This window comes from Ochotona princeps, chromosome 12, assembly GCF_030435755.1.
Source record: "Ochotona princeps isolate mOchPri1 chromosome 12, mOchPri1.hap1, whole genome shotgun sequence".
Classification (NCBI taxonomy): Eukaryota; Metazoa; Chordata; class Mammalia; order Lagomorpha; family Ochotonidae; genus Ochotona; species Ochotona princeps.
In genome coordinates, this window is record NC_080843.1 from 58345951 (window position 1) to 58490129 (window position 144179).

General features: G+C 41.5%; 3 protein-coding genes across 11 annotated transcripts in view; 2 read left to right on the forward strand and 1 right to left on the reverse strand.

Annotated features, from left to right (window-relative positions):
• The first annotated feature begins 362 nt into the window (after positions 1-362).
• N4BP2L2 (NEDD4 binding protein 2 like 2) lies at positions 363-71135 on the forward strand. 8 transcript variants are annotated; one of them, XR_009246423.1, is made up of 11 exons: positions 364-644; positions 4083-5320; positions 19085-19209; positions 23564-23652; positions 24007-24083; positions 27994-28143; positions 60415-62165; positions 65573-65658; positions 66963-67008; positions 68918-69099; positions 70830-71135. XR_009246423.1 is itself a non-coding variant. In XM_058670882.1 (10 exons), the coding sequence occupies exons 2-10, from the start codon at positions 4083-4085 to the stop codon at positions 69037-69039; spliced, it is 3684 nt and encodes a 1227-aa protein (XP_058526865.1). In that variant the 5' UTR covers positions 365-644; the 3' UTR covers positions 69040-69116. The 8 variants fall into 8 exon arrangements, 6 of the variants coding, with proteins under 6 accessions (XP_058526866.1, XP_058526865.1, XP_058526870.1 ...); XM_058670882.1 differs by lacking the exon at positions 70830-71135 and having other exon boundaries at positions 365-644; positions 68918-69116; XM_058670883.1 differs by lacking the exons at positions 19085-19209; positions 23564-23652; positions 24007-24083; positions 70830-71135 and having other exon boundaries at positions 363-644; positions 68918-69116.
• A 4418-nt stretch (positions 71136-75553) lies between these two features.
• N4BP2L1 (NEDD4 binding protein 2 like 1) lies at positions 75554-97162 on the forward strand. Of its 2 annotated transcripts, XM_004577549.3 has the most exons (5): positions 75554-75956; positions 93758-93885; positions 94201-94289; positions 95609-95685; positions 96797-97162. In XM_004577549.3, the coding sequence occupies exons 1-5, from the start codon at positions 75781-75783 to the stop codon at positions 97047-97049; spliced, it is 723 nt and encodes a 240-aa protein (XP_004577606.1). In that variant the 5' UTR covers positions 75554-75780; the 3' UTR covers positions 97050-97162. The 2 variants fall into 2 exon arrangements, with proteins under 2 accessions (XP_004577606.1, XP_036349319.1); XM_036493426.2 differs by lacking the exons at positions 95609-95685; positions 96797-97162 and adding an exon at positions 95735-95802.
• A 4048-nt stretch (positions 97163-101210) lies between these two features.
• The window catches only part of BRCA2 (BRCA2 DNA repair associated), a 60019-nt gene continuing 17050 nt past the window's right edge, over positions 101211-144179 (reverse strand). Inside the window, exons 10-27 of the mRNA XM_058670547.1 lie at positions 143605-144179; positions 137573-142462; positions 134693-134788; positions 129848-129917; positions 126907-127340; positions 126221-126402; positions 125193-125380; positions 123666-123836; positions 122808-123162; positions 116802-116957; positions 116557-116701; positions 113508-113629; positions 109428-109626; positions 108879-109042; positions 108647-108785; positions 105274-105518; positions 103674-103808; positions 101211-101894 (exon numbers count right to left, since the gene is read on the reverse strand). The exon at positions 143605-144179 is cut by the window's right edge and continues 523 nt beyond it. Of these exons, the coding sequence (XP_058526530.1) occupies positions 101211-101894; positions 103674-103808; positions 105274-105518; positions 108647-108785; positions 108879-109042; positions 109428-109626; positions 113508-113629; positions 116557-116701; positions 116802-116957; positions 122808-123162; positions 123666-123836; positions 125193-125380; positions 126221-126402; positions 126907-127340; positions 129848-129917; positions 134693-134788; positions 137573-142462; positions 143605-144179 (8950 nt within the window). The remainder of the gene's footprint in view (positions 101895-103673; positions 103809-105273; positions 105519-108646; positions 108786-108878; positions 109043-109427; positions 109627-113507; positions 113630-116556; positions 116702-116801; positions 116958-122807; positions 123163-123665; positions 123837-125192; positions 125381-126220; positions 126403-126906; positions 127341-129847; positions 129918-134692; positions 134789-137572; positions 142463-143604) is intronic.

Here is a 144179-nt window from a genome sequence, read left to right on the forward strand (position 1 = left end):
CCTGACACTGAGTGGTTTTTCTCAGCATTTTGTGTTATCGGGATCTCTTTAACAAGGAGCCTCTTTTTCCGTCTGCTCGTCTTCCATTCAACGCCCGCAACAACGGATGTTAACCCACCTTTGAAAAGTCGGCTGATTCTTTGTTTTCCTAGAAAGCCCAAAAAAGCATGCACTGCGAGGTTGGGGTGCCAAACATTTCTGCTCTTTCTTTCAATATTGAACGTCAAAGAGGTCGCGCCGTTTTTGTTTTTTCCCAGCCAAAGTTGGTGTTTTTATAAGCTTCTTCGGCTCCAGATACAGGTGCTAGCTCCGGTTAACTTTTTTTTTTTTCCTGCCGCATGAGGGCGCGCGGCTCGCGATGGACTGCGACGGACTTTCTCCCGCGGCTGTGAGGAACGCGCCCCCGACAGGAAGGCCGACCGCACTTCCCACAATGCCCGGCGCGAGCCCAGAGTTCCGGCCCGGGTAACCGTGAGGCGGCCGCCATCTTGTGTACGGAGGTGCGGCTCGCCGTCCCCGTCCTCACGGGTGGGGTTTCCGTCCCTCTGCATTTGTGTTTTGGTGCGGTCGCTAGACGCGCTTCTTTCACCTTCCCAGGGGTTCGCGTCTTCCCCAAGACGGCCTATGCAGAGCTGTGGAGGAAGGTGAGTGGGCTGCCATGTTAGGGGCGGCTGGCGGTGCGGTGGCGTTTTTCGGTTGCTTCCTCCTTTGGGGTTCTTTCCGGCTTGGCCGGAGGGCTGAGAGGACCGGAGTGGTGAGAGCCAGGGCAGGACAGGAGCGTGTGTCCTCGGGGCACGTTCTGGGGACGGCGCTGCGGTCCGAGCCGAGGTTGTGGAGGGCCGCCTCGCGAGCTCCTCCTCGGAGCCTGTCGGTGACATTTGGAACGGGGAGGTGACGGGGAGTGGGCGAGGAGTGGCCGCCGGTGCCGCCGGTGCCGCCGCGCCCCGGTCCAGCCCGCCTCCGCCCTTCCCCGGTCTGTCCGTCCTTCCTGTTTTCGCTCGCGTTAGGCAGGAAGGCCAGAGAGGGAGCCGACCGAACGAAACTTGCATTGTGACTTGTGTTCCTGACTCTCTCTCCAAGACAGTTCCGGAGAAACAAAGTTGTATTTTCTACCAAGGACCAAACATTTGGAAAAGACAGAAATTTTGATTTGAAGACTGGCTAGGGTTCTTTTCTTTAAAAAAAAAAAAAAATTAAGCGTGATAGGTTAGTGTCTTCCTCATGCAACTCAGCTCATTTTTTTCCTTTTAAATGTTTGCTCTACATTGATTTGGTAATCACCTTACACTAAACTCAGGGCAGAAGGGTCCACGAAGAGTGACATTCCAGTCCCTGTAATACTTAAATGACTGAAGACATATACCCCTAACAGTTTGGAACATAAAGACCTTTATGATGCAGTGTTTACATATAAATGTCAGTCTGGGGAAAGCTTCTTTTCTGAATACAAAATTGTGTATCTTTGCGAAAGAGTGCGTTACTGTTTCAACTCTGCAAATTTACCTAAATACCGAAATTTAGAGATGGGTTGTTTAGACTGAAGATGATAAATATATATATATATATATATTTAAGAATTATTTATTTTTATTTCTGCGGAAACATTTACTTTTATTGGAAAAGCAGACTTACAGAGAGGAGATAGAGAAAGATTTTCCGTCCTCTAGTTAACTCCCCCAGTCGTTGTGACTGGGGCTGAGCTGATCCAAAGCCAGGATCCCGGAGCTTCTTCCTGGTCTCCCATGCTGGTGCAAGGTTGCAAGACTTTGGGCCGTTCTTTGCTGCTCTCCCAGGCTGTAAACATCGAGCTGGTAGGAAGTGGAGTATCTGACACACAAAACAGCACCCATATGGGATCCTGGTAGTCGCAAGGCAAGGATTTAGCCACTGAGCCGTCATGCATGGCCCTTGCTTTATTTTATTTGTTGAAAGATTTATTTATTTTCATTGCAAAGTCAGATATAGAGAGAGGGAGAGAGGAGGAGAGACAGAGAGAGGAAGATCTTCTGTCCTATGTGAGCGCACTGGCCAGTGCTGCACCATTCCAAAGCCAGGAGCCAGGAACTTCTCCCAGGTCTCCCACGCAGGTGCAGGATCCCAAGGCTTTGGGCCGTCCTTGACTGCTTTCCCCAGCCCTAAACAGAGAGCTGGAGGGAAGTGGAGCTGCCGGGAATAGAACTGGCACCCAAATGGGATCCTGGCGTGTTCAAGGCGAGGACTTTAGCAGCTAGGACACCGTTTCGGGCCCAATATTTATTTATTTTTATTGCCAATTCAGATATACAGAGAGAAGAGGAGGAGAGGAAGATCTTCCATCTGATGATTTGCTCCCCAAGCGGCCACAGCAACCAGAGCTGAGCCCATCTGAAGCTGGAGCCTCCTCTGGGTCTCCCACGCGGGTGCATGGTCCCAAGGCTTTGGGCCATCCTTAACTGCTTTCCCAGGCCACAAGCAGGGAGCTGGATGGGAAACGGGGCTGCTGGATTAGAACCAGCGTCCATATGGGATCCTGGCACATTCAATGCAAGGATTTTAGCAGCTAGGCTACCACTCTGGGCCCAGCTTTTTTTGACAGGTAGATTTTGAGGAGAGACAGAGAAGTGACATCTGCTGGTTCACTCCCCAATAACCGCAGTGGCTGGAACCTCTTTTGTGCTTGTCACTTGGGTCCTGGGGCCAAGGACTTGGGCTATCTTCTGTGGGGAGCGGGGTGCTGAAGCCGCCCCCCAGAATAGGAAAGCTGGAATAGGAGGGGCATCGCAAGATGGTGGCTGGCCCAGGGCCAGGAGGCGGAGTTGGTCTCACCAGCGGGTTAACAGGAAGTCACAGGGATAGGCTAATGCTCTCGCTGTGATTTTTGGCCTATCACGTAGCGCCAAGTGGACCCACGGGGAGAAGTGATTGGTGGAGAAAGATATAAAAATAGCCGGTAAAAGCTAGGCGGGACAGACTGGGACGAAGACGACAGACAGAGGCACAGCAGACAGAAATGCGGGACGAGGGAGAACAACGGGTGGGAGGAAGTGTGCTGGAGAGAAGCAGCGGGGAGGAAAGCTTAGACCAATGGAGACAGGAGCAGCGGAGAGAAGGTTTTAAACACAGCCACTTTTGGCAGTGAAGGGTCTGGTTCCAGTTTCGGCTTTTCCTGGAACCTCAAGAGTATGCCTCGTTGTTTTAGTGTTGCGCTGCTGGGCGGCGGCGGCAACAATCTTCCATTGCTTTCTCGGTTCATAAGCAGGGAGCTGGATTGGAATTGGAGTATCTGGGACACCAGCCTATGCGTATGTATATGGGATGCCTATGCCATTGGTGGAGGATTAATATGCGATGCCACTGTGCTGGCTCTAAAAGATGATATTTTTTTAAAGGGATATTAATTTAACTTTAGTGAGAACATTCCTATAAATTATGCTTTGAAAATACTTAAATAATAAGTTGTAACAAAATTAAAATTTGACTATAGTTTGTTGTGAAGATGTGACCATAAGTGCTTGTATCACAAACTTAAGTGTCTGTTTATGAAGAAGCTTATTTAACTTTTTGTTTTAAAGGCTTATTTATTTGAAATGCAGGGTGATAAATAGGTAGAGCCAGATCTTCCATCTGCTGGCTTACTCCCCTGATAGCTGCAACGGTGGGGCTGAAATTGCTTCTGTCTCCATTGTGGAGGACAGGGATCCGAGTACTTAATGTAGCTTGGGCTGCTTTTCCAGGTGTATTAACAGAGCTCTGGTGCTCACTTGCCATCACAGGTGGTGGCTTACCCCACTGCACCAGCCTTTTGTAGAGCTTTTAAAAATATTAGCCAGAATTGGGCATTTGGTGTAGTAGTTGGAGTACTGCTTGGGGATATGCACTTCCCAAACAAGTGCTTCCAAGTGCTAGCTTTCTTCCTCCAAATAGCACTCAGAGGCAGCAGGTGGTTTTGGGACCCTGACACCTATATGGGTGACGGGATAGAATTCCAAGCTCCTGATTTTGACCTGGCCTTTCACTACTGGGTGAGAGATTTCTCTTTCTGGCTTAAGAAAATGCATTTTCAAATAGATTAGCTAATAATTGTGTGTTTATTTACCTGTCAGATGTCTAACGGTGGAATCGAAGCTAAATATTTGGGACCTGGAGAACTGGGAAGTGGACCGTATCATAAAAGATTGAAATCAACTGCAGAGACATATGTTTTACCGCATCATGGTAGTACTGATTTGCACAGAGTCCAAGAGAAAACTGGAAGTGATTGGGTCCCTTTGACCGTCGTGGATGTCAGAGGGCAGAGATATCCTCAAGTGAACAAAACCGAAACTACGGATTTGCTGAAACCTTTTTGTAATGAAATGCCTGACAGTAAACCAGATGGCATTGGTACTTCACAAGGTTTACATGATATAAATCCTCCATTGCTAACCAAGGATGATGAGATTTATAGTACAAGTACAGCGTTTATAGGCCCTATTTACAAACCCCCTGAGAAAAAGAAATGCAGTGAAAAGGCAGACAATCTGAATGGTATAAAGGGCAAAAGAAGGCGAGAAGAGAAACAGAAATTTAACTCTAGAAAGCCAGAGATTGACAGTGAATTGTCCCAGTTTTACAAAGAAATTGAAGAGCTTGAAAATGAAAAAGATGACTCAGAAGGCAGTTGTAAGGAGCCTGAACCTTCTCCGGAACAACTTACTCCATCTCCATGTTACCAGTATCATGTGAAGGATCCTTTAAAATCTGATGGAGAAAAGGAAGATTTTAAAGCTGTTCAGTCACATTGTGATTATCAACAGTGCTTGGGGGATGAGTCTGCCAGCCGTCACTGTAATGGACAACAAATATCTACATTTCGTGATACTTCCTTCCCTTCATTCAGGCCTGAATGGCAGTCACTGCCTCCTTTTATAGTACCCCATGGTCCTCCCCCTCCCAGTTTTAACTGTCAGTTAAATATTCAGCAATTTGGTGCTCTGCCAAATCCACCACCAAATATTTTCCACGCCCAAGATGAATCTCGGATGCAAAATGGACATCATGTTAATAGTTGTCATGTTAGGTGGAATTCTTTGGCTCCTAATGAGAACAGTAGCTACGTTGACTTAGGAGAGCGTAATGTTAGTACTCATCCCCCTAGAGATGGCTACAGTACACAAGATGGGTATGTGAATGGTTTCTGTGAAATCAGGGAGGGATGCTGGAAAGACCCTTCAGTGGACAAGCATAATGGAATAGACAGATTTGCAAGCCAGCAGTATCAAGAGGCAAAGTTAAATAAATTGCAGAAGTTACTTATTCTTCTAAGAGGTCTGCCTGGTTCTGGGAAAACAACATTGTCTCGGTGAGTCAAGTTTACCAAGTGAATACTTGGTAGCCCATTATCTAAAAATGATGATGCAGTCAGTAAAAGTGGTCTCATGTTTCTGGTGGAAAGTAATGCTTATTAATGGCATCTGACACTACAGACGTTTAAGAAATTTTCTGATAAGGGAAGGGAGAATTGCCCTTCATATTTAGATTTTGGTAAGGGCTTTAACAATAAATACACCTATCGGTGTCTCCCATCCTGCAGAAGAAATCACCCGACACTGGAGATCGGCCGAGGCGCTTTATTGAGAGCTTCCGTCAATGTCATTAAAACCGTTACCCCGCCGCTTTCTGTCGCTTTCTGTTAGAACCGTTACGCAGAAGCCCCGCCCCTCCCCCAAAGCCCCTGACTTATCTGTCAATCCTATCCAATCAGCTTACACACCCGAGGCATGTGGTAAAGGGCCAATCACAGGGCACTTCCAAGGCTCCAAAAGGCAGTAGGGTCCAGGCATCATCTTAGGGCAGGGCATTATCAGTGCCCCCAACATACACCGTGTATAGTAACGATAGTGATGAAATCAAATGGTACTTGAGAACTTTGCTGGTCTTACCTTTTAGACTCAGCTAGTCATGAAAAGTTGGATATGATGCTAGAATAATTTGGCCTTGACTGAATTATTTCTTTGTGGCCCTTGGTAAATTTTATTCTGTATTAGTGTAACAAATGGTCTCTATTTTCTTTGCATTGTTTTAAGAACCAAGAGAGAGAAGGAAAGGAATTTTGAAGGTATTGAACACCATGCCATGTTCATAACCATTGATTGACGGAGCAGACCTTTTTTTGATTTTTTTTTAATTTAAGGGTGTTGAAGTGAGCAGTACCTGAATTAATGGAGTTAGAAATAGTGATGTTTTATTGTATTGCAAAATATTTTAGATTGCTGGTTTTGTTTTCATGTTAAAGCATTGTGTTGGAGTTGAGTACATTGGCAGTTGTGAAAATAGGGGCAGAAGAAGCCATTCAATTTTGTGTGGGGTGATGCAAGGTTTTGATAAATAAGAAGAAAAATCTATATTTGGGTGATGATTAAAAGGTTGAAGGATCTGTTTTAATATTTACTTGTAAGACAGTGTGAGCAAACATAAGAGGTTAGGGAAGGATGCCATTTATGATCTAGAAATTTCAAGCTAGATTATAAGCTGATCTTTGTGATTAAGCTGAAAGTTTGGTCTTTGCTTTTTGATTCCTTTTCAGTGAAGATTTTTTTTTTTTTGAGATTTAACTCAGGATAAAAATTAAATGTGAGGATTCATGATCATGTGCATTCTTAATTTAGAATATAATTCCAGAAAAAAATGAGTAGTTGAAATTTTGGAGTTAAGTGGGCTGCTAGTTAGGGTTACTTGACTAAGTGGATGTAAAAGAAACAAAGGAAGGTTAGTTTTAGGAGAGTTTATTGGAGTATGTTAAAATGGGAGGTGAATAAAATAGAGGTAATTCAGTAGAATTTCAAGGAGACATAATTGCAGTGGGAGATGATAGAGATAATTTATGTAATAGGTGTTTATTTGAATTGGCAGGTGCTATAAGAATGGTGGCTACAGTGCCTGCAGGTATGATTTATGTCATTTATGTCATTATTTTAGGATTTACAGAGTACTTTCACATATAAAAATCTTGTGAGATGGGTTGTATTTTTAAATTTATTTCATTTGAGAGTTAGGAAGGTAGACAGGAGGGTGCTCCCATCCACTGGTTCATTCCCCAGAAGTCCTGAGTGACTAAGAGGCTGAAGCTGGGAGCCTGGAACACACGCAGATGCTTTATGTGGGTGGCAGTGACCTGTTACTGGAGCCACTGCCTCAGGCCTTCCGGGGTTTGTAGGAATCAGAAATTGTGAGCAGAACTGAGACTTGAGCCCAGGCACTCTGTGGGATGTTTCCATTCCAAGTGGTGTTTTAATTGCTAGGCTGTACGTCTCCCTGGATTGTATTTCTATTTGGTAGGAGCAAAGGCTAAAGAAGGAATTTCTTTACATGGGGAGAGAGAAAATCTTCCATATGTTGGGCACTCTGCAGATGGCCACAGCATCTTTATCCTAGTCTCCCACTGGGGTGGCAGGGCCCAGACACTTTGGCCTTTCTCTGCTCTTCGTAGGCCATTAGCAGGGAGCTAGATTGGAATTGGAGCAGTCAGGACTAGAACCAGCACCCTTATGGCATACCTGCTTTGGCAGGCAGTGGCTTTATCTGCTATACCCTGGTACTGGTCCCAAGTTCTTAGCAAAAAGTATACAGGTCTGGTGAGAGATCAACCTAGGGATTAAATGATAGCTTTTGTCTTCATTAAGATATCTACTAGATATATAGCTCTATACCTGGCTGTATCAGTTCATTTTTCAATATTGTGGCAGAATACTTGTGGCTGGATACATAAAAATAAAAGGGTTTTATTTCTTTTTAAATTAAATTAAATTTTTTTTTTTTTAGTGTTGCTTACATAGTTGGAAAGGATGTATGTCTGTGTGGGCTACTAATTAGGGTGGGGGCTGAGGTATGGAAGAGGAAGGTGGAACAGATATTTATTTTTTAATGTATTTTTATTTTTTTCCTGTGTCCACAGGAAAGCAAGGTTGATGGCAGTGGGGGCTGGGCAGCCACTCCTTGCTGTCAAACTACGTTAGCACCTGGGGATGGGAGTGCCTTTGATGACGCCTTAGAGACTCCCTGTGTGGGAAAGAGTGTTCTAAGGGTGTTTCTTGAGTGGTTTTGGTAGTTCTGAGACATTGTTGGTTTCATTGCTCAGGGTTGAGAAGAATTTTTCTAAGGTCTGCTGGTTGACAAAGTCCACTTCAGTGCATCCATACACCTAGATGTTTGCTGCAAAGCTTGGCCAGGAGAATTGTCCAACCTGTTCTGCTTTCCATTCTTTAATTGGCACTTGTCATCCTCTGCTGGCCTAGAAGAGCGGGCTGTCGTGTCCCCCATGTGCATTTTGGCATGCTGTCTGCATCTCAGGCATTAGCACTGAGGAGGCCCAGTCCCAATAGTTGGCACTTTGAAATCATATATCCTGTGATCTTCCTGATTACTAGAGTTTGAGTCCAGTGACCTAGCTGGGGAGTCCCTCCAAGAAACCTAGCTGGGTGACGCCAGGCCTGACTCCTGCATGTGCCAGCTAGTGGGGGGGATCCAGTTCAGTCCTTCACTACATCAGCCTGTGCACATACCACTGAATGCAGTGTCCTAGTCAGTTGTGCCCTAGTCCTACCTCCCATGCAAACTGCTGGGTGCTGTGGCATAGCCCAACCCATCGTGCTACAAACCCAGGCCTCATGCACGCCAGCAGGTCATCTAGTCGGGGTGACCCTCAGTAACCTCCACTGGCCCACCTCCAGCACCAATTCCTGTGTGTGCTGACATGTGCAGCCATGTAGTTTGGACTGTCCTGCATTCCATTTGGCTGTTGTACACACCCATGGCTGCTGCAGCTTAGCCTGCCTGACCCACCCCAGACCCAGCACACACGTATGCTGACAGGTGCTGTCACCTTGTCTGGCCTGGCCTGCCCCCAGCCCTGGCTGCTATGCTCACCAGGATAAGCTGCTACTAGGCCCACTGCTGGCCCCAGATCCTGCCAGGGGGTGCTATGGTCCAGCCTGACATGATTTGCACCCACCCAGGCCTGGCTGCCTGCCAGTGGATGTTATGGCGAAGTCTGGCTCTTGCATGTGCCAGCAGATGTGGTAGTCTAGTCTGGCCTGGCCTTCTAAACTTAGCTCGCATGTGTGCTGATTGGTGTTGCAGCCCTGCCCAGTCCAGTCTGACTCCAGATCCAACTCACCAGTGGGAGCAGTAACCTATTGCAGGAGTCCTTGAAGCTCCCCTGGCAGGCTCGCCACCAGCGCTGGGTCTTGTGTGTGCCAGCGGGTGTTGCAGCCAAGTCTGGCACCACTCGCCTTACCTCGGTGTTTGCCAGTAGGTGCTGCAATTTGGCTGTGCCTGGTCTGCCCCCAGTCCCAGCTGAATGCTGATGGGTGCTGCAGCCTAGCCTAGCCTGGTCAACCCCCAAACTGACCCTCTTGTCAAGTGGCAGGTATTGTAGCCTCTAGACCCATCCTATACTATGCTAGTGGGTACTGTAGCCTGGCCTGGCCTTGCCTGGGCTGTGCCCAGTCTTGGCTCTTGCCAGTGGGTCTGTGACCTAGTCCTGCCCAACCTGCCTCTATCCTTGACTCTGATATGAACCAGCAGGTGAAGTAGTGTAGCCCAGCGTTAGCCACACCCCATCCCACCTGCCTTGTGTGCCAGTGGGTGCTAAGGCTTGGCCTGGCTTAGTCCGGCCTGCCCCACATGCTGATGAGTGGTGCAGCCCTTCCTGGCCTAACTCATTCCAGCCCAGGTTCTCATGTTTACCAGAGGGAGTTGTGACTTAGAAGAGTACCCCATGTACCTTCACCATGCCTACTTCCAGACCTGGATCTCATGCATGCCTGTGGGTGCTAGGCTCCTGTCTGGCATAGTCCACCCCAGCCCCAGCCTTTGCATGTGCTGGTAGGTGGTGTGGCCTGGCCCTCCTCCAGACCTAATTCTCAAATGTGCCTGTGGGTTCTGCAACCTGAACCAGCCCAGCCTGCTCCCAGCCCCAGTTCCCATGTCAGTGAGCTTTGTGGTCATGCCTAGCTCAGCCTGTCTCTAGCCCTAGCTCTTGTGCAAACCACTGGGTACTGCAGACCCTCAGGAGTGAGCCCACATGTGCCCTACACTAATCTGCTTCCCAGACCTGGTTTCTTTCTCATGCTGGCCATGTGTGCCTGTCCCCTGTCGCAACACTCACTGGAGAGTATTGTGGCCTAGCTCTGCCAGGCAGATACCCAGCCTTAGCTTTTACGTGTGCTGGTAGGTGACAGGTGATGCCACCAAACCCAGCCCAGTTCTCCCACATGGACGGGTGCGTTGGTCTGATCCAGACATGCCATGTGGTTTCCCCTCTCTAAACTACCCAGTGTCAACTCCTTTGTTTTCCTGTGAGTGCAGTGGCCTGGTCTATAGAAGACTCCCAGAGTCATTCCACAACAGTAAAGTGCTCCCTCAGCGATCCCCACCCCCACACATCCTTAAACTCACTTCCCCACACAACCTATAGCCCATGTCCACCAGCCCTCTCCCACATATCTTTTTTTTTTAATTTTATTTTAAATTCATTAATTGCATTGCATTATGTGACACAGTTTCATAGGTACTTGGATTCTCCCCACCCCTCCCCAAACCCTCCCACCATGGTGGATTCCTCCACCTTGTTGCATAACCACAGTTCAAGTTTAGTTGAGATTCCCCCATTGCAAGCATATACTAAACATAGAGTCCAGCATCTTATTGTCTAGTCAAGTTCAACGGCTTCTTAGGTATACCCTCTCTGGTCTGACGACAGAGCCAGCAGAGTATCATCCCGATCAATTATAAGCTCCAACACACCATCAGCAAAAATTTACATCATTATGGAATTAATTGACATAGTAATGAGTAACCAATATGGTAAAAGTAAATGCGAATTCTTAACCACCTTCTGTGACCACCTCATTGACATTTCAATTTTAGTTTATACACAACATATAACATACCTAACATAACATGTTATACATAACATCGTGTCATCTTAAATTAAGGCAAACAACCCACATATCTTTTAAAAGGGGGGGGAAGCAACTATGCTGACATAATAGTTTTGCTAACACAAATTTGGCATTAATTAGGGCCAGAATACTCACCAGCTTTCGGCTGCTTTTCTTCCAGTAGTGTAATACTTGCCTGGGTATAGGGCATCCTAGGCAGCTGCCTGCAGCCGCTGGGAAGAGGTTTATTCAACACTCAGTTCTGGTTGTCCAAAGGTCCCCAAGTGATGGACACTCCCCCCACCCTTGTTTTTGGGGAAAAAAAGAAAGAGGCTGAAATAGGTTCAGTCCACCAGTTCACTGCCCAAAAGCTTGCAGCAGCTAGAGAACGTGGAGCTCAGTCTAGGTCTCATGTGGGTGATAGACCTCCCAGGATGTGCATTAGCAGAAAGCTGGAATCAGAAGTGGAACAGGGACTTGAATGTGGGAACTGCAATAGTGACTGTCACCATCCCAAACAATGTCTTAACTCCTGTGCCACGTGCCTGCCTGTTTGTGATACCCTTCTTCCTGGCAGAGACCTGAGGTGGCATGTGGCAAGAGACAGGGTGTTTATGTCCTGTTCTTGTTATTAAGTCCCAGCATTCAATTGTGGGGACTTTACCTTGATGGTATTGTGTAATCATAATCATTCCCTGGAAGTACTACCTCTAAACATCATGGTTGGATTAAGTTTACACCCCCTTAGACCTCACAATGTTGATTATTTTTCTTTTCTCTCTCTCTCTCTCTCTCTCTCTCTCCCCTAAATATTTATTTTACTTGGAAAGTCAGAGTTAGAGAGAGAGAGGAATGGTCAGTCTGCTGGTTCACTCCCCAAATGCTGTAGTGGCCAGAATTGTGCCAGTCCAAAGATGGGCACCTCTTCCAGGTTTCCCACATGGGTACATCATCCCAAGGACTTGACCAGTGCTTTCCAGATCATAAGCAGGGGGCTGAATTGGAAGTGGAGCAGCCGGGACATGAACTTGCACCCATGTGATGCTGGTGTGGCAGGCGGAAGATGAACCTAATGCTATTGTGCCTGCCACATGTTGATTAATTTTTTTGAATTTTTTCATTTTATTTATGTATTTGTTTATTTTTTATTTAATTTCGTTTTATGACACAGTTTCATAGGTTCTGGAATTCCCCCAACCCCTCCCCATACCCTCCCCCCATATTGGATTCCTCCACATTGTTGCAGTATTACAGTTCAAATCCAGTCATGATTCCTTCATTGCAAGCATGTACCATGCACAGAGTTCAGCATCTTATTGTCGAGATAAATTCAACAGTTTCTCAAGGAGACCGTCCATGGTCTGAAGGTAGAGCTGTCAGAATATCATCCCGTCCAATGAAAAGCCACAACATAACATCAACAACAATTTACAACATTATGGACTTAATTGGCATGGTATTAAGTGACCAATATGTTAGAAAATGCAAGTTCTTAACCACATCCTGTGACTACTTCATTGACATTTCAATTTTATTTTATTTTTTTTAAAGATTTATTTATTTTTTTTAAAGATTTATTTATTTTATTGCAAAGTCAGATATACAGAGAGGAGGAGAGACAGAGAACAAGATCTTCCATCCGGTGATTCACTCCCCAAGTGAGCCGCAACGGGCCTGTGCGCGCCGATCCAAAGCTGGGAACCAGGAACTTCCTCCAGGTCTCCCACGCGGGTGCAGGGTCCCAAAGCTTTGGGCCATCCTCGACTGCTTTCCCAGGCCACAAGCAGGGAGCTGGATGGGAAGTGGAGCTGCCGGGATTAGAACCGGTGCCCATATGGGATCCTGGTGCGTTCAAGGCGAGGACTTTAGCCAGTAGGCCATGCCGCTGGGCCCAGTTTAAAGTATTTTAGCTGGAGTGGACATTTGGCACAGTGGTTAGCGTGCTGCTTGCGATTCTTGTATACCTGTGCATCCAGTTCTGGCTTCCGGCTGCTTGTGCACGCTGGGAGGCAGCAAGTCCTTGGGTGCCACTTACTTGGAGACCTGAATTGAATTTGAGCCTTATGCTTCAGCCCTGGCTGTTGCAAAGGGAAGATTAATTTCTTTCTGTTTTTCATATAAGCATAAATAATAGGTAAGTCTATTTTTTCACTTGTTTATTTATTTAAAAAGAATTGCTCCCTAGAGACAAGTACAGAGAGTTAAATTTTCAAAGGCTAGTTGGTAGAAAAACCAAAGATGTTAAGATAAGGTGAATACAGGGCCAGCCGTGGTGTGGCATGGTGAACAGAATGGCCATCTGTGGCTGCTGGTGTCCTACATGGGAGTCGGTTGGAGTCCTGGCTGCTCTACTTCTGATCCAGCTCCCTGCTGTAAGTGACAAATCCTTAAAAAGAAAAAAAAAAAAAAACTGTAATCGAAAATATTCTAGCTAATTCACATTTCTTTACTCCAGCGAAATTACCAATGACTGTATTTTCTTCTTTTTTTTTTATAAGTTCTTTTTTTTTTTTTTAAGATTTTTATTATTATTGGAAAGCCGGATATATACAGAGAGGAGGAGAGACAGAGAGGAAGATCTTCCGTCCGATGTTTCACTCCCCAAGTGAGCCGCAACGGGCCGGTGCATGCCGATCCGAAGCCGGGAACCAGGAACCTCTTCCGGGTATCCCACGCCGGTGCAGTGTCCCAAATCTTTGGGCCGTCCTTGACTGCTTTCCCAGGCACAAGCAGGGAGCTGGATGGGAAGTGGAGCTGCCAGGATTAGAACCGGTGCCCATATGGGATCCCGGTGCGTTCAAGGTGAAGACTTTAGCCGCTAGGCCACGCCGCTGGGCCCAATGACTGTATTTTCACAAGCAGGCCTTCACTTCATAATTAGCAATAACTGCCTGGAGTTGGTCAGAGATGAGGTAGCTGATCTGTAAAAACCTCTTTTGGCCACCTTTGGAGCCCAGCCTTAGCTAGCAAAACCACCCTGGGCATCCTTTTTCCAGCAGGGTAATTTCAATAATCTTAGGATGTAGTTTCAATAATCTACATGATCTCATTCTGTCTGTGCAATGGTATTTTAAGGTAAATTACAATAATTTTGTTGAATATATTTCAAATGAAGTCATTTAGATTTTAGAGACCTAATTTGGCAACTTATTTTAGCAGCTTTTCCAGTGCTCATATTAGAGTAACAATACCTGCTGTAATTTGTTGAATGTTGTCCCAGTTTTAATGTATGTGCTGCATGAGCGAGCAGTTTGTTGAGTATTTAGTGCAGCATACTGTCCTTACTGTCATGATGGCTAAACTAGCAAACCTGCCATTGCAAACATGGGATTCTGCATAGGCGTTGGTTCTAGCTCCCGTCTTGCTCTCTGCTTGTGGCCTGGGAAAGTAGCCGAGGATGTCCCAGCTTCTTGGGACCCTGCACACTCATGTGAGAGACCTAGAAGAAGCTCTTAGCTTCAAATTGCTTCAGTTCTGACATTTGTGACTATTTGGGGAGTGAACCAGTACATGGAAGATCTTCTCTCTATAAGTCTTGCTTTCCAATAAAAATAAATAAGTATTAAAAAAAAAGGAGAAATAGATCTTAATTTCTGATTTTATGGGTAAGGATATCCATATCACATGCCTTGTACATTGTTAGAACTAGAGGGAAAACCAAAACTAGAGCATTAGAGTCCAGGGCTAACTCCAACCCCTTCTTCCTCCATGCCTTCTATCCAAAACCATGCGGCCTCCACCATCAATGATAAGTACCCCCAAAATCTTAGCTAGTGGTTCTGAGACAGTCTATGTACTTAGTATAGTTGCCCCTTGGTATCGAGAGGGGGTTGGCTACAGGACTGTCTTCCACTCCATCTCTACACTGATACCAAATTCTGTGGGTGCTCAAGTACTTCAGATAAAATGTTATAATATTGACATAGATCTGCTCTGTGAAATGCTCCTCCACTTATGTAACTTGAGTGATCTCTAGATTATTTGTAATACCTAACAGTATAAATATTGTTTGAATAATTGTTACCTTGTATTGATTAGGGAATAATTCCACAACTGCTGTAGATTTAACAATATAGTCCGTGCCAGCGGATGCAAGGTGAAGATTTAGCCATTAGGCTATCGTTCTGGCCCTACCAAAATATATTTTAAAGCTACTGTAGTTGAATTTGCACAGGATAGCGTGTTTTAGTTTGTTGATTTAGACACCTATTGATCTTTGAGTACCTGTGTTCAGATACCAGCTCTGCTCTTGATTCTGCCTTCCTGCTAGTGCGGACCCTGGGAGGCAGCCATGATGGATCAAGTAATAGGATTTCTAAAAGCCATGTGAAACTCTGAGTTCCCTGCTCTTGGCTTCTGTCTGGCCCAGCTGTAGGCATGTGAAGAGATCTCTCTCCCCCTTTCCCTCCTAACCTCTTAAGTCTCTCAAATTTCTCATTTCCTTCCTCTCTCAAATACAAATAGTGTTTTTTTTGTTAAAGATTTACTTAGTTTTATTGCAAAGTCAGATATACACAGAGGAGGAGAGACAGAGAGGAAGATCTTCCATCTGGTGATTCTCTCTCTGCATGGCCAGTGCCAGGAGCCACGAACCTCTTCCAGGTCTCCCATGTAGGTGCAGGGTCCCAAGGCTTTGGGCCGTCATCAACGGCTCTCCCAGGCCACAAGCAGGGAGCTGGATGGGAAGTGGAGCAGCTGGATACAAACCAGCGCCCATTTGGGATCCCAGCGCATGCAAGGCAAGGACTTTAGCCACTAGGCTATCATCCCAGACCCAGATCTGAATTTTTTAAATAACAAATTTGACTCATTAAAATTTTCAAATTTTAACATTTTTTTAATGGCATGCTTTTTTCTTAGAAGATTTATTTATTTTCATTGCAAAGTCAGAGAGGAGGAGAGAGAGAGGAAGATCTTCCATCCGTTGGTTTACCCCCCCCCCCCCCAAGTAACAGCAGTGGTTGGTGCTGTGCCGATCCAAAGCCAGAAGCCAGGATCTCCTCCAGGTCGTCCACACTGGTGCAGAGTCCCAAGGCTCTAGGCCGTCCTCAACTTCTTTTTTAGGCCATAGACAGGGAGCTGGATGGGAAGTAGAGCTGCCAGGATTAGAACCGGCGCCCATATGGGATCCTGGTGCGCTCAAGGTGAGGACTTTAGCCGCTAGGCCACCGCGCCAGACCCTAAATTTTAACATTGTTAAAGTCTGTTTTTTTATTGATTTGAGAGAATTATGAAATAGTCTGGTTGTAAGAACCTTGAAAACACTAATGTTCTTAAACTATATTTGATTCAGATGCAATTTATGATGTTAAATAGTTCTAGAATCACATAGATATTTTTTAGAATCTCCAGAATTGTGTCTATAATTTTAAATAATGCAGAGGTTTGGAAAAGGTTTATTTACAGTGTCTGCATATCTGGGAAGAAAGAGTGCCTCCAAGCTACACTTATTGAGTATGTTTAAGATATATATATTTATATATATATATGTAGAAGATACGTATATTCCTAGGATCCATGTGCATTTGATGTTTACAAGGTTTAATGAAAGAATTGTCTTTGCTCTCTCTACCCCACTAATTTATTTCTGGATTTTTATTGGAAAGACAGTTTTACAGTGGGGACAGATCTTTCATCCACCAGTTCACTCTCTAAATGCCTACAGTAGCTGGAGCTGAACTGATCCAAAGCCGGGAGCCTCTTCCTGTTCTTCCACATGGGTATAAGGACCCAAGGCTTTGGGCCGCCTCCTCTGCTTTTCCCAGGATGGAAAGTAGATTGGCTGGAACATGAACTAGTGTCCATAGATGGGATGCCAGTGCTTCAAGGTGAAGGATTAGTTAATTGAGCCAATGCACTGGCCCCAGGAAATTTTTGAACTGTTTCTTGGATGCAATAAGTATCATATTGATGGGCCCGATGTGATAGCCTAGTGGCTAAAGTCTTCACTTTGCACTCATTGGGATCCCATAGGATCCTATATGGGCGCCGGTTCATGTCCCGGTGGCCCCACTTCCCATCCAGCTCCCTGCTTGTGGCCTGGGAAAGCAGTGGAGGACTGTCTAATGCCCTGGGGGCCTGCACCTGCATGGGAGAAGTGGAAGAGGCTCCTGGCTCCTGGCTCCTGGCTCCTGGCTTCAGGTCGGCTCAGCTCTGGCTGTTGCGGTCACTTGGGGAGTGAATCAGCAAAGGGAGATCTTGCTCTCTACCTCTCCTCCTCTCATTATATCTGTCTTTCCAATGAAGTAAAGTAAATCTTTCTTTTAAAAATACCATACTCATGTAGTAAAATATAAGCATTTGGGCTTCCGTAGTGGCTCACTTTGCTGGCAGACACTCCCTGCCTCCGCCCATATGAATGCTGTGTTGTGTTGTGACTGTTCCACTTCTGATCCAGCTCCCAACTCCCTGCTTATTGCGTGGGAAAGCAGCAGAGGACAGCCCAAAGCCTTGGGTCCCTGCCCCCATGTAGGAGACTCAGAAGTTGTTCCTGGCTTATCTTAGTTCTTGCTGTTGTGGCTGCTTATGGAGTGTACAAGTACATGGATGATCAAAAAAAAAAAAAAAAACCAAGTACATGGATGATCAAATCTGCCTTTACTATAAAAATAATTAAGTCTAGGGCCCAGTGCAATGGCCTGGTGGATAAAGTGCGTACCTTGAATGTGCCCAGATCCCATATGGGCTCTGGTTCTAATCCTGGCAGCCCCGCTTCCCATCCAGCTCCCTGCTTGTGGCCTGGGAAAGCAGTTGAGGACCGCCCGAAGCCTTGGGACCCTCCATGTGGGAGACATGGAAGAGACTCCTGGCTTCAAATTGCTTGACTCCAGCCGTTTTGGTCACTTGGTGAGTGAATTATCAGACGGAAGATCTTCCTCTCTGCCTTTCCTCCTCTCTGTATATTTGCCTTTCCAATAAAAATATAATAAGTCTTTAAAAAAAGAAATAAAAAATTACTAGCATCTTAAAATTAGACGCTAATAAAATAATAGAACGAAAATAAAGGAAACATGGGGCGTACAGGAGCTATGATATCTGATTCCTGGCACTGCTGAGTGTGGTTGTTTTATGTGTGTGATTATGATCAGTGCTAACTGAGCGTTGGTTTAGAATGTTAGTGGCATGGGATTTCTTATATTCTAGGTTATCTGTGCAATGAAATAAAATGCCAAATATGTTAAGTGGATACATTTAAGAAAAAATTGTTGTTTTTTTGAAAAGGACAAATTCAGCTTAGCCCCCAAAAGAAATAACTACTTCATGAAACCATGAATTTGATTTAAAATTCTATAAGTGCATATATATTTATACAATGATTTTGTACCTGTTTTAATTTTGTTATAAATTTGATGTTATTTCAAAAAGAATGTGCAAATTGTTAAAATATGTGAATGTTTTGATGCAAAAAATTGTATTTCATGATATAGTGCGTCTTCAGAAAGTTGTTGAAAATATATGTCATGAAAAATTGCATGGATATCAAAAAGATTTTTTGTTTGAAGATTTGCTTATTTGAAAGAGAAAGGGGGGAGAAAGAGAAAGAGAGAGAGAGAGATTGAGAGATTAAGATGTTCAGTGCTCGATACACTGGTTTACTCCCCAAATGGTTGCATGACTGGAGTTAGGCCAGCCCAAAGCCCGGAGCTGGGAACTCTGCTGGGTCTTCTTCGTGGTTGCAGCGGCCCAAGGACTTGGCCCCTCTCCAGCTGCCTTCCCAGGATGTTAGCAGAGAGCTGGATTGGAAGTGGAGCTGCTGTGACTCTGCCAACACATATTTGGGATGGCTAGCGATGTAAACAAAGGCTTAGTCATCTATGCTGTGGCACTGATCCCTAAATTACCAAAATATTTTTCACCTAAATAAAACTTTTTTTTTTAATTGGAAAGGCAGATTTACAGAAAGGAGGAGAGACCGAGAGGGAAAGATCTTGCCTCCTCTAGTTCACTGTCTAAATGGCCTCAGTGGCCAGAGCTGGGCCAATCTTAAGCCAGGAGTTTTTCGGGGTCTCCCATGTGGGTGCAGGATCCCAAATTACATATATATGTAAGTGTGAAGAGTTGTTTTATTTAAAGTATACTTACAGGTAAGTACCAGAAATTCATTTGATAGTATTTCCTTTGTGGTTTATTTTGGTGGCTACAGATTTTATAAATGGCACCTTTATAATTTCTTTTATTAACAGCATTCTGCTTGGTCAGAGTCGTGACGGCATTGTGTTCAGCACTGATGACTATTTTCGCCATCAAGATGGGTACAGGTATAATGTTAATCAGCTTGGTGATGCCCATGACTGGAACCAGAACAGAGGTTTGTTTTGGACCAAGTCTCCTGGGATAGAATATTTGATTGGGAGTCAAAACACACATTTTTTTTTAGAAGCAGTCTTAGCTCAGCTGAATGATTTTGACAAGACATTTAAATAGCTTTGAAACCTAAGCTCTCTGTTGATTTGAGATGGAGAACCTATTTGATAAAAGTTGCTGTGAAAATCAGAACTTAGGTAAAAATTTTATAAATATAAATACTATATTGATGTAAACCATTACAGTCGAGGCATGGGTTATTTTATTTAGGCAGTGTTATTTTGTATTTTTCATAATATTTAACATTATATTTTAATATTGTATGCTTAGAGAATGTTGATGTAGATAATTTCTTATTTCCTTGAGTAATGTTTATATTTTCCAAATTTAGCATAAGGATTCTGAATATTTTTCTCATTGCTATTGATATGCAAGGAACCAGCTAAATACAATTTTTTTAGAGTACATAAGTTTATTACAAATAATGGTTTTTAATCTGGTAGCACATTTGAATCACTTTTGGAAATATATATATATGTGTGTGTATAAATATATATATATATATATTTAATTTGGGGAGATTTTAGTAAAACTCCTGTCCCTCAGCCCTGTAGATTTGATTTTAATTGATTTGGAGTGGGGCAAAAATAAGATACAAATGAGATAAGATGTATATGTACGGGGTGTGTGTGTGTAAATTATTTAGATGATTTTTTAAAATTTAATTTGCAAGGCAGTTAGAGATTTTTCCATCTTGCTGGTGTTCTGCGCTGATGGCTGTAATGGCCGTTACTGGGCCAGGTCAATGCTAGCACTCAAGAAGCTTCCTGGGGTTTCCACCTGGGTGCTGGGAGCCGGACTCTTGAGCCATCTTCCATTGCTTTTGCACACTCTAGATTTTGCCATCTAGATTTCAAATGGAGCAGCCAGTACTTTTGTGGAATGTTGTCATCACAGGCATCGGCCTCACCTGCTCTGCCACAATGCTGGCATAGATGATTCTTTTGTTATTGTTGACATGGTTGAGAAGGATGTATGCCTATGTGGACCTCTGATTACAGTGGGAAGTGTCAAGGCATGGCGGAAACATAGATGATTCTAACGTACAATCATTAGGAAATTATTGGTCTGGAATTCTGTAAATAAATGCATTTAAGTTATTTTTTAATCTTGTCTTGGAGAAACATACAAACATGTGTAGATAAAAACAGATTCCCTCTAATAGAATCACTCCCAAAATGCCTGCAGCAGCCCCAGCAAGGCGAAGGCATGGAGCCAAGGGTGCAGTATGTTTCATTAGTAGAGGTGTGTACTGCAGTGTGTCTTTAATCGGGAGTAGAGGTGTGTGCTGCAGTGTCTTTTCTTCCTGGTATGCTAGGTAACTATGAGAATATATGTATATACACGGTTAATTACCTATCACATAGATATGTTTAAGACAGAATTCTGAAGGTTGAGTAGTAACTCTGATGTAATAAATACTTGGGAAATGTCTGAAAATTCCAAAAGAAATTTAGAGGTTGGGTCATAAACAGATTCTATTAGAGTTATCAGTGTAATGCTGTCATCCTCTACTGCTCTATTTCCAATCATAGTGATCAAATCTTCTATTTAAAAAAATTCTTACAAGCATAACTATGCTACTGTTTGACAGCTAGATTATATGAAAGGAGTTGTGGCCTACCAAAGGATCTCATTGAAGGAGATTGTCTTCTTTTCATATATAATCATGATCCATTACCACAATCCAGTGCACTGCAAAAAAAAAAAAAAAAAAAGACCTGCTACACGAACACCTGTCTGACCAGAAAGACTGGATTCCTTAAATAATCACCATATGTAAGAAAAAGAGGAAACATGGAGATGTGGAGATGTTTTCCATTTGCAAGTATTCTAAAATTAATTATGATTCTTCTGATACTAAACATGAAGCTGATTTTCCCAAAAGAGTGCCTGACGTTTAAAGGCATTCAGATAACATTTGCTGAAAAGATTGATTTTGTCCTAACAATCATGTTTAGAATTTTCAGAATGTTTAATGATTGTTAGATTACATTATCTCAAAACAAAATTTAAAAAAAAGTGTGAGAAAGTCCTTTTTTGTTACATTGGCAAGAAAAACCATCAGTAGTTTATTAAGATACCATTAATCACTGCAGCAAATATAGTTAGCAGAATTCACATTTCATAAATGTTTTATTTATAAATTTAAAAGAAACAAACACAGAGACCTCCTGTATCCTAGTTCACTCTAAATGCCCAGAACAGCCAGGGCTGGGAAAGGCTCAAGCCAGGAGCCTGGACCTCAGCATGAGTATCCTACTGTAGAATAGAGACTAGCATACCAGGAAGGGAAGATTGCAGTATGCACCTCTACCCCCGCATTAGAGGAGAAATCCCAATGAAATTGATAAATTATATCTTGATAATGGGATATTAGATTTTCTGCCATTGTCTGTGCCCTCAGTGCCGTGATACACCTGAATAGCAGAATTGTGGACTTGTGATTATTGCTGAAGGACTATATACTATTATAATAATGTGGGGGAAAACAGTTGAGGGGGGAATAGGAAGGGTGGAGGGGAGAAATCCCTGTGCCTATGAAACCATATCAAGGAAAAAAATAATAAATATCTGTATTTTCCTTAGGTGGATTCAGTAGTTTGAATTCTGTGTCCCTAGAATATAATTACAGCATTGCATTTCATTATTTTTGTAAGATGTATTTTTTTATATATTGGAAAGTCAGATTTACAGAGAGAAGGGGAGACAGAAAGATCTTCCATCTGCTGGTTCACTCCCCAAATGGCAGTAGTGGCCAGAGCTGAGCCGATCTGAAACCAGGAGCGTCTTCTAGGTCTCCCACAGGGGTGCAGGGTCCCAGAGATTAGGGCTATCCTCTGCTGCCTTCCCCAGCAGCAAGCAGTGAGCTGGAAGGGGAGTGGAGCAGCCGGAACACAAACTGGCGCCCATATGGGATCTGGATGCATGCAAGGTGAGAACTTCATCTGCTAGGTCATTACATCTGGCCCTGGGTTATTTTTCTTAATGATAGCCTAAAGGGTGTACATACTCCTGTCATTAACACTGGCTTATTATGACTATAATTCTTACCTCATATTAGAAGCTGTGGCCTTGGGAAAGGGACATATAGTTTAGGAAAGTTCTTATCTGCCTCACTAATCCATTTGAAAATCTAACTTTTTTTTCATATAGGCCTTATTTTTTTCTTTTGTTTGTACATTTTAGAAAATAGGGAAATACAGATAAACATCAGATACAAATATTCCCACCTCCTACAGATAATATCTCAGTAAATCTTCCCAGTTCTCTATTTAAGATTTGTTCATTTGAAACGCTGAGTGGTAGAGGGAAAGACAGAGTTGGGAAGAGAGAGATCTTCTCTCTGTTGGTTCACTTCACAGATGACCAGGCAAATCCAGGAGCCAGGAGGTCCATTCTGCTCCGCTACATGGGTCCAGACCTCCATTTTTAAAAATCTATTTTCATTTATTTTGAGAAGCAGGAGAGGGAGAGAGGAAAAGGGGAAAGAGAAAATGGGTAAACAGGAGCATGTCTTCCACTGGGATTCACTCTGCAAATACCTGCAATATCTGGCTGGGTTTTGACCAAGCTGAAGGCAGGAACCTTGAATGGCATCCAGGTGTCGCTATGGGTGTGGGGGCCCTAATACATGAGCTGAAGTTTACCTTCCTTGGTGCACATTAGCAGGAAGCTGGATCAGCATTAGAATAGCCCAGACTCTTACCAGGCACTCTGATATGGGATGTGCCTAGTCCACTGGACCACAGTGCCCACTGCCCTTGTCTCTTTCTATCCCCCAAAATACTTATGAATTTAAATGAAACAAACACTTGTCAAAATGAACATCCAGTCCAGAGAATATACTCAGCATGTTGTATGTGTATTTTCATCTAATGCAAGTGTTTTTATCTTTTTCATGACACTCAATAAACTACATTTTTTTCTAAGTTTTATTTGTTCACAAACCGCAGGTTTATAAGGGGCAGGGAAACAGAAAGGGGGAGAGACTTTTACTGATTGACTCCCTAAATGGCTGGGACTGCTAGGACTGGGGCATGCCAAGGCAGGGCCAGGAATGTCATCTTGGCGTCACACACGTGGCCGGGCTGAGTAGGGTGGCCATCATTGCTCCTTTACCAGCTGCGTTACCAGGCGGCTTGATCAGAGGATAGCCAGGACTTGAACCTAGTGATGGTCCCCAGTTTTAGATTGAAATATGGAGATATGTTGACATTTGTAATGAGCATTCAAAATTTATTTGTGTATTTTAACTTAATCATGGCTTCTGTTTTTAAACTTTTTTCTTATTTCAGCAAAACAAGCTATCGATCAAGGGAGATCTCCAGTTATAATAGACAATACTAATACACAAGCTTGGGAAATGAAGCCATATGTCGAAATGGTAAATATGAAATCATGAATGCTTTCATTTTTATTATTACTAGTAGATTTTTCCCATATTTTAAAATTCTTATTACTTTCATCTTTATTATTCAAACATTTGTTCTTGTTTTCTGAAGAGATTTCTTTTTGGGAATATTAAAACTGTTTCTTGTTAAGGGATGTGTTCATGGTTTGCCTGAATTTAAGGAGAATAACTTAATTTTTCAAGTTCAGTCTGAAGTTCATGTTATTTTACAGAATAATGTTTTGCTTAGTTGAGCAAGTTTAGAGGTGTTAATCTAAATGACTGCCTTCTTTTTACTTGAAAGACACATTGTCTGGGTTTTTGTTTTCTTTCCTTTCCTCTGTGTAGGCCATAGGAAAAGGATACAGAGTAGAGTTTCATGAGCCTGAGACTTGGTGGAAATTTGATCCTGAAGAATTAGAAAAGTAAGGCACTTGAATTTTATTGGACCCTTGTTTTTCTTTCACTTTTCATTAACATTGTCAGTTTCTTTGCTAGCTGTTTGCTTGTTCTTATGAGCAGGGACTGTTTATTTTGGTTAAAGGAATAGTTAAAATGTTTGAGTAGCCTTGCCTTGTTAAATTTTATTTCCCTTGTTATGTGACTTCTTATGTCATTTGATAGTTTCTTGGATTTTAGTGCATGTATAGGAATTTTATAAAGTAAAACTTGGCTCTCTCCTGTTTTTTTCCTGTGTCGTTACTCTGCATTATCTGTCTGCGACCATCTCCTTTGTATTTTCAATTTCATCTTCTGCCTGAGCCTTCTTGCTCTTTTCATTCCTTCATACTTCAAGTTCAGAATCCTATGCCTCTATCCTTGGTAATAGGGTGTTTTAGAATTCATACTCTTTGGAATTTTTTGAAAGTGAGCTAGTAGATATTCCTAATTGTAACATTAAGTGGAGTTTGGGACAGAATGTCATAACCAAACATCTTGTATATCTGCAGCAAATGAGGACGTGCTGGTGTTATAACAGTTCTGCACACGGCACTACTTCTGGTTGGGCTGTGCTGCCAGCTGACTGCAGGTCTCTTTAGGTTGATTGCTTGTGAGTTAGCAGGAAGCTGTTTTCAGAGCTTGCTAGATGTCAGAACGTGGGCTGGGAGACTGTGGGTCTGCGTTACTTTCCCCCAGCTTTGCCTTTATTCTTTATTCTTACCTCACTGCTGTTCCTGACAGTGGCCCTTCTTTCTGCACTTGCATTATGTCCTCCTTTGGTTGCAAGTTTTTTGAGGTATAATTGACATCTTTCACAATTGTTATACTGTAAGCATACAGTTTAGTGGTTTTTTTAGTTTTATTCAGATTTCTGCATCTATTATAAGTTTTAAAACAAGTTTTTTGCTCTTTTCTCAATTTTTGCTCTTCTAGCTTCATGGCTGCTAATTTAATTCTTTCCCCTCTGCCTTCATTCCTTTGGCCACTTTGTTTCTGATTTTGCGTCATCTGTTCACTAGATCAATAGATTTAGTAATGTTAATATATAATATTATTTACTTGCCTGAGTGTGTTTGTAATACACCTGCTGTTGAAGAGACAGAGATGTAAAAACTAAAGATCCTTGAGTTATGTTGAGTAAATGAGTGATTAATTTGTGACATAGAGCTTCATTTATATTTGAGAAACTATTGATATTAATTTTTAATGTAAAATTGAGTTTATATAAGTTGGTTTAATTGATACCTGGCATGGCTTAATCTCACTAAGAATTTATTGAGTCATTTTTATATCAGGGTGTAATCTTATTTTCAGCTTCAGGTTTCCTTATCTTTCTTCTTTGTTTTCTGTTTTATTTTGAATGTGAACGTAATATTTGAAAAATGCATTAGTTTTGTGTCTTTTCTGGGAAAAATGAATTGACACTAGAGCGATAGAATTAAATGTAAAATACTTTCCTGTTTGTTTTGCCATGTCCAAGTTAAGGTTATAGAAAACGTGTCAAAATGAATTGTCAAAAGTTTTTTTGAAAGAGTAACTTACAAGCCACTTTTCTTTTTTCCATACAAACTCACAAATAAACAAATACGTAAAATACAATACAGAGCTAAGCAATGTTCTTTCATAGCAGATACGTAAATATCGGTCACCTGTGGTGGGGAGCCTTAGCAGATCTTCATGTTTCTCTTCCCAGTCATGATTACCCTTTATTTCTTGGTAATCACAGTTGCTATCCACTTTTTAGAAGTTTAGCTATAGCATATTTTACCCTGATACTGCAACTTTTCCCTTTTTTCAAACAGTGCTTTCCTTACCATTACAAAGAGTCTCCAAAAGTTTATGTATATATGTATTATTATTTAAAATTGTAGATTAGGGCACAACTCAGTGGCCTACTGGCTAAATCCTTGCCTTGCAAGCTCCAGGATCCAGTATGGGCACCAGTTCGTGTCCTGGCTGCTCCACTTCCCGTCCAGCTCCCTGCTTGTGGCCTGGGAAGGCAATAGAGGATGGAAGATCCACAAGAAGCTGCTGGCTCTTGGCTTTGGATTGGCTCAGCTTTGGTCATTACAGCTATTGAGGAGTGAATCAGCAGATGGAAGATCTTTCTGTCTTTCTCTCTGTAAATATGCCTTTCCAATAAAAACAAATCTTAAAAAACAACAAGGGGCCTGGCACAATAGTGTAGCAGCTAAAGTCCTCGCCTTGAATGTGCCAGGATCCCATATGAGCGCCGGTTCTAATCCTGTTGGCACCCTGCTTCCTTCCCATCCAGCTCCCTGCCTGTGGCCTAAAAAAGCAGTCAAGGACGACCCAAAGCTTTGGGACCCAGCATTCGCGTGGGAGAACCGGAAGAGCTCCTGGCTCCTGGCTTTGGATTGGCTCAGCTCCAGCTGTTGTGGCCACTTGAGGAGTGAACCATCAGAGGGAAAATCTTCCTCTCTGTCTCTCCTCCTCTCTGTATATCCGCCTTTCCAATAAAATAAATAAATATTTAAAAAAAAAAGACGTCAGCTCAGTGCTACTATTGGAAGCACTTTAAGAAACAACTACAACAACAACAAAAAACCCTATGAATTTAAAATTTGCATCTAGCTGAAGTTTACATTTGATTTTATGTGAACCTTTTCAAATATACTCCTGTTTGGGTGAGATGTCCAAACTGTCTCTAACAGTGATTTGATATTGATAACATGATTTTTTCCTCCAGGATTTTATCTATCTCAGTGATGAGTGTGACGGAGGGATATTCATCCACTGATTCACTACCCTAGATGGCCGAAACAGCTGTGCTGAAGCCAGGTGCCCAGAACTCCATCTGCTCTCTCATTGGGAGCCTGGACCCAAAGTCCTTCAGCCATTATCCCCTGTCTTGTCAGTTTCAGGGAGCTGGGTTAGAAGTGGAACAAGGAGGACTTCATCCAGCACTTTGGTGTGGGGTGCTGGTGTCTGAAGCAGTGTCTTGATTCACTTGGCCTTCAGTACCAGCTCTCATGACAATGACTTTTTAAAATGGTACAGAGACTATCCTATAACAACTTCTAAAAAGTCATGAATACTTTTTTTTGTTTGGTAAGTTCTGGAACCATTTGATTCTTCTGATACTCTTTTTTTTTTTTTTAAATATTTATTTATTTTTATTGGAAAGGCAGATATACAGAGAGGAGGAGAGACAGGAAGATCTTTTGTCAGCTGATTCATTCCCCAAGTGCCTGCAACAACCAGAGCTGAGCTGATCTGAAGCCAGGAGCCCGGAGCTGCTTCTAGGTCTCCCAGGCAGGTACAGGATCCCAGTTTTTTTGAGTTGTCCTTGACTGCTTTTCTGAGGTCACAGGCAGGGAGCTGGATTTGAAGTGGAGCAGCCAGGACACAAACCAGTGCCCATATGGGATCCCAGGTGTGCAAGATGAGGATTTAGTCACTAGGCTACCATGCCAGGCTTGTCTTCTTATTAGTCTTTAAGCAGTATTATTGAAAGAGGTCTTTGGAACAATGGCCAATTCACAGTTTAAGGCTCTTGTGTTCTGTATCGTCATGCATGGGGTCAAATCCTAACACCGCTCTCTATTTTGGCGCCTTGCTAATGTGGACTCAGGCAGGCAGCAGGTGTAATTGGGTTTCCAGCAACCACATGAGAGACTTCTCTTGAGTTTGATTTTGCTAAGTCCTGGGGAATAAAATAATACATGGTAGGTCCTGTGTCTGTCTCTATCTCTTTCCCTTTCAAAAATAAATAAGTAAAATCTTTAAAAATATGTTTAAAAAGTTTTGAGACCAGCAGTAACATTTTTCTTGTAAAGTATCATTTGGAATCTGTTTTGTGACTCATAAAGTTTAATGTCTAGGTTTTTGCATTCTAACCAGATAATTAAAATCCTCTTCTCTTTTTGGCAGGAGGAATAAACATGGTGTGTCTCGGAAGAAGATTGCTCAGATGTTGGATCGTTATGAATTTCAAATGTCCATTTCTATTGTAATGAATTCAGTGGAACCGCCACAGAAAAGCACACAGAGACCTCCTCCTCCTCCACCAGGGACACCGAGGTGGGGAGGCTCTCTAGGCTCACATAATCACAGCTTTGTCCCAGATGGTCACTGAGCTGACTGGTTTCAGCTAAAATGTTGGTTTTTTGACCTTGAAAAACAGTATTGAGCCTGTCTTGAAGGTTAAATAGTTCTAAATAATAATTAAAAAGGCTACACTGCCTCACTGTTCCCAGTGAGTTGTTTAAATTCTAAACTGCAAATAAAAATTATAAAATTGTATTTTAAATGTTTTTATATCTTCTGTTGTAATACTTTTTGGTTATTATAAAAATACTTGAGTAGAATCAATAGGAACTAGTATGATTTTGTGCAATTTCAAACCAGTTTTAAATATTTTGCAAATAGGGCTGAACAGTTTTTTAGTAGTTAATACTAAAATTTAACTTTTCATAAAGCTTGTATTTTTTCTTCACTACCTTAAATATGCAAAAACTTAATGCCTTGTTACAGGGTACCTTAGTTGATCCCACTACTCATTTTGTGTCAGCTACCTGAGGAGTTTTCTCTATGTAATAATGTTTATTATATAATCTTTTTTTTTTTTAAGATTTATTTTTATTACAGAGTCAGATATACAGAGGAGGAGAGAAAGAGAGGAAGATCTTCCATCCGATGATTCACTCCCCAAGTGACCTCAATGGCCAGTGCTGCACGCCGATCTGATGCCAGGAACCAGGAACCTCTTCCGGGTCTCCCATGCAGGTGCAGGGTCCCAAAGCTTTGGGCCATCCTTGACTGCTTTCCCAGGCCACAAGCAGGGATGGGAAGTGGAGCTGCCGGGATTAGAACCGGCGCCCATATGGGATCCCGAGGCTTTCAAGGCGAGGACTTTAACTGCTAGGCCACGCCGCTGGGCCCCTATATAATCTTTACATAGTACTCATCTTACTAGTTCGCAAGCATTCTGCCTAACCATGATTGGGATACAGAGGCAAATCATCGTATAGCTAGAAAAAGCTTCTGAAGTAATTCTGATTTTCTGCTTCTCTCTACTCAACTTAATGCAGTAAATTTGGAATAGTGGTTTTGCATCAGTCATAATGTTTATTCTACAGAATATTATATTTCTGATCTAAGTTTGCCATAGAACCGAAACTATTTATTTCATTGGATAGTCTATTAGATTGTGGTTTCTTTATTTCAAAATTGAAAACAGTTGAAATTCATTTTGGAGGTCTTCTGTTGAAATTCATTCTCTGCCATCAACCATTTCTTCATAGACTATCTTAGATAACTACACATTTTTCTTTGTAAAATGAGGAAATAAGCACTACAACATCTCTACCTTTGTTTTCAGTTTTTTTTAAAGAAATATTCCTTTAATCTCTATTGTTTAGGGGAAATCCCAGCTAAGTATAATCCTATCAAAAATCATAATGTTTTATATGTTTCAGTTGATAATGTTATGTGGTCTTTCTCCTAAACTAGTCCATCCCGAATCCCAGAATCGTTTTTTCATTTTTTGTTTTAAAACCCTTTGTTGTTTTCCGCTTTGTTTTGTCCCATATCCTTATTTTTAAGATCTGAGATGGAAACTAAATACAGTACTGTCAATAAGTTCGTTATTACATTCCTTTAGTGAAATAATACAGTTTCTGTGTGCTGTTGCCTGCTTTTTACATGTGAATATATATTACCTTGCTTTACCTTAACACTCGTATGTTTGTACATGTTTGTTCATCTTAACTAAGTACGTTGTAGAAATATGCTAACTCATTTTTTGTGTGTAAATATATGCACATTTATATTTATACACACACATATACATGTCTTTCATCCATGTTTTCATTCTTTCAGAGTAAAATTTGTTGATATTAAGGCTTCTGTTATGTGGTATTTCATTATGTACAGTGTTACAGAGGATTTTATTTAGGAATAAGTGAGCCAACTGTTACACTATAAGCCTCCTTTTTCTTCTATCTAAAACAATTTCCTTTAGGAGTAATACACTTGTAAAACAGTTAACCAAACTTATTTTGAGGAAGTAGAAGATTGTGTTTGGAAGAACAGTGTGAGGAAACATGTTTACATTAGCTGTTAAGCATAAACAAATTTAAATACATAAATATATATATATATATATATATATATTTTATTAATTACATTGCATTATGTGACACAGTTTCATAGGCTCTGGGATTCCCCAACCCCTACCCATACCCTCCCCCCATGGTGGATTCCTCCACCTTGTTGCTGTATTACATTTCAAATTAAGTCAAGGTTCTTTCATTGCAAGCGTATACCAAGCATAGAATCCAGCATCTTACTGTCCAGGTAAATTTAGTGGTTTCTTGGGGAGACCATCTCTGGTCTGAAGGCAGAGCTGGCAGAATATCATCCCAATGAATTTAAAGCCACAACATAACATCAACGACAATTTACAACATTATGGAATTAATTGACATGGTATTGAGTAACCAATATGTTAAAAAAAAAATGCAAGTTCTTAACCACATCCTGTGACTACTTCATTGACATTTCAATTTTAGTTTATATGCTACCGGCTTCTATACACCTTAAAATGGCTATAGGATACTATACAGCTGTCTCGTGTCTATTTTCATTTTTATATTTAGCAATTTATAGTGTTGAAGCATAATTTTGCTGAACTTGGCAGATTTTAGGATAGTCTAAACTGGCTTATAACTCTAACAAGGCATATGTCAAAAATTGAGGTACAGAACAGTTTTAGGAGGAGTGTGCAGAGAAATCTTCAATCCGTTAGTGAGGAGTAACTAATCTTTGTGTCCTACCTAGTAAGGTATATGCGTGAGTCCACACTGACTGTTTCCTGTCTGGTTCTAAGCTTTCCTTGTTCTCTGTCTTTCCTAATTTGTGTGTGTGTGTGTGTTTTGGGGTGGGGGGGTGGCTCCGGAGCGACCCTGATAGTTATTGCAAGAGAGGGTGGGGATCCAAAGTTGGAACTAAGTAAGGACCAGAGAAAGCTCCTCTCCCTAGTCTTGAAGGAAGTTTGCTGTTCTGTTTCTGCGGACTGCTCAGGGTTCCTGGCTGTTGTTCTCAGCTGCTCCACTTTCTCATCTAGCTTCAGGCTCGTGTGCCCGAGAAAGCAGTGAATGATGGCCAAGTGCTTGGGCCCCTGCCACCTGTTGAGGAGACCCAGATAAAGCTTTTGGCTTCTGGCTTTGGCTTGGTCTACCCGAGGCAGTTGTGGCCATTTGGGGAGTGAGCCAGTGGATAGAAGATTCTCTCATCCCTCTCTCTCTCCTCCCCCATATCCCTTTCTGTAGGTCTGCCTTTAAAAATAAATATTACTAGAAATAAAAAGACAAGTGCTAAACAAACAAAAATACAATGAGATCATCCATTTGCTGGTTTACTCTACATGTGGAAGACAGGGGCCACTTAGGCCATCTTCCTTTGCTTTCTCAGGCACATTAGCAGAGAATTGGATCAGAATTGAGGCAGCTAAAACTTGAACCAGAACCCATATGGGATTCTGGCATTTCAGGTGTTGGCTTACCATGCCACATTTCCAGCCCCTGGTTATAGTCTTAGTGGAATTCCCCACTGCTATTTCTCACTTTGTCTTGGGCTCCCTGTATAAGAATAAAATTAATATTACCATTTTTGTGATGTAGAATGTAGTTGCTGATTTGGGTAAGATTAAGTTGTTAGTTTGTGTATGTGTTTGAAATTTAGGCTTTTTGTACATGGAATCATCCTATTGCTAAGATGCTTCTGTGGTCATGAAGTTGGATTTTTGGTACTGCTTTTCTAATATCTTTTTTTAACTTTCACTTTACTAAAGGAAATGTTGACTTTTTATTGTTTTGTTTTAGAGTAAGATCACTTGCAAAAAATTTGCTTGCATTGTTTGGTTGGCATAATAGGATTTATTTAAATATTTGAAGTTCTCTGACCTTTTGTCTAATGTAGATTATAGAATTGTTCAGGTTTTTATATTGGTAAGTTTTGAAAGATTTCATAATTTCAAAAGGTAAAAAACATTTGTTCTGATTATACTCATTTTCTAACTTGCAAAATTTTCTGATTTTATGGGAATGGTTTTCTAAATATAAAGGAAATTGGTAGTATTCTTTTTGGAAATGTTCAAAAAATATAGTTGTTAATGTACTGTGCCTTGACCATATAGATTCTCCAGTCTTCATTGAAATCAAATGCAGTCACAAGGAGTAAAGTGGTATTGGTTTTGTTTTCATGCCTGTAACTTTAATAAAGTAATACTTTAGCTTGAAATCATAACAAATGTTAGCTTGGCTTTGGTACATTAAATATTTGAAGTAAATAATCAAGTGGCCATAGAGTGGACAGATTGAATTAATGGCTTTTAGGATTACTTTTTTTTGGAATACAGTTTTATCAGTACAAATTTGAAGGGTAAATCATCTGCTGCACCTGTGAATTTACTCAGAAGAAATCTTGGTAAGGACTTGGTGAGTCTCCTATTCAGTGGTGTTTTCTTTCTCTTAACAGTAGTAAGTCTATAAAAATAGATCCTGAAAAGGAAGAATTGATTATTGCTGGTATCTTTTTATTAGTAGTAACTTCTTACTTTGTAAAGCTGTGTTTGGATTGATTCAGGTTAGTTGATGTAGTTGCCAAATGTTTTCAGTCTACAAAATTTTTGCTGTTGCCTGGTTTGTAAATTTCAAAGTATGGTTATTTTTTTAATTATGATTATCTGCATCTAAAGCCATGAACCTGTAAAACAGTGGTTGTAATTTTATACTGATATCTTAGACTATAATAGGTGGCTTAATTTTAGAAATAGAACATGCATGTGTAACAAACAGTGATTTTGAATATGCTTTCTATGGAAATCTCCAGCACATTGTCACGGTCAGTGCACAGGAAAAAGGATGGAGTCGTATACCTTACTGAAAAGAAAACTTCAGGAAGCTTCAGGTTTTAAGGACTTGTTCAAAGTTTTAGTCTTTTAAAGTGGTATCTTTGTATTTCTTAAGAGATTTTTCAGTTTAGATGTTTTCATTGTCATTTCAGGGGGAATAGTTCTGATAAATGCGTATGAGAAGAACACCTCTCAATACAGAAATGTTTTTAGAAAGATTTCTTTTTTTGTATCCGAGAGGCAGATTTACAGGGAAGAGAAACAGACGTCTTGCATCTGCTGGTTCACTCTTCCAAATGGCAGCAAAAGCCAGAGCTGAGCCTTCTAAGTCAGGAGCCAGGAACTTCTTGCAGGCTTCCCACACTGGTACAGGGTCCCAAGGCCCTGGACCATCCCTCTGCTACTTTCCCAGGCCATTAGCAGGGATCTGGATGGGAAGCAGAGAAGCTGGGATTTAACCATATGAGATGCTGATGCTGAAGGTGGAGGTTCAGCTTGCTAAGTCACCATTGCACTTCCCATCCCCCAAATATAGAATTTGTTAGTTTCAACAAGTGATCTTAAATTTCAGCGTGAATGAAGTATATTCTTTTAGGCAGCATATATTTAATGCTGTTTGACATCTAAGAACTAGCCAAAGACACCAGACATGTTACTTGCTTTGGTGAATACCTTAAGACTTCATGTGGGAGCATTTGTCCAGTTGTTAGCATTTCATTTGTATTTTTCATTGGACTCTGTGTGTGTGTGTGTGTGTGTGTGTGTGAGTCAATGGGCTGACTTGGAAATTTTGAGAGGAGCTATCAAACTAGTTACCTCTAACCAAGGATACAGAATATCTGTTTATTTCTGCTTAAAAGAGTATTTAAATGTTATTATTTGATTTATATTTGTATTCATCAGGTTATTGTTTTTCCAATATTAATTTGAAAGTTAGAGTTACAGAGAGAGAGAGGGGTTTTCTATCCACTGGTTCACTCCCAAGTGACCACAGCGGCTAGGACTGGACCAGACCAAAGCCAGGAGCCAGCAGCTTTGCCAGATAATAGGGGCCCAGGTTCTTGGGCCATCTTCTGTTGCTTTTTTTTTTAGGCCATTAACAAATTACTGGATAAGAAGTGGAGCATCAGGGACCCCAACTGGCATCACGGTGGGTGCAGGTGGTGACTTAACTGCCATGTTATGGTGCTGCGCCCCTGTTTGGCAATTTTACCTGTGTTTTTAGATGGGACATGTAAAATTAAAAGTTTTATTCTTGAGAAGCAGTTTAATTCTTTAAAAATTAGTATATTAATTATGTAACTTTTTACCATGGTTTCTTTTTATTTTTTTTTCCTATTTTTGCTAATAGCATTAGAAGTCATGGTGCTTTTGTTTCATGATGTTTTCCTGTGTATGTGTTTTCTTTTTTTATTCTACCCCTTTGCTGCTCAACTATTTTCCTGTATTTTAACCTCGTAGCGTTTTAGGTGAAGATATTGAAATGGTAAGTAACCAACAAAACTGGGATAATCTGTCCTTCCTTCCTAATTTTCCATGACTTCATTCTTCTTTATAAACTTTAACTGGTTTAACTTACAGGCTAAGTTAGTCTCCTGACCTTGTGCAAAATAAATTTTAATGTGAAGATTTTTGAAAGTAATTTGTAAAATTCACTTGCTGTGTTACTCGCTGAATAGGAATCCTATAAAAATTGCATGGTAGTTGGAAGTATGAAGTGGGTATTTTTTTAAACCATCTGAAGCTAATTTAATTATTGTGATGATGGTCTAGCTGATAACTAGTTGTTGGGAATTTCACTGTCCTAGTACGATTTTTGCCATTAAAGAGCTGATTTGGAGGAAGCTAATCCAATTTTGAGTTCTACTTTTACAAGTGAATCTTTATATTCTGCAATAAGCCAAAGGAGTTTTATAGCAGCAAGCCTTAATTAGTAATACTCACTTAAGTAACTTATTTGCTTACCTAATACTTTTCAGTGCTAGGATGTAATGTAAATGAGGTTATTTCAGTTATGAATTGTTTTAAATAACAATTCTATAAGGATTTTAGAAAGAAAAAAAAAGTTTAGCTCTAATAGCTTACCTAACATGATTTCTGTAGTAAGACAGAGCTGGCCAGGTCTGGGTCAGACCCACTAGGTCCCGTATGTAAGCCATATAGTTATCTTTTTAAATTTAAGTTTCTTTTAAGTCAGGAAAGAAATGGCAGTTAGGCATTGATTGCATCTTTGTGATTCCTTTAATTTACATATAGTTAGAAAGTGTATGGATTTTTCAGTGGTTAGTGGCCATTATTTAGAATTCTGTTTGTGGGTATCAAGATTGAAAGAAGAGTGTTTACGGTTTAATGTTTAGTTTCTACAAATTATACATTGATATAATCAATAATCATGTTTAAACATCTTTTAAATTGCCTACACATGCTGCTCATTTATTTTCTAACCTTCCGTTGAAATGTATAGTATTCAATAAATGAATTGTTAAATTGTGTAAGTTGGGCTCTTATTTACTAATAAAATTTTCAGGTAGCGGTTCCAAAAATTGGTCAATACTGTTTGTGTTTTTAATTTTTTTGTTTTTGCATGAGTATGACTTAACTGTGTTATTAGATGTTAGAGAAATTACATTAATTTTAGGAATTTCTGTAGAATTAGAGGGCTTTTTCTTTTGTATAATAGAAGTACATGTTTTCTTTTATGATGTTTTACATTAAGCTAAAGGACAGTGGAAAGGACATGTTTGGTTTATAAATATTATATTAAATAATTCTGTGAAGAAGACCTGTAATGACTAAATTAAGAATTATTGTTGGGTATTTGCCATATTTTCTTTTGGTTTTCCTAGAAAATTATAAAATTCAGTCTTATTTGGCTTTGTTTAGTTCCTTTGGTCTAGTTTGAGGCTTTTTCTGTACTGGTCAAATATAGAATTTTAGTTAGAGTGGAAAGAGCATCATGAGAGAGGAAATGATGTATATATCATGACTACATTAAGAGAGCTTTCATTTTAGGAAACTGGAAATCGGTACAAAATGATGTTGGCATTATAGGACTAAAGTACAGGGTACCCACTGGATGATAGAGGAGTTAAAACTTTTTTTAAAATTTATTTAGTTTTATTGCAAAGTCAGATATACAGAGAGGAGGAGAGACAGAGAGGAAATTCTTCCGTCTGATGATTCACTCCCCAAGTGAGCCGCAATGGCTGGTGCTGTGCTGATCTGAAACCAGGAGCCAGGAACTTCTCCCACGTCTACATGTGGGTGTAGGGTCCCAAGGCTTTGGGCCATCCTTGACTGCTTTCCCAGGCTACAAGCAGAGAGCTTGTGGAGCTGCTGGGATTAGAACCGGCACCCATATGGGTTCCCAGTTCAAGACGAGGATTTTAGCTGCTAGGTCACCATGGCGGGCTCAAAACATTTTTTTAAAGAGTGTAAATAAATTGCTGTATTTGCAGGAAATGTGATGGAGTCTTCCACAAGACAGTCAAGTAAATAGTGCAGAATGATTTTTTTAATTCTGGGTAATGATAAGAAAGCAGTTGTTGCAACTAGAAGGATAGTTACCGAAAGTAATACATGGTCCCTTTGTAATTTTATTTAATTTTAAAGACTTATTTTTTTTTTATTGGAAAGATAGATTTACAGAGAGAAGGAGAGACAGAAAGATCCTCCATCCACTTGTTCACTCCCCAAATGGCCGCAGTAACCAGAGATGAGCTGATCCAAAGCCAGGAGCCAGGAGCTGCTTCTGAATCTCCCATACAGAGGCAGAGTCCCAAAGCTTTGAGCCATCCTATGCTGCTTTCTCAGGCCAGAAGCAGGGAGATGAATGGGATGTGGAGCAGCCAGGGCACAAAGCAGCTCCCACTTGGGATCCTGGCACTTGCAGGAGAAGGATTAGTTAGTTGAACCATCACCCCCCCTCTACTCCCAAACCTCCCCTCCCTACTGCTGCAATTTTAAAAACTGCTAGAAGTCTTGGTATTAGGAATGTTTCCTTCTTTTGAAGATTTACGTACCAGTGAAAGTAGAATTTTCAGTGGTCAGTGCTGTGTCTTTGGAGCTTTGTTCTTTAATGTTTGACTGTTAAACCCTGTCTTCTGTCTAAACACAACCTTTTGAAATCAAGGACGAGCTGATGAGGATAAAACTATTTTTTTTTTTTAAGATTTATTTATTTTATTACAAAGTCAGATACACAGAGAGGAGGAGAGACAGAGAGGAAGATCTTCCGTCCAATGGTTCACTCCCCATGTGAGCTGCAACGGCTGGTGCGCGCCGATCCGAAGCTGGGAACCTGGAACCTCTTCCGGGTCTCCCACACGTGTGTAGGGTCCCAAAGCTTTGGGCCGTCCTTGACTGCTTTCCCAGGGCACAAGCAGGGAGCTGGATGGGAAGTGGAGCTGCCGGGATTAGAACCGGCGCCCATATGGGATCCCGGGGCTTTCAAGGCGAGGACTTTAGCCACTAGGCCATGCCGCTGGGCCCAACTACTTTTTTTTCTTTTTAAGGACTTATTTATTTATACTGAGAAGGCAGATTTATATAGAGAAAGAGAAACAGAAAATTCTTCCATCTGCAGTTTGCTTACCAAAATGGCTGAAACGGCCTGAACTGAGCCGGTCTGAAGCCAGAAGCTTCTTTCAGGTCCTCCACGTGGAGTCAAGGTCCCAAGGCTGTGGTCCATTCTCTGCTTTCCCAAGCCGTAAGCAGGGAGCCTGATGGGAAGTGAAGCAGTCAGAACACAAACTGTCACTCCTTTGGGATCCTGGTGCTTGCGAGATGCGGATCAGCCAAGGATGCCGTTGCGTCAGACCCAAACAACTACTTTTTAGGCCAGTTTATAATGTAGAGCATGATGCAAACTCGTCATGAAACTGATGAAACTCATCATGTCTGATGACTTGTCACGGAAAGGGTGTCCAGGCTACCTCTGAGGAAGGTTCGCTCGTTTAAGCGTGTGAAATGCTGTCATGAGAGCCTTTTGTTGTTAATTCAGCTTTACAAGTAGTCTAGAAATGTGGTTTTATGACCACAAAATTAAATCTTCACCATACAGGTAAGTAAATACAGTGATGTTGAGGCTTTCAATGATCTATTCCTTTCAGGGGTATTGCAGAATTAGTTTCTAGTTTTTTTTCCTAATACTTTACAGAAGAATTCTGTTTCTGATAAATACTCTTAAATATTTATCCTGATCTTAATAGTGAACCACAAAAAAGTTCATAATCATTTTCCGCAGCACTTCTTTCAAAGAGCTATGATATAAAGTATAACTTTAAAAAATTGCTTGAATCGCTTTTCAGTTTGAGTATTTGTGAAAAAAAATTTTAAAGCTTTATTTACTTGAAAGGCAGAGTGACATGGAAGAACAAAGGTTTTCTATCTGCTAGTTCTCTCCCCAAATGACTGCAACAATTGAAAGTGGACCTGGCAGAAGCCAGGAGTCAAGACCTTCCCTGGAATGACAGGGGCACACGTACTTGGGTCGTCATCTGTTCTCCAGGGCACATTGGCAGGGACATGGATCAGCTGGGACTGGAATCTATTCATTAAGGTGATAGTACTGCAGCTGTGTCTTAACCCACCGTGTAGTACAACACACCCTTTATTTCTGCTCATTGATGCATACTGTAGCATAATTTTTGAGAAATGTTGAACTGTTATTTAGCTTCACACTAAGCATTCCTAGTTTAACTTGCCTCTAGTTGTCTTGTTGTTTTGGGGTACTTTGCATGATATTAATGGAAAGAACACATGACTCTAAATGGCAACCAGGTTCCACCACATTTGTATATATCTTCTCCTTAAAAAGAGATGGATTCTCTTTAAAATGTATGCCTGCCACCTGTACCCTGTATTTCATTACTTTCCTCTTAAGGAATGTTTGCTTGACGTCAGTTAATCTTTCTGCAATTTCAACCTAAGTTGATAACCAGAGCCCTTTTCATTGATATTGAAACATTTGTTTTATCTTTGAAAGTCCTGCTTTCCACACAACTGTTTTACAGCCAGGTTTCTCTGAAGAACTGTCCTCCCGTTCCTTTTTCCCCATCACATATCACAGATTAGGTCTCTAGAATGTTCTGTATTGATGAGCTTTGCTCATTGGTTATCCCCTTCTACTCAACAAACATTTGATGTAATCTTTTTTTTTTTTAAGATTTATTTATTTTTATTGCGAAGTCAGAAATACAGAGAAGAGGAGAGACAGAGAGGAAGATCTTCCATCTGATGATTCACTCCCCAAGTGACCACAACGGCCAGTACTGCACCAATCCAAAACCAGGATCCAGGAGCTCTTCTGGGTCTCCCACGCGGATGCAGGGTCCCAAAGCTTTGGGCCGTCCCTGACTGCTTTCCCAGGGCACAAGCAGGGAGCTGGATGGGAAGCAGGGCCACTGGGATTAGAACCGGCGCCCATATGGGATCCCAGCACCTGCAAGGTGAGAATTTCAGCCCTGGGTCCCCTCTAGGCAATTTTTTTACTTTCAGTTTCCTCTAGTATGATCTGATTTCTCACTCGACGTGATAGTCTCCCCTCTGTTGTTTTGCTTCTGTTAACATTTTCTTTAGGATATGTCTTTTGAATTCCAGTATAGTTGGCTGCCTACTTGATATTTTTACCTGTAAGCCTTATTACCTACTCCTGTTGAATCTATTTTCGCTAAATAGATTGTAAGTCTTCCTTGGACTCCTTTCTGTTTTAATAAGCAAGACATTTGGGAATTGTCTTCCATGTTTTGTTTTACTTTGATTTTCTAAAATGTAATTTTTAAAAATATTTATTGGAGAGATAGAAGGAAAAATGCTCCATGTACCTATTCATTCCCCATATACTCAAAATGTGGGAGCTAGGATTCCAGTCCAGGTCTTCTATATGAATGGCAAGGAAACAGCTCTTTGAGCCATTGCTCTGTCCTTTCCCAGGCAGCTGGACTCAGGTACTGAAGCCAGGAAATGAACCAATTGTCCTGTTAGGAGCTGCAGACATCCTAACTGGTTTTAACTGCAAACAGCCACCATGTCCTTTTCATTCCGACTCTATCGAAGGGTTTCTGTGGATTTTGCCTTCCAAGTAATTTGATGTTCATCGTCATTCGATGGCGATTTCAGAAAGTGAAATAGCAGTTACCTGTGTGAAGAAAGAATGTCAGCAGCATTTTTGAAGCCCCTGCATCTTCTGCCATGGTGAAATTTTGAAATCTTCCCGGAAGCAGGCGTTCAGCCTGGCTGTTAGGATGCCCTCATCCCACACCTGCGGACTTGAGTTACTTCCCTGCTCTGGTTCATCTCCAGCTTCTTGGTAGTGCAGACCTGAGAGAGCAGTGGCGGCTTATGTAAAGTTCCAGGAAGACCTGAATTGCTTCTATGAGTCTGAGCTTTTCCATCAGCCCCCATGGGTGTGGCATTTAGTGAGTGAACCAGCAGCTAGGAGCTCTCTCTGTCTTTGTTTCTCTGCCTCTCAAATAAACTGTAATAATAATAATAATGAATACGTTTCAAGTTGCTTCCCATTGCTCCTAGAATTAAGACCGAATACCGTAAGATAATTAAGACCCTGGATTATGTGCTGAGTCTTCTATAAGACCTAATGTTTTATTGCACATCTTTGTGTTCTAGTTTTATTGGCCACATCTGAGTTCCTTGACTATATTATATACTTTTCCGTGTCCTAAAAAGTTCTCTATGCACATACCTTTTTTTCTTATAGTTTTATTTTTCTTGGAAAGTCAGATTTAAAGAGAAGGAGAGATGGAGAGAAAGATTTTCCATGCGCTTGTTCACTCCCCAAGTGGCCACAACAGCTGGAGCTGAGCTGATCTGAAGCCAGGAGCCTGGAGCTTCTTCCGCATCTCCAACGTGGGTACAGGGTCCCGAGGCTTTGGGCCATCCTCCGCTGCTTTCCCAGGCCACAAGCAGGGAGCTGGAAGGGAACTGGAATAACCAGGATAGAACTGGTGTCCATGTGGGTTCCCAGGTGTGCAAGGCGAGGACTTTAGCCACTAGGCCACTATGCTGGGCCCACATACCCCTTTCATGTCCATCCTTCAGTTTTGAGCTCCTTAAGGAAGTCTTTTTGATCATGACGGTCTTGATGGGGTCCAAAGTGCATTTCAAATGGCCTCATTTACTTTTACCTGCTCAAGTATGATTATTTTCCCTTCTACTGTTTTTAAGTTCTATGAGTTAGGGATCAGATAGCAGGGGGCTAAGAAAAATTAGTATTCTGTTTTCATAGAATAATATTAAAATGAGTAATTCTAGCTTCTTGCCGTTGGATTGTCTTGTTTCCTCCCACCGCCCATTTCTGTATTGAGACCCTAACCCCTACCTAGTACCTAGAATGTGTCTGCATTTGCAGTTAGAACCTTTAGAGACAATTAAGATAAATAAGACCTTGTAGATGGGCCGTAATCTAATCTGAGTGATTTCCTGATAAGAAATTAGGTCACAGGAACAGAAGGAAAATGATGTGAATCCCCTAGAAGAAAGTGGTCATCTAAAAGTCATGGAGAGGGTTTAAAAAATATTAACTACTGACATTTTTTATCTTGAACCTTTAGACACAGGAGAAAATAAATTTCTGTTGTTTAAGCTACGCAGTCAGTAGTGCTTAGTTATGGCAGCCTGACAATACAAATTTTGGTGCTGGATAATGGGCAGCATGCTGCTGTGGCAGGTAACTTGATGATGTGGAGGTGGCTTTGAAACTAGTTAGAGGCTAGAATGGTGCTTGTTAAACTTCCTAGATTTCTGTGAGGAAATTGATGGTAAAAAAATGAGTATTGCAAGTGATTCTGGTGGTGAGTGCTTAAAAATGTATTGTTGCAAAAGGCATCATAGATGCCTGTGTCGTGAATGTGGGTAGAAGTAACACGGATCATGAACAAATGCTGGAAGCTTCTGATGAGATCTCAAGTGGAAATGAGGCTTGTGTTCTTGAAAACTGGAGGAAAAATGATCTTTGTTAAAATGTACAAAGGACTTAGCCCCATTAAAAGACAAATGTGGGTCTTTACCTTGCTTTCTAAGGTAAGTGTTGAAAACTCTGGCCTGGCTTCTCCTTGTTGCTTATAGTGAAGTGTGGAGAAGTTGAAGAAAGGATTGTTAAGCCAAAGGAACCAGAGCTTGGAGATCTAGAAAAAATTTTATGCGCTGTAAAAAATGGTGTTCTAGAAAGAACATCGGTACTCTTGGTAACCACTGGTTAAAAAGATGGGTATGTGATATGTGCGTCCAGTCATTTGTCTCAGCAGACACTAGAGGAAGAAACCAGGAATGGAAAAGAGGTGATTCCAGTGGAACTGCTTCCAAGGAACAAAGATGACACAAAGAGTGACTTCTGTTTCTGAAATTCTACCTCATCAGTCTGTAGAGCCATTTAACAGCATTCCGAAGGCAGTTCAGAAGTCAGTAGGGCTGCTTTTGTTACCAGAAGGGCCAAATCTGAAAGTATTGGGGCTACTCTGACTCCAACGTGAACCAGAAGATGGATCATGGAGCCTCAAAAAATACATAAATAAATGTAAAGGTCTACTTAGAATCCATCACCCCTTTTTCGTGAGTGCTTTTTTTTTTTTTTTTTGAATAGGAATGTCTAGCCTTTACTTTCCCACTGTTAAATTTTGGGTCCAGATACATCTAATTTCTGAAATTGGAGAATAATAAGTTTTCAATATTTCTTTTTCATTGTATTTGAAAGGCCAAGGAGGACAGAGAGGTTGATCCTCACTTTTCTAGTTCATTCCCCAAATGCTTAAAACAGCTATGACTGGACGCGGCCAAAGCCAGAAGCCCAGAACTCCCATGTGGGTGACAGGAACTCAAGTACTTGAGGCATCACTTTGCTGCTTCCCAGGGTATTTGTTCAAAAAAAAAAACCGGATCTGAACTGGAGTAGCCAGGCACTCTCACATGGGATGACAACAGCCCACGTAATAGATTCATCCCTGCCTTCTGACAATTTTGCCTGATCATACCTTGAGTCCACTCGTAATTTAGTGGTACTTCAGTAAGATTTTAGATTTAGAATTGGTGCTAGAGCAGATTAGGACTTTTTGTCTTTTTATTGTGGCTATTGAGATGGAATAGATGTATTTTATATATGGAAATTAGGTGAGTTTGGGAGTATCAGAGAATAGTTGTGCTTCTATGCACCATCTGCCCCAGTTGATATTCTTCCAATTCATATAGTTAAGTCCTAACTCCTAAGGCTGTATGGTGGCTCTAATTGAAGCTGGAGCCTTTAGAGAGGCAATTAAGATGTGATGGTATGAGTGAGCCTTAATTCAGTGTGACTGGTGACCTTTCAAGAAAAGATCAGGTCACAGACACTGAGGGAAGATCTTGTGAAGGTCCTGGAGGACAGTGGCCATCTACAGTCCAAGGAGAGGAGCCTCAGAAAAGCCCATCCCTACTGACAATTTGCTGTTGGAGTTCTCAGCTCCAGGAGTGTGAGAATATAAATTTCGGTTGTATTAAGCCACATTATATGTGGTGCTTTATCATGGGAGTCCTGGCAGATAAATTCATACTCAAACATGAGCCAGGTGAGGGGCGCTTTGAAATATTTCCTCTTCCAGTTTCTTCATGTGTTAAAGGAAGGCATTTGAATCATTGGTTCATTTTTATTGGAAGTGGTCTTTTTCTTTTTTCTTTTTTTTTTTTTTTTTTTGAACGTGCTAAGCAGAGATAGGTTTTCTATGTGTTGCTTCATTCTGTAAATGGCCACAACTGCCAGACCTAGACCAGGCAAAGCTGGGAGCCAGAAATACTATCAGGGTGTCTCATGGAAATAGCAGGGGCCCAAGCACTTTGACCATCTACTGCTGCTTTCCTAGGCACGTTACCAGGGATTGGATTGGAAGTGGAGCAGGCAAGACTCTAGTTATGCTAGAAGGGATGCCAGTGTTGGAGGCGGCACCATACTGATCTGGCATATTTTTTTTCAAAGATTTATTTTTATTGCAAAGTCAGATATACACTGAGAGGAGGAGAGACAGAGAGGAAGATCTGACCGCAATAGCTGGTGCTGCACTGATCTGAAGCCAAGAGCCTGGACATTCTGCCGGGTCCCAAGGCTTTGGGCCATTCTCAACTGCTTTCCCATACCACAAGCAGGGAGCTGGATGGGAAGTAGAGCTGCTGGGATTAGAACTGGCGCCCATATGGAATCCTGGCACGTTAAAGGTGAGGTTAGCTGCTAGGCCACTGCACGGTGGGCTGGCATCTTTTCTTAAGATGAAGATTGGAAAACATTATTCCTAAAAAGAATGATTTTACCTTGGCATTGTGACTTAAGGCCTATAATTTAGCTATTTTGAGTTGATATAATTGATTACCTGGAACTGGTAATAGAATTAACATATATCTTTACTATTGCCTAAAAAATTAGCTTTTAAATTTTAATGTTTTCCTGGTTATTTAAAGATATGCTATATTATTTACCCTTTTTACATATAATAAGTATACTTTCTAATAAAAGATTTTATTGGACCTGACATGATAGCCTAGTGGCTAAATTCTGGGCAGGCTCAAAGCCAGGAGCCAGAAGCCTCTTCTGCGTCTCCCACGTGGGTGCAGGGGCCCAGGGACCTTGATCCTCCTGTGCTGCCCTCCTAGGCATGGTAGAAGGGAGCTGGATCCAAAGCGGAGTAGCTGTGACTGGAATTGGTGCCCATGTGGAATGCCAGAACCACAGGCAGGTGCTTGACTTGCACAGTGCTGGCTCCATGTGTATTTGGCTTCTAGGGCAACCAATACATTTGTGTAATGGAAAAGCTTAGTGCAGTGGGGAAGAAGCAGGTGGAAACCATAGTTGCTGGACATGAAAAAACGTTTGGCTGAAGAAATATTGTTGAGAACTATGAACCTAGTCAGAAGAGGTTGTAAAATGTGGCTGTGTGAATGTGTGGTGATGGAGTTATTTTTCCACTGTTCGGATAGCAAATTAGCAACCTTTTCAGGGAAGTTTTCCTGTAGGAAGTGAGGCATAAATAAAGTCTAAAAAAGTAGGATTCAGGACCTGTCACCTCGATGGCTCAGTAACTAAATCCTCACCTTGTTGCCACCAGGATCCCATATGGATGCTGGTTCACGTCCTGGCTGCTCCACTTGCCTCACAGCTTCCTGCTTTTACGGTCTTGGAAAGCAGTAGAGGAGAGCCCAAAGCCTTGGGATCCTGCACCACCAGCATGGGAGACCTGGAGAAGGCTCCTGAATCCTGACTTTGGATTGGCTCAGCTTTGCTCATTGTGGTTATTTGGGGAGTGAGCTGGTGCCTGGAAGATCTTTGTCTCTGCTTCTCTGTAAATCTGATCTGCTTTTCTAATAAGAATAGATACATCTTTTTTTTTTCTTCTTTTAAGTAGGATTTAGTGATGAAGGATGGGAAAAATATGTCAGAGGGTTGCAAAGGGTTTGCAGTGAATCATCTCTCAGGACCACTACTTTTGGCCTGGTTGAACAGCTCATGTGACAAAATTGAGCTGGGTAGTGCTGCTGCTATTCAGTATAAGGGATTTTAAGAAAGTTTATAGAAAAACAGTACGTTGATTTCAATGTTTTATACCACAATAAAGTTGTACTAACTAGTTATAATATGTCTGAACAGATTCAAGTTTGAGACGCTAGGAAGGATAGCGTCCTCCTGTTTCAAACAGCTCCTATCAGCAGCTTGAATTCCATTTAAACTGATGAAAGAATAAATATCAAATTTATGGTGAAGCTTGCTAGTAAGAATGGTAAAATTGTGGATGCTTTATAAGAAGTTTATAGGGACAGTGTCCCAAGGCAGTTAGCATTTGTCAAATGGATAACTAATTTTAAGAAGAGATGAGACTTTAAAATGAATTTTTCAGGAACAGACCATATGCATCAGTTTGAAGATAATCTCTTGCTTGGTCCTTAACTGAAAAGAACTAATGATTAACAACAGAAGCAATAGCCAACACCGAAGACATTTTAGTTGGTTCAATTGACACAATCTTGAAAAAGAGTACAAACTTCTTGTTTAATACCAAAACTAATGTATCCAGATTAGTAGTAGACCAGAAGAAACTTGAAATGGGAATTTTTAACAGCAGTGAAAACAATCTCAAAGGATTTCTTTAAAGAATTATGCTAGGTCATAGCTTTACCCATACAATCCGGAGGGGAAAATTGTTCAGTCAAAGCAAAAGCCAGGCTGGTCAAGAGCAAAGTTCATTGGTACAGTTTTCTAGAATACGCAAGGCATTTTTCCTGTTGAGTGTCTGGAGGGCCAATGAACAATAGCTCTGTGAAGAGAATGTTTTGAGGAACTTGAGTAACACTGTAACAGAAGTACCTAAGAAAGCTTTTGGGTGTCTGTCTTTGCCATGGCAAATCAGGGCAATTTAGTGGGAAAGCGTGAAGCATCCACTTCACAGTTCTGATTTAATTTCTCTCTCCTTTTTTTAAGATTTATTTTTATTGGAAAGGCAGACATACAGAGAGGAGAGACAGAGAGGAAGGTCTTCCATCCGATGGTTCACTCCTCATGCAGCTGCAATTGCTGGAGCTGAGCCAATCCGAAGCCAGGAGCCAGGAGCTTCTTCCGTGTCTCCCATGTGCGTGCAGGGTCAAGGCTTTCGACTGTCCTCAACTGCTCTCCCAGGCCACAAGCAGGGAGCTGGATGGGAAGTGGAGCTGCTGGGATTAGAACCAGCTCCCATATGTGATCCTGGCACGTTCAAGGTGAGGACTTTAGCCACTATGCTATTGCACTGGGCCCTTATTCCTCTTTTTGATGTCAGTCTTTAAATAAAAAATCTCTAACGGGTACCTACTTTTCTTCAGTTAGTTATTTTAGTTTAACGATAGACATAATTAAATTTCCAGGACCCTTGATTTTTTAGGGATAGACTAAATGGTATCTTCAAAAAAGTATTTTGAACTGGTGGAACTTATATTGAGAGATGAAGTTCATATTTTTAACTTTTCGTGAAATCTTAAAGATTTGTCTTTTTACTTAATTTAAAGAGTTACATAGAGGAGGAGAGGGAGAATCTTCCACCTGCTGGTTCATTCCCCAAATGGCCACAGTGACTGGACCTGAAACTTGTTTTGGCTCTCCTTTAGGGTTGCAAAGGACCCAAGCACCACTTTCTCAGCACATTAGCAGGGAGCTGAATCAGAGTGGAGCAGCTAGGACTCTAAACTGGTACGCACATGTGATGTGGGCATCCCATGCAGAGGCTTAGCTTGCAATGCCACAACACGTACTTCCTAAAACTTTATGAAGTCATCTTATTTATAGATAAGAGGAAACAAAAACCTTTGAAACGTAAGAGTTTTTCTGTATTGACTAAACAAAGGTGAGCAGAATGCTTAGCTCTTTTATTTAAAAGATTTATTTATTTTTATTGGGAAGACAGATTTACAGAGAGAAGGAGAGACAAAGATTCTTTGCTGGTTCACTCCCCAAGTGGCTGCAATGGCTGGAGCTGAGCCAGTCAGGAGCCAGGAGCCAGGAGGTTGTTCCAGGTCTCACACATGGGTGCAGGGTTTCAAGGCTTTGGGCCATCCTCCATTGCTTCCCTAGGCTACAAGCAGATGGCTGGATGAGAATTGGAGCAGCAAGGACACGAACCGGTGCCCATTGGAATCCTGGTACCTGCAAGGTGATAATTTAGCCACTGAGGCAGCACGCCTCAGTGATTAGCTCTTTCTCGCCAATGAGTATATGAAGCTGTCCTGGCAGAATTGCTTTTGTGTTTGTTTTTAAATTTCTCCTATATTAAAGTACTAGCATTTATCACAGGAAAATGGAGAGTTCTCCTGAATTCATTTTTCTCTCATTATTTTTGGAAGATCTGAACCTTCCTCTGAAAAAGTATATGTATCCATTTGACAGCGATGTCAGGTTACTAGGTCAGCCCTCTTAAAAATCTGTTAAAAAGGCCTTATTTGTTTGCAAGAAGCAAAGTCCACTTTATTTTGTCTAGAATTCTCACCCCTACCCTCAGTACTTGATGAAAATAGTAATAAGGTGCCATTGGATCAGAGCTCATGTCCTGGGTAGCTGACAGTCTCCAGTGTTCTGAAATTGAGCTTGCAGTGAAGAGTTACAACACAGACCTCGAATATGCAGTCACAATTTTGAGTCTGATGGCATATTGATAAACTGACCCACTCCTTCACAGGACCAAGTCGGCTCTTAGGTCAGAAGGGAACTGAAAAGTCAGGTAACTTGGTAGCATATGCCCTTCTTCAGAGGTGGTGTTCAGTTTATGTAATGGTTGGTACGGTGCGCTAGTTCATCCACTAGCACATTTGGATTCTTCCTGGCTGTCTCGCAATCCCAGGGAGGCTGAAATCCCCACAGATAGCCATGTGAAGGTGACTTTGCAGAATAATGGTGACTAGTAACAGCCTCAGGGGGCCAGGGGTGTGGCCACTGATCTCATGTCTCTTGTTTGGTACCAGTAAGCTCTGGCACAGGTGACCTGAAGCAGTAGAGACTGGGTTGGCTAGTTCTGAATGTATTGTCAAGGCTCACTTGGCATTTTCCTGGTCTGGGTAGGGAAAGCAGGAAAGGCATAGGCTAATCCGAAAGGGAGTAAGAGGTAGGGCTCAGAAGTTATGATGGGGTTGGGAGAGGACAGGGAAGAAGGTACAGGGAGAGAGGTTGAGGGGAATGGGTACTAGCCAGTCAAAGGCTGGTTACGTGCTAAAGAAACAACCTATGGACCCTGTGCTATACCATTCTCAGACTTCATGGGTCAGTGAGGATCCTGGAGAAACAGCTGAAGGCTTAGGAGAGGGCTCAGGGCACTAGTCCCCAAATAATGAGAATTTCAATTTTTAAACAAATTATAATGCTACAAAAACATACTGGCTGAATACAGCCTTCTGAATTCTGAGACATGGATTCTTGAGCATCCATGGCAGCTTGTGTGAGACAAATGTGCTTGCTACTCGGGTGAATAGCACCATCCTAACCTATGTTATCGAGTGGAAGCAATTGAAGTTTTGAATTTGTAACAGTGTTTCTTTCTGAGTACAGGAAATAAGTGTGATCTCTGATTTATACATGTTGAATTGCCAGTATATGCACCTGCTTGTTTTAGTTAGAAGTCCGAAAATGTGTTCAGAGTTGATGGAAGGAAGTGGAATGGTTAAGTGATAGGTTTTAAGTCAGATGTTCTATGCTGGGAGATCAGGAGTGGAAAGATGCAGAACAGCTTAAGCCACTGCTCTTAGCGAGCTTGAGAAACCAATTTAATTAGTTGATTTCAAGGACCAAGAGCTTTGGGGTCCTACAAGGGAGTGAAAGTACAGTCACAGAGGGAGCAACATCCCAAACTGTTGTAATAAATAGTTCAAAGACTTTCTGGTGTCTTTTTTAGTTACTTCATACTTGAGTGTATTCTGTTTAAAAGTACAAGCTTCATGCTGATACTGATGAATGTCAAGATGGAAGTTACAGAGTCTTTACATGTTAAAAATTATTAATATAGAGGATTAAGAGAGTTCAGATAGGAAATCAAATGCTGTTTCTTGAGCTCTGAAGTGTGTGCTAGGAATCATGAGAAAGCATCACAGCTAATTACTGAAGGAATGAGAATGTTGTGAAGAATTAGAGCAGTAAAAAGATGAGCATGTTAAGTTTGAGTACGTAAAAGAGCTGGCTGACTAATGTACTCAGATTTGGTGCAGAAGAAAAGTTAAAACATCACTTCTAGGGTCAACATAACAGCAACAAAGATAGCGTAATGAATACAAGCCAGTGGTCACAAGGAATTAGAATTATACAACAGTTTTGTGACCTTTTACAAGTTACTGTTCCAGTTCATCACTCATTTTGCATAATCATATACTTTTTTTGTTTACTCCTATGAATACTGTGACTGTTAATGTGATGCTACTTATGGATACCCTGGATTCCATTGAAAAGACACTGAGCTTGTAGGTGAGTTTCTCTTTGGCAGTATTTCACATGCTCTGAAAAGATGTATGTTAGGACTAAGATGGATTTGTTCACATTTCCTATATTATAAGTAAAGAAAATAAAGTTCAAAGAGGTGAAAAAACCTGTTATCTACAGCCAGTAGGACAGGGACCTGCACTCAGGCCCTTTGCCTTTCAGTAACTTCTTTCGTATGCCAAAAATCTTCCCACTAAGTATTATGGTAAGTATCATTAGCTTTTAGTGTTTTAATAGTTCATCAGTAAGTCTGAGTCCTTGTCAGTTGCTTAGTTCTACCCAGAGACATTCATGATGATGATTGCAAGGCGATTACATGAAGCCTGATTTCTCTAGAAATTTATATATTTAAAATAGCAGGAAGTATGGTCGATAGTAGGCTTTTCTGATTATTTGTACCCACAGTCAACATTTTAGTAACTTGACAAGCAACTGCTATAATATAAGTCTTGAAGGGCTAAGGGGTGCAGCCAGTTCAGCAATACCCCCAGAATCCTGAATTCTTCACCACTAGTCATGAGGCTGTTGGTAAAAAGCTAAGAAAGGCTGTGCTTTTCATAGATTATTTTCATTATTTTATACCTTGAAGCCAATACTTAATTCTACGTGTGCAACACAATGACACATGGACAGAGAAGTGAAACTGAATCAAATCAAAGCTTGGATGTGAGCCATCTCTTTTGGAAAAAAAATGGTGAGGCTTACAGAAAAATGACATTGTCTCAAGCATTATGCCTATCGATTTGAACCCAGCAGCAACTGAACATTTTTGGAGAGTATCTTTGGAACTTAAGAGAAACTAAGTTTCTGGTAAGGTCCAGGAATGCAGCCCAACCAACACAAAGGTTATGGTTTCTGGATTGTAACATCAGTGGCAATGTGTGTTGAAGTCTTCTTAATAGGAAATAGACATGAGTCAAAAAGTGAATAGAGGCAAGAAAGCAAGAAAAAAAATCTACAGGTGTACTCTGAGGATAACAAAAGCAGGAAAGAAAAAGAAGCTGCAGTTAGTATGCTGAGTAGCTTTCTCAAGTGGGAGTTGTTCTGTCAGCATTTCTAATAACAAAAAATAATCATGTGGCTGATGTAGGGCGGACAGCATCCCAAGTGCACAATGTGGACAGGATATTTGCTGTTCCAACCGGACTCTGTTTTTGGATACAGTATAAATCTGGATGCAAATTATGCATGCAAATAATTCAAGCGCAATCATGAGAAATGCAGGAACTAGAACAAAAACAAAACTACTTTACGTCTATGAGTCTCACCTACAAGCTCATCTGTTTAACTGAAGTTTTACGTAAGTTTGTTGTTCTTCCTTCAGGCTGCTTTGTATCTGTGGGGCAAGAGACAAGTGCTTCAAAAATTTCGCAGAAAAATGGAAATAAAAGGCTTCATGAGCTTTTTGAAGCTCTCTCTGTGTATATGAGAATATGAGTATCTGCACACACTTGCACTTTGAGGATTGTTTTCAGACGTGGTGCTGGAATCTTTCATGCTGAACCCCAAAAGAGGAACCACTCACTCTATTGGTAGTCACTTCAGAAGTTTTCATGGCCAAAATCTCCAAAGTTGCAAAAAAGTTTCTGATTTCTTCAAATAGACATCACACACTCTGCTGGCCAAAATCTATACTTTTCCCAGATCCTTTTTTCTCAATTATGTTTTTGTACATAATTCCAGTTGGGTTAGCAACTTTTCTACCCACAAGAATTTTTTGATGTAGTAATTGTAGTAAAAGTCGGAGCAGTTTCAGAGAGAAAAATAAAAACTTAAGTTTGACAGCCTGAAAGCATTTAGGGATACCAAAACACTGTAAAATGCTAATTTAAGAACTCAAAAAACTCAACATAATGGGCTGTTATAAATAGAACCAGGAAGTAGCTCCTGTACTTATGACATTGTTTAAGGTGTATCCATAACCTAGTATAGTGGTAAACAATTTATTGTGGCGAGATGGAGGGCAGAAATTGGCATACATTTTGTTTGAAAGATCTAGGAGTATCACCTATTTTTTTTTCAGTGAATAGAAGTACTGTTGTGTATCAAATGGCTCAAGTTGTTCACAGATTTTCTTTTTAATATTGAAAAATAAGGGCCATTAAGTTTACATACATTTTGTTACTTTCTGTTGGTTTCTGTTTGCACGAGTTTCAGGTTTACAAGCAAACGTGGGATTTTGGAAAGTTTTAAATTATGCTTTTGAGGACATCCAATCTGAAAAATATTTTATTTTCTGAGGATTTCTTAATGTTGTGTTTTATAAAGTTTAGAAATGTAATTGCTTATGCAATAGGTGAGACATTTTGAATGTGTGAAGCATGTTGAGAACTTGAAAAACTGTAGTAAATCAAGCTTTCTTAATGCTTGTTACTAAGGCGTTTACTGATAATTAAGTTTGCAATAATATAATATTAATATTTTAATGCACAATATTTGCATCAATTTCATTTTTAGTCATATTGCCTTCAAATAAGAAAACATTGGAGCTAAGCATGCCTGACATGTTGGGAAAATGATTTTTTTTTAATTTGTCTTTGTATCTTGGAATATTTAGATTACCATGCCTCAAAGTACTAAATCCTAAAGCAGTGGATTTGATATGAGATATGATGATGTGGACATATGCACAGATGTTCCATTTATTTCACATGTAGGAGAAGAAGTAACATTAGACTAGCTGTAACACAACTTCTTTTCCCCCCAAGGGCATCATAAAAAATATTTAGTATTTAATTCATTGTGTTTCAGGTGATCATACCCTTTGTGGCGATGTGTGAAAGCAGTTTTCGTTTGAAATATTACTTGCTATATATGCAACTTCCATAGTAAATATCTATCCAATTAGGAAGAATTCTGAGGAGTGAACAACACTTTCTGGTAGTAATTTTTACTGTTATTGTGTGAACTCGGAAGCTTTTTTTTTTTCTAATTTTTTTTCCTGTTGATCATTGACTACTTTGTATCCTGAAATTTGTTTGGTATGACTCATCCATCAGAAGATATTGTTTATAACTTCAAAGTACTGAAACTTATTCTACATTTACAGAAATTGTTTCATCTTTTTGCATTTGGTCTCTGCTTGGGATCACAGGAGCAAGATAAGTAATAATAGTAACGTTGACTGTGACCATGTGATCTATCATTGTATGGGGAAGATGAATTGCATAGTGTTTAGGAATCGAACTTTACATGTCAGAAATATGCACCTACTAGATGTTTGGAGATATTATTCTCAATGTATTTTTTAAGCTTTTTTTTTTTATTAGAAAGTCAGATTTACAAAGAGGAAAGACAAAGATTTTCCATTCACTGGTTCACTACCCAAATGACTGCATAACCAGAGCTGAGCTGATCCAAGTTCAGGAGCCAGGTGCTTCTTCTGCGTCTCCCATGTAGATGCGGGGTCCCAAGGTTTTGTGCCATCCTCTACTGCTTTCCCAAGCCACAAGCAGGGAGCTGGATGCTAAGTGAAGCAGCCAGGATCAGAACTGGCACACATATGGGATCCCAGCAGATGCAAGGTGAGAATTTAGCCCTTAGGCTATCAAACAGGGCTCTCAATGTAAGTAAATGAAAGGTTTATTTATTTGAGAAGAGGAGTGAAAAAGAGGAAGGGAGAGAGAGAGCACTTCCATCTGCTAATTCACTACCCAAATGGTCACAACGGCCTGGACTGGGCCAGACCAAGGCCAGGAGTTTCTTTCCTTTCTCACACATGGGTGCAGGGGCCAAAGCACTTGGACCATCTGCTGCTTTCCAAGGTACATTAGTAGGGAGCTAAATTAGAAGGGAAGCAGCCAGGCCCATGTTGCAGGTGACAGCCCCTTCAATATCTTCTATTTGTAAAGTGGAATTGTTGGCAATTCCTACCTCACAGGATTGTTGTGAAGATTAAAAGAGAATAATTGCAGGCCCGGCATGGTGGCCTAGTAGCTAAAGTCTTCACCTTGAACGGGCCAAGATCCCATATGGGTGCTGGTTCTAATCCTGGTGGCCCCGCTTCCCATCCAGCTCCCTGCTTGTGCCCTGGGACAGTAGTTGAGGATCACCCAAAGCCTTGGGACACTGCACCCGCGGGGGAGACCCAGAAGAGCTCCTGGCTTCGAATCGGCTTAGCACAGGCTGTTGCAGTCACTTGGGGAGTGAATCATCAGATGGAAGATCTTCCTCTCTGTCTCTCCTCCTGTCTGTATATCTGACTTTGCAATAAAAATAAATAAATCTTTTAAAAAAGAATACTTGCAAAAAATGTTGTTAATATCCATGATGAGGCTACTAGAGAAAGCATTTTTCTACTTTAAGCAAGGAGAGAAATGAGGATTTACTCTAGAATTACAAAACCAAAAATTACACTTATATTATTATGTGTATGTTACCAATTAAATACAGATAAAAGCAGTAGCTTCCACTGCTGGCCTAGTAAAATCATTCCTTGGATGATGGCGTCTGTGTTCAGAGGTGCTGTCGTAGGTCCCTGGGCTGGGAATGTGGGCGAGGCTTCCAGGAGCAAAACAGCAGTTTTTTACATGGAAGAAGTAAGTCATGTAGAATGTTAGACTGTGATAGGCATTAAGGGGATAAATTGTGCAGGAAGAGAATAAGGTGTGCCTGTCCCAGGGTTGAAATGTGTGTACCCGGAGGGGACAGGTACAAAGTGGCTGCAGTTTGAAACAATGGGACCAGGATGAGTCTTACCTGAGATGATATTTGTACACGTAATTGTACTCCGAGGCTGAGGAGAGATTTATACTAGGTCAGAATTAGAGATAACAAACAGAATCCAGACAGAAAAGTCCAAGATCTGGGATTTTTCAGGGACAAGGGGCAGGGTGGTGCTTTTTCTAAGTTCTATCTCTTGGGTCTGAAGTGCCTCTTCTTACCCAATTGCTGATGATATCAAAGTTCATTCTACAGTCATGATGTTTGGTTTGCATAGATGACCTTTTAAAATCTGAACAACTTTAGCACAACAAAATGAGCACAACTTATCCTGATTCTTTAAAATGGTGATTAAAGAGAGTCTTTGGCAAAACCTAAACCTAACTTACATGATGGCCATTGCATAACCACATGACAGAATTAAATGTGTTTAGCTGAACATTTTTCTTAGCAGCAGGCATCTGTGAAGCAGTATTGTTGGTGTTTTGTGTGGTTTCTTAGCAGTGAAAATGAACCACAAATATTTTTTTAAAAAAATCCAGAAGATAATTTGCCAGATCTTGACAATTACGCTGGATTTGTAATAGAGAATGAAGCATGTAATTGAGAGAATCAGAGTTAATGTGCTAGAATATTCAATCAATTTACCTTGTTGATTGTAGTTTCCATGTACATAGCAGTGTGATCCTGTCAAAGGGAATAAATACTTTTTTTTCCGTATATTTGAAGCAATCCTGTTGAAGTCATGAGAATCTGAGAAAATATAATATTGAAAGATTTTCTACAAAAATAAATACTAAGTAGTCTTATAGAGTGGTTGTCTGCAAGAAATACCCTGACGCTGACTTTCATAGCTTTAGTGAAGAAGATTTTAGCAAAGATTGGTTAAAATAAGCTGAGACACTTTCTGGGTATGCCACCTGATTTTTTTCCCTTCAAAAGCAAGATGGCACTTCTTTCTCCTTACTCATAGCATGTGAACTTATTTTTCATCACCCTGATTTGCCTATCTTCATTTTCCCCCACAGATTTTCACATCAGTGAAAATACTGGTATAAAATAACAACTTTTGAACTATAATACAAGAGTTTCTGAACTTTGATTGTTTTTAAGATTTATATTTTTCGTTGGAAAGTCAAATTTACAAAGAGAAGGAGAGAGAAAGCAATGGCCAGAGCTCAGCCAATCCAAAGCCAGGAGCCCCTTCTGGATCTCCCACACGCAGGTGCAGGGTCCCAAGGCTTTGGGCCGTCCTCGCCTGCTTACCCAGGCCACAGGCAGTGGAGCAGCAGGGACACAAAAAGCGCCCGTATGGAAGAGGACTTTAGCCACCAGTGCCAGGCCCTAGGCTTGTTTTTGCTAATAAGTATTAATGCTTCAGTGTAAGTGAACCAATGAAACTAACATAATGACTAGTGTACTTTAGAGATGGAGATTTTCATATAAGAGAAAATGATGAAAACACACAAGTTGAAAAAGTGAGTGCGAAGTGCACTCAAGCATATATGTCTGAGTGTTAACTTGAAATCCAGGCTAGCAGAAGATAGAGCCAAGTACTGAAATTTGACATAAGCAACAATATTGTTATAGGAGATTAAAGAGAAATTTGAATTTTGCAACCCAAACAACATAAAATTCTGTTAATGACAGATGAAATAACATGAAAATGTAAAATTAAATCATTTTAATAATTTCAAGGAATCAGCACAGATGCAGTCATTTTATATTGTACCTCATGGCAGAAAAGCTATATGAAATATTATAATGAATTAATTTAATTTTAATAGTCTCACTATTAAAGTAGTACTATAACAATTGTGTGCATTTAGCTAAGATAAATGCACTTTGTTACGTAAATGTAATGACAATCTGATGTAAAAACTAAACCCATCATAAATTGTAATTGGCTTATTAAATAACACATGTTGACCACATATGATAAAGCATACATCGGCTGGGATACTGCAAGGTATTGCTTAATTTATGTATGTCTTTTGTTGGCATTTTAATGCATATTGCAGATACACAAGAATGTTTAGACCGTGGAGTCATTTCATTCATGGTCAACCACAGAAAGAGTTGAAGGCCCCTGTTTATCTTGTGTCTTGAATTATACAGGCAACACAGCTTAAGGCTGAAATTCTTTCATACATATTGCATACATGAACGTACACTTATTTTCTGCTATGAAATTTATCGTGAAACAAAGACAATATGGGCCAGATTCATATAACATGCTAAGCTCCTCATCTACATTGAGATGTAGGATGCCACAGCCTGGACTTCATAGGGCGAGATACGTGTAAGAGAAAAACATGAAAGCTAGTAGTCAAGAAAGAAAATTTTTAAAAAATGTAAGAAAGAAGGGAGGGCAAGAAGGAAGGAGGAAGGAAAGAGGGAGGAAGTATCATTATGTTTTTAAAACTATAAAATCCAAAATAAAAAGAAAACAGGGAAACATATCACATGAGGAGTTAGAGACAGGAGATGTGTATATTTCTGATCCAGAAACAATGGTGTTTCCTGATCGTTGCCACTCTCAATCCGGTGACATCTCCCTGTAAGAACTACACACACAGATCTGTATAGTTCAGGTAGTTCACAGAGGATCTGACGCCTTGGATATCTGTAAATAAATATTGGCAATCAGTTTGGAGAAGAGGGAGCGTGATACGGAGCAGGCAAGAGCCGAAAGACGGCCTCACTCAGTGCACCGACCGGGCAGAGAGCTGGAGCATGAGCAAGCAGAGCCTCTCATGTGCGCTCTGTTCAGTTAGAACAAGCCCTTGTATCTTTACCCCTTTATATATTTCAGTTAAGCTTAAAAAAGTTTAGTTAACAAGTGAGTGTTATTTCATAACTATATTTAGAAGAATCCTAAAGACAGAACATAACCTTAAAAAAGTGTAGTGTTTAGGTCATAAAACTTTACTGGAGTTCTGTTAGCTGAGTGATGTTGTGGATTGCCTTGTAGGAGTTCCTTTGTTCTGTAAGTGAATTCATGCACATTGTGGATATCAGACAAACTGCTGTTCATGAAAGCATTTTGAAAGTTGTGAATCTATTACCTTCATTTTCAGGTGTGAATGAAGATTTTTTCAAAAGTTACCTAGTAAGGCAGCAACTCAGGTGAGATAAAAGCTACAAAGTAATAAGGATTCTCCAGAATTTAAGGCTAGATAGTACACGTATGCTTGTGTAGATATCTTTATTGTTGTAAGGATACTTGGGAATGATGCCAGCCAACGCCCTAAGAAGCGAGGGCAAACCCCTAAAGTTAATGCTGAGTGGACTTGGATCTGGATTATAGTTCATACTGCTTCCCTTCTGCCAGAAGTTCACTCTTCAGTTTACTGTGGTTCTCCAGGTCAAACCTCTGGGTTTTGGTTTTTGTTTTTGCTTTTTTTTTTTTTTTGACTGTAGTAGTTATTATTAATCTGCCTTGTGGCTCAGTTTACTAATGAGAAATCACCTGTCAGCCGCATCATTATTCCTGTGAATGTCAGTTTCTGGCTAATTTTAAGTTCTTTCCTTTGTCTTTAATTAAGATTCCACTATCATGTTTCTAGACATTTATCCTACTTGCTAGATTTTTTTTGAATTTGTGGGTTAACATGCATCAGATTTTGAAAGTTTGAAATTTCTCAGTCTTAACCCTTGTCAGACATTGATTCTGCCCTGTGTTTTTCTCTTGCACTCACTTTCTGTGAGTTCTAATTATATGTGTGATAGATCTTTTCTTTCTGATTTCGTATTTTCATCATTTTATTATTATTTTCTGAGTGTTTTTCTTCAAATTTCTTTTTCCATTTACCAGTTATCTCTAAACTACTAAAAATCATATGCATTAAGTTTTAAATTTCAAAAATGGATGTTTCCTGCTTACCGTCTTTCATAGATTTATATTCTGAAATCCAGTGTGTATTCTACAATTATAGCTCATATCAATTCAGATCGGCCCTTTTTTTATGTGCTTAGATGCTGCTTTTTAACGACCGCCTTGTCTTGGACAGTCCCTGCCCATGCTGTCAGTAAATGTGTGACTCTCTGAAAGGCAGCTCTAGCACTGAGGAGTGTCTGAGGGCCCAGGCTGACTGTGTTCACAGGAAGACTCCATCATCCTCCTCTCCCAGGCATGACTCCGCTGAGACTTGGCTCAGGCCATCGCTGAGCGAGAATTCAGGCATCTCGACTACTCCTGTCTTTCATGTCTATTTGGGAACCTTTGTTCTTGACAGCACCATTCCTGATGGCCATGCCTCCTGCAGGGGATGCAGAAGGCTCAGCTAGTTAGATTTCCTCTGGATGTGAGGAAATAAAAAGAGTGGAAGCTTTTTATGCTTACAAGTGGCTTTACAGATGAACAAAGAAAACCAGCACAGCAAAACTAGAGGATTTTTCTTTTTTTCTTTTTAACTACTGAGACTTGAGACCAAATAAATAAGGACCAAAAGCAGAAGTCATCTTAGTATTACGCCTTTCCCTGTAACTGACTAAGCATCTTCTCGTATTTTATGAGACATTATTTGCTAGTATGGTTTTTGGTTTACAGAGAAGTTGAAAAGATGTTATACAGAGTTTTTAAATAGAACCATACAACTTCTCATGCTGTTTGTCTTTTTTTACGATTTAGTTTTAATTTTTATCACAAAGTCAGATATATAGATAGGAGGAGAAACAGAGAGGAAAATCTTCCATCTGATGATTCATGCCCCAAGTGACCTCAATGGGCGGTGTTGTGCCGATCTGAAGCCAGGAGCCAGAAACTTCCTCCAGGTCTCCCACGCGGGTGCAGGGTCCCAAGGTGTTGGGCTGTCCTCTACTGCTTTCCCAGGCCACAAGCAGAGAGCTGGATGGGGAGTGGGACAGCCGGGGTTAGAACCACCCATATGGGATCCCAGTGTGTTCAAGGCGAGGACTTTAGCTGTTAGGCGCTGGTTCTAATCCCTAGACTAGTACCAGAATACTTGTCAATAAGACCACACTCCTGTTTATTTTTTTAAGTCCTATTTACTTTCTCTTTTAAATTTAAAATTTTTAATATGGACTACATTGTTCTGAGGCAAGCATTCTCAGTGGACCTCTGTTTAGGGTGGGGAAGAGTCAAGGTGTGGAGGAGGGTGCATAAGATCAATGTTTCAGTTCTTTTTTTTTCCTCTTGTGTCTGCAACAGGGGCGAAGGGGAGGTTTCCTTCTTGCTGTGAAACTACATCTGGGGCTGGGGGATGCCATCTGATAATGCCTTAGAGACCCCAATGTAACCCACTGCAAGCTAGACAAATGGAAGCCTATCACCCAAATGTTGGACTCTGCTTTGATTATTAACCTTTGTTTATAATTTTTTTAAACATTTATTTATTTTTATTACAAAGTCAGATATACAGAGAGGAGGAGAGACAGAGGGGAAGATCTTCTGTCTGATGATTCACTCCCCAAGTGACTGCAACAGCCTGTGCTAAGCCAATCCAAATCCAGGAGCCAGGAGCCTCTTCCAGGTCTCCCACGTGGGTGCAGGGTCCCAAGGCTTTGGGCCGTCCTCGACTGCTTTCCCAGGCCACCAGCAGGGAGCTGGATGGGAAGTGGAGCTGCCGGGATTAGAACTGGCGCCCATATGTGATCCCGGCGTGTTCAGGGCGAGGACTTTTAGCTCCTAGGCCACCGTGCTGGGACCCATTGTTTATAATTTGAAGAACAACTAAATGTAATACAAACATATGCACATGGAACTTCTGTATGAATCTGCAAATTAAGAATATAATTCCATAGTTTGCTAATATTGTACAAATAGTTATACATTTTCACAATTCTTTTTTTATTGCAGAGAAAGAGTCTTGAATAAAGCTGGATACCTTCTTTATAAAACCAAACAGAAGAGAAATAGAAAAAGAAAGAAACAGCAGAGTAGTCCCCGTAAAATCATGCCTGAAAAATCATCTGAAACTTTAAGTTATGTTGTGCCGGCAAATGGGGACCCATCTCAAAGTGAAGAGGAAGACTTTGCAGAGATTACAGGAGAATCAGCATGTCCCTCGACTAGCAATCCAGGCAATGAAGTACAAGATTCTGTGAGTGGCTGTAAGGAAAAAAGTTGGAAATGCACAGATCCTGGCGACGGCTTTCCAAAGTGTGAAACCAAGCTGGACAACACACCACCCTATTGCCCAGCTAAGGAAGGTGATGACTTACTTCTAACTTTCTCATCAGGGTCAAATGAAAGTTCTGTTACTTGTCCAATAGGGATGCAGGATATTTCCTGTGAAACAAAGAATGTCTGCTCTGACATGAAGGTAGAAAAGCAAACTGGGCAAAGGCTTACACTGACGTCAGAGATGCCAGACCCATTTGCTGAAATCCCAAGCTCATTTATGCAGAAGAGAGAGATGGCAGATAAAAGTCTCTCGAATGAACCGATTCTGTGTCGTCAGCATGGATCTAGAGCTTTAGATGAAGCTTGTATAGAGGAACGGGGAGTGCATACCACTGAGAACAACTGGGCTTTCTTCACAACTAGCCTCACCGGTGAAGAATTACAGCAAGGCTCTGACAGACAGCCGTATCTTGGTGTCTGGCCTGAAGGACCTCATAAGTTTGTATGTGAGCAGAGATCAAAGAGAAATCGATCCCGTAAACAAGCCTGTCCTGACAGCAGGCGGCAGCTGGTTAGACTGATTTCCACTTTTGAAGGAGTGCCAGAACCAGAAAGCAGCCCAGAAACGGTGCCGGGGGACACCCTGCCCATAGGAGCTGAAGATGTGTCACCTCCGGCTGAAACTGCAGCTTCATTTACAGAAACAGAAACTAGTATCCTACCAAGTAGCCCACCTGACCTGGATGTCCCAGAGAGTGGCTTAGAATCAACAATGAACACGAAAAAGAGACCGAAAAGGATTTTCAATTTGGCATCAAGCTTTTGCTTACAGGAACAGAAGTGTGTCAGTGCAAAAGAAAGAGAGGAATGTGGCTTAGTAACTAATAACCATGGATTTAAAATTCTGTTGGAAGGAACAGAAGATAGAATTTCAGAAATAAATAGCCAAGAAGAAGATAAACAAAAAATTATAACCTGTGATCATCAACCCTCATGGTTTCATCTTGATGCTATCAAAGATTCCCCAATAAATATTGGTGGACAATTTTATTCCCATTGCCTGTCATTTAACAGACTAAGGCACTGTGTGTATTTTTATGAAAACTCTGTTCCTTCCCTTGTGCTACATTATATGTTTAGCTATTGGAAGATCTCTTTTACAAACAAGAGGCCATTTTTGACTTTCAAATCCCAGACAAGAGCAAGTGGTAAACTAAACGATGTAGGGTTTGTTTCTTCAGGAATTCTAAGCGACCAGCCTGACGCCTTGCACTCTCTGCGGGTCACTTCTGAACTTCACTTTTTAAATGGAAGATTTGATGAAAAGTTGAAGACCCGGGAAGCATCTAAGTCTTTACAGTGCCTGCCGAGTGAGGAGATTCAAGATGTCACACATACTGGCTTTCCTCCGCTTGGGCTACCATTATCGCAAGGGTTTGCCATTCAACTGGTAAAGCTTTTTGGACCTCCTGGAATTCCAATGGGTAAACTGTTTTCCATTTTTTATGAAAATAACAGTTCCATTATTATATGCAAGTCAATTTCTGAGGTCTTTTTATTCTATTTGTTTTTAGGATTTTGTGTTTGTTTTTTTTTTAAATTATGATGCTTTTCACCAGAGGGAATAAGGACTCATAGTTAGTGGTTCTTAATATTTTTTTTTATTTCAAAGATTTATTTATTTACTTGAAAAACATAGTTACAGAGAGACAGAAAGAGAAGGACACTCTATCTTCCATCGGCTGGTTTACCTCCCAAAAGGCTCCAAATGCCAAGGCTGGGTTGGGCCAAAACTAGGACTCCATCTGAGCCACCCCCGTGGGTAGAAAGCAGCCAAGAACTTGGGCCATTTTCTGCTGTTTTCCCAGGCACATTAATAATGAATGGCTCAGAAGTGGATCATTCAGGATACAAACTGGTGCCCATATGGAATGCTGGCATTGCAGGTCATGGCTACCTGCCATGTCACAATGATGGTCCTAAGACCTCATGTTAAAGCAGCTGCCCATTGCTATCAATACTTCTCTTTCTTTGTTTTAAAGTGTATTTTGGGGACTAGCACTATGGTGGTGTGGGGAAAGCCACTTCCTACTGTCCTGGCATATCATTGGGTGCCAGTTTATATTGGGCTACTCCCCTTGCTACCCAGCTATAATCACCTTGGAAAGCAACAAAAGGTGGCCCAAGCTCTTGAGCCCCTGTGCCCACTTGGAAGCAGCTCTGGGCTTCTGGCTGCAGCCAAGTGCAGCTCTAGTTGTTACAGTCATTTGGGGCAGTGAGGCAGCAAATGGAAGACTTCTCCTTCTGTCTCTCCTTTCTCTCTGTAACTCCGCCTTTCAAATAAATAAATAAATCTCTAAAAATTTATTTTTATTTTGAATTGACACATTAACTGTACATGTCTATGTGCATGTATAAAATGTCAAATTAGTTCAGGATAATTGGCATGTGTATCACCTTAGATATTTACCAATGCTTTGAGTTGGGAACACTCAAGTTGTTAGCTTTTTCCCAAACCCAAGATGTCAGACACAACAGCTGAGGCCTTTATTTCCATGAGGGAGGTAACGGGTAGGGAGAAAGTGGGAGCAGAGCAGAGACAAAGCACATGGAGAGAGAGACACAGAGCAGAGCAGAGTTCAAGAACAGCAGAGAGCACACAGGAGGAAGAGAGAAAACAAAGGGAAAAAGCATCTTCATAGCCTCCAGGTGGGTATGGGGAGTCCCAGGACAGGGATTGGCAGATGCAGCTGTTAGTGGACAGGGGTAAATGCCTCTGGGCGTTGGTGGGGCACTCAGTTGGAGCCTGAAGGTCACTAAGCTTGATTAGGCAAGTGCGCTTTAAGGGGGTTGAGATCTAGGAGGTTTACGGTAGTGCTGGGTAACCAGTTATTCAAGGGGACTGGGAGCTAGAGGATTTAAACAGTACTGGGTCAGTAGGCATTTAAGTCATTCAGGGTGGCACTGCATCCAGGATAGCGGGTCACTGTTTGAGTCACTCCTTACACCAATCCTCTCCATTCACATTTTGAAATATTCAATTAGTTGTTGTCACCATAGTTATCTCACTGTGCTATAGAACACTAGTAGTTAATCCCATATCTAGCTGCACCCTATACCCATTAACCATCTTCCATCCAACTCTTCCTTCCCCACACCCTTCCAATACCTTTTTTGATGTTCTTAAATATATAGAATACTTGGACTCTCAATCTAAATAGATTGGACAGAATGAAGGATGAGGCAGGTAAACAGTGATTGTGTAGAGACGGGCTGCTTGTGGGTGATGGTGTTGCCAAATCATTCTGCTTTTTCTACCTTTTCTCTCTTCAGCATATGGTCCTTTCCTTCCTCACTGACAATTACAGTGCCCAGACACCAGATTCGCCACACGGGGAGAAGCTGGCAAAGAGCGGATGATTAAATAGCTGAAGTTAGTTTTTAGAGAAGGGTACTTTAAAAAAAAAAGAGTACTTTGGAAATTAAGAGAAAGACCAATAAACTGTAAGGTTTCTTCAGGCTCCCTGGACCTTGTTTTGTGGCAAAACTTTTCCTTTGGAATTTTTCACTTTTCCCAAAACTTCTGAAGTTCAAGACAGGCACACTGTTAGCCACTCAGAACCAAGACTGGCTAAGTCCCAGGTCAGGGTTCTGATGTTATGCTTATATTTGCAAATATTATGAATAGTCAAATCTCCCTTGTCATTGTACCTTTTCTCTTAGGTGCACCAAAGAAACACCAGTTTTAAAAGAGTATGTTACATTTGCCTTGGGGCATTTTAGACTTCATTTTTGGTGATGGTGGCAAAGGCAGTTGACAAATGAAGACATTTTAGGTTGAGGATCTTAAAAGACCCATATCCTAAAATTGCAAGTAAAATGTATTGTGTAATTTTGTACTCCTTTTCATGAAGTCCATAGGTGTAATTAGCTTCCTGGAGGAAGAGTGGCAATCACTGCTTTAGATTGGTATCAGGAAACTTGAAGGCACTGCTGTGAAATCATTTTAAACTTCTCTTTCTCACTTCCTCCTTCACGGTATCATAGTAATTAACAACGACCAAGCATCTGTTAATTAAACGTCAGCATTCTTTTAAAAGGAAATACATGTAATCCATCAAATGGTTTAATTCTAAATGAAGAGACAAGACAAACACAAAGCAAAATTAGTGCAAGTAGCAAATATAACAATCTTACGAATTTTTATGAGGTTAGCGGCGCTAAAGGAATTGTTGAATATAGGGTTGAGGGGGTGCTTTCAATCTGGAAGTGAATTATAAACTGTTTATACAGGAAAGAATGCGGTTTGAAATAAAGCTGAAGGAAAGCATTTTCACATTTGGTAATAGCATGTTCTTAAAATAGTAAAGGAGAAAGCTGTAAGTCGGGGCTGTGAACCAGTTTGGCTAGATTGGACAAACCAAGTTAAGTTAGGCAGTGATTTCAATTGAATTCAAGTACACAGAACAATTGTGTAATAGGAGCATTTAAAAGCTTGAAAGACCAAACTACTCTTGATGTGGAGAAAATGTGAGTATAGGAAAAGTGTTTATTGTGGTTTGGAATAGCTGTGTGAGTATATTAATATTTGGATTAGTATGTGTTGAGATATTATATAAGTCTATACTTACATGATAACAAATTGCACTACATGTAATAAAGTTTTCATTCCATCTAGACAACCTTACTTATAGAGATCACAAATTCCTAGTTTAGCCACCTCTGAAATGTTCTTTTTTTTTTTTTTTTTTGCTTTTTTAACCTCTGAAATATCTTTAAGTCCAGACTATTAATATCACAGTGGTCAGCATACCGTGTTTGTATATTAGTAAGTTTGGGGTAATTGTTTATGTGACATTAAAGATGAGATTTGTCCCCCTATTTTTCACAGAATCCTTGTTGCCTGAAGATTATGTTATTCCCCTTGACCGCAAGACGCTCAAGATGATTTATTTGCAATGGAAGACATCAATAGAGGTACATTTCTAATGGTTGTCAAAGAAGGCCTTTAGTATTTTTGGAAGATTTATTTTTGTTTATTTGAAAGGCAGAGTGAGAGAGACAGCCAGAGAAAGAGACCATTCATCTGCTGTTCGCTCCCACAGATGGCCAAAATCACTCAGGCTGGCGCTGGGCTAAGCTAAAGCCATGAGCCAGGAACACCCTCCTGATTCCCCACTTGGGTGATAGAGGCTCGAGCACCTGAACCATCCTCCACTGCTCTTCCGGTAGCAGGAAGCTGGATTGGAAGCAGCACATAGACGCTGCTTTATTGCAGGTGGTAGCTTAACCGGCTGTGCCACTACACCCATTTCTTCAAAAGAAAAGTTGGAGAAAATCTATCCCATCAAACTTATCAGGAAGGTATTGAATTCCTTATGTTAAATTTAAAAGAAATCTACATGGGTGAGTAAATAACATATGCACTTTTTTCTCCAATTAGTCCCAAAAAGAAAGTTTCATTTAATTATCTAGCTTTCTTGCAGTATATGCAAGTGTAATAAGGGCTCACTATGAGTGATTAAAGTAACAATTTTAGAACAATCCTTGCTTTCATTTCATATTTTCTCTTGGCTAGCCTGCAGTCTTATCCTGAATAATAGCTACAAATTAGAGTCACATTTACTTGGCTTTTGAAATACTTCATTATAGGTGTGATCTGTGGGTCATGGTGGAAAGATATGACTGTTCAAAGGGCTATTCATTTTCTGAGTAGCTCAAAGACTGGCTTGGGATATCTGAAAAGATGATGGCTGGACACCCTAGAGAGCCAGCATCCTGGGAGTGCCTGTGGTGCTGTTCATGTTGCTTGATAGTGACTTAAATGAACCCAGAGGCAAAGCCAGAAGTTTCAAAATAATAAAACGAAAAAAAGAAAGTGAATCACATTTTTGATCCTTCAGGACAGCAGGTATTTCTTAACTGTTCGCATAAGCTTATGAGGAAAGTAGAGTTGTTGGTGTTCCCAGTAAAATCAAAGGATATATTTCCTAACATACTTCTCAGAGATATCGAGATAATAAGACATCAACATAAAGCCACAGAGACCGTATTCCCATATGCATGCACACACAGTCACATGTACACATGCGTTCGTAATTAGACACACAAACAGCACTATTTTAAATGTTCAGATTCACATGTACTTCCCTGCCAGTGTTGTGATTGTAGAATTTCTTTTGTTGTTTTAGGAGTATCCTCTATGACTAAAAAGATAGCGCAAGCTTAAACCCACTGCTAAATATTAATCAGTTTTTCTGTATTTTGATTTTAATTTCTAGGAAAGACAGAAGAAGATTGGTTTAAAAAATGAGAACTCCTTGAGCTGTAAGTACAACTTATTCAGAGACCTCTGTGTGATCAGGAGAAAGTGCATGCTGACAATATTTGGTTGTTGTAGCTCATAGACACCAACCAGCCACAATTGAAGAATAAAATACAGACAGTGTAGCTTGTTACCATAGTAACCCTATCGCACATGTGATTTTTAAATTTTCTTTAAATGTATGTCTTTTTGTGAAAGACCATGAAGCCTAGGTTGTAGCTCCCAAATTTATTTTCCCACTTAATGGTTTAGAGCATATTTTGGAGCATCCTGCCAGCACACAACGCACAAGAGATTTCCTCCCTGATATATAATGAGAGGTAGGAAACAGGGAGGTAGATTACATTTAAGTGCTCTGCTAAAAGATTCTCCAGGAAAAGAGTTAAAGCATACACACAAATTCAGGCTATGTGATAACTTGACATCAAGCTGACATTAAAATAAATGTAATAAACACAGCTTCTGCTTCAGCTTGTATATTTCTGCACTTGATAAGAGTTGAATGCACTGTGCTGTTGCCATATGTTTTGTCTCTTAATTTCAACTCCTATTTCTAAGAATATCCTGTTTCGTTTTCTCAGTTAGAGACCTTGTAAACTCAGTAAAAATGTTTTTGTTTTAATCTTGTTTCTGAAGGGAGGGCTAGATGAACAGAAGATCAGGGCAAAGAATTTAGATACTTGGACAGACCACTAGAAAATGAATACTAAATAGGGCCTAGGTAGAGTTAAGAGGTTTGAGGAATCCTGGAGAAAATAGGTGACGCCTCCCATTCATTTGTTCAGCACAATGGGTTGAATTGCTCATGGCAGCCATTGATGTACACACGGATGACCAGCAGTGACGGCTGCTGCCCTAAGGAACCCCTTCTAGGGATCTGAGTCGGGAAGGGCACCCTTTCCTTTCTCCATGTGGTAGTATGCCCACGCCAACAACAGGCAGTAAGCATGGACACTTTTGTTTATTTTGTGTCAATTAGCATTTTTGAGGTTAAAATATTGACTTTGACCTTGATGTGGCTGAACTGCCTGCTACAAACCTGGTCTTCTCACAAAACAGTCTGTCTAATGATTACACTCCTGATCTTGCCAGGGCATTTCCCGAGTGTTGAAGTTCTGTGCAGACTTTCTATTTTCTCTACAATTACCATGTCAAAAGGCCTTTCTGTTGTGGATTTGACAGAAGGCACTGACAGAAATCCTCGAATGGGGAGACTGGTGAGGAGTTTCTCTTTAGCTGGGAGAGCCACATGGGCCTGTCGAGTTCCCAAGTGGCCAGGTGTTTGATACGGCTTTCCTCTGATACTGTGGCAGTGGAGTGGAGTCTGAGAAGCAGGGCAAGGTTCCATCTTAAACAGAATAATTCCTGACCTTGTGACCTTTTCCAAACCTCCAGTTTTCTCACCTGTAAAAAGCAGATGGATAATACCAACCTGACACAGGATTAAAAAGTGAAGATAAAGCAAAATAACTTGGGTAAAGTACTTAGCATAGTGCCTGAAAAATAATAGGTTTACCTGAAGAGTTAATTCTCTTCCCCTGAATTCCTCCTTGGATTGAAATAACGCCTTTGAGATAATCTGTGGCAAAGTAGAAACTGTATTATCCAGAAGAGGAACAGATTGTTAGCACATGTGCATTACTTGATATACTGATGATTCACTTTTGTACGATGGAAATGGCTGGATCCTCAGGGAATGAGGTAGATAGAACAAGTTTCATGTGGGGACAGGAAGTTGGGAAAGGTTTGGGGAATGAGCTCTTACATGAGGTTTAGGATAGACAGATGTGAACCGAGGGGACATTGCTTGAGGAGTGACAGACTAGGGTAGCAGAGACTGGAAACTGGGGAACAAACTCCCTTTACATCACTGTGTCATCAGGATTTGCCTGGGCTTGTGTTTGTTTGTAGTCAAGTTCTGCGGTCTTTACGGAGCTGCTGGAGATCCAGATCATTGGGAAAATTTGTCAGACGCTCAGTGCCCACCAAGGGAGTCTCCCCAGGATATTCGTTGGACACCAAAATTAGCTTGACTAATCTGTCAATCGTTGTGGATAAGTTTCCTGAATAATAAAAAAACCTCAACAGAAGAGGTAACGATTTGGACATTTTATTGCCTCGTTTTGAAGATGTTTGCCATAACTTCCATTTGTTTTACAGAAGAAAGCCAGGTACAGTAAACCTGAGAGTAGCCATTGTTTTTGTTGTTGTTTGTTTGTTTTTAATTGCAACAGCATTAGAAGAGTAGGTCTGTTGGGTGCGGGAACAGGTTCTTGGAACCTCAAAGCAAGAACTGACCAGGGCCCGCACAGACAGCCAAGTTTAGGCAGTCAAGATTGTCACATAAGCCAAGTACACACCCTAAGGCAAGTGGCAACAGGTCTACAAAAGGAATTCAAGGAGGACTCGGGTCAGAGTCCCTCTTAAGGCCAGCAAGCAAAAAGATGCTCTGTAGGATGGCAGGGGGAGCCTCTGAAAGAGCTCAAGCCTTGAGTTCGACAAGGACTGTTCATTTACAGCGGATTTTTAGAGAGTCAGGGTGGTTGCTGGAGAGACTTCTGCCAGATGTCTTGGGTTGGGGCACACAGGTGTCTCGGGCAGAGAGATATCCCTGGGGACTTTGGCCTGGGATCCTGGTGGAGAGATGGTAGCACCCTGGGCTGGGCTTCAGTCATGCCAGCAGACAGGTAGTCTTGAACCTAGCTGCTTTTCAAATAGGCATTTTTCAAACCAGCAGAACAAGTCAATGATAAATTTCTATAAACATTTTAAATTTTCCTCCTTCATGTTGTTTTCTCATGATGCCTCCCTACCCTGTGCTTCAGGTTCTGAAAACCAAGTTTTTTTTTTTATAAGATTTATTTTATTTTTTATTGGAAAGGCGGATATACAGAGAGAAGGAGAAACAGAGAGGAAGATCTTCCGTTGGATGGTTCACTCCCCAAGTGACCGCAACGGCTGGAGCTGAGCCAATTCAAAGCCAGGAGCCAGGAGCCCTTCCGGGTCTCCCACACGGTGCAGGGTCCCAAAGTCCTAGGCAGTCTTTGACTGCTTTCCTAGGCCACAGGCAGGGAGCTGGATGGGAAGCAGGACTGCCGGGATTAGAACCGGCACCCATATGGAATCCTGGTGCGTGCAAGACGAGGACTTTAACCACTACGCTATCATGCAGGGCCCCTGAAAACCAAGTTTTAAACCCCAAATTGTTTTATGATGGTCAAATGCAAGGATGGTTCAAAAAGTTTGTGGAAAATGGAATTAAAATAAATTTTATCACTACAAAAACTTTAAAAAATATTTATTTTATTGTAAAGGCAGATGTACAAAGAGGTGGAGAGACAGAGAGGAAGATCTTCTGTCTGATGATTCACTCCCCAAGTGGCCTCAACAGCCAGTGCTGCACCAATCCGAAGCCGGGAACCAGGAACTTCTTTCCGGGTCTCCCATGCAGGTGCTAGGTCCCAAGTCTTGGGCCGTCCTCGACTACCTTCCCAGGCCATAAGCAAGGAGCTGGACGGGAAGTGGAGCTGCCGGGATTAGAACCAGCACCCATATGGGATCCCGCCAATTCAAGGCAAGGGCCTTAACCATTACGCTATCATGCCGGGCCCTACAAAAGCTTTTAAACCCATCCATACAGGAGTCTTAAGTTTTTGAAAAATATATACATAGCATACATGGAATCTATATGATATCAGAAATCACTTTTTATTTCATTTTAATTGAAATTCACATAAAAATTCATATTTGAAAGCTGTAAGCTAGGTGTGAAAGTCTGGTTACTATCTGATATGTAGATTTTTGCTTAACCCCTAACTTTCAGGAAGGGAGCCCACCTGCCTCAGTTCCCCCAATTTTGACAGATCCTGTTTAGCATTTTCCAAGGAAACAAACTTCAGGTACAGGGCAAGGGCTGGCAGCTGCTGGGTGAATAGATATTTCTATTTTTTCCCTCAGATTTATTATTGTTTTTATTTGAAAGGCAGAGTTAAAGTGAGAAGGAGAGACAGAAAGAGAGGTCTTCCTGCTGTTTCACTCCCCAAATGGCTGTGATGGCTGGAGCTGAGCTGAGCCAGTTCAAACCCATAAGCCAGAAACTTCTTCCTGGTCTCCCCTGTAGATACAGGTCCTCAAGGACTTGAGCCAACTTCCAGTGCCTTCCCAGGCCATAAGCAGAGAGCTGGATTGGAAGTGGAGTAGCCAGGACATGAACTGGTGCCAATATTGGATGCCAGGGCTTGTAGGCAGAGGCTTAGCCTACCATTTCACGGTGTTGTCTACCAAGCCGACTTTCAGCTCAGCTTCCTGTTAGAGTACTGCTTCCTGACCCACATCTTGCAGTTATTGAGAGTTAGGGGTCATATTAGTAAATGATGCTGGTTCCGGGGTCTCTATAAAGCAAGATTTTTTTGTGTTTAGTATTTTTTGTTGTTGTTCAAATCAATTAACATGTGACCTTTTGCTCTTCAATTTCCAAATTTTGTTGCTGCAGTCTTTCTCTTTTTTCAGTTTCAGTTGAAAACAAAAATAATAACAGAAAGCCACTGCCTCCTAGAAAAACCCCAAACTTACAGCCTTTACATTTTAGTGGGCTTTCAAGGTGGGGTGGAAGTTAAATACTTTTGTTCAGTCTGCCATCCTAACCAGAAATTGAGTACTTTATTTAAAGATATTTTCCTTCTGCTGATTTCTTACGGTATTGAGTTTGTTTTTTTTTTTACTAGATCTGTAGTTCTCTTTCGATAAACACCAAGATCTCCAGTATTTGGCTGAACATGGGCTGCTTTGAAACTGGACTTGCCTGTGGCACCAGGATGAGATGTTTTCAGCACAAACCCGACCAGGTTATAGGTCGGAGCTTTAAGCACAGACAGTTGGGGCAGGATTTCTAGTATCTGGCAGGTCCTTGGTTTCTTAGGAACCTTCAACAGCAAGCACTTACAGCATTCTAGGTAATATATTAGAACCTGTGTCACCTTGTTGTCCCAAGGGTAGTAGTAGAAATATTTAACAGTTGGTATAGCATTAGCAGAGACCAGTTCTGAAGCATATTTATGCTGTAATGGTGCATACTGCCTATACATACTCCTATTTAGGTTCTAAAATCCCACAACAACTTTGATCAGTATCCCTGCTCCTAACTCTATATCCCCCAATTACTACCCTATACTAATTTCCAGGATGGAGCTTTATAGAATTGAGTTTGAGCTACTATCCCTCCCTCCGCGGCTCCCTCCCCAAGGCTTATACCACATTCTCTGTGATCAGCAGCAAGTGTTAGGTGCTATGGAAATAAAAGGGTCTTTGCCTTGATTTTGTACACCAAAGGAATGAAGTCTTCAGTGCAAGACGCTTAGGCAGTGTGGGGTAGAATGATCAAAGGCAGGTTTCCCCGAGGATATTCCAGCATTCTCACACTCCGTCCAGGCCACCAGAGGTCTGACTACTTTGTCAGTCTGACTAAGCTGATGTATTCTATGCTACTTTCCTTCCGTCATCCTCCTTCCAGCCTGAAGATTCTATCAGACTTACACTGGGAGGAGGAGGGAAGGGCCAGGCCAGGAGACAGTGTTAGGGAATGGGGAGTGGGTAGGTTGATGGCAAGGACAAGGTCCCACTTCTGACTGGCTACATTATGCCAGCCAGCTGGAACAGAGAGATCTGATGTGACAGAAAGTGCAAGACCAATCAGGAGTGCATCACAGAAATGGCCAAACAGGTAGATTTTCTTCCCCCTCTGACTTCTCAACTCACATACCACTTAGATATTTATGTAACGAGATGAATAAGTATGCATATATGACTGATTTGTGTTTTAAAGTTTAAAAAGCCAAAATATAGTGGAGGAAAATAGGACTTGGAATTAGAATTGAGACAGCTAGTTCCCATCTAATTTTGAAAATGAAAATGGAATTCTATGATGTTAAAGAGTTTTTAGTAAGACTGGAAAATTTCCTGTTGGTTTCAGTCTTTCTGCCATCTTGGCATCCTGAGTAGAGGGCTGAATTATTATGAAGCATTCTAAATCCTAGACTATTTGAAACTGGAGGTTTGAGAGCTAAATTCATAGTTTCCATTAGTTCTTCATTTATAACTTCATCTTTCCCACATTCTGTTAAATAATACTAGTTAGGGAAACATTTGAGTGCGAATTCACTTGCTAAAATTATTTGTAAGGCTATTTTCTTCAGGTCTATCATAGCAATATTTTCCAATACCGTCAAGAGAGACTGGGTTATTCATATGATAGAGAAATGTAATGGAACCTACAACTAGAACATGTGCCATATGACCTCAGTGCAGCATGGAGAGTTCGACCCCAGGAGTAGCCCGCTGCTCCGAGGCTGCTATCCTGTGGGACTGTTGCATTCAGTGTGTTCAAGATGGTCTAACTATAGACCAAATACATATTTACACAGTTTTTCTTTGAGGTGCAGAAATAAAGATAGATTGATCAAATTGCCCACAAGATGGAGAGGGAAGGGGGTGGTGTGAAGCCAGGAACCAGGAACTCAATCCAGGTCTTCCACATGGGTAGGAAGGACATAATTTTAGGAGCCACCAGCTGCTCCCTTCCAAGAGGTGCACAAACAGGAAGCTGGAAGCTGGAAGCTGGAGTTGGAGCCAGGGATTGATCAGGCACTCTGCTGTGAGATACAGGCATTCTAACAGGATATCTTAAATTGTAGGCAAAATGGCTACCCCTGTCCTCCAACTCCTATTTTAGCCTCTTTCCTGGATACCCTTGGGGACCCAGTCCTTAACTGCCAGCCTTGTCAGGATCCTCTCCTCAGCTGTGTGCTTGCCATCAGCTCCTGCTCAGGGCAAGGACTCCCAAGGCTCTGTGTGCAGTTCAGCTCCTTCTTCCTAGTAGCACATTCTGCTTTCTCAGCACCTGTTAGGGAACACCACCTGCCAGCAACAACTGCCATGCACATGCACTGCCAAACCCCTAGCTCCCGCAGCTGCGTGTGGCCTTGCTTCCACGCCCCATGCTACCTGGGACCCCCTTCCATGGAAGGAAATGGAAGGAGTCAGACGTGTCTGTCATGGAGTACAATCTGGTAAAAATGTATTAGCCACATGTGGAACTCAGTTGTACAGTTAAAAGGTAAAAAGAAACAAGTGAAATTAATTTTAATAACATGTATTAGCCCATGATATCCAACAGATTATCATTTCAACATGAAACCAACATAGAAATTATTCATACATATCGTAAGTTAAGAATACATTTGAATTCAGGAAATTCAGAATACATTTTAATCTCAATTTGCACTAGCCACTTTTCAAATGCTTAATAGTCACATGTGACTAGTGGCTCTGAAATCGGACAATGCAGTTCTAGGATGAAAACAGTGCAATTTGAGGTTGGGCAAAAAAACTCTTGTAAGAACTGTTAAGATCATAAATGTCACTATTTTTATGATTTACATGTGTTTCCGTCCCTTATGGTTTTCTGCTAATAGTTAAAAATACCTTTGAAATTTCATTGTTTCCTTAGCGGTGCTAAAAAAAAAAAAAAAGCTTAAGAAATCCTCTGTGTGTGTGTGTGTGGTGTGTGTGTCAGGGGTATGGTGGAGGAATCTCAGGGTGAGCTTCCTCGTGCCCTGGGGAATCCCAAGGGGAAGGTGGGCTTCTCAGCACCGGGCCTCTCCGTTCTTAGTCACTCCTAAAGCTAAGTGGGAAGTCCCTGCATTTTGTTAGATGCCAATTGCTTACCCTCCCCTCATTCCCATGCATTTGCTTCCAGAGACCAAAAAAAATCCATTTATTTGACAATGAATATTTTAGCATAACAACTTGGATTTTTTTTTCTTTAGGATGCTGTGACATTTGGATACTGTCTTTTTAGTCCACCCATTTGAATTTCAGTTCTGAAATCAGGATTACTATCTCACACTCTTGGGTGTGAAATATTGGAGACTCAATTATGGTGATCAAGCAGAGGGTGCTTAGCAGTTCCTGGAGCTGAGCCCTGCATGCTGGCTCCTTCTCTAAACAGTTCCAGGAGACTGACTGCCAGTTGCACCGGAGGAGCTGAGCTTCCAAGGAGGCTACTCCTCAAGAGATGCCTGACCAGACCCCTGGGCCAGAGCTCTTCAGTGCCTGCTTCTAAGTCAACCTGAGTTTCAGGGAAAGAAGAGATTTTAAAGTGATGTAAAGACAGGGAAGCTTACTAAGAACTCTTTTGGAAGTGTGATAAAGAAGGTTGTAGAAGGAAATGATACAGGCCCTGGAAGAGCTGTGTTAGCCTTGGGGACATCAGCCAGATGTTGGTTGGTGCCCACAAACGGGTGGGTGGGTGGGGGAGACAATGGTTTCTATTGTTACTGTTCAAAATGGTTTTCACGTTCGTAACTGTCAATGAAAATGACCCCATTTTCATGGTTTAGGCCGGTGGGGATGCCAAGGAGGAAGGCAGAGGCAGACAGCCTGGTTTCCAAGTGACCCAGTGTCCTGTCGGTCAGGTCCCCTCCCCTCTGGGCGAAGGGCAGGGGGAGGCACTGGAAATGGGGAGGGAGACTGGGGAGAAAAGAGGGGGAGTGCGTCACCCCTGGTTGCTGGGTTGTCAGTCTCCCAGACTCCCCAGCTTTCCAGGTAGGGACGCCCCCTCCCATGCAGCGGGGTTCCGAGGGTGGGAAGGATGGGCTGGGCTCCGAGCGCCCGCCCCTCCATCTATCACATGGCCGGAGAGTCACAAAAACAACAGCTTTGGCCAAGACCGTGACTTCAGAAAAGGGAACCCAGCTCCCACAGCCAGCCCCCTCCCCATGGAAGACAGTTTTCTTGAATCCTTTGGGAGGCTGAGCCTCCAGCAGCAACAGCAGCAGCAACAGCCGTCTCGGCAGCTGCCCCCGCGGGGGACGCCTCCGCGGCACCACAGCTTTAAGAAACACCTCTACCTCCTGCGAGGCCTCCCGGGCTCGGGGAAAACCACACTGGCCAGGTAATGACAGCGGCCTGGGCGCCGGCGCACGGGCCTGGGGCCACCGAGCACGCCGGCCGAGCGCGCCTCTGCCCGGAGCTGCTCCCCCGCGCCGCTCGTGCCCCTGCGGCGGGCACCGTCCTGGCCGGCTCCGGGCCCGGCCCGCACCTAGCCGCGCGGGGAGCCTTGGCTGCTCGTCACCCCCTCGGGGGCGGCTGGCGTCCCAGGCGGCGCCTGTGGCTGTGGGCGCCGAGAGAAGGGCGCTCATCTTGTTTGTTTCCCATGGCGCCTTCCCGGGAGGACTGATTTCGGCACTGCGCCTTGCGCAAGCCCCTGATGGCACCGACCCCTTTCCCCGTGGCAGGGGCCGTGCCTGGCCTAGTGGCAGCACGGCTGAGGCAGCCTTCGCCGCCCCTAGCCTCCCAAGTGCGGGGGTAGGGGAGACTGGCTGCGACACTTCTTCGAGAAACCCCTGTGGCGACTGCAGAAAATCCCCCGGGGCGGCCGGCTAGCATGCAGGCAGCCGCCACAGTGCGTCAACAGGCGTTTGGAAAGAAGTGGAAAGGCGTTTGGAAAGAAGCGGGGGCTGAGGCTGGGGCTGGGGCTGGGGGCTGGGCGGCACGGCCATGACCCAGGACTTGCAACCAGCATTAAAAATCTGGTGGGTTCAGGCAGCCTGCGTTTGCTTTGGCAGCTGCGAAGGCGTACAGGTGCACGGGGGAGAGGGGCTGGCCGCGCCACCACAGACTGGTGTTGACAGAGCCTCGTCTTGGGGCTCAGTTTACTTGAGAATTGCGTCAGCTGCCCACCCGGCACCAGGTCAGCAGGAGTCGGCCGGGCTTCTTGCCTGCTGCTACCTTGCTAGGCCCACAGCTGCAGCCTGAACTCCCAGCACTCTCTGCCTTGCGCTCGTGTTCCAGCACGGATGAACTGTTTTTCTCCTTGCCAGGGGGCTGACTCAGGCCCACCCACCTGGCTTGCCCTCCCAGTCTCCCTTTTCTCCACTGATTACCTGGCAACCGCCCACCCCGTTGGTAGAGGCGCCTCGGCTTCCTGTTTATATCTCTGTGACTACGCTTAGATTTGCACATGGTTTTGTTTTTGCTTTCTCTAAGTTTCTTGAAGGTAGGGGCCCGTAGACTAACCTGCCAAGCGCATAACCTGGCAGGTGGTTGGTGTTCCATGGTGTTTTGCACTCTGCACTCACTCCCTATCCTGGCATTCCTGGGAACTTTCTCGTCTTTGGGAGATGCTAAGGCTGGCTGTAGGGCTGTGGAACTGCTCAAGAATGGAGCAGTCCCGTGCTCATTTTGATGGTACTCAGTGACCTGGAAGGGGTCGGGGTTCTTGAGCAGATGGCGCCATGGCAGCTGTGGGGAGGTGCTTTCTGTTTGATTTGGATTCCTGGTTGATTTGTGGAGTAGTGCTTGCAGCCAAAGAATATTGTTGTATTTTTGGATTAAAGGAATGGCTGCGTCTTGGAGGGCCATGGTGCCTTTTCTTGTGACCTGGGTCACAAACATGTCTCAGTAGCACCTCTCTGGCTCTGGGGGGTGGGGGAGGCAGAGGTGGGTGGGAGAGTGGGGAGCTTCTTGGAAAACCCCATGGAATTGGGTTATTTTGTGATGCAGTCATGTTGAATACGTCTGTGCCCAACTGACTCTCCTCTGAATGTCAAACCTTGAATTTCTCTTTCACTTCCCTGATCTCTGGCCTACCATATACTAACCCTTAAACCAGGAAGTAAGCCTTTTTTTGTCACACTTTGAAACTGTTATTGTGAGGGAAATTTATTGTTATAGGGTAGAAGGTGCACAGAACTGAATTTCTGAGTTTTGGACCTCACTTTCCTGGTTGTAAGAAAGAGGTTTGGCTGGGTGGTCTTTAAGTTCCCTTCTGGTTTCCCCATTGTACACTTTTTGGGTATTTAACTCCTGATTGACAGTTGGCAAAGCAGAAGCCCCCAGGCTGAAGTGAACACTGGCCTGGAGTGGGCAGGTGTGCCTTCTGTGTGCTTGGTCCCCAGCTCCTCACATATGCACCCTGACAGATCCTCTGTCTCTTCCAGCTGTCAGACCTTGCCACAGGCTGCTCACAAAGACTAGGCAAAGAGCTGACTTCAGGGTCCACTTCTGGCTTCACATCCAAAGCTCTGCTCCTCAGCTAACCTGTGCCTTGGTTTTCCTTGCTGTTAAATGGTAATATCTTCTCTGTCTGCCTCAGAGGACACGCTGTGAAGATTAAATGTATGTTAGAGGGCTTCCTAAACTTCAAAGTACACTATACACATTTTAAAAGAGGTTTTGGTTACTGCTGAAGCTGTTGTTCCTGTGATAACCTAGCTAGAGTTAGTGGGTGGAAGCCTGGTTCTGGGGTGCAGCTGGCAGCTGTGAGTTGACGCCCAGTGCTCCTGTGAGGTTGGGCGTTTGCGGTGCTGGGTGCAGAGCCTCATGTGCCTTGGTGTGGACTGTGGCTCTGTACCCAAGCCTGCAAGGAAATGAGCCATTGCTTAGCGAGGAGAGGGGTGGACAGGGAGGATACAGTGGTGCCGATGAAGTCACAGGCATGACCTTCAGGAGCTGCCTTCCCCACTTTTTAGGAAGGTGGGCTTGGGAAGAGAATGGAAAATTGTTTGAAAATGTATAGACACAGTCCCACTGTAAGGTCATCTTGTGTATTGTTTGGTTCTGGGAAATTCACATATTGTATATTTCATGTATTTTGCAAAATTTTATACAGAGTATGTGTTTATTAAATTCTTATAATAAAATATTTAACAACTTGAAGAAATTGTTTTTCACAAATGTGGGTTGCCCTTTCTGGTTAACTTTTATTTCTCATTTTATTAAAGAGCTAATAAAATTGGTTTGAAATTAGGTTATCTCTCGTCTTCCAAATCAATGTTAGATTTATATATCTTTCTACCTTTTTGTTTTTATAGCTTGCAGTGGCTGGAATGTGGAAATTGGAACTTAATAGAAAAATTTGGAGTTTTATCTGGGTTAACATTTTTAAGGCATAGTGGATAACTAAAAAACTAGTATGCTTCCTCAAAATTTGTCTTATTGCCTCTATTTCATTAAAAAAAAATCTTTTAAAACAAGTTTTTTTTTTTAAAGATTTATTTTATTTTTATTACAAAGTCAGATACGCTGAGAGGAGGAGAGACAGAGAAGAAGTGGAGCAGCCGGGATTAGAACCAACAGCCATATGGGATCAAGGCGAGGACCTTAGCCACCAGCCACGCCACCAAGCCCTTAAAACAAGTTTTTACCATGGGCCTCAAGGCTGCCTTGGCAGAAATTCATTCTAATTACTTTACAAGTACATGAAGATAGAGAAATGTTCACTGCCGAGCTTTTTTTTTTTTGTATGATACCAAAAAATGTGAAACAGACATACAAAAATGCAGATGTAAGTCATGAAGTCATCAATGGGAACATAGGTGCATATTTGATATGCAAATATAGGCACCCCCTTATGAAGTTAAAAAGCCTATTTCAAAGATACACACACTCTACTTTCTGTTCCAGAAAGGATGTCTGCACATACACATAGAAAAATGTGTGAAAAGACACGTCTGTTGGTAGTTGTTGACTGAAAATGGGATTGTGGGCTTTTCTCCTGTGATTTATTTTCTAATATTTCTACAATGAGTATGTTACCTGATAACTTTGAGTTAGCACCGGTCGCTTAGTTCTTCAGTACCTCTTGATCCTTTTGATGGACGTTATAGTCCGTTAGTACATTGATCATGAGTTATCACATACAATGACATAAACACTGACCCTAACAATGGTCTTACCCACTTTCCTGTAGCCCTTGACCCTTTGTACCCTAATCAACTATGTAAAGATCATCAGAATAAAATAATAATAGTAATAATAAAATAAACACTGACCCTAGGCTCATGTCTGTGGATTAAGCACTGTGGAGTGTGTGTACTAAATACATACCAACTATTCTTAATTATTTGTCAACTATTGTTAATTACTAGTCACTAATCAACAATGACAATGTGCACGGAGGCCTTTTAAGACCAGTGGCCTTTGCGTACTTAGGTATATAGGCCAAGTAAGGTTAAGAAAGGACCCGGCACAAGACTCAGCCATGGAAAACCCAAATGAGCACACTGCTGTGGGTAAGTAGGGGCCAGTGGGGGTGGTGGCTTTGCTGGGTGTGGTGGTCACAGATCTTCTCCAGAAGGATGGCTCTTGAGCTAGTCTTGAGAAAGAGCAATATACTCCAAGCAAAGGGAAGGGAATGGCACCACGGCTAAGCAGACGGGTGGGAGAGAGCTGGGTGTTCCTGTGGCCTTGGCTGAACTGGTAGGTTCCTGGAAGTGACTGCATAGATGAGTTCCTACAGCCACATTGTAGAGAACAGGGGAAGCTGGATCAAGGAGTGCAGAGCTTGGTTCAGAGGAAAAAAGATTCCAGTGTCATAGGACCCTTTCCTTCAATCTCAGCAAATGATCCAGCTCTCGCCTCAGCTAAACTGGCAGGCTCATCTGGGTCTGCACCTGTCCTTGTCTCCTTTTTCAATGAAAGCATTTGGGATGAGCCTCTGCTTTCGCTGAGTGTATGTGTGTGTGTGTGTGTGTGTGTGTGTAGTAGTAGTAGTAGTAGTAGTAGTAGTAGAATTGTATTCCTGTGTTGACCATTCTAACCATTTTTAAAAAGTTGTTAATTTTAAAGAGGGAAGGTGGGAGAGAGAGGGAGAGCCTATCTCTTGATTCACTCCCCAGGTACCTACAAGAGTAGAGACCGGCTAGACTGAACCAGGAACTCAGTCTGATCACTTACAGCAGGTGGTCACAGCCCAACTCTAGCTCTCCTGCTGCCTGCCAGCATATACCTTAGTAGGCAACTGGTATAGGGAGGGGAGCTGGAATTTAAACCTGAGCACTCAATTATCTTGAGCAGTATTTTCACTGTAAGGCCAAATGCACACCTTTACCCCAGCCCCAATTTTAATCATTAAATTCAATGGCAGTAATTATACTTATGATGTTGCACAACACCATTTTTGAAGTTTTTTTATTACTCCATACTTTGTTCCCATTAGGCAATAACTCCCTATTTTACCTTTGCCCTATAACCTCTCTGTTACTTCCTGTCTCTATGCATTTGATTAAGTATTTCTTTCATATAAGTGTATCAAATAGTATCTAATTGTGTATGTGCATGTGACTTATTTCATTTAGCTTAGGGCTTTCTTTTTAAAGGCTTATTTATTATTTTTATTGGAAAGTCGGATATACAGAGAGGAGGAGAGACAGAGAGGAAGATGCTCTGTCTGATGATTCACTCCCCAAGTGACCTCAACGGCCGATCTGAAGCCAAGAGCCAGGCACTTCTCCCAGGTCTCCCACATGGGTGCAGGGTCCCAAGGCTTTGGGCCGTCCTCCACTGCTTTCCCAGGCCACAAACAGGGAGCTGGATGGGAAGCGGGGCCACTGGGATTAGAACCGGCGCCCATATGGGATCCCGGCACGTTCAAGGCTAGGCCACTGTGCTGGGCCCTAGCTTAGGGCTTTCAAGGTTCATCCATGTAGCCTGTATTTGTGGGTGGATAAAATATTCAGTTGTGGAAATATCAGTAAGCATCTGTGTGAGATGGCAAGAATAGATGGTGGTGTTTTTACTTGTCAGTGTCCTTACTTGAAAAAAATTGAAGGTCACTAGCCTTATGCTAATTCTCTAGAATTTTTGTTTCATGCTTCATTCCTCAAATGAAAGGCCAGACTGTACGTTAGTGCACACCACCTCCTTTACATTGTGCTGGTTGCTTCTGGCACCGTCATAAGTGATTTGTAACACAGGTTTAGTTGGGCTCAAGGGATGCTTGTTAACAGCTGTCTCTTCTCACTCATACATCTGGACAACATGGAATTTACCATCAAGAGAAATACCAGCTCGTTATTTCTTCCAAGAAAGTGAAAGGAAGCTTTTCTCATGTGCTGTAATGTGAAGACAGAAGTTGAGAGAAAGTCATGCTTTACAACCCAACAGTGTAATACAGAAAATGATGGGAGCAGGGATCAACCGAGTACGGCTGGGAGTAGTTATACCCCAAACCAACTGTGCTCCTTAGTGCTGCCAGCCTGCCAGCCTAGGCAGTGGGCATGATATTGATGAGGCCAGGGCTGTCATTAACAAAAGCAACATCAAAATAGCAAGTTTGCAATATTCCAAGGCTCTATGTATCAAAACAGTATCAGCAGATGGTTTCTCAGGAGTTTGTCACTCAAGGCTACTTGGAGCAGGACTACTTAAGCTTTTTGTATCCCTGTGTTTAAGGAGGCTCTTGCATCTCTACCAGCTGCTGAGAGGGTAAATGCTTTGCGTACTGAATGGAGGAAGTCTGAGTGTGGCATGGGATGCTCACCGCTTTGGGAAACACGGTGTATGATGTGGCTGCTATCACTTTCTGAAGTGTCAGGGAAGGTTACTCAGCCCCGGATGGATTTCTCCATCTCCATGGTCTGGGGCTGTTGGACCAATGCAAGAAGGCCCTGCTAAAATGGGGCAGTTTACTTCTCTAAGTGAGGGGATGTTATGATGAAAGGACAGGTGCGAATAGATGGAGAAAGGAAAGAGGAAGAACATTTTCCTAGGAAGAGCTAAGGCGATGGATAAGAGGCTCTCCTAGAGTTTACCTCATCCAAGCTGAAGAGATGAAGCTCTAGGTGAATTATCTTGATTGAGGGCATAGTGATGAATCCTCCTTATTCCTAATCCAGAGCTTTCCATTCTGTGTCAAGGAAGAGGTTAATGCGAGTGATTTGATGAAACGGTGAGAAGGTTGTGCAATGGGAAAAAACAAAACCATTAAGAGATCTAAGCTAAACTGTATTTCAGTGATCGGGGTAAAGAAATTATCAATTCTTGGTATTAGTAATATATAGGGTCCAGCATGATAGTGTAGTGGTTAAAGTCCTCGCCTTGCATGCACCGGGATCCCATATGGGCACTGGTTCTAATCCCGGCAGCCCCGCTTCCCATCCAGCTCCCTGCTTGTGGCCTGGGAAAGCAGTTGAGGATGGTCCAAAGCCTTGGGACCCTGCACCCACATGGGAGACCCGGAAGAGCTCCTGGCTCCTGGCTCTGGATTGGCTCAGCTCCAGCCGTGCGACCACTTGGAGAGTGAACCATCCAACGGAAGATCTTTCTCTCTGTTTATCCTTCTCTCTGTATATCCATCTTCCCAATAAAAATAAATAAATCTTATAAAAAATAAAAAATATTAGTGATATATTTCTCCTATTACACAAGTATTACTAGGAAGCTTTTCTTTATTTCATGTTGCCATTGAGGCAAGGGGAGGAAATAAGATTTAGACTTCTGTTATTTTTTAAATTTTCGTTTTATTTGAAAGGCAGAGAAATAGGGAAGGAGGGCAGAGAGAAACAAAAAAGAGAGTGAGAGACCTTCCATCTGTCAGTTAACTCCCAAAATGCCTGTAGTGGTCAGGGCTAGGGTAGGCCAAAGCCAGAGTGGCCAGGACCCCACTGCTGGACCCACTTCCCGCTGCATCCCAGGAAACCCATTAGGGAGAAGCTGGAAACTAGAGTGGGGGGACACTGGACCCCAGGTACTTTGATATGACGTGTGGGCATCCTCCTGAACGACTTAACCCCTGTGCCAGATGCCCTAATATTTAGGCTTATCAATAATATTCATCTTGATTGTATTTTGGGAGCGATGCTGTGTCATCTCCAAACTTTCAAGCTATCTCAAGTCCCTTCCTCAGCTGTGTGTGTGGTAGAATATTTAATTTTTAAATTCTTATTACTGGAGAAGAAGAGATTGTGTGCTTCCATCTGCAGCTGCTGGCGCCCCAGTGCCTGTCTCGGAGGCTGTAATGCATGCAGTCTCCCATGTGGGTGGTGAGAGCCTAACCACTGTGCCACCACCTATTGCCACCCAGGCTCTACACTGGTGGAACGTAAGGAATAAGGAGCCAGAACTGGGAATTGAACCCAGGCACTTCTAGTGTGTGCTCGGGTATCTGAACCACTAGGCTTAAATGCTCACTTTCTGATAGGATCTTAATAACTCAACTCAATGGTTGAGTTCCTTCTTGGTTTCACAGTGGAGCTCTTACCTATGTAATGGCAACTTTATAAGGCCATTCAGGCCAGATGACCCCACTAAGAGTTTTTTTTTAATTTTTTTTATTCCTTCCTTTAAGTTGTCTAAAGCTATCAATTCTCTTTCACATTGAAGAAATAGTATGATAAACAAAAGGTAGTCTAATTTCTAATTGTTCCTTCTAAAGGCTCTCTGTCGGGTGATGGAAAGTGGCCTGTTTGTGGCAAGGTAAGAGTCTGGGGGAGGGGAGGGGGAGGGAGGCCTGGAGAAAGCCAAGCAAGTGACAGATAGTAGGTGCTGAGTGTGTGCCTGGCACTCGCAGACTCCGTTTGCAGACCTTCACAGTCATGCAGCGATCTGCTGTAGCTCGTTATGTCTAGGGGAGGACATTAGCGTCGGAGAACCAACGTAGGAGTAGCAGATCTTGGAGGTTCTCTTTCAGGGACGTTCAGTATGGTCAAATGCACCTCTCTCCACTTTTTCTAGTTACTAGGGGATCCTGTAAAAATTGTGTAACTAGGACATTTCAATGTTCCCCCACCGTGCCCCCATGTTTAAAGAGCTGATGAAAAACAGAACCTGAGAGAGGCAGCATCTGAAGTGCGACGCCAAATGCCTTCCCTAATCTCTTTCTCTTGCTGGAATGTAAACTTTGATATGATGGAAATTCCGTGACAATAGGTACTTTTTTCTGTCAAGCTCCTAAAAGAAGGGCTGGCACATAATAGGGATTCAGTAAATATTTGATGAATGGGTTTTTCTGATTTTTAAAAAAAAAAGCATTGCCAGAGCTTCCTAAGAAAGAGGTAGAAGATTACATCAGCGTGGTTCTTGAGTAAAATGAAAAATGAGCTTAGGCGCACAAAGCGAAATGTACAAGAGTGAATGGAATATGGAGCGTTGAGCAGGGCAGGAACAAAAGGAAGGAACAGGGTCACTACTTTGCAATGCTCTCCAGCTCAGTGCGTAAGAAAACTACCTCTGTTTGAGACTTGGGAAAATGTTCCGATGTAGCCAGTTTGGATTAAAAAAATAAAATCAAGAAGAATCTGTTGTCCCAGGTAAGCAGTAGTCAGAAAACAATGCAAAGTGACTTTTTTTCCCCCCCTGTATGGCTGTTCTGTTACCTGTAACTGTTATCTGTGACATTTTGGTACAAGGGAACCAACACAAGGCTAGTACTAAGGCAGGCATGCTTGATCCCTTCTCTTATTCTTAGCTTGACCAAGTTGATCGTAGGCAAAGCTGTAGTGGTACAGGTGCTCTCGCTTGTGTCTCTCTATATGCCAGATACCAGGGCACTTCTGCCAGGTGGAATGGAGTGTGGTCATACGACAACGGAGCATCAGGGGAGTCTCCCATTCTAGAGATGTGTGAGGATGGGCAGGAGTGAGCTCTGCACCGGAGGGCCTGCCCTTGGTCATCGTGGCTCAATGACACTCACAAGGTCCGTGTCCCAGGGCCGGGATCAGCCCCAGCGTGGTGGGTGGCAGCACTGTGGAGGCCACACCGCATGTTGTCTCAGGGAGATGGCCCACGTGAACTGCAGCCTTGGAACTCCCTGCCAGTTCCAGCTGCTGGGATTGGAGCCTCTTTCCTTTTTCAAGTTTAAGGTCTCAAGGAGATTGTCAAGGGCCTCCAGAGGAAGTGCTGTGATCTAAGAGGACCCCTCACCCCAATTCTCTGGTAGGGGGTAGATTAGAGGTTGGAATAAAATTCTATTATCCAAAGATGAGTAAGTCAGTTTCTTACCACCCTGTCTGGAGCCCTGTAAAGTGTTTTCATCATTACAGCTGGGGAGTATTATGTTCAAGAACCACTCACACATCTATCAGCTAATTACTGAGTGCCTCTCATATGCCTGGCATCCTTCTAGATGCTTCAAAGAGAGCAGGGGATACGAAACACAATCCCTGCCTGCAGGAAACAGACGCTCTATCACAGGTTGGGAGGAAGGCAGTTTTAGACAACATGTCTGTGATGGTGTCTCCAAATACAAGATCCTATGGCTGTTCCACTTGAGACACATGTCCACAGGAAATGTCCAGATAGGTGCAAAATAGACATACGGTGAAGTTCATTGACCTTGTTCATGAGGGAATGATTCACACAGCCTAAATCTTACCAGAGAGAAGAAGAGATGAATGCTGGTTGTTTATTTCAGGTGCTCAAGCTTACGTGGTTTCGTGTGGGGACCCTGGGACCATCATTTAGGCTTTCAACCAACTGTACTAGTCACCGGCCTGCGATTCTCTGTGTGTCACTCGGGGATTGATGACAGTGCTGGGCTGAGTGCGAGCTCTCCAACAAGCATGCACTTAATCAGTAGTAGCTGTTTATGTTGTGATAGACTCATATGCAGGAGTTAAGAGGAATAAACTTAAGGCTATTGATCAACATGAATAGACCTAAGAATGTCATTTTCCTTCATTTTTTTTTCATTCAACAAGTATTTATTGAGTGTGTGCTGTGTTACAGGCAGTGTTCTAGATACTTGAGACTTGTCAGTGAACAAAACAAAGATCCTACCCATGTGGACCTTGTGTGCCAGAGGCAGAGAACTGACACAGAGGATAAGAGAGTTATATCCTGCGGCAGGAGGTGAGAAGTGCTGTGGAATATGGGAACTGAACCCCAGTAAGGGCGGTGGCAGTGCTGGAGTTAAGTTGGGGTGTAGGTTGAATGTTAGGCTACAAAAATATGAGAAAACGTTAACAATTATCAGCTACAGACAGTGGATGAATAGGTGTTTAGCATATTATTTCTTGTGCCTTTCTCTATTTTCAATTTTTATTTCTCCAAAGTTCCTCCCTGATCCAAAAGGTGGAAGTAATAAGTGGGACCCTGAAATCTGAATGACGGAGGCATGAAATGAGATATACATTTATTTTTGAAAAAGGATCTAAAGTGAATGTTGGAATTTTAAGGCTCATTGACAGATAGAGATGAACAGAATTACAATGGGAAAAATCAAACTGTAGCAGAGAAGACAAATGTGAGGATAAATACCACCAAATACAGCCAAAACAAATGTAGCCAAAGCAGTAATTACACATTGAGCATAAAAGAACATTTATTTCTGAGTTTGAAGTCTCAGAAGTGATAAGCTAGAAATTCCATTTGCAGACATAAAACTGTTACAAAGCTATTAATTACCCCTTCTTCTTTAGCAACGTTGTTATGTTGGATGTAGCTGTGTGCTCAGATTGGCAAAAGCGCAGTGTTTGGTACCAGCGCAGTGGCTCAACTGGCTAATCTTCCCCTTGCAAGCACTGCAATCCCAAATGGAGCATGGATCATTTCCCTCCTGGCTTCCTGTTTGTGGCCTAAGAACGCCCAAAGCCTTTGGACCCTGCACCCACTTGGGAGACCCACAAGAGGTTCCTGGCTCCTGGCTTTGGTCAGCTCAGGTCAGCCATTTGGACGGAAGATCTTTATCTTTCCTTCTCACTGTAAGTCTGCCTTTCCAATAAAAAAAAAATATATATATATATAATATATATATTTTAAAGTGTGGTGTACGAGGCCCCCTGGCTTCATACAGCCCTGTAGCATACCATGTGGAAGCTAGAACTTCTGTGACATTCTGCACCCAGCCAGGACGCCTGCTGAGGACACGCAGGAGTCATGCTCATCATAGAGTTGTAATGTCAGTTCTGGATTCTACTCCCAGATTTTTTACAAGTGAGATATATGAATTTTTTTAGATTTATTTATTTTTATTGCAAAGTCAGATATACAGAGACAGAGAGGAGTAGATACAGAGATGAAGACCTGTCTGGTGATTCACTCCCTAAGTGACCACAATGACCAGAGATGAGCCAATCCAAAACCAGGAGTCAGGAGCCTCTTCCAGGTCTTCCACACTGGTGCAGAGTCCCAAGGTTTTCAGCTGTCCTCAACTGCTTTCCCAGGCCACAGGCAGGGAGCTGGATGGGAAGCAGGGCACAAACTGGGGCACAAACTGGCACCCACATGGGATCCCAGTGTGTGTAAGGTGAGGGCTTTAGCTGCTAGGCTACTATGCTGGGCCCTGAAACAGTACTTTTTAAGAAATAAAAAATTACATATGTACATCTCTAACTTGAACGGGAGAGAGACTAAGCTCTGTCATCTGCTGGGTCATCCCCCTGCTGTGCACAGCTCTGGATGCACCGGCTGGATCTCAGAGCTTGCAGCTCAGTCTCTACATGGTCTTGGTATATCCAGGTTACCATATAGAAAGAAATCAAGAGAGATTCTTAGAGACTCTTAACCAATATCATATGCTAGTATAAAATTTAGATGAATTCAGGGGTAAGTGTAATAGAATATACTTAGAAATGTATTCACATGATCTTGGTTTGAAAAAGGCTATTGGAAATTCATCATCAAAGGTAACCATTTGAAAATAAAAGATGAATGCATGTGATTATGCCACATTAAAAAATTTAGACTCTTATGTCAGAGGTTACTACAGGCAAAATTAAAAAGAAATGACTGCCTTCAATAAAAAAAACTGGCAAACCCCAATAAGTAGCTTTATTAAAAAGGACATGAAAATACATTTCATAAAAGAATATCTCTAAATGGCTAAAGCCTATTAAGAAATAATACTTAATTTTCCTGGTAATCAAAAACTTTTGGGGTAAATTCAATGGCTAAGTAAATGATGGTATATTCCTATGAATAAGTTTATGCTACTATATTATTAAAAGTTTCATAGAAAAATATTTTGTGAGGTGGGAAACCATCTGTTATGAAAAAATTTGGTGTATGTTCTTTATCCATGTTTGTTTTTCTTGTAACAAGATGAAAAATGAAATAAAAGGAAAGTATATATATTGAGATTCATCTCTACTCAAGAAATCAGTTGACCTCAATGTTAATTTTTAGGTGGGGAGTTATAGGAAGTTCTATTTTGTCCTTTGTTGTTTTAAAAACTTCTGCCATGAATATGTATTCCTTTACTAATCATAAAGGAGAATCAGTATTTAAAAATTGTTTATTTACTTATCCATCTACGCAATTATTGATACGAAAGGCAGAAAGACCAAGGCAGAGACACACACTCCTGTGTTCCACTGGTTCACTCCATAAATGCCCTCACTGGCTGGCACTGGGCCAGGCCCAAGCCAGCACCTGGGAACGGGTCTGGGTTTCTCAGATGGTGGGCAAGGATTGAATACCTGAGCCATCACCTGGTGCTTCCCAGGGTGCATATTAGCAGGAAACTAGACGTGGGAGCAGAGCCAGGACTGCAACTTGTGCGCTTTGATACAGGACATCCACTCAGGGGTCCTGAACGGCATCTTACTCACCAAGCCAAATGTCTGCTCTGGAGAAATCATGGGCTGGTAACAGGGCCTTACTTTGGCACCCACACATGCCTTAGTCTTAACAGGGATGTGGCATTCCTGTATAATGGCTGACACTACCCATTATGCAAGTGCTCAGCCTTGGCACGCTGGGACAGACTGTCATGTACAGTTAGGAAGATAGAAACATCACCACCACGCTTTCCTTCCAGATGTCCTCCCTGGATCTGGTCACTAGGAAACAACCAGAGAAACCCAGAAAGTGGGGCATTCGAAAGCCAACTGCGCTGAATTCTTCCAAAAGGGAAATCAACATGAACTGGGCAGTGCCAGATAAAAATAACCACTGCGAGTACATGAAATCTACGAACGATATTCGGAGGACCTTTAAAGAAGTTTTAGAAGTATGATTGTAAAATCTAACATTAGCTATTGTGAATTAGTGTTCATCTTTGGATGTGATCATGGGATTGTGGCTATGTAGGAAAATGTTCTTATTTTTAGTAGATATTGACAGAAAACTTTGGAAGAAAGTGTTGATGTCTACAGCTCCTCTTCATATGGTTCATCAAACATGCATGTGTGGGACATCCATGAAGCAACGTGTTATTGGCTAGGGGCTAGAGAGAAAGGGCGGGCAGTGTTAATCATACCACGCAAGGGGCACGGGCAACTGTAGATAGTGTTTGGTTGCTTGTTTGGTTCAAACAAGTCACCTGTAGAAAAGCATCTGTGACACAACAGGGGAACTAAAGCACTCCTGGGAGAGTTGATAAAGTGAAACAAGATCAGCCATCGCTAGATCACAAATACTTAGGAATTATTCGTATTACTGTCCACATTGAACTGTTCGAAAATAAGAAGTTGGCAGTATAAGCTAAAATTACACAGTAATATTGGATTTTCATAATGAGTGACTGGCTGAATAGATATCTAAATTTATCTATATAGTTTTTTTTTTCTAACTAAAGAAATACACAAATGAAAATCTGGGGGAATGCCTGAGTTTTTCTTACGTTAATGACTGTGTGACTGGGGGTATGTGTGGGGGAAGTGACGCTTATGTGGTGGTAATTGTCTTTCTGTTTGTTTCCCTTTTCTGTTCTTTTCCCTCATGCGTGAGGCTCCTGACCACCATAGAGAGAGCTAGAGCGGGGCACAGCCCTCCTCACTTCTGAAGCTGATGTGATGGTATTTATTGCTTCCACTTAAGTTTGAGAGTCTTGAGATTGTCTGTTTAATAGTTCTTTATTTAGCTGGTTGAATTTGTATGTCCAGTACAGTCAAAAAGTTACTATGGCTGCCGGCTGAGCCGGTCTGACCTGTGATCTACACAGTGAGCTCTAGCCCTCTTCTGCACGGCTGACTTCTGGGTGCCCCAGGGTGACCCTCCAGTGTCTCTTACCATCTCTCCCCACCTCAGACATCCCTGCTTGGCTTCAGTGACCTTTGGTCTCTGACACCGTGGTATGCAGACCTTGGAATCAGATCTGGTCACTCCTCTGCAGATGTATCCCAGCCTGCCAAATGCCGCTTGAAATCTGTGGCACTCACCAGGCCCGGGAACCTCTGATAAGGAGTTCCCCGGGGGGAGCACTTGTGTCTCCCCCCCCCCCCCCCCCCCGCAGTCCCTGGCTCATAGGCAGCGGCGTTCGACCTGATTCTTCCTCTTACCTCCCAAACTGCAGCCCCCGCCGCACTCCTGGAAGGCAACATTTTTTCATTCCTTAAGGTCTAAGTCAGATGTTGTTTGTTTGACCAAAGCTTTCTCTGAGGGATCTGATGTCCTGACCCTGAGTTCCCACAGTGCTCCCTGGGTTACGCCAACCTTGGGAGAGGTCTGACTCCTTAGACTGTGAATTCTTATATTTTTTTTAAGATTTAGTTTAATTTTTGTTAGTAAGATTTAGATAGAAAGGAGAGTGAGAGATCTTCCATCTGCTGGTTCATTCTTCAAATGGCCACAATAGCCAGAGCTGAGCTGAGCTGAAGCCAGAAGCTTCTTCAGTGTCTCCCGTGTGGGTACAGGGCCTGAGGACTTGAGCCATCCTCTGCTGCTTTCCAAAGCCATGAGCAGGGAGCTGCATGGGAAGTGGAGCAGCCGGGACATGAACTGGCAGCCATGTGGGGTGCTGGAGCCACAGACCAAGGCTTTACTTCATCATGCTGGGGCCCCCAAGGCTGTGGATTCTTGAAAGCAACAACTTTGTTTGTACTGTAACATTTGTCATATATAGCACTTGATACAAGTACACAGAAAATGCTTAATGGGTTGAATAATGAACAGATATTAACACATATTTTGGCCATGTTTCCCTCCAAGGCTATCAAGACGGACTACTGAATTCGTGTTTAAATCAAGATGTTATGTCCATCAAATTTTTTGTTTACCACCACAGCCTATTAAAAAAAATATTTAGTATGGATTTTTTTCAGCTATTTATGCTTCCTTTAAGAAAAATGTTATCTGGGGCTGTGCAATGGATCAACGGGTGATCCTCCACCTGCAAACGCTGGGATTTCATGTGGAGACTGGTTCATGTCCTGGCTGCTGCACCTCTCATCCAGCTCCTTGCCTGTGGCCTGGGAAGGCAGTGGAGGATAACCCAGAGCCTTGGGACCCTGCACCTGCATTGGAGGCCCAGAAAAGACTCCTGGCTCCTGACTTTGGATGGACTCAGCTCCAGCCATTGTGGCCATTTGGGAAGTTGGTCAACCAGCAGATCTCTCTTTTTCTCCTCTGTATATCTGCCTTTCCAATTAAAAAATAACAAATCAAAACAAAAAAATCATTTAAAAAGGAGTAAAACTTCATCAAGCCTTCTGAAGAGTCTGACAGAGCTGTTTGGTTTGCTAGTTGTGAAATGCATGTTTACTCATGTTTGGAAATGGAGACATTTTGCTTTAGCTTTCTTCCGTCTCTCACTGCATCACCAGAAAGATGATTTTATATACACTTGCAATGCATTTTATTATTATGGCAGATAAAGAGACTGGGTTGGTTAACTGGGCCCTATTGTTATCATTTATTAATAAAAACTGGAATTTTACATCGGGAAAGCGCTTTACAGCCTTAGCCAGTGTTGCTGTTGAACATGTGGGGATTATTACATTATGTGTTTTAAAATTTAGAAAGCAAGAAGTTTAGAGAAAGCCTCATGACTGGGTAGTGGAAGAGTTCAAGAACCGAAGCCAAGTCCCTCAGAGCAACTCAGAAGCCACTCAGTAACTGCTGTCTCTCCATCCTGATGGAGACAATACTGAAAAATGGGTTGAACACACGTGTGCTTGCTCTTTGCACTTCTGCCCTAGTCATCATTTTCCAACCTTTTATTCCCCTCAATTTCTTAACATCTTCTTATCCTCAGAGTGGCCATGTGGGCATAATTTCTACATGCAGTTTACCTCTCTTTCATCTCTTTGCAGTTGAATTGGTTTTGATGTTGGTTATGCCAGTGAATGCCACAGGGAAAAGGGGAGAGCTGGGTGCTGTGCCAAGTGCTGTGCTGGGTGTTTTGATCTGGGCTCCTTGGCGCCACCTGCAGGATAGGTGGATTATTTTCACGTCTTACACAGATGAGCAGCTACTCCCTAGCCTATCTCCACCTGCTGCCGAAAAAATAGTCCAAGTAAGGACTCCAAGTGGAAGGATTTTTCCTTCCAGCTATCTTGTACAGAACCTTAGTGTGCTATTTTTTCTTGTTTGGTTTTAAAAGGGGGCACTACCTGATTTTTCCCCTTCTTTCTGTGTATTTTCCCATTTAGACACAGAATGGTAGAGGTTAAGAAGGCATGGGGAATGCTGGGCCCAGCCGCTTCACTCCCCTGTTGTGCTACCTCACCCCTTTGGTTTAAATCACCGTTCAAATGTGAATGTCGCCTGATAGGGTAGCACTCACACTTCACCTTCATTCACATTTCATACCTTAGCAAGAACTAGTTTCTGAGATGGGTCCTTCCAGAGAGCAGCGCTCCAAGGATGTGGGACCCAGGACAGGTAAGAGTGTAGGGGGAATCATGGCAAGGGCTGAGCTTGGTATGGCAGTCCAGCGTAGGCCTTTGGAGGGCACGGTGCCTCGCACGCTCATTGGGGCTGATGTCTAGAAGGAAAGTCACCACGTCTTCAACTTAGCTTAGAAGTTTCATCTTGAGTCGGTCCTGGTTGCTACGCGGTGCGTGGCAAGGTTGGCACTCTGTAGCTACCTCTCCACACTCTCTTAACATCAAGGAGTGATGCCGTCTGTACATCAAAGAAAGCAAAACATCAAAGAAAGCAAAGAAAGCATCTCTCTCTTTTTTTTTTTTTTACAACTCAAAACCTGGTGGTCTCTGAATGGTACAGTGCTGAATGCTGGACACGGAAGGAAATAATTTCCACTGTAACTATGCATATAATAAAAACAACCTCTTTCATTTGTCCACTTTCTAGAAAATTGCAGCATGACTTCCCCAGGGCCGTGATTTTCAGCACGGATGATTTTTTCTTCAGGGAAGATGGTGCCTATGAGTTCAATCCTGACTTCCTGGAGGAAGCTCATGAATGGAACCAGAAAAGAGGTGATGAATTCCTTTCCAAACTCCTGGGAAACCCTCTGGTGCACACAGAGTTGTAGTTGCTGCAGAATGAATAAGTTGTATGCAAGGAGCTTAATCGCCAGTCCTGCCGTCTCCCTTCCCACTCCCCATCAGAATGCAGAAACAGAAACTCCTTAGCTTCCAGGAGAAAAAGAAAATTACTGGGTTCTGAAATAGGTGGCAGCGAAGTTGTGTGTAATGAGGATATCCTGTAAGAAACATGACAAATATGGATGACGCTCAGCCTTCTCTCTGATTGTTGCGTGTTGTTCACTGTTGTGTAACATTGTGTTGCAGCAAGAAAAGCAATGAGGAATGGCATATCCCCCATTATAATTGATAATACCAACCTCCACGCCTGGGAAATGAAGCCCTATGCAGTCATGGTAGGAAGAAGTATCATTCTGAATTTTCAGTTCTGGGCATTTTTTTGTGAGAACATTGAAACCTGTGTGCTCTCTTGTTCTGGTCTCCCGTGAGTTCCTGTTGGCGGACAGCAGTTGTCTCAGGGAGCAGGTGAAGAGCTTCGTTGGGAATGCCTCTCTGGGCGGTGGTTGTCATCTGTGGAGACGCTGACGTCACCCCGGGGTGCAGGGTTTTCATAGTCCTTGGGAAATGGTCTGTGTGCTCGCCAGCCTTTCCGTCTTGGTGATCTTTCCTGAGGGGTGGGAAGGCATACGGAGGAGACACCCCGCCCCCGACACTCACCCCAGAAACACAGGCACAGGTGTCACAGGTTACAGCAGGGCACTTCCGTGTGGGGCATGCTGGGGACTTCAGCACTCAGGCTGCCTGAGAGGCCAAGGAGAACAGAATTTTTAGTTTGAAAACAGATTTAGTATTAACACTGTAACCCTAGTAAGACGCCAAGTGCGAGCACCCGCGCAGGTCAGCTCTGCACTGGGGCCGTGCGCAGTCGTGCTTTGGCTCACTCTGCTAAAGTGAGTTTTTATTCCTGAAAGTTGAAGAGCTCCAGAAACATACAAGGCAGGGCAGGAAGCAGACATCTGAGCAGTCCACTGTGCCACACGTGAGCTCCGCTTGTGACGGTGGAGGGAGTAGCTGCTAGCCGGCCTCGTGGCCGCCCACTCAGACCTGGTGCAGAGCAGCATGGCCACGTCCCATCAGTTCTACCTGGGCCCAGATGGTGGGACACAGGTACACCTCGGCCAGAAAAGGCCTCAGCTTTGTTGCCCTTGGCTGAGAAATGGACACGGGTGTGAGGCACTGAGTGAATGCAGACTCAAAGCCCAGGGCAGAAATGAAGTGAGAGTGGTGGAAGGGAGATTATTTCATTGTGATATGTTTTGTATGTGTACAAGTTGTTTTCCAGCTACCTGCAGTTATTTACTGAATGCAGAAACGATGGTTTCTAGTTGTGATATTTGAAGCATTCGCTAATAAGAAGTGCCCATCCAGAATGAAATTTAATATTACATGATTGTACAATAAACAACGATAATAGAAAGTGAAGTTGGAGATATTCAGTTTGAGTAATCTGTGAGTGCAAAGAATATTTTGGTGTTTATGCAAAAGCTGTTAATAGTTTTCTACACTCAAGGAAAATAGCCCAGTGCACTGAGCCAAATTGGTGAAGCAAAAGAAATTTTAGAAAAGAGTTGTAGAGAATGTTAAATGGCAGCATAACCATTCCCAAGCATACATACTATTGTCTTCAATGTTTTATGTACTTTTGAAAAATCAGGCACTTGAAAATAACTATGAAGTTATATTCCGAGAACCTGACACTCGCTGGAAATTCAACGTTCAAGAGTTAGCCAGGTACTTCTTTGCTTTTCTAGTTGCTCATTGTGTATCCTGCTGTTTTCAGGTATTTCAGACCGAACAAAAGAATCTTTTCAGGCTGGAAATGGACTGGTAGTTTTCAGGCCAGAAATGGTAATTCTTGGAAATTGATAACTTTGAACTGATTCTTGTGAAGAGTTTAGTTTTGGGTCCGTTTTCTAATCTATTGCTAAGTGCTCAATCTTGGCTTGACTGGGTCCTTTACAAAGGACACATTTAACATTCTGCCAAAATGCTTAATGGATGCCCATTTCAAAGAACCTTCCGCTGCATGGGTGGCACACACCAGCGACGGTTCTGCAGCTGGGTAAAGGCCTTTCGATGCCGGGCACTCTGTGCAGATCATGTATGGGTTAAATGCTGCTTGTAAACCACAGAGCATTCGTGTCCAAACTTACTAACTTGTCGATGGAATGCATGGGTTCTGCTACTCACTCTGTGTTGTTGGATGTCCATGACTTAACAGTGACTGGGAGATGAGGAGTTTTGCTTTTTAGGATTGCAGTTAGTTCACAGTGTTTCCCAAGTGGGTTGCCAAACCACGCCCTTTAGACTCAGTCAAGCTGATGACTAAGCCCTGGTTTCTGGGCCCCATTCTGAAGGGGACTCTGGCAAATGACATTCTAACTATATCCCCAGCTGATTGTATTAATTAGGAGCTTGTAGCACTATGAGGGACTGACTGGTGTAAACTGATGATATGAGGGAGCCTTAAAAATTCATGGAAAATGAACGGACAAGCACATTTTCCACAAACTCTTTGAAACCTCTTTGCATGTTATTAGCAATGAAATATATGAATAAAAGGAGAAAAAAAAGAGAACATTTACGTTTCTTTTCATTGTCTTGAAGCACTAACTGAAATTACCAGCAAGGAAGCTTCAGCTCCCGGCAGGTGGGGTGGGGTGTAGGCTGGAAATTAGGGTGCAGCCGGAGAGAGAGCCAAACAAACCCGTTTGCTTTTGCCAGAGCCGAGCCTTGAGACTAGAGTGTGCCTGGAGTGTGTGCAGTGATCCCGGGCTTGTAAAATACAAGTCACTCCTTCTGCTGCCCTGCCTTAACTAAACATTTGCCTTCTTTTCCGTAGAAGAAACATTCATGGGGTCCCGAGGGAAAAAATACACCGAATGAAAGAACGGTATGAACACAACGTGACCTTTCACAGTGTGCTGCACGCGGAAAAACCAAGGCGGATGAACAGAGCCCAGGACGCGAGCAGCGCCTTGCCTTCCAACAGCTGCTGGAACTCCTACGCCCACTTCCCCGCCCGGAGGGCACCTGGCGCCTTCACCCACCCCACCTCCTTCAGCCGGAGGGGCCGCTGTCACCATGGGTATTAAAGGCCCGCCTGACAGCCATCCAGAAATTTCCTAAATGAGTTTTTACTTCAATTTTTGCTATTTATTCTGCGTTGCGTTGTAGTCAGAGCTCTGATGCAGTGTAAATAGTTGCGACCAGGGTGTGAGCAGAGACCATCAGTGCGTCCTCTTCGGCAAGCCCCTGCCAGGGCCCTGGTCTGCAGACTGGAGACTAAACCTTACTCCGGGCGTCCTTTTCTGGGGAAAAGAATTAATTTGAAGCTGCAGCTTGAGAAATGACCTCGTTCCCCCACCTCCAGGACATAGTTAGTTACTTAGATTCATACATAAAGTGTTTATATGAAATATATGCTTCAGTACCACTTGCTCTGAAGTGATTTATTTTTTCAGAAAATTCATCTCCATTAGGAAAGTTGGAAAAGCAAGAAAGCAGAAATTTTCATGCCCTTTGCTACTTGAATAACCTGTGTATCCGCAAATGTGAGATGTGTGACTCATGATACTGATTTTCTTTAAAATTAACATGCGGCAGGTATCCAGCTGGGGAGTGTGTCCTCAGAGGAGGCAGCTTGGAAAGTTATTCCTTGATTTTTATGATGTATCATTGCTGGAAACATTTGTCATATCCTTCATAGCTCTATTAACAGCTGATGAAAATCGGTGTTGTGATTGAACGTCACACTTTTGTGTTTCAGCTACCACTTTATTTAACCGGATTCAACCTGAATCTTTTGGCTGTTGTGCTAACAGTGTACATAAAGTAGGCCTGCCTTTGTAAAACACCAGTTTTGAAGACGAGTAATTGATTGCATCTGTATCATCAGTCGGCAGCTCAGCTGTTCGGAGGAGTGTAAGGAAGGAACAACCCCCAGGGAGAGGCCATGTGGGAATATCCTCATTTTAAAATGAGCAGTCTTGATGTTTGATATAGCATGAAGACAGAAAAGTTCGACTACAACTCTGGAATACTCTGGAATGTCTTTCTTACATGATACTGAAATAATGAATGCAAACTCCAATTCAGATTGGAATCAGATTAATTTGATGTTAGTCCACGATGGGCAAGCCCATGTAAAGTGTATGCTTTATAATCTGGTGGCCAACAGCTTCTTTCTAATGTTTTGTGAAATATTACGTGTCCTATCAAACGGTGCTTTTATGGTTATTAAAAATTGTATATGGTAAATTGCATTTATATGGATTTGTCAATATTTTGTTCAATAAAAAAATTACCTAAATCCCAAGAAATTCAAACAACCAGCTTTTCTATAACAAGGTTATTTTCTAGTCTTAAAAAATAGAAGGCCTAAAGGTTAAGACAGAAACAACCCTTTATTTACTTCTATAAAATCTGTGTCCCTTTGGCTACTTGAACATTGCACTAACAGTTGAAATTTACAAAGCATCCTGTTGATGATCAGCAGTTCCCTGCACTTTTCCACCACTGACACTTTAAAAGCTGGTGTCTACTTTGAGCACCAAAGCTTGGCTGAGAAATGAATTTGAATCCAAGGTCTTGTCATAGTTTGCTAGATATGTGTCTAAGCACTGCATACAGTGATCTAATTAAAACTTCCATTTTTCAAATCCAGGTAATACAGTCCTGGGCCTCTTCCTTACTGCAGAACCAGCTCAAACCTAGGCCAGCAGAGGTAACGGGCATTACTTTCCTTTGCCTTCAGGAGCAGAGGCCAAGGGCCACACTCAAGTCGCTCTCTGCTCCGTGCTTCGGGTTGCTCCCAGCAGAGTGAACGACTGTTAACAGAAAAGTGATTCTGGGTTATATGGCTTTTCGAGAACATTGAAGAATTGTTTCCAACTGGTCAATTTATGCCTCCTCTCTTCCTGGAAGACCCTGAAATACATGGTTTGGAAGCATAAAAATATTTTGTCAAATGCCACCAACTTCATTTATTGCATCTAGAATGGATTTTTTTTTTCCTCTCAACTTGCATGGTTGGTTTCTGACTTATGTAAACTCTGAAAACTCCACTGTTAGATTGTCTTGTGTGTGGTTTGCATTATTCACAGCGTTGGAGAGTGCTTTTACACAACAGGCTTTCATGAACTAACTGATGAACATTGCAAAAATTCCATTTACCACCTCCCATGTGGTATACATTGTTAATATTCATTACATTTTCATTTTGGGCATAACAGACACATAGACTCAAACTTCACCCTTTATTCGTTTGCTTTGGAGATTACCTACAATAAATGAAAAGGAGTGTGTGCATTTGATAGCTCTGCAGAGTGGCTGCAATGAGAACAGAGACAGAATAATTTTCCAGGAATCCAAAAGAAATCAGCGGTGAAACCCTAACACCGCTCTCTGTTCACCTGGGGCTGAATTTTTATTTCCTGTCCTAGAGTGGATCACAGGGATGGTGAGTAGGGTGTGAAGATCAAACTGTTTTCTCAAAAATAAAAAGAAAAACCCCTTAAATCTCATAGTAAGATGCACACAACAGACCAATAGGTCAATGATTTTTAAACAACAGAACGTCAGGACCACTGTTATAAACAAAAACAAATGGATTTTAAAAAAGCATTTGGGCCCGGCGGTGTGGCCTAGTGGCTAAAGTTCTCGCCTTGAACGCCCCAGGATCCCATATGGGCGCTGGTTCTAATCCCGGCAGCTCCACTTCCCATCCAGCTCCCTGCTTGTGGCCTGGGAAAGCAGTTGAGGACGGCCCAATGCATTGGGACCCTGCACCCGCGTGGGAGACCTGGAAGAGGTTCAAGGTTCCTGGCTTCGGATCGGCATAGCACCGGCCCGTTGCGGCTCACTTGGGGAGTGAATCATCAGACGGAAGATCTTCCTCTCTGTCTCTCCTCCTCTGTGTATATCTGGCTGTAATAAAATGAGTAAATCTTTAAAAAAAAAAGCACTTATTTTGGAAATGTTTATAACTATATTTGAAAACACTGTATAAGGACAAGTGGTTGAACTAGCAATTGAAAGCCCAAATACTGTATTGGGGATGCCTGGGTTCAGTCTCGACTTGTTTGCCGATTCTGGCTTCCCGGGGTGATGGTTTAAGTCATGGGGTCCCTGCCACCCATAAGAAGGGCCTGGATTGAGTTCCAAGATTTTGCCCCAGTGAAGAACAAAGAGGGGACTTCAAAAAGTCTGTGTTGGGGGCCTGGCACAATGGCTAGATCCTCACCTTACACACATCGGGATCCCATATGGGCGCCGGTTCTAGTCCTGGCTGCTCTACTTCCCATCCAGCTCCGTGCTTGTGGCCTGGGAAAACAGTCGAGGGCGGCCCAAAGCCTTGGGACCCTGCACCCACATGGGAGACCCGGAAAAGGCTCTGGGCTCCTGGCTTTGGATCAACTCAGCTTTGGCCATTGTGGCCACTTGGGGAGTGAACCAGTAGATGGAAGATCTTTCTCTCTGTTTCTCCTCCTCTCTGTCAATCTGCCTTTCCAATAAAAATCTAAAAAAAAAAAAAAATTTTTTTTTGTGGAACAAGTGATTTTTCATGCTACTACTTCCTAGTTAGAACTGGCTTATCCCTTTCTGTAGAGAACACGAGAAAGTACATATCCAGAGATTCATCTTGCATGTGTCCTTGGGGACAGGTTTCAAAGGGAGTAGTGCTGAGTCCTGTCTTAGTGCCAATTTGGTAGCAAGCAGTTCTATGAAACCTCCTCTGATGTAGCATATTGAATTTTTAACTGAAAAAACTTCAGAGCTCGCAGGCTGGAATCATCAAAGGGAATTGGCCTGACGTCTGCCGTTCATGCTGACTTGAGGATGAACTAGTCACAGGATGACATCAGCAGTGTCCCACGCCTCCTGCCTTCTGAGCAGGATGAGCTGACACACAGAGACAGCACAGTGACTCCTCTCTAAGGCAGGAACCAGCAGGGATCATCAGAGGCGAAACGACTACACAGAAACTGCCTTAATCAGTGAGCACAATTTAAAAGAATATGTTTATTTAGCTTGCAAAACAATATTTACAGTGATCATCATAATTATTTAAAGATTTTTCTTCTTGATTAGTTAATAAATACACAGTTTTAAGGTATACAACACAAGTAAAAGTACACCAATAATAATTGGGTAGGGAGCATCCTTATATAAAAAATCCAGGTAAACTTGAGACTGCAAATTCTGTTAGGCCAAGATGCGCAGTGTGCGACTGTATGTCTTACAGACGGGTGGGGTTAAGAATCAGTAGGTGGTTTACTGTCATTTTTGTCTTGGTCACCTTTGCAATCATTTAGGTTCTGCCGCCTTTGTAATCTTCTAGATGTATTTTTTATCGTGCTTGTGTCCTTCCGGACAGTCTCACTTTCATCTCTGGCGGCCTGGTGGCCCTCCTGTTCTTTGCTCGGAGCTGCAGTAGAATGTCTGTTTGGGGCCGGAGAATCTTTTGCAATGGTGGCGGCAGTCCTGGTGGGGTCATTGCCAAGCTGGTGTTCTGCTGCAGCAGAGCTCAGGGCCTGGGTGTTTATCAGGGCAAGTTCTTCATCAGCTACTGAATCACTGTCCAAAGGGGAAATGTCCCTGAATTTCCGCAGCGGAGTCACCTGGGGAGAACCTGACTCCCTGCTCGGCGCAGGTGCCTCGGGCCCGGAGCCACATCTGCGCGGCGGCTGGAACGCCTTCTGCGCGGCTGGCGAGACAAACGCACACATGGGGCTAACCGGCGGAGGCAGAGGCAGTCTGCTCAGAAAATCCAAGGCTCTTCTTTTCTTGCAGGTTTTTGGGTCTTCAGCCTCCTTTTCCCCTTTACAGAAAGGTTCTGAAGTCACCTGGGCAGGCACTGGTGTGGCAACTGACTTCCCTTTTGGCGTACAGAGTGACAAAGGACTTTGATAAATTATTTCACTAATAGGAGAAGCCATCTAAAAAAAAAGTTAAAATTCCCATCATAATGATGTACTAATATCTAAAACAAAACAAAACTTTTCATTAGGCACATATACATCATAAACACTTCATTTGCTAACAGGCTAGATGATTTCAAGAACCAATTATATTTTCCTATCTCAGAATGAAATAATTTTGCATAACAGAATATAAAAAATGACACAAAGGGGTGGACGTTGTGGCACAGCACACTACACTCTTGGGATATCAGCATTCCATAAGGGAGTACCTGGTTAGAGTCCTGGCTACACCACACTTCAGATCTAGCGTCTTGCCAATGTGCTTGGGATGTGGTGGGCAGTGGCTTAAGCATCCAAAGTTTTGTTACGCACACCTTGAGACCTGGACAGAACCCCTGGCTTCTGGCTTTGGGATTGCCTAACCCGGCTGATGCATGCATTTGGGGGTGAATGGGCAGACCAAAGCCATCTCTCCCTCTTTATTCTTTGTGTTTCTCTCCCTCTTTGTCATCTTGCCTTTCAAGTAAATAAGTAAAACTTCAAAAGATTTATCTGAAAGGCAGAGGGAGGGGCAAGAGGCTGAGAGCAAATCTTCCATCTGCCGGCTCCCGTCCCGGGCGGCTGCAGAGGCTGGGCCAGGCCCCAGGCAGGAGCGTCACCTGGGTCTCCCGCTACCCCAGGGACCTCAGTGGGGATGTGGATGGGAAGCAGAGCAGCCCGTTCATGAACCAGTGCTCATCAGGGATGCTCATGTCACAGGCTTAGCCAGCTATGCCACATCACTTGTCCCTAAATAAAGAAACCTAAAACCTAAAACTTAAATAAATACATAGAAGCAATGAAAGGAAGATGAAGGGTAATTATACAGTAAAAGACAAAAAAGAAGTCACTATGATTCATAGTTCCATTACTAACAGGTTAAAAAAGGGAGACATATTTTAAGAACACACTGCCTAGGTGCTAACACTCTTGTAGCTCCACGTGCTTAGGCAAGGCTTGCCTTCTCCGCGTAGGTAAAACGGTGTGAGAGCTTTATCTCACTGGACTGTTGTGACGAGTGAATGAGTAGATCACTTAGTTGTGTGGCCGACCTAACAGTCCTCCACTGGCCTGCATCACCTATGATTTAATTAGTTAAGTTGAGCTTGGAAAAAACAAATTGCATGGAAAGGTTCTAGCAAAAATTAATAGGCTTTCCACTCACATGTATTTGGTATGAAACATAGGTGCCTATTTCATACAGTTACCCCCAGAGTTATATACTCTTATTGCAATAATTCCTAAGTAAGCTACACCTATGGGACCTGGTAACAGGCACCTAGTTTCTAAGTAAGTTTGAATACATTTTACATTGTTTACTAAGTATCTGCCAGAAAATACTGTTATTTCCACACATGATAGCTACAAGAGTTCTTACAATAACATTACCCAGGCCCAGCACCATGGCCTAGTGGCTAAAGTCCTCGCCTTCAACGCCCCGGGATCCCATATGGGCGCCGGTTCTAATCCCGGCAGCTCCACTTCCCATCCAGCTCCCTGCTTGTGGCCTGGGAAAGCAGTTGAGGATGGCCCAAAGCCTTGGGACCCTGCACCCCCGTGGGATACCTGGAAGAAGTTCCTGGTTCCTGGCTTTGGATCAGCATATCACCGGCCATTGCGGCTCACTTGGGGAGTGAATCATTGGACGGAAGATCTTCCTCTCTGTCTCTCCTCCTCTCTGTATATCTGACTTTGTAATAAAAATAAATAAATCTTAAAAAAAAAAAAAGAATAACATTACCCATAGTAACTTACCAGAGGCTTACTTCTGGTACTGAGGACCGTCTGAGCAGCGTATGGCTCCTTAGCTGGCGTGGAACACTTGGGGTCATTTACATTAAGTATATGCACAAGCTTCTCTTCTGCCTCAGTGCAAAATATATCAATATTCTAAGAAAACAAATTGAAAAAAACTCTCTCATAATCTGCAAACCTGCACATTTTCAGAAAATGCCTTTAAAACCAGAAATCAAAATGAGACATTCATAATTTTGGCAGCAGCTGTCAAACATGCTGATGCCAGCCGACTGGTGATTTATGGGAACTACATGTTGGGTGGGGAGAGGGCAGACTGGTAGGAGGGCAGGGAGGGTGCCAAGATCCTGCAGGGCATTTGGTTGAATCAAGATCAGGAGTTAGAAGCCCAGAGCTCCTCCAAAAGCTGAGACATCTGTAAAAATCGTCCTGAGGTCAGTAGAACAAAAGAATCACTTTAGCTGTCTCATGTGTGTCCCAAGAATTAAATGGAACAGTGTGCAGTTTAAATGGCATGAAACTCTTATTTGAGAAGTCACAACTGGTCAAATAGCAGCAATTTCAAATGGTTTTGCCTAAGTCGTCACAGTGGGGCCCAGTGCAATGATCAAGTTGGTTAATCCTCCCCGTGCAAAGCACCATGGTCCTATAAGTATATAAAGAGAGAGGGCCAGAGAAAAGCCTTTCATTTGCTGGTTCACTCCCAAGAAGGCCACAATGGCCAGCCAACTCCAGGGGCTTCATTCCAGGCCTAATTAAACAGGACCTGGACCAGAAGCGGGACAGCTGGGACAAGAACTGGTGTCCACACGAGATGCCCATGTTGCAGCTGGTGGATTTTCTTGATATGCCAGAGATCGTCCCCAAATATTATCTTTACAAAAGAGGCTTAATTAAAAATAAAGTTAACTAATTTGGGTGACAGAGTGAGTGAGAGCACGTGTGTTTCTGCTGGCTGCCTCGCTCGGCTCAAGGCAGGAGACAGGCACTCGGCCTAGGCCTCCAGCTGGGGCATGAGCCCAGCTACTCACACCATCACTGCTTCCAGCCTTCCTCTGTAGGAAACTGGACTTGAGCCAGAGGCTGGAATATTGGACTAGGCACCCTGATGCTGGATTTGGGTACCTTAATCACCAGCCTAAATGCTGGCCCCTAAAATATTACTTATGAAAATTTTAAATAACACACATTTCAAGTATCAAACTACCAAGTGAAAATGCTCATTTTTGTGCATTTGTCTCTAGCTATGAGTACCTGAAGTCCACAGTTTTAGTGGGAGGCAGCACTACACAATAGTTTTTTTATAGAACTGTTGAAAGAATCAGATGGCACAGGCGTACACAGCCTGGCACAGAGTAAGCCTTCAGCAGCCGTCAGCCAAGGTCAGTGATCTGCAGCTCGCCTACATGGTCTACGTGTCTCTGAACATCCTTTTCACAGGGTCTCCTGACTTCATTTCAAGCCACACTCCTCTCCGTGGTGGCTGACGTTCCTGTATTTCCATGGACAAGAGTGCATTTCGAGACTGTGTTACCCATTGCTTCAACTATCCAACTTCCGTAGACGCCACATACAAACATCTCAAAAGCAGTAATTTTACCTCAATAGTATTTTTCATTTTGTTGAATGTCTCCTGAAAATGGGCCTCTTTTGGACTGGCAGAAAACACAGACATTTCTCTAGCAAATAAAGTAGGAATTCCTGGTTTGGATTCTGGTTGCCACTGGAGATTGCTTGCAGCAATTAACACACACGGTTTAATAACATCTTCATTAATATCTATCCAAAACTTTATTGCCAATAAGTTATGATATTCATCTGATAAATATACCAAAGGAGCACGACCTACGATAAAAAAAGGTCACCATTATATGTGTTAAATAAGTTTAAAACTGCAAGCAACTTCTAATACGCTGCTTTATTTTATTAGATGCTAATGGTAAAAACAAATCAAAATGGTAGATTAAGTGCAGGGTTAGCAAGATGACCTGTTACTAATGATGCTAACATTTCAACATCAAGACATTCTGTAACCAAGGCTACAGGGAGGCAGCTCTGCTCATACTGTGCAAGGACAGACAGGTAAAACCTGCAGGCAAAACACCTGCTCAGGTTTCAAAGAGCTACACACATTGCCTTTCTACCCAGCAACCTGCGTCTAATTCTCCACTCGAAACAGACCTGTGATAGTAGTAAAATGCACACGCACAAGGCTCATGAGAACACCTGGGAACATCTGGGAACTACTTAAGGCTATGAAATATGGGAAGCACCTATGTCAGTGTACACACAGGAGTGGGCGGCTAAGGTAGAACACGTCCTTACAAACACTGGACAATGCGGCTGCACTGGAGACTGTGGAAAATCTCCATTAAACTGACTTCCTGGACAAAGCGTTAAGCAAAAAACCGACCAACCAATCATAACAACAAAAACACAACACAAATGAAACACTAGAGTTTGCTGCTCTTCATTATAGAAAGGAGACATGAGAAAATATGCACCTATCGGTTCACTAAAACAGAAGAAATATAAGAAACCTAAATCAGAAAGTCAAGGGATGTGTACAGGTGAGGAAAAAGGGGGGTGTTTCAAGCCACAGTGATACTGTACATTCTGTGCATACGCTGCCAAACAAAGCAGCACACCAACCACTATGGAAGAATCGAAAACAGAATACAAACATTTCCTGGAACTCAAAGTGAGCAAAATGTCATGAAAAATATTTCATTAGCCCTTTAGTGTCACAATCATGAAAAAAAAATATGAGAAGACTATAAATTGTTGGAGATTGTAGGAGTCGATGGAAAAAAATGACTGGATGCAAAATGGCATTCTCGTTAGGATCCTGGAAGAGAGAAATAGAAAGTGTACAAAGCTTCTAACTCAAATAACTTCAATGTCTCCTCCGAATGCCTAACACTGCACGAATGTTACTATCCTGATTCTGTAATTGCAAGAACTGCAGGAATGTAGGCCCACCTAGCAGCAACTCAGCTGCTGTGCCACGTGCCTGTTTCCCAGCCCTACCACTAAGCAGCTCCTTTCATCCTTGGCTTCCTGCTTCTCTCCCTCTGTGTCGGAGCAGTCCCCTGCTTTGGAACACCAAACTCCTAGGACCAGCCGTTGGGTCTCTCCTCATATGGATGTTCTGCTCTTGTCCCCCAACCGCACCCAGTCTATGAACTGACAGTCACCTATATGCCGATGCCTTCCTCTGCCCTGAACGCATCCCTAAATAACCACCTAACCACCTCCACTGGGATGCCTGACAAACACCGCAAATTGTCCACAACCGAGCTCCCAACCTTTCCCACAGCCCTGCTTTCCTTCTTCCCCTTTCTGTAACGGCTAGCTGCTCAGATCATCCCTGTAACTTTCCTCCACTTTCAGAATACAATCAGAACCCTATCATTTCTTGCTATTTCCATTGTTTCTCTCTAGTTCCTGATCACCTGCTTAGCTTCTTGTAATAGTCTCTAATGCCTTCTCCCCCGGACCCTCACACCTACTACGGCCTAGTCTCAATGTGTCAGCCTCAGTGATCTTGTGAAAACCTACATGGAACATTCTGGCTTCTCAGCAATCTCAGGGCAAAAGTGAAAACCCAGACAAGCATTCCCCATCAGAGGTCCTTCATTGCCTTTCTCCCCAGCTGTGTAACTTCAGCCTCTGCTCGTGCTAACCAGCACCAGGCAGCATCCTGTCACATCTTGGCCTTTATGACCGTCTGGAACATTCTTTCCCAGATGTCTCACTCAGCCTCATTCCCTCTATCACTTCCTGTCTCACTCAAGTGAGGTCCCTTTCTACCTCAATGACAACTTTTTCTCCAACACTGCTCTCCCTTCCCTACTTAATTTCTCCTCTTAGCACTCACCAAGAAAAATTTTATTCGTATTCTTGATCACCTGCCTCTACCCACCACCACGTAGGTTCCATGAGGGTAGGGATTGTTGGTTGTTACTGGCTGAGCTTCCAGAACCTAAGGCCAACCACAAAATAGTCACTCAATAAACACTGAGTCATTAGAGGCATAAATGTTTCTCACTCTCTAACAAAGTATGGCCAAGATGAATACCATCGTAACACTGGTAAGAAAAGATCTACATGGCCTGCTGCGGTAGCCTAGTGGTTAAAGTCCTTGCCTTGCATGTCCAGGATCCCATATGGGCACCAGTTCTTTTTTTTTTTTTTAAAGATTTATTTTTATTACAAAGTCAGATGTAGAGAGAGGAGGAGAGATAGAGAGGAAGATCTTCCGTCCAATGATTCACTCCCCAAGTGAGCCGCAACGGGCCAGTGCTATGCCGATCCGAAGCTGGGAACCAGGAACCTCTTCCGGGTCTCCCATGCAGGCGCAGTGTCCCAATGCATTGGGTCATCCTCGACTGCTTTCCCAGGCCACAAGCAGGGAGCTGGATGAGAAGTGGAGCTGCTGGGATTAGAACCGGCGCCCATATGGGATCCTGGGGCGTTCAAGGTGAGGACTTTAGCCACTAGGCCACGCTGCTGGGCCCCATATGGGCACCAGTTCTAATCCTGGCAGCCCTGCTTCCTATCCAGCTCCCTGCTTGTAACCTAGAAAAGCAGTTGAGGATGGCCCAAATCTTTGGGACCCTGCACCCACGTAGGAGACCAGGAGGAGGCTCCTGGCTCCTGGCTTTGGATCGGTTCATTTCTGGCTGTTGCGGCCACTTGGGGAGTGAATCATTGGATGCCACAATATGCCATAAAATAGTGTTGCAATTCAGTAAATTCTAAGAAGTACAGAAAGAGAGTTGAGTTGTTACCATGGAATAATGTAGAGCTGTTTATCAGTGAGCACTGGCAATAAAAGCAGCCTTTTCCAAGTCAGTAGTCACTGAACTTGCCAGTTGGTAGTTTCAACTAGTCATATACCAGCTAGAGTTTAGAACAATGCTTTTCAAAACAATCAGTAAGAAGTGACTATGAAACACACTGTGTATCACCTGTTTTTTTCACAACAGAAACGACAAGTCCTATCAGGTCCACCTCAGAGCAGGCAGGCTGGAAGTCTGGGTCTAACAGTCGGCTGAAGTGAAGCAGCTCTCTCGGCTGGTAAACGTGGAGTAGGATTTCATCTGAAGCCTAAGAGGACAGAAGGAAACATTCAGCTTGTGGAGGTTCCTTAAACTAATGTGCATTTATCAAAGCTGAAAAACTGCAATGAAAGGTCTATACCGAGAGCTGTTGGTACTGAGTTTTTTTGGTAGCTGCTAGCTGTACATTAGCTTTTTCATATCTGCTTTTAGATTTTGATGCTGTGAGATGATAGATTTTATATCTCTTTCCTTCTGTTAACAGGGAATATAAATCTGAGGATGGACGCCAGATACTCAGCAGAACTGTTCAGAGGAAAATGAACAAGACACAATGACAATGAATTGTTAAAATTCTTGTTTAAAATTGAACATAGGTAACAATAAAAATCTAAGGAGGACATTACAAGTTGAGCATGTCTAATTTGAAAATCCAAAATCCAAAATGTCTCATGTTTCAGAGTTAGCAGATTTTGAGGTTCTGGCCCAGGGATGCTCCCTAAGCAAATACTCCACAATTGGAAGCGCCCTGGCCCCAAAGGTCAGTCACACACACTCAGCCTGTAGCACCTCTTGTGGGCACTGGTCATCCATTTTGCACCTGTGATATAACTTTTTTTTAAAACCTAATTTTTATGTTTTATTAATAAGATTATCTAACTTAAAGCTGATGAAAAGATTACGTACTGACCTGAATTTTTTTCCTTTTTGTCATAGGTTATGATACGCAACTTCCACACAGCTGTAACATCCCTTGACAAGCCGCATTCCCCTTGTCCAGCAGATTCCATAGCTTTTCTGAATTCCAACTGGATCTGGGCTTGCTTCTTATCATTTAACATTTGTCTGTGACGACTCAATGCTCTTATTTGCTCTTCACTGAAATAACTCTATGATCATTTAAGATAGCAGAATAAAAAGTAAACCAAGATTCCAGTATGGTAATTGGATCATTTGAAATGGAAATAAAATCTAACAGTATTGAGTTTATCTTAAGGATGTAGAATAATGTATTCCGTTAATTATACAATATTCTCAGATACTTCAAGTTGCTTATTAACCTCATGACAAACTTCCCTAGAGCAAAATAAATTTCTATTTATCAATCTATTTTAATAATCATAATCATCACCATCTACATTATAAATGGCTTTCATGAACACACTCTATTTGAGCAGTGGATCTTGATTATTTTCTTCAACCATCAGAGTGAACCTATGAGGTAGATACTATTACTGCTTCTGTGTTACAGATGATGAAACTGAGGAACAGAGAAAAAAATTACCTGCCAACCCCTACAGAGGTTGGCTCAAGAACCTTCATCCCAGCCCTGGGTGCATAATTTCATGAACTCTTTAGAACAGTAGAAAGAATTTACAACACATATGCAGAATAAACACTTCTATCAACTCTTTAATAACTTCTATTGGGGCTGGTGCCGTGGCTCAGTATGCTAATCTACCTTTGTGGCATTGGCATCCCATATGGGATTTCTCATCAAGCTCCATGCTTATGGCCTTGGAAAGCAGTGGACGGTGGCCCAAATCTCTGGAACGCTGTGTCCATGTGGGAGACCTGGAAGAAGCTCCTGGCTCCTGGCTCCTGGCTTTGGATTGGCTCAGCTCTGACCGTTGCAGCTATTTGGGGAGAACCAGAGCATGAGAGATCTTTTGTCTTTGTCTATTCTTCTCTCTGTAAAATCTGCCTTTCAAATAAAAATTTAAAAATCCTAAAAAAAATTAAACTTGTTTATTCAACACACACACACACACACACATGGACATAGCCTTTCTCCCTCCCTCCCTCCCTGCCCCTCTCTCCACGTGGTCTTGCATTAACTCTCCAGTAACGGGCTGAGCTGAAGCTGGGCACTCAATCTAGGCTGTCCACACAAAGTGGAAGGAATTTAATCAGCTGAGCCATCACCAGCTACCTGCCCAGCTTTTTACTGGGAGAAGAGTCAAGAGACAGGAATGAAACCCAGGCATGTGGATCAGGGAATGTGTGTCCTAACTGCTCGGTTCAAGTCTGCTCTAACACTCTGTCTTTGCCTCTACAGTCTCCCAGTCATTTCAGCAAACTGTTGCCTGTACCTCTTGGGAGTCTCGGCCAATAAAACTAAAATACAAGTGAATAAATATTCCAATACAACAAACAGAAATAGAATATGCACATAAAACTTTCTAGATTGCTGTTGCCTTTGATACTTTAATCCTAATCCATACTTTAAGGGAGAACATAAAATGTGCGCTTTACAAGTCTTTTTAAACATTCAGAAATTAGCTCAACTGAGAGGGAATGAATCAATGTTCCATCCAGTAGCTTACTTTCCAAATGCCCCTACCAGCCAGAGCTGGGTTAAGCCAAGTGAAGAGCTAGGAACTCTGGTCTCATGAGGGGCAGAGATTCAAGCACTTAATCCACTGCCTGCCTCCCAGCGTGTGCAATACTGAAAGCAGAGAGAGCGCCTCAAAGCAGGATTCACGGCAGCTGCTTAACTCACCATACAATGCCTGACCCAAACATGGCTAGTTTAGAAACCAATGGCTATTCTTCTCTGGCAATCAGGCAACTTTATGCAATTATAAACTCATAGGATTATATGTATATTGATGACCTGCTTTATTTATTTATTAATTTTTAAGATGACCTGCTTTTAGGTTTTTCTCTTTGACAAAAGATGGAAATGGGGACTTAAAGAGATAAGGCAAAAACCACATCCAGAATTTAGTCCTGCAACTCTTAATCTTCCCCCTTATTCCCTCATTATATTAATGATGTTATCAAGACAGTCTACATATAAAAGACAAATATTGTTAAACTTTGTGGATGAACTTAGAGCTATCTTCATGCTGCTTCACAGAATGAACAAACTTCAATACATGCAGCAGTATACGAGTCACGGCAAATAGTTTTCCAGAAAAACAACCAGGTCTTTGCTTTAAAACTGGTGTCACTTCTCACCAGAATTCAAGTTGTGAAACCTAAGAATGTAAGAGAATTCTGTTGAGAACAGCAGTGCTCAACTGTTTACATAATACTGTTTGTTTTGTAATTCTACTACGTGAGAAACTTAAGGCTACATTCATGAGACCCACCAAGCTATTAAGTAAATAAAACATATCAATAATCAACCAGCAATTTTCCTAAAATATTTTCACCCCTCCCTGTATAGCAGACTAACCTTAGAACCTGCATCAGTTATTTAAAAAATTTAGGTGTTCTTATGGTTTATGAGGTGGTTTATCTCTTTTTTTCCTTTTTAAACATTTATTTATGTGAAAAGCAGATTGACAGAGGGAAGAAGAGACAGAGAGAGAAATCTTTACTCTGCTGGTTCATTCCCCAAATGGCTGCAATGGCCCGAGCTGAGACAATCCCATAAGCAGCCAGTCCCATAAGCAGCAAGTTGGAAAGAAGTGGAGCAGCTAGGACAAGAAGTGCAGCAACTGGACATGAACCAGAGCCCATATGGAATGATGGGGTTACAGGAAGGAGATCAGCCTGCTGCCCAACTGTGCCAGTCACTGGAGCTGGCATATGTTAATATATAAAGGTATATTCAAACTGTAGTAAATAATGTTGGCATGGCATTTTATACATACATACATATATACATATTTTCAAGATTTATTTATTTTTATTGGAAAGTCAGATTTTACAGAGTGAAGGAGAAACAGAGACAAAGATCTTTCATCTGCTGGTTCACTCCCCAAGTAGTTGCAATGGTTGGTGCTGAGTCAATCAGAAGTCAGGGGCCAGCAGCTTCTTCCGGATCTCTCACACGGGTGATGGGTCTCAAGGATTTGGGCCGTCCGTGATTGTATTCCCATGCCATAAGCAGGGAGCTGGAAGGGAAGTAGAGAGGCCAGGATACGAGCTGGCGCCCATATGGGATCCTGGTTGTGCAAGGCGAGGACTTTAGCCACTAGCTGGCTCTATTGACATGGTATATACATTATGTAATTTAACCCTAAAACACACATTTCACAGCTATTTCAGTCCCAATTTGTTTTGCTAACAAATGGTGGAGCCATAATTCTAAAGCTTATACTTTTTTTTTTTAAATAAAAATTTACTTATTTTTATGTGAAAGGCAGGTTTACAGAGAGTAAAGAGGTTACAGAGGCAAAAAGATCTTCCATCCACAGGTTCACTCCCCAGATGCCACAATGGCCAGAGCTGAGATGATGAGAAGCTAGAGTTGGGAGTTCTTCTAGGTCTCCCATGAAGGTGCAGGGTCCTAAGGACCTGAGCTGTCCTCCACTGCTTTCCCAGGCCACAGGCAAGAAGCTGGATGGGAAGTGGAGCAGCCAGGTCTAGAACCAGTGCCCCACTGGAGTGCTGGCACTGCAAGTGGAAGACTGACTGAAGTCACTCAGCTGGACCTGATGAAGCCATCTGTGATAGCTGAGTGCTCTAGAGACATTTCTGCCTATACCTTTGAGAGAGGATTATGAAACTGGCACTACACAGCATCTGAGAAAGAACCAGAACAGGAAACTGACACTGCTTTGAAAATACTTGTTTTATCTAAAAATCAGACAAGTTTTTCTCATAATTTAAAACATATTTACGTAATAGATGGAATTTTGTAACTCTTCTATTCTCCACTTGGTAAAGAATAAAAAATGTGCCCCACCTGTTTGACATTATTATTGAGGTCTCAAGAAAAGTATGTATCCCTTTCAAGGCCAGAGATTCAGTTCAGTTTCCCACCTCAGAAGATGAAGATGAAGATGAGGGGGACGCCTGCCCTCCTGCTCCTCACCTCCAGGTCACGTGGGTCTGCTGCGCTCTCCACCGCCTCGTAGAGCTCTGCCCCGTCTTGCAGAGCACGGACTTCCTGTCTGGTTAGTGCCCGAGCCGCTACACACTGTTTGGTCGTGCTTTCTAGGAAAAAAGCAGCATTGCTGGTTAGCTAAGCAGTAACATTTAAGAATGAAAACTAGAGATCCAAGCAGTAAACACCCAAAGAAGGCAGATCTAAAAACATGAAACTGAAAAACCTACATACCAGACCTATCAGGGGCAGGGCAAGACAATGGCTCAGCAAGACACTCCAGCCATTCTCACTCCCAGTCACCTCCCCAAGAGGCAAAGGAGCCAAGGGAGAGACAACTGTGACTTCTTTTAGTGTAACACCAGGAACAAACACAGGGGCGAAGGCAGAAAAGAAGAGCTGCTGAGTGACTCCTCCCCCAGCTCCAAACAGCACAGCTTGGGGAGACATCTCAGCCTGCAGGAGGGAAATCGAATACAGTCCAGACTTCAGACTTGATATTTAGCATCGGCTTTAATGTTCATCAGAGTGAAAGTGAGAGGACGGAAAAACACACTCCAGGCAAATGGAAGCCAAAAGTGAGCAGGAGTAACAAATATCAGACAAAACAACAAAGTCACGACACAATTATCAAGGGATCAATAAACATGATGTATAAATATCCATGTATTCAATTATTACACAAACATCAGTTCTAAAGTGACAGAGAAGCCCCAGTACAACAGTACAAGGAGACTTCAACAACCCTCTTTCATCAATCAACAGATCATCCAAGTAAAAAAAAGAAATCAAACAAAAAAAATCAACAAAGAAACATCAGGGTTAAATTATGCAATAAACCATACACCAAATGCACCTAAGAGACATTTACTCTCTGTTTCATCCAGCACCTACAGCTTGTTTTCATTAACACATGGAATATTGTCTAGCACAGATCACAGACAAAATAATTCTCAACAAGTTAAAAAAAAATTATGTCATTCTTCTTCTGATTGCAATGGAATAAAACTAAAACAACCCTCTAGAAATTGTACAAATACGGGGCCCGGCGGCGTGGTCTAGTGGCTAAAATCCTTGCCTTGAAAGCCCCGGGATCCCATATGGGCGCCGGTTCTAATCCCAGCAGCTCCACTTCCCATCCAGCTCCCTGCTTGTGGCCTGGGAAAGCAGTTGAGGACGACCCAATGCTTTGGGACCCTGCACCCGCGTGGGAGACCTGGAAGAGGTTCCAGGTTCCTGGCTTCGGATCGGCGCGCACCAGCCCGTTGCGGCTCACTTGGGGAGTGAATCATTGGACGGAAGATCTTCCTCTCTGTCTCTCCTCCTCTCTGTATATCTGGCTGTAATAAAGTGAATAAATCTTTAAAAAAAAAAAAAAAGAAAGAAATTGTACAAATACGAGGAGACTGGATAATATTCTCCAGAATAAACAGAGGGTCACTGAAAAACTCACTAGAGAAATTTAAAAATTCCTTTAATATGATGTTATGTATAACATGTTATGTTATGAATGTTATATGTTGTGTATAAACTAAAATTGAAATGTCAATGAGGTGGTCACAGAAGGTGGTTAAGAACTCGCATTTACTTTTAACATATTGGTTACTCATTACTTTGTCAATTAACTCCATAATGATGTAAATTTTTGCTGATGGTATGTTGGAGCTTTCAATTGAATGGGATGATACTCTGCTGGCTCTGTCTTCAGACCAGAGAGGGTATACCTAAGAAGCCGTTGAACTTGACTGGACAATAAGATGCTGGACTCTATGTTGGTATACGCTTGCAATGGGGGAATCTCAACTGAACTTGAACTGTGGTTATGCAACAAGGTAGAGGAATCCACCATGGTGGGAGGGTTTGGGGAGGGGTGGGGAGAACCCAAGTACCTATGTAACTGTGTCACATAATACAATGTAATTAATGAAGTAAAATAATAAATAATTAAAAGAAAAAAAATTCCTTTAAACGTATGAAAATCTAAGTACAACATACTGAAATTTATGGGATACAACAATTTTGGAAGGAACAATTATTAACAGGAAAATTAACATCTGTAGTGCCTCCAAAATAGGGGGAAATTATATAAAAAATAACCCAATAATGCATCTCCAGTGCCTTCAAAAACAAGAGACCAAACTCACACAGATACTAAAAGATTAATAAACTTTAGAACAAAGACAAATGAAATAGAAATGAAAAGAACAATGACATTAGGCTTGTTTGAAAAGATAAAGTTAGTAAACTTTTACTTACACTTACTAAGAAATAACAGGGATGACTCGCATGCATGAAATCAGAGATAATAAAAGAGCAAGTGATAATTTTAAGCAAATATCATAAGTTCAATCTTTGGACAGATTTAACAGAAAATGAAATCAAGTAACACAAGCAAATTCTGGGGAAATACTGGAACACAAATTCTGCAGTAACAAAAAAGGTAGATTAGAGAAAGCAAAACTTACGTCCTTTAAAGCATTCACTTATTGAATTTGATACCACAGGCTATAGGTTCTAGTACAAGGTACAATAACATGACAACTAGCAGGATAATGACAAAAATGTAAGAATAAAAAGAACACGACATGTGTCAGGGGAAAAGATGATCATTCTCGCCGTTGTTGCTGTTCTTCAGATACCAAGAAAGGAGACAGGGGATCAATAAACATGATGTATAAATATCTATGTATTCAATTATTACACAAACATCAGTTCTAAAGGGATAGAGAAGCCCCAATACAACAGTACAAGGAGAGAGTTCACTCAGGACTTCTGTCTAAGCATGTAATTCTTTATTGCCTAAGACAAAAAAAAAATGGTATCTGAAGGCTCAACGTGTTCAATAAAGACATGAAAACGTGAAGTTAGTTCAATGTTTATCTGTGTAAAAAGAATTTTTAAAAATCAGGAAAATTCAGATTCTGAATCAGAAAGATACCTTAATTTTTACTAAAAATAAAAGATTTTCCTCTAACAAAAATGTTAAATTAGAAGCCTCTCACACTTTTTTCTGATACAACAAAATAGCTTATTTTACCTTCATGCTCTTCAAATTCTGCTTGAATTTTAGTGAGCAAGGCTTCCATTTTCTTTTGTTGGACCTCTGCATATTTAGCTGCCTCCTTTTCTTCCTCTCTCTCACTGCGAAACACGTACAGTCCGGAAGATGTCTTCTCCATCCACTGAGAAATCAGGCATTTTATCAAAAATCGATTCAAACTCGTTCTATCAAAAATCCCATTCAAAAATACAGAGGTTTGTAGTGAATTTCAACAATCATACCTGGACAGGGTATGTCCGCTGAATAACCACATCGACACAAGCAACACTTCCTCCGTCACTGAACAGTGACGACAAAGGCAGAGGAAACGGCCGAGGGTCGCGAAAGAATCCCAGCTTTGTGTGCCAGCTCGCAGGCCGAGTACTGTTTGCAGAAATCTGCACAAAGTAATGAAGAAATCAATTTAGAAGCTAAGTTTATACCCAATTCTACTATAATTCTGATGAGTACTTTTATTTTATTTAGGTCTATTTTTGAAATATTTACTTCCAAATGTCTCATAAAAATAAACAAGAATGTGAATAAACAGGAAAACTGTACGAAAATGCTTTCAAAACATGTCATCTTAAAAAGGTTTAGTGTTAAGCACTTATTGGAAAAAACATAGAAGGCACTTTAATTTAAACATGATGGGTTACAATATGCTTACTTAGCCACATTTTCTCAGAAAGGTCATAAGGAGAAGCAGGAGTAGAGGGAGAACAGAACATGAGAAGTCACCAAAGTTTTGGAAACTAAAAATCTGCTGGACAAACAGCGGAAGCAGCCTGAGAAGGATGATGGCTAACAGTGAGGCTCGCATTCAGAGGAGTCACGGTGCTTACCAGCATGCTAGTAACTGCTTAAACAGACTGACATTTGGTCTTCACAATGTTCCCAAGATATAACCCAATTTTGGGCACAGTGCAATAGCCTAGTGGCTAAGGTCGTTGCCTTGTACATTCTGGGATCCTATACGGGCGCCGGTTCTATTCCCAGTGGCTCCACTTCCCATCCAGCTCCCTGCTTGTGGCCTGGGAAAGCAGCTGAGGACGGCCCAAAGCCTTGGGACCCTGAACCCATGTGGGAGACCTGGAAGAAGCTCCTGGCTCCTGGCTCTGGAGTGGCTCAGATCAGGCTTTTGCAGCCACTTAGGAAGTGAATCAGTAGATAGAAGATTTTACTCTCTGTCTCTCCTCCTCTCTGTAAATCTGACTTCCCCATAAAAATAAAAGAATCTTAGAAAAAAGAAGATATAACCCAATTTTTTTAAGTCATAAAACTGGGAAAAAAAAACACTTTGTGTCCAAGAAGTCACATTACTTAACACAGGTTACTCAGCCACTTACATGTGTTCTAAGGAGTCAATACGAGACCAAATAATTAAAATCAAACACTCAGGAACTAGACAAACAGGTCCGAAGGCAGGAGTATAATGTAGAGCAAAAAATGAGTGTCTGAAATTCTGTGCATGTGAAGTTCAGATGTTCTATTTCTTCTCCTAGTTCAGGTTTCAGGTGGCTGTCTCTCCCACAGAAAAACAAAAACAAAAACAAAACCCTGAAACTTTGCTTTCTGGAGAGGCAGAACCAGACTCCGGAACCCTGGGCAGAGACAGTGAGGAAGAGAGTAAAATGCTGCATTGAAAACTAAGCAGAAATAAAAATCCTTGGGCTGGAAACCAGTTTCCATCATTTCACTCACTCTGCTCAGCTCTCAGAACAGTTAGGACACTCGAGGGACTAACAGAAAAAGCAGTGCCCCCCTGCTATCGCCCTGTCATCCGATGAGCCTACATGCACAGTGTCTAGTCAGGTCAGGGGTCCTCCTCTCTAGAAAAAGAAAATCAGCAATAACAGAAAGGTCCTCGGAGGAAAAAAAATGGCAGGAAGTGGAAGAAATTAAAACATTAATCAGCAATTTCAGCAAGGTGTACCTGTGAAACAAGGTCTGGAGGTAATGAACAACAAAACAGGGGAACCATAAAGACCTTGTGAAATTGAAACTTGGGCTGAATGTTGAGTGAGCTCCCTGCACATGGGCGGCCGTGCCCAGCCCGCCGACTGCAGCTGTGCCAGTGCGTCACCGTATCAGCCTGCTATTGGAATCTCCCGGCTCAAGGCAAACACTCAAAGCTCCTTAGTACAGACAAAGGCTACATTTACCTTCAGCTTAAGAAACATCCTCCTCAGATTCGCTACAAAGTTAGTGCGCTTGGTACTGTGTCGTTTTGATTAGCACCTGCATAATGATCACAGGCTGCTTTTCGCTGTCAGGAGAACTGAGAAAAGTGGAGGAAGACTGGGATCTTTGGGGTCATCGGCTCTCCAGTGTATCCCCTACTATCATCCAGACGCTACCTGGGCTACTCTCAGGATGAGAGCTGAGCCTTCAGCGACAAGAATTCACCTTAGTCCTAAGTGGTGATGGAGGGACTATGCGCAGTTCTAGGATTCTGAACAGAAACCATGGCTAAAAGCTAAGGAATTCTGCATTCTGAAGATGCAATATGGTTGAATTCTCTAAGTCTAATCTGAAAATGGTAACTGAGCTTACAATTAGTTAGGACATGCTATGTTTTTCATCTCCTGTCCTGGGCAAAAGCTCCTGAGAAGTTTCTCCACACCACTAGGTATAATGAAGAACAGCAATGTTAACTAGGAAAGTGAAATGTTCTACAGTGTTAAGTGTCGCTGCCATCACCCTGTTTAGAGTTCAGCATTTCTTTTAAATAGTCTTCATTGCTATTTGTTCCTGAAACAAACGGAAGAACACAATACATCTAATTTCTTATTAATAAGTGGTTTATTTTAAAAATATCTAAATAGTATGCTAATCTTCCACTTGCAAGTGCCAATATCCCATATGAGATACCGGTTTGTGTCCTGGGTTCTCCATTCTGATCCAGCTCGCTGCTTATGGCCTGGGAAAGCAGAGAACAAGTGTAGCAGTAGAGGAGGTTTGGGTCCTTGGGTCCCTGGACCCATGTGGGATACTTGGAATAAGCTCCTGGCTTCCAACTTTGGATCAGCTCAGCTCTGGCTGTTGAGGCCATGTGTGGAGTGTACCAGTAGATGGAAGATCTCTGTTTCTCCTATATAACTCTGCTTTTCAAATAAAAATAAAACATCTTAAAAAGAATCTGAATATCACATCCCCTATACTTCTCACTGCCTGCTGTTGTGGAAGACCTTGGTAATATCAAATACCAGTGTGGGTCCATCTGTAATATCTTTTACTTGATTTTTTTAAATGACAGTAACTAGGATTTTTATACCACAGAATAGGTTTTCAGAATGTAAACACTTCCTCTGTTTACCAGTCCTTGGAAGGTTCTGACCTGGTTCCAAATGTCAGCCAGCCTGTAACTTGGATCATCCTATCTGTGACAGATGAGGATGCTCTGTGTATCAAGACTCTAAGCAGTGGGCTTTGGTTGTCCTAATACACAAACAGATACATGGTTATTATTTAGACTTGACAGCCTTATTGCTAAAGATTGCAAGACTCAGTCTGCATCCTCAGACGGCTAAACAATCTGGGGTTGAATTTGTTTCTTAGTTTATAAAATGTGATTTACTTCTAAAGGAATTACAATGTTAACATTCTTCCCCTACCCAAACAAACAAAAAGGTAGAAAATTATGCTAGAATGCACAAATTCACTTCAAAGATTAACAGAGAAAAAAATCAATGATACAGAGTAGGGGGGAAAAAGACAATGAAATATTTAAGGTGTGTAGAACCCGGTTGTATATAAACTAATAATTGAAATGTCAATGTAGAAGTCACAGGATGTGGTTCAGAACCTGCATTCTTTTTTTTTTTTCTCTTTTAACATATTGGTTACTCAATACCATGTCAATTATAAATTGTTACTGATGTAATGTCGGGGCTTTTAATTGATCGGGATGATACTCTGCCGGCTCTACCTTCAGACCAGAGATGGTCTCTCCAAGAAACCATTGAATTTATCTGGACAATAAGATGCTGGACTTTATGCTTGGTAGATGCTTGCAACGAAAGAATCTCAACCAAATTTGAACTGTGGTAATGCAACAAGGTGGAGGAATCCACCATGGTGGGGGGAGAGGTAGGGTGGGGAAACCCAGTGCCTATAAAACTGTGTCACATAATGCAATGTAATCAATAAAAAAAGACAATGAAATAGAAAATAGAAGATGAGAAAATCAGAGAAAACAATCTATATGGCTTACTCTTCAAACATTACAAGTTCTAGAAAACATGGAAGGGAGGTGTATTAGCTTTGTGTTATACTGAAATATACTGAAATATACTGAAATATCTGAGGCAAGAAATGAGGTTTCATTAAGCTGATGGAACTGAAGCTAAAACGGCCAGATAACATAAACACGGACGCTGGAGAGGACACTCCATGCTGCACTATGATGAAAGTGTGTATTTTCATGTATACATGTGTGGTCACTTGCCACCTACTGTTATAAGACACCATTACAGACAGCAGGACGCCATCATACGGCTTCCCGTTTAATGACCTAACCACCTGCCGAGGATCCCACCTCTAAACCCCATAGTGCTTTAGGTTAATTTCTGCTCTTTTAGTACAGTTAATATAAGACTTTGGGGCTTTAAGTCACAGCCAGCAGACATTCTCAAAGGATCACTTCAACTTCCAGAACTCAGCGAAGGGGATGTGCTTCTGAACTGAGTGCTGTGAGTCCCTGGTGTAACTGAAAAAAACAAAAATACCAAGGTACTTTGTTGTACAGTGGAAGAACACTAAAAACAATATGAACAACTTTTCCTAAGTGACCACACACTGAAGAACAGATTGAAAACAGCACTGGCTTTTGCTGTAAGTTAAATGTATCATTGACCTTCAGTTCTATATTCAGCCAACTTCACAGTGAGATTTCAAAAAGCAGGAGGCTCCCTTTCTCAAGAAGCCTCTAAGAGCTGCATTTCCTTACAGTCAGGGACAAAGTCTAGGAAGACAACCTGGGATCTTGGAGACTGGGGTTCTAATACAGCAAAGGGCTGAGGATGAGAGTGGTGCTGCAGGTAGCAAAGATGGAGCAGGGGTATGGAGAGGTCCAGGGGCTCCCCAACAAGAAGTGACATCGACGGAGGAGCCCTAAGTTGTAAAGAAAATACTACGATAACAGTACCTATATTATCTTTTAAAGGTCCAAATGACAATTTTTCATAGTGATCATAATGTAAACACTGAATACAGATTTCACTAAAAATGATGTTGTATTAGCACAGAGAAGATGAGGGAGGAGTGGGCAGCATCCTCGGCATAAGCGACTTAAATCCTCATCTCGCACAGCACAGTTTAGCAGTTAATGTCTAAACTAAAGTGAAAAATTAGACAATATAAGCAAAATAGCCAAAGGGACTGGAAATGGCTGTCTCACCGGAGCATGAGTGGGGGTTGGGTAGGAGTGTGCCTATAACTATTTGCTTTTACTCATAAGCCCTGTTTTACTTTTTTTTACTGTTTCCAACTTATGCCCATGCACTCATTTGGAAAAAATACAACAAACTAGGACATGAAAGCCACCATGCACCTGATAGTCTAAGCAACATAAAGCAAAAGCTCACTTCCACCTGAGGGCGTGTTTTCAGCAAAAAGCACCTCACTGTGGAATCAATGCCATACAAACATCCGTTGAACTTTACAAATGTTTCATTGATGAAACACATTCAACTACGAGATCCAGGATACAACAGGTGTAAATCCTCCACAAGATGACGCCTTAAGTTAATCTAAATGTAATGTTATCAGTAACTCCTGATAGCAATGCTGTGGGTTATTTAACATGACACAATCCTATCTCACAGTTTAAAATCTATAGAGATGAAGGGTTTATTATTGCATATTTGAGAAGCACTCAAACTCAGTTTTCTAAATCACTATGGAACAAGCATCCAGTCAGATAATTAGGTGTTGGTTGCAGCCAGGTGAATCAGGATGTAGGATGGCAGCAAGAGACAGATCGAAAACTGTGTACCTGGTACAAATTTACTCCTGCTCCGTAACTGAGGCTGCGTTATTTTACCTTGAAAATGATCTCTGCCTTTCCCTAAAACAGCACAAACTGAAAATCTGCCTGTTACACTAAAACGATCAGTGTATTTTTTTGATAAATAAAGCATCCTTACTTACCCGAGTAAATTCAAAAATTTTAATGTAAAACTTCTCTACAGTTTAACTGAATCAGTGGCTGAGTTTTATCAAGAGTATTCATAAATTCAATTTACCTTTAACATAAGAGATTCTGGGGCTTCAAGTGGTGTGCAGGCCTCAGGGGGACCCACCAGCTCTGCTCCGTGAACGATGATTTTCTGACCTACAAAGAGTCTCCCGTTCTTCAAGAGGGCAAAGAGGGGACGATCTAACTGGGCTTTCACAGGATACCATCCATCCGTGAGTTCAATGATGGCCACTTTGTTGGTGTCCACATCACTGGCTTTACGGCTGCAAGTTTCAGATAAATCTGTGTTTGATGAAACTATGTCAGAAACACAGAGAATAAGTGTTTTTGCAGGTGTATCATCTCTTTCTAGTATCTTTTTTATAGCAGATCGTTTGCTTCTATCAATTTCCATATCATATCTGAAATGAAAAGAAAATACATAATTTAGGAATCAAGACTTCAGATTTCATTGTAAAAGTCATTGAATAATTGGAAATAAAAATTTATTAATGAACTATTGTGAAAGTAAAATCTTGTAGCAAGCAGTATATTAAGTTTTATATTGTTTTAATGTGAATGAAGAAGAAAAATGTAAGTGTTATATTAGCAATCTCCTATGAGTAGACCATATTAGTAATTCATATTCTTTCCATAACCTAAGAAGTCAGGCAGTGAGGGAAGGAAGGAAGGAAGAGACACACGAATGAGCAATCTCTCTTAAGGTCAGGCTCGAGGATGACAAGAGGATTACGCTGTACACCATGAACGGTGGAAGGATAGAAAATTGTCATCAACAACTGACTCATGCATCGTTTTTAAAAGATTTTTTTAATTAGCATCTTTGACACAGAACTCACAAACTGCACAGAAGCCTGAATCAAGCTGCAGCATATAATAGCTTAACAGAACACGTTAAACTTGCCTATATTTTAGTTGAAGAAGCACTCGCTCTGGGTTTAAGCATCTATTAGCAAATTCCTTAGGAAAAGCAAATTCCATAGCTGCAAATTTCCATATAATCCACCTGTAGTGATTGTAGACCCATTCTTGGGAAATAAGCTTTGGATCCACACCAGGTGTATCACACAGAGCTCTGAGGAAATCAAGGTGAGACAGCATGATGAAAGTCACAGGATAATACTGAATTTCACAACTCAAACGTAACAAGACTACATTTTGAAAGATCATTCACTAGGTTCTTACAACAAATCACTTAAGAAATAATAACAAAATTATCAAGCATGTATCAAAGTAGCACACTAATGAAAATTCCACTAATGAAACAGTGAACGCAATGACTTCAACTCAAATACAGTTCCTAGCAAAATTAGATTCTTCACTTCACTGGCGCCTCCTATGGCACCGGTTCCATGTCCTGGCTGCTCCGCTTCCAATCCTACTGGTGATCTGGAAAAAGCAGAAGACGGCCCAAGTCCTTGGACCCCTGCCACTCACGTGGAAGACGATGATGAGGCTACTGACTCCTGGCTTCAACCTGGCCCATCCCTGGCTGCTGCAGCCATTGGGAGAATGAATCAGAGGATGGAAGATTGCCAATCTGTCTCTTGCCTTCCTCTGTAACTTTGACTTTCAAATAAATAAATGCATCTTAAGGAAAAAAAAAAAAGAATGCCATTCCTAGTCTTGATGAGTCTCTCAAAATGTTTCTTTTTCTTATTTTTCCATAATTCTACCTCCTCTTTCCACTGCTTTTAAAAAAAAAATCCTATTTTATTTATTTGAAAGAGAATTACACACACAGTAAGAGAGGTCTTCATTTGCTGCTTTACTTCCTATCAAGCAGCTAGCTGCAAAATCATTTTTTGGTCCATATTTAACTAATGAACTCCATATTTGCATGTCCAACTGCCTACCTAACCATTCTCCTAGGATGCCTTACTCTCCTGTCTCAAGCTTCTAATGTCCATAACCGAATAATCAATTTTTCTTCTATTTTTGGTCTTCTCATTTCTGGAAAAGTTAGTGCTAAGACAAATTTAAAAAACAAGAAATTCATTTATTTAACTTGAGTTAGAGAGAGAGAGGAAGAGAGATTTTTTTATTTGCTGGTTCACTTTTCAAATGGTTGCGACAGCCAGAGCTGGGTCTATCTGAGGCTAAGAGTCAGGAAATTTTTCCTGGGTCTCCCATTTGGGTGAGCCACTGTCCCGGGCCCAGTTTTCCCATTTCTTGTTAATCCATCCTTGACAGCAAAAATTCTAAATAAAAATTGTGTGGTTTCTAAATTGTTAATGTTATATTGGGATTTTCTAGTAATGTTTAGTATTACATTTAAGTTCTTAATTTTTAGTGTTTGTTTTATATTTACTAAAATATATAATGAAAGAACAGATTTCAAGTGTAAGGAAAGAGGGAAAGTAGGTAATTATGAAGGAGATAGAACGATGGTATACATAAAAGTTCACACAAAATCATTTGTATGAAGTACCTGTAAAATTCTTCTTTTCCAGCCTTTCCATCATTGGAGGGAACAAGCCATCCACCATCAGCCAAATGTATCCCCGTTCCAGCCTGTAAGTCTTCCTTACCAAAATAATCCTGAATGTGAAACTGAAAAGACTCCGCATTTCTGCTGTTGATTTTTATGCAGTGTTTAGAAACGCCATACATATACAGCTGTGCCAAATAAGTGACATAAAAACTTTTGGTAATGAAAAAGTCAAACAAAATAAAGTTTTCATAGAATAAAAATACAACAAATCAAAACAGAATCTGTCACATACTTTCCACTTAGACACTAAAATATTTACCATGAAGAAATATGACTTACAATAGAATTGTAATGCACTATAAAAGTGACTTAACCATTCAAGAATCTACCATAGTTTTTCCATTTTCCTGTATGTTTGCCTTCTGCTGAATCTGCAAAAGGAAGGCACTGTGGGCTTATAAAATAATCTAGTGCTTTCTGAAACCTTCCAATTTCAAAAATACAGGAGGGAAAAAACAAGGAAAAGCATATTTCAAGGAATATAACCTCAACAGTTCCAATTTCCACATAGGTTTTGCCTACTTTCAAGATGTTTCTTTTTACCCGGGTGTGTCTAAACCAGGTAGTATCTTCTCTTGCTTGGAAACCGTAGCTCTTGGTTCACCAGTTAGGTGATTTGGGGGCAGTTACTGAACATTATATGCTTCCATTGTTTTACTTGCAAAATAACGGACAAAATGATGATACCTTTTTCAGGGTAGTTGTGAGGACTAAGCAAGAAAAACAACAAATATCATCATCTATGACACAAAGTAATGTTCAAGCAAAACACAAGATAAACAGATATATAGGTAAGCCTGTATACACACATATTCTCACAGATGAGCTATATGAGGGAGTACAGATATGCTGCAGTATGCATATCCAACCCCTTTAGTAAAAGTAGGACTCCCAATGTAACTGTTAAAAATACCTTGACAACAGGATGCCATAAAAGCTACTATGTTCTATAGACGAAAGAATACCTGTTTATGAGAATATGCAGAGGGAATTTGGCCACCTACTGCTGTCTTCAGAGAGATTTTTGGCAGAGTGGATGTTTTAGTAAGATACAGACTGCCAGGCTGTGGAAAGATACGTTGCCTCTTTTTCTTTCTAATTCGCATATCTTGCATATCTCTGCCGTGCTGAAAACTTGCAATTAAATCTATTAAAGAACAAACAGACAGCATGAAATTGAATACAAATTTAATAGGCATAATCTCATATAAAATTAACTCTGATATGTCCCATATCAGTGCAGACTAAAAGGGACACTGTGCACTTTGAAGTCTTCAGGAATGAAAAAAGTCCCCATTTGTAAAGTTGTATAAAGAACAGAAATACTGTCGGGGGGTCATCAGGAGCAATGGGGAGTAACAGCAATATCTGACTTTTACCTCAGTCTTAGAAGAAAGCCAGTAGTAGCATGGTAAATAATATGTTAATAACAGTCCCAAACTGTGCATCTGATGACTTCTTGTAAACAAGTCTACAGGTAGTTAGGTTTAATATAAACCACTAGAATAAATTTAATGTAATCTAGAAAATCTTAAAAACCAGAAAAGGCTTTAAAATTATTAATCGCCATGAAAGGGCAAAAGCCCTCATGGCATTATTTAATGAGAAACATCTAATTAAAAGGCAAAAACATGTCACATAGACTTTATACCTAGAGGCTCTTCTTCACACTTTGTAAAGATAACAGTTGTTGCCTGATCGGAGCCGCTTTTGTTAAATTCATGAGTTTCGCCAGCACCAATCTGAGTTTCACTATCATCTGAGCCATGTTCACTTATGTTTTTCTGGTTTTGTTTATTTTCCTCCAAATGAATATCCATTCCAACACACTGTTCATCTTTTTGGAAATGTGATTTAACTTTAAAAGGTGGGATGAAGACTTTGGTTGGTTTGTCTGTAGCCACTGAATGCCTCATCTTTTCATTTGCTGTAGTAGGAACTTCAGAAAATGTTTGTTCTGAAATGGATGAGCTGCTGGAGGATTTTTTCAAATTCAAGTAATCATAAAACTGAGATTTAGTCAGAAATTCTTGTCCAGGTGCAGTGATATGTGGATTCTGTATTTCTTGACATTCTTTAGTTGTGCTACAATGGGGAGAAAATATTTATGTTTGATTATTTACCAGTAAACCATACATGTACATGTTTGGGAACATGTCTTTTATTGCAGACCATTAACTGCTACATGGCAACCCTATTTGCACCCACCATGGTTTCCATGATAAAAAAAAAAGTACTACACTTTCCAAGGCTGTAACTGTTTCTCACATACTGATTTCCAGTGTAGGTACAACCCAGTTCCCATAATGAAAGAGTTTGTTAAGAATGAACTCTCAGGATGCATTCTCTGCACTTCTATCACAGTCCTCCCCACCTAGCTCCCTTGTCAGGGAACTATCTACAAATCTCACCCATGATGGCGCACCTGTTCACCTGAACTCTGGATTCCATCTGATACCTGCTCCCTCCAGCAGCTGAACTGTTCCATTGTTACTCCACTTCTCTGTTGCACCTTTTCAAGGCATCCCTCTCATTTAGCCTGATCTCTGTCTCAGGCTTATGGTCACTGTTGTCTACTCTGCACGATCAACCTTTTTCGATAGGTGATATAAACTGGTTACTTTTACTGCCCCTATTTCTAGTTCAGTTGACTCTCACTTCTTCCACTACTGTATGGAAACTGTTCTCAACAAAGTTGCTAACAACCTGCTTGCCTATGACTATTTTGTATAATTGCTTCTGTAAACTCATTCTGTCCAACTTTCCTAACAGTTGTTCTAGTTTTTTCCTTCATAAAAAATATGTTTATTAGCCATGCAAATAAAAATGTCAAGGTAGTAGGATGAACGAATGTGTGGTATAGGGAACAGAGGTATTAATTTTGTTACTACTGGTAAACAGGTGGCATATAAAGTCAAGAGTACAGGTGAGATCACTGGAGAGGAAAGGCTGGGAGAGATCAGGGGTGAACAGTGGAGGATCAGGGGGGAGCTAGCACAGGAGAAACAACAGCAACACAAGAACAGCCTTACAGCAGCCAGTCAATAACACGTCAAGAAGGCAGGAATAATTAACCATGTCAATGCTACACACCGAGCATGAGGATGAAGTGTGCACAGGATGTAGCTGTGGGGAAAGACTAGCAGTCTTAAGAATTATTTTACTCATTTGAAACACAGAGCGAGAGGGGGAGGGAGAGAAAGAAGCTTAGGAATGAGTCATTCCCATTCACTGATTCATCCTCTGAATGGCCACATTGGCTAGGTGAGTGAGACTGAAGTCTCCCACCACATGGGTGGCAAGGACCCAAGTACTTGGTCCATCCTTGTTGCTCTCACAGGCATATCTGCAGGGAGTTATACTGGAAGCAAAGCAGCCAGGACTTGAAGCAGTACTCTTATGGAGAGAGCCTAACTGGCTCTACCACTAATGTTTGCCCTCATATTTTGGAAAAAAAAAAATTTAAGAGCTCTTTCTATAGCAATTTATTCTATCTTAAGGATGCAGTATCACTTCTTACTTGGGAATGATATTTTGTTTTTAAGTATTCTCCTTGGACAATTTTTTCCCCTGTAAGTTCTTTTGTTTTCGTTGGCTAGTCTTCCATGAGAATGTTCCTGCAGTGAACAGTGGTGACTCTTGATTATTCTCATCAAGCGAGGCACTAAACAGCTAACTGGTGTGTGCTGGCAGGTTTTGTCAACTGCTGGCTCTGCTTTCATGTGAGTACTTTCTAGGTCTTTCTTATAGCTCTTCCAGTATTCTGCCTAAAGAACTTGCCTGCCAGGATTTGAAAGCCTAGTGTGGAGAGGGGCTTGGGGGTCCCACTGCCTGGCACAGAATTCCACTGAAGCTGTTTCAGGTACTCTTCCCTCACCGTGCCAGGTGTCCTCTACCCTAGCCCTTCCCCATTTCAGACTGACTCCACTTCCTCTTCTCCAGAGAATAAGCTGGTTTTCTGGTAAGGGGTGATAACTGCAATCACGGAGATGATAGAGATGTTTATTAAACATAAATTCTGTTAACCTACCCATTTCAACCTTACCCTCAAAATTTTCCATTATTGCCTATCTGAAGCTTTTTCACGTTCCTTAGGGGAAACTGGGTGCTTCTCTGCTAGCTTTATGTCAAAGTTTAGTCTTCTCATCTTTGTTAAATCACTCTTATTTTGGCTTACAAGCTTTTGTTGCTTCTTCTGATTGCTGTCCTTGGGAATTAAATGTTAAAAATTTTTCGTGTGCAATTTTAGTAGGGTTGAAATAAGGCAGAGAAAAGTTATAGTCAGTATCTGCCACCTTTTTGTTAACTAACCTTGTGTATTCCTTTAATCCTTTTAAACCTCAGTACATCACTCAGAAAACTGTAATACATTCTGCTTGTTTATGAAACTGCCATGAAACTAAAATATGAACTAATTATATGAAGAGCACTATAAAGTACTACCAAAGTACAGAATTTAATCCTGATGGAGGTGTCAAAAAGGGTCATGTCATGTTGTTTAATGCAAATTAGCACCAAAAGCTTATACACTAATTAAAAACCTATAGTTTTCCGAAGTATTACAATGGAAGAAAAGTTTAAATTTGTCTTACCAAAAGGGTCCACAGGTAACTGGTTCTAAACAAACGTGATGCTTAAATAATCTTCTATCTTTTATAGCGCCTAGAAAAAGTTTAGTAAGACATTTTACTTTCATTTTCTTATATGTTGTGAATATTTACAGAAGATTTTTGAGACAATTACAGATATTAAAATTTTCAATACATAAAAAAAGATGCTTGGGCCCAGTGCCATGGCCTAGCAGCTAAAGTCCTCACCTTGAACATGCCAGAATCCCATATGGGCGCTGGTTCTAATCCCATCAGCTCCGCTTCCCATCCAGCTCCCTGCTTGTGCCCTGGGAAAGCAGTTAAACACAGCACAAAGCCTTGGGAGCCTGCATCCATTGGGAGACCCAGAAGAGCTCCTGGTCCTGGCTTTGGATTGGCTTAGCACAGGCTGTTGCGGTCACTTGGGGAGTGAATCATAGGACAGAAGATCTTTCTCTCTGTCTCTCCTCCTCTCTCTCTCTCTCTCTCTCTCTCTCTCTCTCTATATATATATATATATATATATATATATATATATATCTGACTTTGCAATAAAAATAAATCTTTTTTTTTAAAGATTTATTTATTTTTATTATAAAGTCGGATATACAGAGAGGAGGAGAGACAGAGAGGAAGATCTTCCGTCCTATGATTCACTCCCCAAGTGAGCCGCAATGGCCGGTTCTGCGCCGATCTGAAGCCGGGAACCAGGAACCTCTTCCGGGTCTCCCATGCGGGTGCAGGGTCCCAAAGCTTTGGGCCGTCCTCGACTGCCGCCGGGCCCAAAATAAATCTTTTAAAAAAAGATGCTTAGCAAATGATAAAAGAAACGATTGACAATTCAAAGACTATATATAAAAGAACTACAAACATATAAAAGAAATAAGGCATTATTCATTCTCATTATATAGTTGCATCCTTTAAATCTTCAATTATTCCCATTAATAGAAACATGGTTGAGTACTAGAATGTACTGATACAGCCAGCAACATGGACCAAGTACTGTATAATCATAAAAAACAATGAAGATGGTCTATATACTCCTTAATGAATATTAAGAAGTAATTTCCAGACATTCAGTTAACAAGAAACAAAACAAGATGCAAAATGGTGCAAACACTAGATCTTTCATGTAATACAGTTATAAAAATATACTCAATTATGGACTTATTTACATTTTTTAAAAGAAATTAGAAAAGGATAAGCAAATCCACCAAACTTGGCTACTCGTCGTGAGCAAGACGTGACGGAGGTAGTGAACAGTAATGAAGGAGACGGGTGGAATGCAGACTTTTCCCCAAGTATATCCTTCCATAATCTGAACAATGAAATGCTTTGTTTATTCAACTACAAAATTAACATGGAAAAGCAAACCCTAAAACTGAAAACAAATAGATCTAACCTAATGATTAAATTGGTAAACACAACAAGCTGAATAATTCTGAGCAACACTCTAAGAACTGCAGAATTCTTACATCCCCCTTGCATTTTACCGTTAACAGTTACTAATGTAAACTTGAACCTACTGTGTGTATGTTACATTACAGTAATTCTCACAGAGTGATGTCTGGAGTCCTGCTAGGGCTGACAGTGAGACGCTGTCTGTGCTCCCCAGCAGGGTGAGCTGCAGTGCTTGCCCCTCGTGCCTCCCACCTGACCACTGCAAGACTCAAGAAAATGGACCCAGATGATTCGGCTGTGTTCACTAACAGACGGAATCCTACTTTTATTTTAAAAATATTTATTTATTTTTACTGGAAAGTCAGATATACAGAGAGGAGGAGAGACAGAGAGGAGGATCTTCCGTCCGATGATTCACTCCCCAAGTGAGCACAATGGCTGGAGCTGAGCTGATCTGAAACCAGGAGCCAGGAGCTCTTCCGGTCTCCCACACGGATGCAGGGTCCCAAGGCTTTGGGCCGTCCTCAACTGCTTTCCCAGGCCACAAGCAGGGAGCTGGATGGAAAGCGGGGCTGCCGGGATTAGAACTAACACCCATATGGGATTCTGGCGCATGTAAGAGGATCTTAGCTGCAAAACTACTGCGCTAGCCCCAGGAATTCTACTTTTACTGAAAGAACAGCTAACAAACTACAGTTTTGCAGATAGGCGTTAAGTAGCATGTTCTCAAAAATGAATGAAATACAAGAAAAACAAGAGAACATTTTTTGTGCCAAGGACAAAAATCCAAGTTTTTAAATGAAAATTAGAATTTTTGGAAGCTAATACTATCCTGCATATGTGCTCCTACAGCAAGCATGCTAATACTGGCTCTGTCAACCTGAATGGCTTCTAGCATGCAGGTTTTTGATTAGATCACCAATGACCACAGCAAGGTGATTAATAGCATCTACTCAACGTGTGGGATTTAAATATTAATTGCTATAAATAAATAGTTGTAAAATAAACGCAACAGATGTAATATTAGATGTAAATGCTCTTTTAGGTCTTTAATAATATTTAGGAGTATTAGGGTCAGTGTTGTGCTGTGACGTCAACACTCCATAGGATCACTGGTTTGTGACCTGAGTATGCTACCTCTGCTCCAGGTCCTTGATAACTACCTGGAAAAGCAGTGCAAGGCAGCCCAAGTGTTTGGGGCCCTGCCTCCTACATGAGAGACCTGAATGAAGCTCCTGGCTCCTGGCTTCAGCCTGGCTCAGCCGTGGCCATTTCAGCTACCTGGGGAGTGAACCAGTACATGGAAGACCTCCCTCTCTTTTCCTCTCTCTTTAACTCTAACCTTAAAATACATATGTAAATCTTGAAAAGAATGATTGTTCAGAGTATAAAGAAGCTCTGACATTTAAAGAGTTCTAGAACGATGGCTGCAGGATTAAGCAAACAAGTAAATATCTTAATGTTATTACGGAAAAAGAATTTTCAGCATAAAAACCAAACAGTAATAGCAGCAGCAGCAACAATATGCCTATCACCCAAATCTTTTTCTAAAATCTATTAGTTACTGAAAGAATCCTTGGTAGGATGGCTAGTCTAGTACTGGAGGAGGAAAATCATAAGAACATCCTAGAAAATAAATAACTGTGCCAAAAAAAGAGAAGTACTCAAAGATCAATCAGCTGAGATCTATAAAGACAAAACACAAAAAATAAACCCAAGGGAAACAGTTTGAATAATAATTCCAAATATGGAATTATTTGACATGAAAATCAATGTTTTCTTTTTTGCAAAGGAGTATACTCTTTACATTTTATGTATACACTTCATCAATAAAAATCCATACATGTAATTTTACCCAACAGAGAAAGAAAATGATTTGCTATCATTAACAATAATTATTACACCACCTAACAGAAAACAGAAAAATAAGTTAAATGATATCACCCAGAAGCAAAATATTACAGTACAGGACCTTGGAACGATTTCCTCAGCCTTGGAGTGACAAAATCAGCAACATCTCAAAAATATCAAATCCCACACTGGGGATTCTAGAATGACTTCAAGTGGCCATCCCATGTCCTTCGTACTGATGCGGTTAGGCCATGGGAGCGGCCCTCTCCACTTCTCTCCCCGCTTCCCCCTGATACAGGAAGAAAAAAATTGGAAGCAGCTGTCCTATCCACTCTCCTCCATTCCTTGGCCCTCCCCACCCTGATCAGTGGTCCACTTTGAGTATACTTCCTTCTCAACTACATAAACAATATTAACTAATATCAAAAGTAAATTAATAGACAAAACAGCCAAGCAACACGATGTGACCCTTGGGCCAGAAAGGCAATTCTGGTTGGAGATGGGCCAACGGCAAAAGCAGAGATCAGCTTGAAACTCTGAAAGTGGATAAGGGTGGCAGACATGAGAAAATGTTGACATTTTTATGATAGAGCTTATATACAACTTATTAACAGGCTGGACACAGAATATGAGGAAATAGAGTAAAAGCTGCATGTTTTTGACTAACTGGCAGAACAGCACTGGTTGTTACTAGTGAAAGGAGAGACAACAGGAGGAGCAACTCTGCAGCACAGATGGAATCGGGCGTTCGACACCGGCTGCGGGAGTGTTGAGGCGCCTTTCAGCAATCCAGGGAGAGCTGCTTCAAGTGCGCGAGTGAACAAGCGCAGGGTTTTAAGAACAGGTAAGGCTGCAGACACAGCTTTGAGAGTCACTAAAGTTTAGGCAAAGAAACCTAAGGACATTGGGTCACATCTGCTCAGGTAGAGAAAAGAATGCTGATTTAAGGGGAGTGGGGGGACAGCGGCGGGGGGGGGGGGGAGTGTGTCAAGAAACTGGGTTCTAGAACCTAAGTCTTACATTATTATTATTATTATTAAAGATCTACTTATTTTTTATTGGAAAGTCAGATATACAGAGAGGAGGACACAGACAGGAAGATCTTCTGTCTGCTGATTCTCGCCTCAAGTGGCCGCAACAGCCAGAGCTGCACAGATCTGAAGCCAGGAGCCTGGAGCCTCTTTCGGGTCTCCCACATGGGTGCAGGGTCCCAAGGCTTTGGGACATCTCCGACTGCTTTCCCAGGCCACAAGCAGGGAGCTGGATGGAAAGCGGCACCCATATGGGATCCTGGCACATGCAAGGCTAGGACTTTAGCCACTAAGGTACCTTGCCAGGCCCTAAGCTTTAAATTATTACACTAACATTTTAAACTAAATTCTTACAGTGTATTTTCTTTAGAATAAAAGGTTATTTTATAATCCTCACATTTTACAATTATGGATCACACGAGTTACTATGAAAGCAAAGGTCATTTAACAAACAAGGCAAGATAAATTTTTTAACAATGAAATTACAGTATAAAAGCTTTTCTAATACATATACCCACATAATACTTATAGAGGAGAAAAAGTATTACTAAAATGCAGATTTTACCATCTGGAGTGCTTTTTGAAGGCTTTAATGATTTGTCTTCATTTTCTACTATTCTGTCAAATTCATTTAACAAGTTTCTTTTCATTGGAGGTTCTCCTAAAAGGAAATTTTAACATACATTTTAAAGCAAATTATATTAATTTTATAAAATCCTATACTCTATTAAAATTTACTATATATTAAAGAAGGAAATAGTCATTACAATTACAAATTTCTATTTTGGAAGAAAATTAACATTTTGTCATTAATTGTTTTAGCCCCTTGAAAATACCACTATTTAATGCACCTAAGAATAAAAATGCTGCCCAAACACAAGAAGGTACTTCCTAAACAATTAGTATTGAATGTTACTCTAAGTTTATTAGCTATGAGAAAAAAATAAAATTCCTTCAAATAAACTTGTGGGAGGGACATTAAATGCAATGAGGGCTTTACTGTATAGACCCCTGAATTAAGAATCACTTAGTGGGAAAAACAGGTTTTCAAATTATCAAATCTTCATATCAGTCAGACTTGTTACTCCAGCATCCTACAGAGGCCGTATGTGTAAGACTGAAGCTCATCAAGGTGCACACTACCTTGGCATGTTGAGTTGTGTGGTAACTAGCACATTGCTTTTGATACTTTGTTATAGGGAATGTTTTCTAGGATTTAACTGTAAGTAGAACCCTCTGTGTTTGGTTTCATCATGTTAGATCACGAGAAACTGCTTTGTTTAAAAAGGACTTGTGTTGATTTCTTATACACTCATATGCAACAGAAGCGAGGAATGGTAAATCACAAAGCTTTTGTAAACATTCAGAAGTCAGTTTATTTTCTGAGAATGCCAACCCACTTCTTGCACACACAAGTGCAGTGTGAGAGGCTGCAAATTTAGCCCTTGCTTTGCACAAAAAGTGTACGTATTTCAGGATCCCATACAAAAGAACAGCAAATAACTTAAGGTAAGTATTACAAACTTACTACTTTGCTCATAAAATAAACTTACATAGAAAGAGATATGGCTAACACTAGATAAAGTCAATCTGTATCTACCAGGATGACTTTCAGTGTTACAGGCACAAAGTGGCACAATGAGCTGCATTTATCTATGATATGAAGGTGTGGAGTAGATAACCTTTAAAAAAATTGACTTGAAAAGCAACGAGACACATCTTTTTCATTTACTGTTCATTTTAAAGGCCCACAATCACCAGAAATGGGCCAGATTAGATTCAGGAGGCAGTATTTCAATTCAGGTCTCCTGTTTGGATAGCAGAGTCAAGTTCGTGGGCCACAACCTGCTGCCCCGTGAGGTGCACAGCAGCAGAAAGCTAGAAACTGAAGTGAAACCTGGAACACACACAGGCACTTGGCAAGGGATGTGGTTATCGCATGTGAGATCTCAATTGCTGAGCCAAATGCCTGCCTCAACACAATGTTTGTAACAATATTCTACAAATCTTTTTGTTGTTGTTTTAAGATTTGCTTTAAGTATTTTTTTTTTTTTTAAATTGGAAAGTCAGATTTACAGAGGAGACAGAGAGGAAGACATTCTGTCTGCTGGTTCATTTCCCAGGTGGCCACAACAGCTGGAGCTGAGCTGAGCTGATATGAAGCTAGGAGACAGGAACTTTTTCCAGGTCTCTTACATGGCTGCAGGTTCCCACAGTGTGGGACCACCTTTCCCAGGCCACAAGCAGGCAGCTGGATGGGAAGTGGAACAGCAGGGATGTGAACCGGTGCTTACATGGGATCCCAGGGCATGCAAGGTGAGGATTTAACCACTAGCTTGTCTTTCAAAAAGAGCTGGTAAGGGGCTGGCATGATGGCTCAATTAACTAATCCCCCACCTTCAAACCCCAGTACCCCATAAGGTGCCATTTCATGTTGTGGCTGCTTCACTATTTTTTTGTGGTTGTTATTTATTTTTTTGCTTTTATTTATTGTTTTTATTTTTATTTTTGGCTGCTCCACTTCTGATCTAACTTCCTGCTTATGGCCTGGGAAAGCAGCAGAGGACGGCCCAAGCATTTTAGACTCTACACCAGTGTGGGAGACCCAGAAGAGTGCCTAGCTTTGAAGGAGCTCAGTTCTGGTCGTTGGGGGTCATTTGGGGAGTGAACCAGTTGGCAGAAGATCTTTGTGTCTCTCATTCTCTCTGTAAATTTGCTTTTCAGGTAAAAAAAATCTTCAAAAAAAGAGCTAGCAAATTAAGATAATTCACTGAAAGGAGTTTTGGCATTTACTTTAATCAACAGATTGAATTGTAAGATTATCCAGAGTGAGACATTAACAGAAACACACATATATCCAATTACCTAATAACTGAACTGAGCTGTTTGACATATAAGACAAGGTAGGATGGAGTCCCAAGGTTAAGATAAGACAGTAGTAGTTTTAAAAAATACTTCTTAGATGAAAAAAAGGAAGCAAGCTAACAAGTACTGAATGCTTTCTACCTGCTGTGTCAGGGTCCATGCTAGGTGCATAGATACACTATTCTATCTGTATAGTTACTCTGTGTGGAAGGTGTTACTTAGATGTTATGGATAAGAAATAAACTGAGGCTCACAGAAGCTACTTAGAAATCAACTTTTAAAGTTCATAAGAGTCAGATTCCACATCTCTGTTATATAGTAAGTGTTACAATTATTCAAAAACTAGTATAATACTGGTATGGTTATAACAAAAGAGATAGCTTTTCTGGAAAACTTCAAATTTAATTAAAGATGTGAGATCTTCAAAACATGAATATCTTGGTACATAGACTAGGAAGATATCAAAAGTCAAATCACATTCCCCCAAACTATACAAAAGCCTGAAAAATAAACTTGTCTTACAGCACTCTAATTACTAGTAAATAGAGATCAGTAAATTGAAAAGTAAAAAGTTACTCACCAACTGAGACAAACGCATCTCCTCTTCTTTTTCCCATTCTTGAATTAAAAAAACCCATTCCCTTGTTTTTTTGATATGAGTGCTTGCCAAAATCTGACACTTCAGAGTCTGTGAGCTCGCCATCTTCCATGAAGGCTTCGGCAATCTCTATTGCTTCCATTTCTGAATAATTTCCTGAGTAAGCAGAACAGATTTCTTTCTTTGTTCTCACAGGATCACTAGAAAAAGTTTCAGTTTTACCAGTTTCCATGTTCGTCCTTTTAGGTAAAGCCTGCTTTTCTCCCAAAAGACAGGTGTTTTCAGCAAGCGGTATTTTGTTTTTTAATAACAACTGCTTGTCTATCTTAAAGTGAGAGATACATGGAGAAACTTCCCTACAGTGATAATCTGAAGAACAACACTCATTATTACAGTCACTTGGTGATTCATTTTCTTTACTGCAGACACTTCCCCTTTTGGAGTTTACAGAGTGTTCTGGGGTTCTCTTAGTAACACAAGGAGGAGGGGTTACTTTCAATACACTCTGTCTGTATATAGGTGAATCCTGAAGAGAATGTTCAGCTCTGATGGAATCAAATTCCTCTAACATTCCCTTGACTTCCTGTAAGGCACTTTCTGAAACTGAAACGTGCTTTCCACTTGCTGTACTAAACCCAGAGACAGCAGATACATTGATCACATTATGTGGAACGTCCTTCTGGAACAGTGTGTTTTCTGGGCCATCTGTCACAGCACTTTCGTCTCCTGTGAACTGGTCTGAGCGTTCTTTACCTTTAAATGATACTTTGCTGAAGAGTTGTTCTGCACTACCTTCCGTTTCAGAAAACATCTGCTTTGCCTTTTGTAATGCAGCATCTGACACACGTACAGGCTTTCCATTTGCTGTGCTGAAAATCCCAGAGTTTGCAGAAAAGGCTGGCTTGGGAACCATCCCTTCATTAAAATTACATACATTCAAAGTTTTCATACTAACGCGACAAGGTGACAATTCAGAAACTTGACCCAATGCAGGCAGCCTTTGGTTATATTGTAACATCTGCTCATTTTGAAGGTCAGCAAAACCCTTATTCGAATACACACTTTGTCCATTGTTACTGACAGGGTTAGGAAAAATAACATCATCCTTTGGATTATCTGATGATTTAAAATAACCTGCCATAATTTTTGTTTGAGAAGAGTCTGATTTACTCCCAGTGTTTGGCTTGATCATTTTACTGCAGTCACTTGCAAATCTCTCTTTCACTTTTAGTATTGCTTCATGTGAAACACACACTGTCTTACCACTGGCTGTACTGAATGCGGGTGGCCCTACCTTAAAATCACGTCCGTGAGGCACAGCCGAGTTAGTGGCTCTCTCTTTATTTCCGCATGCTGCTGACTTAGTCACACATTTCAGATCACAGCCATCTTCTTTCATAGTTTCTGAGCACCTGTTTTCTTCTCTTACACTAGACATTACGTTCAAGAAACCACTGGTTGTTGGGTCAACATTCTTCACTGCTGGCTCATGACCAGAGTCAATTTTATCTTTTGAGAGGTATCCTGAATCATTATGTATGTTATCAGAATGACATGGAGAGTTGTGAGACACGTTATTATTTAAATAAACTGAATCTAGCTTTCCAGAGAGATGATGTTTGTCACTTTCAGTTACAGTACTATTTGAACTATTTTCACATGAAGGCTTTTCAATATAATTTTTAGGGTATTCCTTTACACATGTAACTTTGGCAGCATTTTTTTCTGACTGAACATCCAATTCTCCTTCTCTAAGCCCCTGTTTGGCTTCAAGTAGCAAAGCTTGATTCACAGAAGTTTTTCTACCGAGTTCTGTGTAAAACGCCAAAGCTGAATTTTCAATAGCTAAAGGAAGCTGATTTGTGTAATTAGGATTTCTTGCCATTTTGTTCTCTGCATTTCCAGGTTCTTGAGCTTTCGAAGAAATGGTTTTTGTTTTTAGACTTTCAGCTTGTTTGCATAAGTTATCACTTACCCAAGGTAGTGCCCTAGTGTCATCAGAATCACAGTGTTTCTCACTACAATCCAGATAATTCTGCATTTCTTTGCACTTTGGCATAGTTACCTCAACTGCTAATTCAAGTCCTTCTTCATGGTCTTCCTTAACCTGTAGAGTGTTTGCCCCTTGATGGGTAAGATTGATGATTTCACTATCTTGCTTTATTTCATCAAAAAGAGTTTTTACTTTGTCAAAAGATTCTTTTGCAATCTTCACTTTTTTACCACTAGCTGTGTGAAAACCCAACTGGGTAGGTTCTTTAATCTTTCCTCTTCTGCATTCTTGTTGCTGCTGGATAATCTGTGGTTGATTTTCAATACTAACTGGGATATTTTCTTTAAATTTTTTACCCATGTCTGTCTCCTCACGACCTGAAATACACATTTTGTTATTATTCATGTCAGAAAGTAGGCTGGAGTTCAAGCAATATGAAAAGGTAGATTCCTCTGCTTCCTTATCAGATAATGTTACAGCTTTATTTAACGAATCTTTGGAGACGCTGGTATTTTCTCCACCTGTAGTCTGAAAGGACACCTCAAAATTCTCCACAGCTTTTGCATTTTGCTCCAGCACAGTTAACTCTTCATCATTCAAAGTACCACTGTGAGAGGCTTCTTCAGCTTTCACAACTTCCAAACAAGTTAAATCTGACAAACTTTGTTTAAGCTGAGTGTTTTCTTCCTTCCTGAACTGGGTGTGCTGGTCAAGGCACGGCAAGTCATTTTCAGTGCTATGGATATAACCTCTATCATTTTTCCTTGAATCGTTGCCATCAAATTCTCCTAATATACAAGTATTCCCACTGGCATTAGTACATTTACTATCCTCCCTTTCTGTGCTGCTCCTGCGATTTTTAGCATTTTCTTCGGCAAAACTGTCAGAGGTCACTTCTGTATCATTTTGTAATATTACATGGTCTTCGTCTTTCTCATTTACATTTTGATCATTGTTATAATTTTTTGCTTTAATCCCTGAAACAGAACTAAGACATTTACTTGAAGGGAAGCATCCTGGATCCACTTCTGAAGTTTCCTGACTAACATTCTCAATGTCACTAAACAGTTTCATTGCTTTTTGCAGGGCTTCATTGGAAACATCCAGTCTTTTGCCAAGAGCAGAACGAAAGCCTCTAAATTCCACTTCATTTTTATCTGCTAACTCATTAGTGTACTTGTTGCAGCTGTTTTTCAATGAGCAACCAAAATTTTGTTGAATTCCAACTGCTTTTTCGAATTTCTTGTTGCCATCAATATGACTGCTAGATGAGGCATTAACTGTGCAACCAAGATGGGCGTCTTCATGTTCATCAGTTGTGGTATTTAAGATAGTCATTTGGATTCCGGGAACTTCTAACGTATTGCCCTCCATTATATGGCTAGGTTTTCTGAATTGTGTAAATTCAAACTGACTTCCTGATTCTTCCAATATAGCAGAAAGTTCCGTAATTTCCGCCTTTTGGCTAGGTGTCAAATTGTTAATATCGTCCCTTAGAGAGGACACCTGAGGGGCTCTGTGGTTATTCTCACAATCAGAATCAAACGCACTACTCTGCACATATGCAGAGATAGCAGTAACTGGCTGGGAATCAAACAGATCAGGATTAGTCAGTTTCTTCTGATTATCTGATGGCATTGCATTCATAATTTCAACACAGGCCAAGCTCATAGGATATTGTTCTTCAATATCTTTGAAGAGCATTTTGCTTTTTGTAATTTTATGTTCCGAGAGCTTTATTTCTTTATTAGAAGCTGTTCTGAAGCTACTTCCAAGACTGTGGTTTGAAATTGGATCAGAAAGTCCTGCCCATTTGTCCATGTCATTATTTCCATTTGATTTCATATATATATCTGAGGAGGTATCTGATTTTAAATCTTGACCTAGAGTCACTTTTAGATGATGCTTTACATGACTTTTGTTCTCTTCCGCAAGATCATGGACCATAAGTGACAAGTCAAAATCTTTTGTAGTTGATGCGTGAGCTACCTGTTTGTCACTTATGCCTTCACATACTACCACATTAGAGGTCTGGAGAAGGGAGTCTTTCACAGGACTGAGGGCAGCTTCATAAAGTTCCCTGCTACTTTCCCAAACAAGACTATTTCTCTCATTAGTTACATGAAAGACAAAACTATTCTCATTGTCCAGGAAAGATTCTTCAGCCTTTGGATTGGCAGCAATTTCTGAAATTAAAGTGGTTTCTTCTTGGTCTTTCCGGATTACTGTTAGATCTGTAATGTTGTTGCACTGAAGTTTGATGGAAGGAGACGTTTTTGTTACCTGTTTTTCAGGTGGCATCAGTTCAGCTTTTACAAAATTTTCGCTTAAAACCTGTATTTCTTGATTTGTCCCTATGGGATTATTTTTGGCTAATTCAGTATCAGTTTCACAATTCTTGTATTTTGGTTTCTCTGACATTTTGTATGCTTCTTCTTTTCCAGAAATTCCCACTGGGTTTGGTGGAAGATCCTTATTACTCTGAGTTAAAATCCAAGTGGTAGCATTAACACAGTCATCCAAAAAACTGTCTTGGGATTGCAAGCGAGTATTATCATACTCTTCCTGTAATTGCTGCATTGCAGGGTGACATTCTGAAGTCATCTTTGCATTTATACTGGAAACTTTTTGGCTTTTGGGATCATCTTCCTGCAGGCGTGATAGACTATTACTTTCAGGGGTCAAAAATGATGGCAGTTGTTCCTTATTAATCTTTGCTTCCTTATAATAAAGATCTTGAGATATTATTGTATTATTGGGATTACTCTCATCGCTGGAACATTTCCTCAGTGTTGCCTCAAAGGAATTGGTTAAAGACAAAGCTTTTCCTTTGCAGTCATCCCGTGAGCAGTTTCTTTTGACAGAAGAATGCAATAAACCTAAGCACAGAAACACAAAGTGACACAAGTTAAATTACAATCATTCAATAAACACTAGCCACTAAATTAAAAAGAGGTTGCTAAAACATTCAAAGATATGAATTTTGTGTTCGAAACAAATGATTCTAAGTATTTTGTTATTACATTTTATTGATAAATAGTATCTAAATATTTTCTATAATACTTACCAACTCAATTAAAATTTCTATCTAGCTAAAGGAAGTTGTCAGCTATCACCAATAAAATTCGAAGTTACCTTCATTGAAAAATAAAAGCAAAAAAATTCACTGCTGTAGCAGAATACAGAAAAGCAACTCAGAGAAATTAGAGAAGAACCAATTCTTATACTTTTTATGTCAGAAAAAATGCAATTTTTAAAAACAAGGCCAATATATGAAGAACTAGAAAGTTGACTTAATTTCAGTTACAAAGGCCAAAGAATTAAACTGCTTTGTATAGTTAATTTTTTGACACTTGGAATTTCCCATTAATAAGGTGAAGTTCTCAATCTCACTTTATCTCTTTAGTTGTTAGCTTTATAGTACCAAATTTCAATTCTGTGAGTACTTCAATAATATAATACTTCAATGCCATCACAAGTGGTATTTGTTCAATTTAAGTTTTTATAGGTGTACTATGTATAGAAAAATAAAACATGGCTTTATTTTGTTATATACACTATCAAACATATATCTTTAAGAAATTTGGCACAAATCTCAAATACCTCCTTCTACTTCAACCCAACAAAGCCATACTATTCACTGAGACTATGTTAGCAAACTAAATCATTTATTCTAGGATCGGTGTACATTAAATTTAACTAGCAATGAATTATTTTAACCTAAAACCTTTTATATGTTTTAGAACATACATAGTGAATCGCATCACTTACTTAGTTGTTCAATTTGTATGTAATGGTTAGAATCAAAGCAGAAATTAAATAGACAAGTTCTTAGTGATGAAACAAAAGCTCTCAAGTTATGAGTATATGATGCAAATTGATCCAACAGATGTGAATGAAATTAAACAGAATGGAAGGAGATGGCATATTTGTTTTAAACAAATTAAACTCAAGTATTCAAGTACGAACACCCATCACCATTCACAGAACTGTTTGTAGTATTTGCAAAGAAAAGGAGTACCTGAGTCAGCATTAGCAAATGCAAGCGGTGCATCTAAAGCATTTGCTTCAAATTGCGCTGAACAGTTTGTTAGTTCTACATTTTGGTCTTTCTGTATTCTTCTTCCTTGATAAGATTCATTCTTTACGGCATAAATGAATTTTTTGGTTTTCTTCTTCAAAGTGGATATTAAACTTGAATTCTTTGAATTAGCAGAAGAAAGCATGACAGCGGCTGGACTGCTTCCACTGGCAGCCAAACTCTGGCACAAAGACTTCTCTTTCTGTGAGTAAGAAGTATGCATTTCCATTCCTCTTTCAGAGATTTCTGTTTTTTCTTTAAAATCTGAATTAGTCACGTCACTTGAAAAAAAAGTATCAAAAGTCTCCTCAGGTGATTCTGTGATCTTGAATATAGACTTTTTGATACCCTGAAATGGAGAAACTACTGAACAAATTTGAGATATCACAGGCTTTACTTCCAGAAGAGAATCGGGAGATCCAAGATGCTGTGCTTCATTGCCGTTATGGACAACTGGTTCCTCATTTAATGTCGTCTCTAATTTTGGTAGATCAGAAGTAGGTGGCGAAGAATCT

What these genes read in the sequence shown, in the direction of transcription:
- N4BP2L2 (XM_058670882.1), top strand. Translation starts at nt 4,083, where the DNA reads ATGTCTAACGGTGGAATCGAAGCTAAATATTTGGGACCTGGAGAACTG. An exon ending in GGGAAAACAACATTGTCTCG is followed by an intron (nt 5,321 to 19,084) that starts GTGAGTCAAGTT and finishes TTTTATTAACAG; the next exon opens with CATTCTGCTTGGTCAGAGTC. An exon ending in ACCTCCTGGAATTCCAATGG is followed by an intron (nt 62,166 to 65,572) that starts GTAAACTGTTTT and finishes TATTTTTCACAG; the next exon opens with AATCCTTGTTGCCTGAAGAT.
- N4BP2L1 (XM_004577549.3), top strand. Translation starts at nt 75,781, where the DNA reads ATGGAAGACAGTTTTCTTGAATCCTTTGGGAGGCTGAGCCTCCAGCAG. An exon ending in TGAAGCCCTATGCAGTCATG is followed by an intron (nt 94,290 to 95,608) that starts GTAGGAAGAAGT and finishes TTGAAAAATCAG; the next exon opens with GCACTTGAAAATAACTATGA. An exon ending in AACGTTCAAGAGTTAGCCAG is followed by an intron (nt 95,686 to 96,796) that starts GTACTTCTTTGC and finishes TCTTTTCCGTAG; the next exon opens with AAGAAACATTCATGGGGTCC.